Source organism: Phyllobates terribilis, unplaced genomic scaffold (assembly GCF_046119375.1).
Source record: "Phyllobates terribilis strain yellow unplaced genomic scaffold, ASM4611937v1 Scaffold_3__8_contigs__length_932513732, whole genome shotgun sequence".
Lineage (NCBI taxonomy): Eukaryota > Metazoa > Chordata > Amphibia > Anura > Dendrobatidae > Phyllobates > Phyllobates terribilis.
The window spans coordinates 534,249,221-534,393,120 of NW_027362763.1; the positions used below are offsets into that span (position 1 = coordinate 534,249,221).

The window sequence follows — 143,900 nt, forward strand, 5'->3', positions numbered from 1 at the left end:
TTTGGCACAGGAAAAAATATTTTTTGGACTGGGCCTAGTAAGAGAAGTTTTTTTTTTTACTGTGAACCAGGACAAGCTCAACGCCACTAAAATAGGATCTGTCTTTTAGCAGACTGGATCAACTTTGCCACAGTAAAAAATCTTTGGTGGACTCTGCCTGCCAACCAAAAATATATATAGGTTTCACTGTGCATACAAGCTGAATTTGACCGCCACTGACGTAGTAGCTGGCTTATAGCACTGTATGACTTTTGGCACAGGAAAAAATATGTTTTGGACTGGGCCTAGTAAGAGTGGTTTTGTTTTTTTTACTGTGAAACCAGGACAAGTTCAACGCCACTAAAATAGGATCTGTCTTTTAGCAGACTGGATCAACTTTGCCACAGTAAAAAATCTTTGGTGGACTCTGCTTGCCAACCAAAAATGTATATAGGTTTGACTGTGCGTACAAGCTGAATTTGACCGCCACTGACGTAGTAGCTGGCTTATAGCACTGTATGACTTTTGGCACAGGAAAAAATATTTTTTGGACTGGGCCTAGTAAGAGAAGTTTTTTTTTTTACTGTGAACCAGGACAAGTTCAACGCCACTAAAATAGGATCTGTCTTTTAGCAGACTGGATCAACTTTGCCACAGTAAAAAATCTTTGGTGGACTCTGCCTGCCAACCAAAAATATATATAGGTTTCACTGTGCATACAAGCTGAATTTGACCGCCACTGACGTAGTAGCTGGCTTATAGCACTGTATGACTTTTGGCACAGGAAAAAATATGTTTTGGACTGGGCCTAGTAAGAGTGGTTTTGTTTTTTTTACTGTGAAACCAGGACAAGTTCAACGCCACTAAAATAGGATCTGTCTTTTAGCAGACTGGATCAACTTTGCCACAGTAAAAAATCTTTGGTGGACTCTGCTTGCCAACCAAAAATGTATATAGGTTTGACTGTGCGTACAAGCTGAATTTGACCGCCACTGACGTAGTAGCTGGCTTATAGCACTGTACGACTTTTGGCACAGGAAAAAATGTTTTTTGGACTGGGCCTAGTAAGAGAAGTTTTTTTTTTACTGTGAAACCAGGACAAGTTCAACGCCACTAAAATAGGATCTGCCTTTTAGTAGACTGGATCAACTTTGCCACAGTAAAAAACCTTTGGTGGACTCTGCCTGCCAACCAAAAATATATTGAGGTTTGACTGTGCGTACAAGCTGAATTTGACCGCCACTGGACTGGGCATAGCAAGAGAAAAAATGTATTTTTTTTACTCTGAAACCACCTAAAGTTCATCTCCACTAAAATAGTATCTGACACTAAAAAAACTTTAGTGTACACAGCTTTCAATATCAAAATAGCAACAGAAAAAAAACTGATTTTGTGCTCTGCAATAAGAAGCTCTGCAGACTATGCAGAGCACAATTTCAACCCCACTAAATGAAAAGGTGCACTGCGCTTGCTTGATCACATTAGCAAGTGCAAAAAAAGATTCAAGGTATACTGAGACATGGAGCTCTATACCAGCGGTGCACAGCACCATTGTATGGCATGGGCCCTCTGTTTCTGTCAGAATCTCAGTACTTGCACAAGAACACCAAAAATGTGCTGCACTAGCGGTTACAGAGGTACACAGGCCAGGAATTATCTACACTATCTGACTACCACACAAGTGCCCATCTATCTATCTAATATCTCTCATTACACAGGAGAACACTGAGCTTCGTCTGTCTCCAGCAGTGACATGGATATAATGGCGCTGAGGGAACATGGCCACTTTTTATATTGAGAGGACATGTGATTTCTGCAGCCAATTGCATAAGCCCTTATGTCTGGACAGTGTAGATGCTTCCTGTGCTATGATTGGCTGGCCGCGCTTTTCTCAGTTAAAGTTACTGCCCACAGAAAAAAAAAACAGTGCGCTGCTGATCTGACCTGTTCTAAGCTCTCCACAGCCCCCACACTCACCTGGCACATGTCACCGCTCATCATACACTTGCACTATGCTAACAAATCTGTTCAAAATGCCGTGGTTGCCCTGTATTCATGGTCAGGCACAAATTCGTTGAACTTTTCCGATTTTAAGAAAATTTGCTCGCCTTTGCGTTCATGAATCCGAATGTGCCATATTCATGCCGAATTTGAAACTTCGAACATTCACCGAACAAATTCGCTCAACACTACTAGTGAGAGAAAGAGAGCTGGTTGAAGACGAATAAGAAGCACCAGCTGAAGAGACGTTGTGTTAATTGTTTATTTCTTACAGGAGTACTACAAGAAAAAGGTCATAGAATAGGTTGTTATCAATGTTTATAAATGTTATACCAATTTGACAATGCCAATTTTTATATAAAGTTACTTAACTTTCACCACTGTCTCAGAATTGGTCAGATTGACCAATTAAGGCGAATGTCGAGGATGACATTCAAAAAGGAGGGAAGAGTGTGACATGCAGAAGTAGTGCTGTTGCTTCAAAAGCATCCAGCAACTAAAAGAGTTAAAACAATCACAGGAGACAGGAAGTGTTGTGCTTCAGAAGCATCCAGCAACTATAGGGGTTAACACAGTCACAGGGAGTGGTTAGCAGAGTCCCATGGTGATTGTGGGGGAGTTGTTTACTATTTTGGCTGAAGCCAAAGAGAGAGGTATGTGTGATCTGTTCCTGACAGAAGCACAGACAAGTGAACAGAAGTCAAGTCAAGAGTGAAGCTAGGCAAAGGTCAGCTACCCTGCATTGCTAGTTCAGGAAGTCTGTCATTGGGCAGGAAGATAAGAATTAGAGGATTTGTATTACAGGGATCATCTCCCTCATCAACCCCTCCCCACCTCCATCTCAATGCAGGATAAAGAATTATGTGTACTATTGTGCCTTTGTGAAGGAAAAACCTGTTGTTGTGGGTGCATAGAAGTGTGCTGCTAAAGAGACTTGATCTGTGCTGTAGTGTAAACCTGGCCCTGAGAGTCCGGAGGACCCTCGTAGAAGGGGGGGTACTGTCATGGGTGTGTCGCTGGGAAGATCGTCGCGACTACACAGCCTGACTTCTCGCAGCTGAGTTTTTGGTGCTTTGTGTTTTTTGGTTGTGAGGGAGTTAATTCTCTCTCTCTGTGCTTGACGAGGCTCAGCCTCGCCCAGCTGCAGTTAATGCTGCAGTATTCAGATTCCTTCAAATACCTGCTGGTCTGATAGGGAAGTTGTCGGTGAAAGCATTTCTTGCAGACCTTCAGAGCGGATCGTTGTTAGGTGGAGTTCGGAGCAAGGAGTATGCGTTGTGGTTTCTTCCCTTCCTCCCTTTATCATTTATCTCCTAACCTGTTGTTGTTCCCTCTGTAATTGTGGTGTTAGCTTTTGTATGCAAGGTGGTTTTTGGTTTTCCCCTTGTACTGTCTCGTTTGTCTAGTACTGTGTTTTGGGCATTTTCTATCCTGTTCCCCATTGTTGTGATCGGGGTCCTTCTCAGGACTAGATTACTGAGGTTCAGGGATATTCAGGAGTTTAGGGTTACGCTGGCGGCCTGGACCTCTGTACCATTAACAGTACCTCCAGGTTGAGGGATTAGTCAGGGCCCCCGTTTAGGGTCAGCTCAGGCCCCTGACCCCCTGTACGCTGAGATAGCGTGACACAGTCCTTACAATGAGCTAAAGAATGTGGCTGTGGTGAAATACAACTCTCACTGAGAAACTGAGAAGCAGTGTCAGGCTGAAAAACATTGGGCCCACCAGAGGATTTGATTCTGAGGGCCCACCTTTCTCCCCCGCTCAAGAGTCCCATAGCAGCTGCAAAGTTTGCACCTATCATGAACTCTCCTGATGACGAAGCCAGGGCCCACCTGAGGATTCTCTGGTGGGCCCGTCCAACCCTGCCGAGAAGTAGCCCTGGCTAAGAAAAGTGTGAGGGAAGGTTCCCCGACACTTTATGGCTGCTTTTTTACTGTGGACTTGGCTCTAATGAGATGTACCGTCCCTGGCCACATTCATCTGTCCACATGTTTGTGGTTAGGCGTTCCTTCCCACTTAAGTCCACTGTGGAGGGCACGGGTAATGTTGTGGGACCCGCGCTTGTGGACACCCGGTGTATGGACACCCAGCCGCCGCCGCCAGGAGGTTGCGGACAGCTTCCGCCTCCACGAGCCTAAAAGGCCACAATTCAAGTGCCAGCAGCTGCCCAGAAATCTGGCAGTTTACTATTGTGGCCTGTGGGTGGGTGGCTGGCTGCATACTTGCACTTGCATTCCAAGGAATGGGGTGGGGTCAACTGAACGCTGCGCTGGGACAAGGACATGGACAGTGATTGTTGTAAGTCTGCAATGACAAGTTCATGGCGAGAGGCATCTTCGCATGCACCAGGGATCACTTATGATTTGCACACTTTTAGGCAGTGACCTGGGAGTCAGAGATGCTTCCAGGAGTCTTCCCCATGCTGTTCCCATGTCTTTTCAGCACTGTATGCATGTGTCTGATGATGTGTCACACACCATATGGCCGGATAAGGTTGTAAAATGTTAAAATTACATTTCCCAGTGAATGCATTTGTCTTGGTTGAAAGCAATGCAAAAGTGCATAAACGCATCAAAAACGCTACATGTGAACATAGCTCAAGGTGTGGAGGAGCATTTTTGTTTTTGTTTATTTGTTTTGCCTTATATATAAGTCATTACCCTGGAAAGGATGTTCCTTAACATATTTTCCAGGAAAATCCATTTTGTTTTCGTTCTTGCATGTTTTATTGTGAGTCCATAAAAGTGGCGTAATACCGCTGACAACATTGTTGACAGCAGTGACCTGGGCATCAGAAATGCTTCCAGGGGTCTTCCCCATGCTGATCCCATGTCATTTGAGCACTGTTCCCATCGATTTGTGTAATTTTTAGGCCGTCTGCATACCGCCGGGGGGAGCCGCCGTAGAAATGCTCGAGTTTCCCATAGACTTAAATTGGGCTCGTTACTCGGACCGAGTGACGCGCCCCCTGGGCTGTGTGTGTGTGGGGATACCCGGAACCGGACCTTTTGTGGATGCTGGGGGTTGTAGTCCTTGTGTGGCAGGGACCCGGTCCCGTGGCTCAGGGTGGTCAACCCAAATGGCGGTCTATTTATATATTTATAGGACTTTGTGATTAAATGTCCGACTACGCCACCTGTGGATTGCGGTCAGAGTGAACCGCCGCTGCAGGGCAGACCGCTGAGGCTGGTGTTGTGGGTGCAGCAGAGGGTAGCATAACACCCACGGGAGGAGTATAGCCTCAGGGCATTAAATAGGGATGTTGGTAGTGATGGTGCGCGGGAGCAGCAGTAACCACACGGAGTCTGTCATGCAATTCAGGGTCTTTACTGTTGGCGGTATTAAGGGACCCCTCCGGAATACAGGTTAACAATGGAGGCCTGGTCAGTCTGAGAGCAACTGGGAAACCCTGCTGGTCAGGGGGAGTTTGTAGGCCTACCATGCTGACTTCACTCTTTCTTTGCTATCCCGCTGTAGTGTAGTGGTAGCCCATGTCTCTGAGTGTACCGTGTTGTTCTCACCCGTATGACTGGCGACTCGGGCCTTCCGTACCTCTCATCCCTCCGGGGCAGTAGTGGTCCCTCTCGTGTGGCTGAGCCTCCGGGCTTCCTTGGGCCAGAGGACTTGAAGTCCCCTGCGTGGTGGTTTTCTGCTGCTGGGCTTATAACCCTCACAGCCTCGGACTCCAGTGTCCGGCTTTGTAAGACTCTAGCCAGGATGAGCTCTGCTAGCTCCCCTCCTGGCCGTGTGTTCCTCCTCTGCCTACAGGGACTCCTCAGCCTGCTGCTGACCTGTCCCTATCTGCAACTTCACTGGAACTTGTCTCTAACTTCTCTCTCTAACCCCGCCCCAGATCCAGTTTATAAAGGGCAGGTTTCTCCCCTCCCTGGACTGAGGCAGGAGGTGCTGCATGCTAATTGTCCCCAACCAGGGAACCTCCCACCTGCTCTCAGACATGACATTGCTGCCACTGTGGCGACCAGACCTGGGGTGTCACACGAGCACTCGAGTATTTCAATTTGCTCAACTCGACCAATGAGAACCTAAGCATTTTAGTGCTCACTCATCACTACAGTTCAGCTGAATTTTTTTTTCTAAAGAACTGATTTGCCATGAATTGCAAGTACTCCAATTGTCCTGACAATTTGTTTATGAATCATTGAGGTCTCCCATGACTGTATCAAAGCACTTTGAAGTTCTTTAAGGGGAACCTGTCATTTGATTTATGCTGTCCAAATCAAGGGCAGCATGAATCATAGCCTAGTTGCATGATTGCGCCAGGTATATTTTTCGCTGAAACGCTCTGGTGTTTCAGAGAAAACATGCATTAAAGATCCTGTTAGGGACCATAACCAGAGACTAGTCTAGTCCTTCGCTGTCCTCGGTCATGAAAGAGCCAGCCAGGAGCAATGACAGACTAGTCTCATCCTCCACTATGGATCTTCAAAGTATAGAAAAATATTAAAAAATATATATAAAAAAACATTCCTAGCTACAATCATGCAGCCAGGCTCAGATTTATGCAGAATGGCTGCTACATTCTTGCATCTGCTTTTATATAGCCTATTATTGTCCCTCCTGATTGGCTGTGCTATTAGATGTGATGTAGTAGCTGCAAGGCATTATGGAGAATCTGGCTAAGCTGTGCATAAGGTCATGTACAAAATGGCATTTTTGGCATGTAGTAAATTGTTCAAATTCGCCAGGTTCAGTGAATTCAAAATATTCAATGCATAAAATTTGCATCCAATTGACTGCTCATCTCTACACTGCACAATCAAGGAAATTGCATATGTATAGCATATACAGTACCTAGAACAGTTGTCTTTGAACTGTGGTTCTTCAGCTGATACAAAACCACAACTTCTAACAATCCCTGGCGGCTGTGGGTTACACACAGCAAATAATGATTACTATTTTTCATGTATTTCTTAATATAGGTCCATTTTTGTCCCCGTGTGTCTATAGATTTTTCACCATGATGCTTTTTAAAGGGAGGCTTGTCAGCAGGATTTTGCTAAGTAAACTACAGGCATTGTCATGATGGGGCTGCTGCACTGATTAATATCATACCTGAGGTGAATGTGTGAGGCCCTCCCTGAGAAATGGGTTTACTCGGAGCCGGGTCGGTGTAGGGGTAGCGGGGGAGGCAGTCGTGGCCTGGACCCCGTACGTCCCCAGGGCGGTCACATAAAAGCGATAATGGTGCTTTCTAGTAAGAGTGGTATTTCAACTACGCCACCTGCGGATTCCGGTGATGAGCACCAGAGCTGCTTCAGTCCAATGAGGCTGGTGTTACGGGCAGCTAAGCTGGGACGGCTCCCCACAGGCGGAGCAGGCCTCAGGGCAGTGTGAGAAGGAATGGTGGGTGCAGTGCCGTGCAGGAAATAACAGGCTGAAGCGGGGTGGGAAGTCATCCAAGGTTTTTACTCACTTTCAGATGAACTTTAGCCGCAAAGCTTCCCTCTGCTACACACGGCGTACTGTGACCACCGGGAAGGGGGTTAAGCACTTTCCAGGTAGATCAGGAGCACCTGTCGAGACCCCTCTGGTGTGTGTTCCTCTCCTTGGTAAGTTCTCCCACTAAGTCTTCTCCTGACTGTGTGTGGTTAGAACGTGGTGTAAGGCCGGGTCCCACTGGATAAACGCAGTATAAGAGATACAGGTGGCGTAGGCCGCTCCGTCTGTATCCCCCTGGGATCCACTAAGCCTCCGGGCTTTTCTGACTGAGACGTGAAGTAACAAAGTCAGATATCGGGGGCCGGTCACCCCTCTTGCAGCAGGAATCCCTCTGGCTAAGCCAGAGTAAAGAATACAGGGGCGACTCCGCTCCGTCCGCATCCCCTGGGATCCTTTTGCCTGTGGAGCCTATCTCCTCTGCTCCCCTCCAGGCCTTCTTAGGTCAGGACCTTGACCGGGTAGAGACAGTGGTTAACTCTGACCCGCTCCTCGTCTCAAGGCCAGAGTACGAGGACCGTGTATCTTCGGTCAGCTGCAGACTTTTGCTGGACTCTGGCAGAAAACCACAATCACAGACGAAGACCACAATCAAAGACGAAGATCTCAATGAAAGACCTTGAACCTAAGATGGCCGTAGATTAAATATGAATCTAAAAGTGTTTCCTAAAAGTGTGTCCTCCACCCTCACCCACTACACGGTTCCCCCTATCTTTGGTTCCCCCCATCTCCTCTATCCTGGGCCCGGGCAGCACCCTGGTGCATTTAGGATGCCTACAGGACAGGAGTGGTGTAGTGTTGAGTGGTGAAGTGGGGTCCTGTGAGATGTTCCATCCTTACCTGGAAGAGGAGATACCACACCTCAAGCTGAGGTGCAGTACCCCTGTGGCGACTGAACCCTCAGGGGCGCCACAAATGTTTACACGCACGCCGCCTAAGTTCAGATAGGGGCTAGACCGGTTACATGAATTCGTTGGAATCCTGGGGGAATCGTTACTCAGGTCAACCATAGGCTGCAGCTTCTCTCAAGCACATGATAGATTCAGTTGCTGACCAGACACATCTGACAAGAGTCTTCATAAATGGTAGAACAGTAACATTTAATGAGGCATGGCCAGTGCAATGCAAATGTCTCTTTGAGCAACAGGCTCCAGTAAACATAAACTTAAACATAACTTGAGGGTACTCTTAAAACATAACTTTTACTTCTTAATATAAAAATCCATAGTATTCTCCATCAAACATGGATCTGATAAGCATGCATCTCAATTAACAACCGGACATAGATTTAACTAAATCAGGTACCTCAATATGCATCATTTGTCCTGGTTATTAAATAACATCATTATTCATAGAAAAGTGCTTAAGTGCATTATTAAAAAGAAGGTCATTATCCACCTCCGGAGCTTCAGTCTGTGGTGGTCCCTTAGTCGATCTCGGACGATGTGGGTCTACTTCTGGGAAGACTTGTTGTGGTGGGTGATAATCACAGGGTAGTAGTAAATTCTGATGGACTATTCTGGTTTTCTTGTCTCCCGTTTCCAATCGGATTTCATACACTGGGCTGTCATCAGCTTTCCTCCTTACGACCACATACACCTTGTCTTCCCAGTACGAACAAAGTTTTCCTGGGCCCTTTCTCACGTACGTTCTTGACTAGCACCCGGTTTCCCGGTGCCAATTCTGCTCCATAACATTTTCAATCATAGTACTCCTTACTCTGGCTCTGTCCTTGCGTAACCACTTTGGACGCTATGTTGTATGCCTCTGCCATCAGTTCCTTCCATTTCCGAACGTACTCCGGATACGTTCTGTGAGTCTCTGACACCGGAGTATGGAACATGATATCGATTGGCATTCTTGGCGATCGTCCATACAATAGGAAAAAGGGTGAGTACCCCATTGCATCACTCTTTGTACAGTTATAGGCATGTACTACTTTTGACAGAGAACTCTTCCAGTCTTTCTTCTCATCAGCTGTTCAAGTGCGCAGCATCGACAATAATGTCCGGTTAAAACGTTCCATTTGTCTATTCGCCTCTGGGTGATAGGGCGTTGTGTGGGATCTCTGAATTCTACAGTACTTTCGTAGCTTGGCAAAGAGCTGGTTCTCAAATTCTCTTCCTTAGTCGTGGTATAACCTTGTTTGGAACACAAACCTCAAAGCAAAATCATTGAAGATCTTCTCTGCTGCTGTTCGACCCGATTTATTGGCGGTGGCATATGCTTGAGCAAATCGAATGAAATGGTCCATCACCACTAAGATGTATTCGTAACCACCCTTGCACGTCTCGAGATGTAGAAAGTCTATTGAGACCATCTCAAATGTATACGTAGTTTGGATGTTGCCCATATGTGCCCGGGTTGATGTGTCGGGACGTTTATCTTTCAGACACCCACACTCCCTGGTCACGTACCTCTCAATATCTCTCTGCATGAACAGCCAGAAGATACGTTCACAGATCAAATTTATTTTCCTTTCCACTCCCAGGTGTCCCATATTGTCATGGAGTTCTTTGAAGACCAACCTACGGAATACTCTGGGTAGTACCAACTGCCGGTTTTGTCCTCCTTTACGATACAGGATACCGTCGTCACAGGCAGGCAGGCACAGCAGATAGACAGGCAGGCGGGCACGGCTGATAGACAGACAGGCGGGCACGACTGATAGACAGGCAGGTGGGCACAACTGATAGACAGGCAGGTGGGCATGGCTAATAGACAGGCTGGCGGGCACTGGAACCTGAGGGCTGGAGAGAGTGTTAGCACACAAACAACAACTTTGCACAGGCACCTCCATTATGGAGGAGGTGCCTCAAGTAGGGGCAGTCCTCCGGCCATTGGCCGGGGACTTATAGGACGACGCGCGCGTCCCCTGTAAGAGAAAGAGAGCGCACGCGTGCCCTAAGTACAGAGACCGGGGATCTACGCGCGGTGCAAGCATCCTGGACAGACGCTGCGATGAGGCCAGGGGGAGGAGCGGGGAAAGCCGGACCGGAGCCGCGGTGTTGAGTAGATCGGCGTCTCTGTTGGGCAGGAGGCAGAGTCACCGACACTACAGTACCCCCCCTTTATGCCCCCTCCTCATCAAGCCCGCAAGAAACTTTTTAAGAAAAAGAGGAGCATGTATGTTCTCCCTGGGCTCCCATGATCTCTCCTCGGGACCAAACCCTTTCCAATCCACAAGAAAAAAGTTTTTTTCTCTTACCCTCTTGGTAGCCAGAATGTTCTCTACCTCAAAAACGTCCTCAGAACTGGAACTGGAGCGGTACCCGGATCATCAGAGAAAGGATTGAGGACAATAGGCTTGAGGAGTGATATATGGAAGGAGTTGGGGATCTGTAATGAGGCAGGAAGTTTCAACTTGCACGCCACCGGATTAATTTGGCTCAGAATCTCGAACGGACCAATGAATCGAGGACCCAACTTGTAAGAAGGCATCTTGAGGCGAACATACTTAGAGGAAAGCCAGACCTTGTCTCCCGGACGGAAAAGAGGCGGATCCAGACGTCTCTTATCAGCGTGTCTCTTCATCCGCTCAAAGGGCTGTAGAAGTGCAGATCTAGTGTCTTCCCAAATCACCGAAGAGTCACTGACAAGAGACTCTGCAGCAGGATTGTCCACTGAAGAAGAGACGGGAAATGGAATTCGGGGGTGTTGACCAAAAACCACAAAAAACGGAGACTTAGCAGAGGACTCACACATATGGTTGTTATAAGAAAACTCGCCCCAAGGCAGAAGTTCTACCCAATCGCTATGGTGAGCGTTGACAAAATGCCAAAGAAAGCTGGTGAGGATCTGATTAATACGTTCCACGTGACCATTGGACTGAGGATGATAGGCCGAAAAAAAGTCCAAAGTGACATCCAGCAGCTTGCACATGCCTCTCCAGAAGCAAGAAGTGAACTAATTCCTCTGTCCGAGACAATATGGAGGGGTAAGCGTGGAGACGAAAGATGTGACGGATGAAGTCCTTAGCCAGCACAGGTGCGGATGGAAGACCAGGCAAAGGAATGAAGTGAGCCATCTTGGAGAAGCGGTCAGCGATCACCCATATGACGGTAGAACCGTCAGATACCGGAAGATCAGTGATGAAGTCCATAGCAATGTGTTGCCAAAGAGCAGGAGGCATGGGTAGAGGAAGAAGACGACCAGCTGGGAGGTGCCTAGGTATTTTGTTACGGGCACAGGAGGAACAAGCCGTGACAAAATCCGCAACATCCTTGCGCAGGGTGGGCCACCAATAATGTCGGGCAATAAGCAGAAGTGTCTTCCTCTGGCCAGCAAGACCAGCCAGTTTGGACGAATGACCCCAGAGTAAGGCCCTCTTCGGATCCTGAGCCGCCACAAAGGTCTTACCAGGAGGAAGATGAGACAGGTCAAACGGAGCAACAGACATTATTCTGGAGGGGTCAATGATGTGTAGAGGCCCCTCCTCTTGGTCAGTAGACAAAAAAGAGCGGGATAGAGCATCAGCTTTAATATTCTTGTCTGCCGGGTGGTAATGGAGAGTAAAGCTGAAACGAGCAAAGAACACCTGGCCTGACGCAGATTTAGTCTTTGGGCGGTCTGCAAGTAAGTGAGGTTTTTATGGTCAGTGTAGATGACCACCGAATACAGGGCCCCTTTAAGCAAGTAGTGCCACTCGTCCAGTGCTAATTTGATGGCCAGCAGTTCTTGATCGCCTATGGAGTAATTGCGCTCGGACGGAGAAAAGAGTTTGGAGAAGAAGCCGCAGGTCACCATTCGCCCGGACGAGGATTACTGGGTGAGCACTGCTCCGGCCCCGGAGGAAGAGGCATCAACCTCCAAGAAGAACTATTTATTGCAATCTGGATGATTAGCACTGGAGCGGAGGAGAAGGCTTGCTTAAGAGAGACAAAGGCACTTTCCGCCTCAGAAGTCCATTCCCTGGGATTTGCCCCTTTACGGGTGAGAGCAGAGATGGGAGCAGTCCGGGAGGAGAAATGAGGAATGAAGAGGCGGTAATAGTTAGCGAATCCCAGAAACCACTGAATAGCCTTCAACCCCTCAGGTCGGGGCCACTTTAAGACGGCAGACACTTTCTAGGGATCCATCCGCAGTGTGGTCTCAGAGATGATATACCCCAAAAATGGTAGGGAGGTCTGCTCAAAGACGCATTTCTCATACTTCTTTCGGAGCCTCAGCAGTACCTGACAAACATCCCTTTGATGAGAGGGCAGATCAGGAGGGAACACCAAGATATCGTCCAGGTACACCACCACGCAGGAATACAGGAGATCTCGGAAGATGTCGTTCACTAACTCCTGGAAGACGGCTGGAGCATTACAGAGACCGAAGGGTTAGCTGGAGTAGACGGAGGTCGAGCAGGACGAACAGGAGCCAGACAGGACTTATGATATTCCTGACCCCAGCGGAGCACCTCACCTGAGCTCCAATTCAGGATGGGTTCGTGTCTCTGTAACCAAGGCAGGCCGAGCAAGAGGGGATGAGAGAGACTGGACAGCACGCAGAAGGAGATCTTCTCCGAATGTAGCATTCCCACCTGAAGAGATACAGGCTCAGTGACAAACAAGAAGGTCTCAGAGAGAAGCTTTCCATCCACGGAGGAAACCTCTAAAGGATCAGCCACACATATGGTAGGAATCTGATATCGGCCTGTTGAATGAGGCTCCCAGCGGCTCCGGAATCCAGATAGGCAGTCTCGAAGAAGCGGGTCTTATCACTGGTAACCGAAACGGACAGAGTTAAGGGCGGAGAGAAAGAACTTTTGCCTAGGACGACCTCTCCGAGCGGTCCTAGACACAGGAGTTTCCCGGTGTCCCGGACAGGAGCGGATTAGATGCTCTATACTGCCACAGTAGAAGCAACTCCCCTCGTCGCAGCGGGCCTCCTTGCGAGACTTGACCATCTTAACTTGATCTATTTGCATAGACTCTGGAGAAGAAACCGGAGGGGATGTTGGTTGCGAGACTGGCCTTTGGAACGTTGGTGCGAGGCGCAGGGATCTTCTCTCATGGGTCACTTCCTTAAAACGCTCCTGAAAACGGATGTCGATCCGTGTAGCTAATGACACCAGGTCATCCAGAGAGGGAGGTATGTCATGACCGGCTAGCTCATCCTTAATCCGTCCGGAAAGGCCCTCCCAAAAGGTGGACACCAGAGCCTCATTGTTCCAGGCAAGTTCAGATGCGAGGGTGCGGAAACGCACCGCATACTGACCCACAGAGAGACTCCCTTGGCGGAGTTGGAGAAGAGAGAAGGCAGTCGAAGAGGCCGCGAGGAAAGCCTTGGGGTCGGACACCAGAGGATCCCCTCTCTCCCACAGAGGGTTAAGCCACGCCAACGCCTCTCCAGTGAGATGAGACATGATGAATGCCACCTTGGCCCGGTCGGAAGCGAACTGTTGTGCCAGGAGCTCAAAGTGCAGCGTGCACTGATTAATGAAGCCCCGACATAGGGCAGGATCACCACCAAAACATGGAGGAGCAGATAGCCGGGGTCCTAAGCCACATCGCCACTGGGTTGAGGTGCAGCCAGAGCGAGTGCCGCTTGGTTAGAGGCGGACACAGTCGGGATGGACAGTGGGAGTTGACTGTCCGCAGATAGGACAGAATAGTATCCTGTTGGGATCTCTGGTGAGAGACCTCTTGGTACAGGTCTGAGAGCGAAGGAGCCTGGGAGCCACCGGTTTCCATGGCCTGTGCAAACTGTTACGGATCCGGGTGGTGGAACCTTTGTGCTCTGATACAAGGAGGGACCAGAGGTGCATAACTAAGTGCCTACCTGGACCGACCCTGTCTACACGGCGGCCTAGTCGACTCCGTGAACCAAGGAGGGACCGGGAAGGTGAACCAGGTGCCACTCTGGGACCAACCTTGTGTGAGAGCAGGTGACTCCCACGAGACTGATGGCAGAAGCCGACAGGCACAGCTGATGAGCACGGCTGGTAGACAGGCAGGTGATGCGGGTAGACAAGCAAGAGGGCACGGCAGATAGACAGGCAGGCGGGCATGGCAGATAGACAGCCAGGCGGTCACGGCTGATACACAGCCAGGTGGGCACGGCTGATAGACAGGTAGGTGGGCACGGCTGATAGACAAGCAGGCGGGCACGGCTGATAGACAGACAGGTGGGCACGGCTGAAAGACAGGCAGGCGGGCACGGCTGATAAACAGGAAGGCGGGCATGAGTGATAGACAGGCTGGTGTGCACTGGAACCTGAGGGCTGGAGAGAGTATTAGCATACAAGCAACAACTTTGCACAGGCACCTCCATTATGGAGGGCCAGGGACTTTTAGGACAGCACGCGCATCCCCTTTAAGAGGAAGGGAGCTCATGCCCTATGCACAGAGACCAGGGATCTACGCGCACCCCAGACAGACGCTGAGATGAGGCCGGGGGGTGAGCAGAGAACGCCGGACCGAGCCGAGGTGGTGAGTAGATGGGCGTCTCTGTCGGGCAGGAGGCAGAGACACCGACGCTACAATATCTGCCAGTTAATAATATGCCCGTGCTCCGGGGCGGAACTGTAGGCAGGGTTTTTTTTCTGGTGCTCTAGGCCAGATCAGCAAGAAAAGATCTGCCTACAGGCACGCCCCGAAGCACAAGTATGTTCCTCATCATAGAGACAGCCAGAAAGAGGGACAGATAGGGGTGGCCTATAGGCAGGATCTTATCTTGCTGATCTGGCTTAGAACACCAGGATAAGACTCTGCCTACAGTCCTGCCCCGGAGCACGGGCATATCATCAACTCAAAACTGCAAACACTGATTACACAAGAACCACAAGATGGATTTCTTCACCTCAGGTATCATATTAATGAGTGCAACAGCCCGAACAGCCTGTAGTTTACTTAGCAAAATCCTGCTGACAGGTTCGCTTTAATGTTATAGTATATTAAACAGGTTCATAACTATTCTTCTTATAAAGGATATGGGAACATTTTGGACATTTTGTTACTTAAATGTGTGTTTTTTTTTTACTAAAATCACAGAATAATGTTAGTATAAGCTACAATTCATTGGAATTTCACCTTGGGACCTCCATAACCATAATGTAGTAATCTGTGTAAAATTCATATAGCAGCACATGGAAATAAGAATAGAAAAATTGTATTGCTATGTATTGTTATATATTGCAATTCTATCATAGAGGAGACAAATTATGTAATAATTAATTGTAAACCTTCTTGTTGTTTATAAATATATATTGTAAAAATTAATCAATTCATGTTTTTGTCTCATATTTTATGATATTTATAAACAAGAAGGTTCTCTGAGGCTACAGCATAGTTTGTGATTACTGAGGATGAAATGTGATGAAATCAACTTAAATTATTAATGCTTAATTTGCATACTTGCAGCAGCTAAATCTGGATTGTCACGTAATTAATGTTACTTAAGAAGACACCAATTTTATAAATGGTACATTGCAGGTAGGGCCATTGTAGATTTTACACTGAGGAACGAGAGTTTTAAGCTACATTCTCCATATCATTAAAGCCAAGTCAGATAAAAAATATAATTTAGTAATATGTAAAGAGCCCAAATTGATTTTTTTTTTGTAAAGTAATATTTGCTAAGGAAATAGGTGAGTACATGTAAAGTATTACATAGTAAACGTACGTGCACAAAAAAAAACATAATTTTCCAATATCAAGATGAAAAGTTCTCAACCAGATCTAAAATGAGATCCAGTAATTCCGATCTTACACAACAAATCTAATGAATCCCTCTATCATTATTTATTCAGTAGGATTAAAGTGAAATATGTGACAGATTGCTCTGATAAGCAAAGTACAGCAACGCAAGGGCTAATATTATATGTCGGATAGGTTAGCGCAGGTGGTTCTGTATAAATGTAATACAATGAAGGCTGAAGCGTGCTATTTTCAGAAAGTGAAGGCAGAAATGTAGCGCCCCGTGGGTTCGGTCGCTACAGAGGTATTGCACCTCAACCAGAGGTGTGATATCCCACTCCCGGGTAAGGATGGTGTGTGGACCGGGACTCAGTTAGCTGCATGCATCACACACACCCCATTTCCGGGGGACAGCTCAACGGTGCTCCCATTAGTACAGTAATGCAGGCACGACAGATCATGTCCCTGGCTGGAGTGGGGAGGGGGGAGGAAAATCCAGTGATGTAGGAGCAGGAGGGGACGGTTTCTGGGCATAGGTAGGAGCCCATTGGTTGCAAGTCACCTGGGCTCATACACTAGGGTAAGGTATATAAGGTGGGCACCATCTTAGTTCTGGGTGGAGTTGAGTACAGTGCAGAGAGAGGAGAAGTTCAGCCAGAGAGGGCTGACAGGGAGCTGTGGCTCAGTCTGGGCCCAGCTCCACGAGGCAGGCCTAGGGTGAAGGCCGGAGCCAGAAGAGAGGAACAGAAAGGAAAAGAAGGGAACAGAAACAGAAAGGAACAGCAAAGAAAGAGAAGTACCCAAAGTGTAGAAAGGCCCAGAGACATGAAGCGGAAGGAACCCTAAGGACCCAGGAGATTACGGGTGACAGGTTGGCAGAACAGGGTACCGGATCCCAAGTTGGTGGAGGTGACTAATCCTTAACCAAGAACCGGTGGTCGTGATCATTTACTGGTGCGACCCCTCACTACAGCTACTAGGAAGGCACACCACATAGGGTCAGGGAAGTGGACACCCAGTCCTCCCAGGAGAAGACCCGAGGCAGCTGGACAGAAGTAGTGTCACTGGTGGGGCACGGCTGATGAAAGGATAGAAGGGAGTCCTGTGCCACACTCTGGAATTGCCTGGGGGTTGATCGAGCCCCCTGCCTGGTGGACGCAGGACGGCTCAGGCGGTCCTATCTGTGCACAAGTGACCTGGATGAGAACTGTGAGTAAAGAACCTGAACTGCAACACCTTGTCTCTGTGCTTCCTCACCGCGTCAACACTACTAGTACTGGGACGCCCCGCACCACAACCACCATCATCACTTTACACTGCCCCGAGGCTATACTCCTCCTGTGGGGAGTTGTACTACACTCTGCTGCATCCACAATACCAGCCTCAGCGGTCTGCCCTGCAGCGGCGGTTCATCCTGACCGCAATCCACGGGTGGCGTAGTCGGACATTAAACCATAAAAACCCCATAAATAGACTGCCGCTGGTTTGACCACCCTGAGCCACGGGACCGGGTCGCCGCCACAGAGACTACAACCCCCAGCATCCACAAAAAGGGCCCGGTTCCGGGTTTCCCACGCGGCCCAGGGGGCGCGTCAACTTTGGCATAGTCGGCAGGATTGCGACCAACCCGCCACAAACGGGTATTGCGCGCCTGAAGAGAAAGAGACTGTATAATTGAAATTGACTGTGTTGAAAATGGCGCCCACCTCAGCAGAACGGACGCCATAATGTGCGCGCCAAAAGACAACTGGAAGCCACCTCCTATCGTGGGCCAGGTCCCAGAATGGCGCCAAAGAAGGAGCCCGCCCCCAACAGCCATGAGTGCGGCTGTAGAGATGTCCATCAACGTGGGGGGGCTGCCCCTGAAAGTGATTGTCAGCAGATGGCCCCAAGACCACCCCCAATGGGGGCGGACAGGAAAGAAAACTGTGGGGCAGGGTGCGGTCTGGATCAGTCTGGACAGACCGCACCCGGGAATGGAAGGAACACCAAACACCACCAGCACCTTGGCCCGTAGCCTGTTGCAGGCTGAACCGCCATGCAGCCTAACAAAGTTGCTGGCACAGCTCCCCAGAGACCCAGAGCATGCGCAAGCCGCGCTAGAAGACCTGGACCGGAGGATGGTCCGGGCACAGCAGGATGTGATCGCCGGGTGGAGGGAGGAGTTGGCCCGGCAAGCCGTAACACGACCGCAGGAGGCGCTACCACCGCCCAGCCACACGCCTGCCTCTGAGGGCGGTGAAGGTGGACCGGATTCCGGGGACGACGCCGCAGAGGAGGCCACAGAGACCGAGGCAGGTAACGGGGACATCATCACCCCAAGCCCTGAGGCCGCAAGCCTGCCCCCGCCTCCCGTTGCGGGACCCGAAGCCCCGGGAACCGTACCTGACACCACGCCTCTGCCTCTACCAGCTAGGCCTCAGGCTGCAAGCGCTGCTGTCACGCCCCGCCCCGCACTGTGCCCTTTAACCCCGGGCGCAATAAAGAAACAGGCGCCACAGGCCTGGTCGCAAGGCCTAGTGCACCCGGGCGTCACTGCCTCACGAGCGCCCCCTTCCTTGACGGTGCCACTCCCGGGCACAACCGGAAGACGCCCACCGGCCTGTCGCCAGGAAGAGTGCCCCCGGGCGCTGCTCCCCAACCGGGGTCCGCTGCCATACTGCCCCTGGGCGCGGATCTATTCGCCCAGCACACCGGCCCGGACGGACTGCCCCTGGTATGGCCGGTCGACCTGGTCAGCAGCTGCCAATGGAGAGACCAGCCCCCGTGCGAACCCCTGATACCAGCTCCGGAGCCCAGAGAGATAAGCCATCCCTCACTGGAGGACGCCCTGTTCGAGTGGGACCCCACTGGAGAAAACCTGATGGGGTTCACCCAGGAAACCCGGGCGGATGCAGCCCGTCGACTGGAGTCCTGCCGCCAGCAGTTTGCGACATTTGAGAGGGAGCGGCGGGAGCGACGTGTCAGGGAGGAGGGGCTCCAAGCACGGAGTGTGGAGCAAAAGAGGAGAGCCCGACAGGATCCCCGAGCCGCCCGCGGTCCCCGAGCCACCGGGACCGTGGTGAAATTCCAGATGGAGCGCGGCTGGTGCTTCATCAAGGATCCTGAGACCACAGACGACGTCTTTGTGACCCGCAGGGACGTCGAGAGCCACCTGCCAGAGGGACATCGCGGACGAGATCTGTACCCTGGTGACGTGGTCACCTACACCCGGCACAAGGGCGCAAAGGGACTATACGCCCTCCGTGTCCATAGAGTGGTAGGAGAGGAGGAGCAGTACCACTTGGACCCCGAGTACCAAGAGGGCCAGGACGGGCCTGAAGATTACCCGGAGGAACAAGGCGCATACGGAGGATACCGTCAGTAGTGAGGAGGAGAAAATGTGCCTATGTATATAGTTACCCGTCAGGGTATAAGAACTGTTGTGGGACTGTTTCCACTGAGAGTGTGGTCCCCGTTGGGACTGATATAGAACTGATAAAAGTTGCCCCCTTTCCTAAACCTGGCTGGGGACTCAGAACAGCCATCCCCTTTCCCTACCTGGCCGAGGACTGAGAGCGGCCGTCCCTGTAAATAGTTGCGCTTCCTAAAGCGCCCCCTACTGGTTTTATAAAAAGACTGCAACGTCTACCTCAAGACAAATTTACTGGACTGTTGCACCTTTAAGAAGAAAGAACACCTGGTCGCAAGTAGCACAGCGGCCGGTACCCAAGAATGTGTTTTACTTGAGAATGTTTTATACTGAAAAGTTTTATATGCTGCTAAAAGAGTTTTATGGTATTTTATATGTGTAATACTTGTTAAAAGAGGAAAGTGTACCGGTAATGTTGAAGGAGAAAAGTGCCTCCCATAAAGGGAGGGGTTAAATGGTTATTGTCTTATATGCGAATGCATTCTAAAAATTTTGTATGTTTTTGAATTGTCTTTACTCTTTTCCAGCCCGAGGACGTGCTGTGGTTTACCGGGGGGGAATGTAGTGCCCCGTGGGTTCGGTCGCTACAGAGGTATTGCACCTCAACCAGAGGTGTGATATCCCACTCCCGGGTAAGGTTGGTGTGTGGACCGGGACTCCGTTAGCTGCATGCATCACACACACCCCATTTCCGGGGGACAGCTCAACGGTGCTCCCATTAGTACAGTAATGCAGGCACGACAGATCATGTCCCTGGCTGGAGTGGGGAGGGGGGAGGAAAACCCAGTGATGTAGGAGCAGGAGGGGACGGTTTCTGGGCATAGGTAGGAGCCCATTGGTTGCAAGTCACCTGGGCTCATACACTAGGGGAAGGTTTATAAGGTGGGTACCATCTTAGTTCTGGGTGGAGTTGAGTACAGTGCAGAGAGAGGAGAAGTTCAGCCAGAGAGGGCTGACAGGGAGCTGTGGCTCAGTCTGGGCCCAGCTCCACGAGGCAGGCCTAGGGTGAAGGCCGGAGCCAGAAGAGAGGAACAGAAAGGAAAAGAAGGGAACAGAAACAGAAAGGAACAGCAAAGAAAGAGAAGTACCCAAAGTGTAGAAAGGCCCAGAGACACGAAGGCGGAAGGAACCCTAAGGTCCCAGGAGATTACGGGTGACAGGTTGGCAGAACAGGGTACCGGATCCCAAGTGGGTGGAGGTGACTAATCCTTAACCAAGAACCGGTGGTCGTGATCATTTACTGGTGCGACCCCTCACTACACCTACTAGGAAGGCACACCACATAGGGTCAGGGAAGTGGACACCCAGTCCTCCCAGGAGAAGACCCGAGGCAGCTGGACAGAAGTAGTGTCACTGGTGGGGCACGGCTGACGAAAGGATAGAAGGGAGTCCTGTGCCACACTCCGGAATTGCCTGGGGGTTGATCGACCCCCCTGCCTGGTGGACGCAGCACGGCTCAGGCGGTCCTATCTGTGCACAAGTGACCTGGATGAGAACTGTGAGTAAAGAACCTGAACTGCAACACCTTGTCTCTGTGCTTCCTCACCGCGTCAGCACTACTAGTACTGGGACGTCCCGCACCACAACCACCATCATCACTTTACACTGCCCTGAGGCTATACTCCTCCTGTGGGGAGTTGTACTACACTCTGCTGCACCCACAACACCAGCCTCAGCGGTCTGCCCTGCAGTGGCGGTTCATCCTGACCGCAATCCACGGGTGGCGTAGTCGGACATTAAACCATAAAAACCCCATAAATAGACTGCCGCTGGTTTGACCACCCTGAGCCACGGGATCGGGTCGCCGCCACGGAGACTACAACCCCCAGCATTCCACCAAAAGGGCCCGGTTCCGGGTTCCCCACGCGGCCCAGGGGGCGCGTCAGAAACGTTGAGTTTCATCTGCATATGTTATGTCTATTTTTGTTCTCTATCTTGCTTTCTCTGTTGCGTACATTTTTTTCTCCTTACTTGCTGAACTGATGTTGTCTTCCTGATATGACATAAAAGCTGTGCTGTATCACCCCTTGAAGCCACATTCCCCTCCTTGTATAGTATTCCTGGTTTAACACTACATGAACTATTAATAAATGAGTAACTTTCTGAGCATTTACAGGAGGGCTGCAGGCAGAGTAAATAAGACTCAGAAGGAGTTTTCCAGACTTCAGGTTAATTTCCGCAGTCACTCCATGTACATATAAATTGGTGCATTACGCATGCTGTCAGGATTCCCCTCAATTGTCAGATCGAGCAAACATGATCGCTAGTATATGATCTGTATACTAGAGGTCGAATGACGACTAGATTCTCTCCTGATTTTCTCAGTGTTCTATTAAGAGAAGCGAATGATAACCTAGTTAGCACGTGACTGCCAATATGCAAATCGCACATGACCGCCCAATCAATCTGGCAATAGAGGGGAATCCTGACAGTGTGCATTCATTAATATGCAGTCAGATTAAGTGACTGTACTTCAAGCCCAGAAACATCCTTTAAAGGGGTTTTCCAATTTAAGTAAAGTAATCCCCAAATGCTTTTATGCTTCTACAATAACAATCAGAGAAGGTTGTCACTCTCCCCGGGTCCTGTGCGCTCTCTGGCTAGCTACAGGTGCACTGTCAACATGATGTTACCTCTACAGTCAATAATTGAGTTCAACAGCTCATGTTTTATGGGTAGAGTCACTTAGATCACTGGAGATCACTTTTCCTAAAAGAAATCTGTGAACAGGTTTGTGCTAATCAATCTAAGAACTGCATGATGTAGGGAAAGAGAGCCTGATTCCAGTGATGTATTACTGGACTGCTTGGTGTAGTTTTGATAGAATCCCCATTTTCTCTGCTGTAGATGTAGCAGTGGCAGAATGCTGAGCTGTGTATAACCCTGCTATACACCTTAAAGCTGCCAATTAGGTGTGGGGGTGGGGTTACACAGATTTGCCTGATCGGCATGCACGTGAGACCTGGTCCAACAGTGATAATCTCCTGCTGATAAAACACTGATTATATTGAAAATACAGCAAAATACAGCCTAGTAATGATTACATATTACATCATGATTACATATCCAAATCCTGCTGACAAATTCCCATTAAAGTAGAAAACCCTGATAAGTTCCTGGAAGGGGAAAAAGATGTCACTTTCTCATAATAATTTACATTACAAATTTTCAGATATTCACATATATTGTATTTTGTTAAACAAAATTTGTAAAAGAGGTATGCATGAATAGTTGCTATTAGGCTGGTAAGGTAATTAAATGACATTTTAAAGGGCAGCATAACATATTTGAACTCTTTACAGTTGTAACCATATTCAAAAAGCATTCTCCCATGGAACCATTTGGAAGGCCCACTTACATCGATCATTCAGTGCCATTGTTTTCGGCAGTTCTGTTTTACACAGCCAAAAACTATAATCATTTATTCAAACTAAAAGGTCATCGTTCTCGGCTGTGCATCGTCCTGAGCATTTTGATCGTTTGTCAGGTGATCGGCAGCCTGGTAATTGTGCAGCATAATTACACATTACCAAAAAGGAATTGTCTAAAGTGGATAACCCCTTGAAACAAATGTGTCAGACTCAGGTCTCCTATGCTACCCTGTCTGAGGAAATCATAATATAGAGGGGAAGACACTGAGCTCAGGACTATATAATGGTAGAACTATTGCCAGTACTTAAAGAAAATGTCTGTAAGCTCTGCTTTGCTGACCGTACACAATCATTATTGGGTTGATCAAATTTTATTGAATTGGTAAAATTGCAATATGCTTGTAGAAACAATCAACTTTGCATAAATTTGTTTTAAAAATCCACTCAATTCTCAGTTGTGCAGTGCACGTTGCCTATGTTACCATCCACCCCTTACTGTGTCAGAGGTGGCCTGTGGCAAGGAGCGCACAATTGCAAGTTCTATGCTTTAAATCCTGCGCACCTTTCCTCAGCAAACAGGAATCTAGGAAGCAGACGGGAGGTGTGTTAAATTACTGTGTAAGTCATATAATTATTTTTTAATTTGAATTATGGAAAAACTTTTTTTTATTTATTTAAAGGCTGCATTCACACGTTGCTGCATCAGTGTGGTTTTACCACCACATTTTTGCAGAGTTTTTTGAAGAATCCCAGCAAAACGGTATGTCAAAAACTACTAGCGTACATTATATTCTGTGTCACTATGACACGCCCTGCAGATAGGGCAACATTTTACTGAACAGTAAGCTCAAGGATACACTCTAAGTGATGTTCTCAAGTGTGTGATCGGGCTATTGATTAAACAGCTGAAATGAGAAATTCCTCCAAATTCTGGTCATAGACATGAAACTTCTCTAAGGACATGAGCTGTTAGGGCTCACATGACCATATGACTCAGACGAGCGCTATGTGATGTTTTGTCAGATAGCACTTGGAGCAATGTTATACTATGGGGCTGATCTGCTACAGCATGCTGTGAGTGGCTCCGCAAATCAGATTACTTGCACCCATTCAAGTCTATCAGTAAAACATCGGACTGCACTCGGATGTCATGACAGACAATGGAGAAGATGAAGAAATTAAGTTCTCCGTCTTCTCCGCACCTTTGATATGATTCTCTCATGCAAGAGAATCGGATCACAGTAAACTAACGCTTTGCTCAAACTCTGATCCGAGTGTCATTACCATAATCAATCCGATTGATTATGGTGAGCGAGTCCTGAATAACAGCTTGTACTTAGAGCAGGAGTGCTCACTGAAGGACTACTTAGGCTCTTCTCCAGCATCTCCAGAAGACTAGCACCTGCATGACTTGGACAACCCCTTATTAATAGTCTCATTACTGTTCTCCAACATGGTCAAAGCTCACAGATCTGCTGTGAGTTCAACAGTTATTGGCCACATTTGTGCTTTCCTTTTGGATGTATAGGTCTAGAGGATTTCTCAAACGATATCAACACCAGTAGGCTCTGACATATGCGTGCGTGCATAGTCATATAGTGGCGTATGTTTGCCATCAGCTCTTGAAACAAAAAAAATACCCGTTTGGCATCCACCCATGAATGTCTGCCTATGAATACAAAATTGGCCTACTCGCTGGAAATTTTCATTGTGAATAAGCTACAAAAAGACTGTTAATGCAGGATAAATATAGCCTCACTCACATATGTAAAATGAACATCACACATCATTACTGACCACATAGTGAACAACAGGAATTGTTGATTTAATATACAAAAGAATGTAAGATTATCTAGTCTGAATAGACTGCAGCTAAATATTAAGGAGACAGCCATATTCTACATGTATTTTAAATAATATAAGGACGCATTTTTTTTTTCTGCGTACACGGATCTGCTTATTCCTGCATTTTTACATGGAGCCCCCACTTTTGCTCTAGACAAGTCAGTTCTGCAGAGTTCTCTTCTATTTGACTAGGCTTGTAAAGATGAGCTAAAAGTCCTTCCACTTCCTGGCACTCTTCAGTGCCAACTTCATCTGCTGCTTTGCTATGAAAGTTTGGTATATAAAGGTGATGGCTGGTTGGACTCCAGTCTACAAAGAGAGTATCGCAGTCACTAAAGTCTGTGCCATCTGCAGCTTGTCCTATAGTAGATTCTTCTATTTCATTCGTTTCATTATTTACTAAATCTGGTTTGATAAAGTTTTCATCATTTTTTGGGAGGTATGTAAACGGCTCTTCTAACATATTTGACTTCTGGTAAGCTTCTTCTGTAGTGTTTTCTTGGATGGAAGCTATAATGGTATTACATTTGATTCGCCCATACAGATCTTCCTCCTTGTTTACAGCTACAGTCGATACCGTTGATGTCTTAGGTACAAGATTATGTGGCATGTCATATGGTGACACTTGTGTCCTAGTGACTGGCGCTTGTACCAGAAGGCTGACGTAGCCATGATCATCGTCTTCTGTAACTTGGGAATCATGACTGGTATCAAACCCACCATCTTTGAAGTACAGATCTGTCTTGACCTGTGTTTTTTCTTCTTTGTCAGCCATCATGTTACTTTTCTCATTAGATTTGCTAGACTCAATATTGATGACATTTATTGTAACATTATAAGTATCAACAAAGGCTACGTTATTATTATAGTTGGATGTTATATTCTGAAACAGAGAACAGAAATAATGGCATATTAACATAATTCTTACAATAATCTTCTAGTCGTTTTTTGCCTAGAATACTTCACTTGACAAAAACTTTAGCTCGGTAATCTGCCCTATACATCCCCTATCCATATATCCCATCTATTCTATGTTTTATGTGCATATTCTATAATCAGAAACCAGTAATAATGATAATCATTCATCCACCAGCATTCTTATAATAGAAATTAATACTATTTTATTCAACAGAACCCATATGGAAATCTGGCAAAAAAACAATTACAGTATCTGAAAAGTAGCTTTGTATCAAACATACACTGCTCAAAAAATAAAGGTAACACTTAAACAACAGAATATAACTCCAAGTAAATCAAACTTCTGTGAAATCAAACTGTCCACTTAGGAAGCAACACTAATTGACAATCAATTTCACATGCTGTTGTGCAAATGGAATAGACAATAGATGGAAATTATTGGCAATTATCAAGACACCCTCAATAAAGGAGTGGTTCTGCAGGTGGGGACCACAGACCACATCTCAGTACCAATGCTTTCTGGCTGATGTTTTGGTCACTTTTGAATGTTGGTTGTGCTTTCACACTCGTGGTCGCATGAGACGGACTCTACAACCCATAGAAGTTGCTCAGTTAGTGCAGCTCATCCAGGATGGCACATCAATGTGAGTTGTGGCAAGAAGGTTTGCTGTGTCTGTCAGCGTAGTGTCCAGAGGCTGGAGGCGCTACCAGGAGACAGGCCAGTACACCAGGAGACGTGGAGGGGGCTGTAGGAGGGCAACAACCCAGCAGCAGGACCGCTACCTCGGCCTTTGTGCAAGGAGGAACAGGAAGAGCACTGCCAGAGCCCTGCAACATGACCTCCAGCAGACCACAAATGTGCATGTGTCTGCACAGACGGTTAGAAACCGACTCCATGAAGGTGATATGAGGGCACAACGTCCACAGATGGGGGTTGTGCTCACAGCCCAACACTGTGCAGGATGCTTGGCATTTGCCACAGAACACCAGGATTGGCAAAGTCGCCACTGGCGCCCTGTGCTCTTCACAGATGAAAACAGGTTCACACTGAGCACATGTGACAGACGTGACAGAGTCTGGAGACTCCATGGAGAGCGATCTGCTGCCTGCAACATCCTTCAGCATGACTTGTTTGGCAGTGGGTCAGTAATGGTGTGGGGTGACATTTCTTTGGAGGGCCACACAGCCCTCCATGTGCTCGCCAGAGGTAGCCTGACTGCCATTAGGTACCGAGATGAGATCCTCAGACCCCTTGTGAGACCATATGCTGGTGCGGTTGGCCCTGGGTTCCTCCTAATGCAGGACAATGCCTGACCTCATGTGGCTGGAGTGTGTCAGCAGTTCCTGCAAGATGAAGGCATTGAAGCTATGGACTGGCCCACCCGTTCCCCAGATCTGAATCCGATTGAGCACATCTGGGACATCATGTCTCGCTCCATCCACCAACGTCACGTTGAACCACAGACTGTCCAGGAGTTGGCGGATGCTTTAGTCCAGGTCTGGGAGGAGATCCCACAGGAGACCATCCGCAACCTCATCAGGAGCATGCCCAGGCATTGTAGGAAGGTCATACAGGCACATGGAGGCCACACACAATACTGAGCCTCATTTTGACTTGTTTTAAGGACATTACATCAATGTTGGATCAGCCTGTAGTGTGTTTTTCCACTTTAATATTGGGGGTGACTCCAAATCCAGGCCTCCATTGGTTAATAAATTTGATTTCCATTGATGATTTTTGTGTGATTTTCTTGTCAGCACATTCAACTTTGTACAGAACAAAGTATTCAATGAGAATATTTCATTCATTTAGATCTAGGATGTGTTATTTGAGTGTTCCCTTTATTTTTTTGAGCAGTGTATAACATATTCTTACTATATGAACAAGGTATAATACAATCTTACAATACTTACAAGAATTTGTGGTTTTTCGAGGTTGTCAACATAAATATACTTATGAACACCGTATCCTGCGCCAAAAACTACAAAGATAACCAGAGAGGCTGACAAAATATATAACATAATGTGTATTCTCTCTTCAGAAGTGAGATCTGCAACAAAATAACTGTAAGTTACATAAAGTCAATTTACATAAATAAGTACATTCTTCATTACCCTGCCATGGACATTTATATATAATCGCTATATGGTGATATTAAATGGTTGGCCTAAAGTTGCATACATTTTGCATTTTTCAAGCATGAGCAAGAAGAAAGTGAATGTGATGAAAACAAGTCCTTTTTCCACTACGGACAAATATAAATTGCAACAAATAGCAGACTAAAAACTTTCAAGGTGGGGGGGAGGGCAGGGAAGAAATGTAAAAGAAATAAGATTGGTTGGCAATACTGACACTATTACTGCTCTCAATCTACTCTCAAGGTGCAGCAGCAAGTTTGTAGTTAGTTACACATGGCAGCATTACTTTTATAGCACAAATCAATAATAACATAATTAGCATCTTCTTGACCAGGATTCATGTATAAAGAATAGCTAAGTGTTTGGAAACATTTTTGGATATTCTTTATCCCTTTAATTGCCAGCTAATCAATGGGATTTCAGGTCCTTAGACTCCCCAGCAAATCAGACAAAAATCCCCTGACTAGAGTGCAGTTCCTGAGACAGGCGTGCACAGGTTTTGCCTGAACGTGCAGACAGAGCAGATGACGGATTCACTAGAAATCTCTTCTCCACTCTGTGTTCGCGCTCAGGCAAGACCTGTAAGTGCTGACTCAATAGAAATGTCCACCCAGCTAGGGTTAAAAGAATAAGAATAAAGCAGCAAAAGAATGTTATGCTAAGTTATATAGATAGGCCGGGTTCCCACTAGCATATCGCATTCGATGCGATATGCTAATGACACTCGGCTCCTGCTCTGCTGCGAGCGGAAGCCAAGTGTCAATGCACCGTGCTCAGATGCTCTCGCACGGAGAGGACCACAGCACAGCTGCAGAGGGGATGGAGAAATCAATTTCTCCATCTCCTCTGCTGTTGACATCAGCGGGTATTGCACTGCACTCGGGTGATATCCGAGTGCAGTGCGATGTTTCACACGCACCCATAGATTATATGGGTGCGTGCGATCCGAATGCAGCATGAAATCGCAGCATGCTACGATTTTTTTTCCAGTCCGATCGGCGCTGGAAAAAAAAATCGTCACTGAGCACACCATCATAGGATTAAATTAGTCCGAATGCAATCCGATTTTTTATCGGATTTCATTCGTCTGATTTAATCGCAAGTGAGAGCGAGCCCATACAGTGACAAGCAAAACAGTAACAATGTTTTGAACTTATGACTTTCAGGCTCCATTTCTTACCATCCACCACTGCTTCCAACGTGAGACTACCATCACTTTATAGACAATCATCTTGGCTATCTCATATAAAAATTTGACTTGCATATTTCGCATATGATTAGTTATGCAGATTCTTCCCGTGTCACTGCATTGTTACTGTTTTGTTCCTGTTTTTCTTCCTGTATACTACAAAATACAACCTGTTCTCACATTCCCTAATAGCTTAGATAATCAGATACTTTGTTTATTTGGAATATTAATCAATATTTATCAATATTTTTTAAGCTAATGTCATTGATGGGTTAACTTTAGGGTAATACATAAATGCTTTATCTGTGAAACTTAGATAAAAAAAAGGGGGTAGTCACAGTGGCGTACCTTAAAGATTATTATAGGCCCAATGCAAAATCTCCAACAGGGCTCCCAACTATCATAGATCTTTAACAGTTATAGTTTGTTCATATTGGGCAAATTACCTTTTGGGCCTCCTAGACTCCAGGACCTGGGTTTGATTGCAACCTTCCACCTATTATAGTTGCGTCCCTAGTGAGTCAGCAGCACATGTCCCGTTATTTGGATTAAAAAGAAGCTCTTCAAATCATTGGATCTTGAGGCTGGGTGCTATCGCTGACTCCATTTCAGGCTTGTATCAGTGTGTCGGCTAGACGGATGAAGCCTAGCTGGTTGATGAGCACCAGGATAAATCCATTTGGGTGCTTCATCTATGTTACTTTTTTCTACGTGATAGGTGGGGTTCTGCCTTCCCCCACTAATCATCAAAATAAAGGACCCATCAACCTTAAGTCAAGTAAGCTCTACTGCACATACAGCTGTCCTTTGGATATAGGTCATTCAAGGGTGGTGCAGCTCCTGGGAGCAAACCACTACCAATATAACATCAATAACCTATAATAAATTAATAAAAGGCCATCAATATGCCATGAAATACCTGGCGAACAATTTTTTTGTCATAGTAATTTTCATATCAACAGTAAAACATGTTGATTTGAGGGGTTAGGAGTGTGAAACCCCCTCACAGAAAAGTAAGATAAGAAATATCCTAGTAATGTGCAATAATTTCTTATAGAGTGAAGACTAAAACGAAAGAGTCATGGTCGCTTCGTCATTCTCCATGCGCAGAACTTTTACCAAGCAATCCCAGAACAGACACCTATAACACGGTAACATTCAAGTGAAGTGCCTGCATAGCAGCGGGTAGACATGATGTGGTACAGGTAAAAAGAAGTCTGAAGATGTTCCTCTGCTGTACTACCAGATGGTTCTTAATCTTAGTGTCCAGTGATGTTCATGGATGTTGATTCAAACATTAAGACAAGCCATCTTAGTATTGCAGAAGACACATTCAAATGAGTGGGCATCTACATATATAATACAAGGATACATTGGGTCTGCCATAGTGGAAGCTGCTCTTATAGAGTGGTTATCTGTTATGCTTATAGATAGGAGTGCTTAGTGACACAGGAATTGTCTACAAGAAATTAAACACTGATTAAATATCGTAGAAAATTCCAGCATCAATCTTACCTGTTTTAGTTCTTATACATGTATAATTTGAAAAGTTACTTTCTTTGGGGCTCCGCAATTTTGCAGATACACAGATATTTGTTTGCAGGTCTAACAATTTTTTCTCACAGTATGGCCTCTAAAAGAAGAACATGCATAACATTCTTATTTTTATTCATTGCATACATGTAATTTTCTCATTTATATCTACTTGTCATACTGGTCCCTTTATGAGCTGCAATAATAAAGGTACAGATGTAGCAGCCATCATCATGACAGTGGCTGTACTATGTTAATAGCGTAGCACACCTCAGCGTTCTACACTATCTGCGTCGTATTGTTGTGCTCATTTACCTTCAATGAACATCTCGCACTGGACTTCACTTATCAAAACTGCCAGACAAAACAAGCCTGGTTGAAACCAATCACAGTTCAGCTCTCGTTTCCACATCAGTTTAAGAATTAAACATTGGGCTGGAAAGAATGTTTATAAGGCTCCTGAACTTCCTTCTGTATTTGACAAGGGACTGAAATCACAAGAAAGCTCAAATTCACCAGCTGGGTCCTGTCTCCAATACAAGGTTGCCAACTGGACTTTTATTTTTTTTCTGGACAGCTTATAATCACTTACGGACCATATATTTTATGGACACATTGAAAAACCATAATAAATCATTATGATTGTAAGTTTTACATGTCTACAGCCCATAGTTCTGACATGAACACATTAGTTTCATTCACTATAAAATGTAAAATGATGATAATTACAGTCAAAATAAAGTGTATAAGTTTCTTCAGCTTCAAAAAAATCACGGATGCCTTACATTTTTCTTATGGACTGAGTAAAAAAGTGCTCTAATTTTTAAGGACTGTCCTTGCAACTCTGCTCTAATATCACCAACTTCATAGCTATGTAAACGTACTGGCATAGGTTAACAGACTCGTAGCCCAGCTTATAATTGTGTGACTTTTTAAAAACTTGCAATTTATGAACTGTGTGGGGACAGTATAGGGGGGTGGGAGCTTGGGGGAGACAGTATGGAGAGGTGGAAACATGGGTAGGACAGTATGGAGAGGTGAGAGTGTGGGGGGGGGACACTGAAGATGGGGACAACATGAAGGAGGACCGTGTAGAGGAGATAGTTCATAAGGAAGGACAGTGTGGCAGTTATAGTTCATAAGGTTCAGTGTTGTGGTAATGTAAAAGAGTGGACAATGTGGAGGCAAGGTATTATAAGAAGGACAGTGTGTGGGCCATATTTTGTGCAGGAAGCACAGTAAAGGGCAATTATTTATTCAGAGGCATAGCATGGGAGATATTTTTATTCATATCAGGATGTGCTGCCGAAGGCCAGAGAAGGGGGAATTCTGCAGAGTAAAGCTATGGACATGAAATCTTATCATGGCATCTGTACTACATGGGGACAAAAGCAATGAGAACAACACCAATCAGATAAGACGTTATATGTAAGGTATCTCGAAGTAAATATTTATTTGTGATACTGACTGAGTCTAATCAGTGCTGTGGTTTCTGTATCGTCCATAGTCTGATGATGACTGGTAACAACAACTCCTAGTATCTACTTACCATTGTTAAGGACTTACTGGGAGATGCAGGTTCATGCTTGATGCTGCATATATGTACTGATGGTGGTTCTGGTGATGTGCTCATGTACTGTTGATAATTCTGGTGATGTATTAATGGTGGTTTCGGGGATGCATTCATGTACTGACAATGGTTTTGGTGATTTATTCATATATCAATTGAATTGTTAGTATTCATAGTTTAAATTGAGTTTTGAGGTGTCAGACTCGTTTTACACAATTATTTGTATTTTTATGCATTGACAGTAAACACACTATAACCATAACACTGAAACTTGAGAAGAATAATACTAATGATTGCGTTACAATAGGTAAGATATGTTAGGCAACAGTTCAACAGTTAATTCTTGAAATGGATATGTTGAAAGCAAGAAAAATTGGCAGCTATAAGGATCTCCGTAAATTTAACAAGGGCCAGTTGGATTTAGAGTATTTCTAAAATGTTAGGATTTGTGGAGTGTTCCAAGTATTCATTGGTTAGTATCTACCAAAAGTGGTCAAAGGAAAAATGACTGGTCAATGGAATATGTTTTATTATTTTCCTGATCAATAATTACAGATGTCCCAAGGGAACAGAAGGGAGCTCTCATCCATAGCTGCAAATGCAAACTGAGATAGTGGAACAGTGTACTGAGTCCTTGACCAAGGTGAGGGTGCATTGCAGCTCCTCCATTTGCGTAAAAAATAAAACTCATTTTGTCAGCCACTAAGATAATAACATGTTTACTGCTTTTATGATTTTTAAGGTGGATAAGTTCCCTATATAACTGTTTCAGTAGTTTAATATGCGTTTTGGAGGTGACAGACTTCCTTTAAGCAACATGGTCCAAATATTTTGGATTCTACAGGTGAAACATTAAAAAGCTTAAAAACCACATGGCTGGAAAACTACATTGAAAAGCTGTGACAATTCATGTTCACACTATTTGTAGTTTTTCTGGTACAAGCACACGTGCTCACCTGCTTGATAACATTATACAATGGGCTCTGAATCTCCGGAACTTTTTTAAACATCAGTTTTGAACAGTGACTTACCTCGTCACATCCAAAGTTGTTGTGTCCAGGTATCGCTAGTTCATATGATATGTCTGAATCATAAATACTACTGAGGTCTCCAGCAATGTGTGTCAAATTTATTGTTAATGAGGTGTTGGTGAGAAAAAGGTTAACCTTTGGAGGATCAAGTACAGCTAAAATAAAAAGAAAGAAACTCACAGTAAATTGAATGTAGTAAGACCTTATTTACACACGCATATTGGTTTCCATTATTACAGGAATCAAAAGGGATATGAGGGGTCCGTGTACCAGTCCAGATCTTAACAGATATCATTGGATTCAGTCAGAGAGCAATAGAACAAGACAACATAACAGTCCAGACCCTAATGTTGTTGCCAAATACACCAAACTGATCACATTATTAACAACTATATTATCGAATATACCATTCAAGTGAATCTGTCAGCAGGGTTTGTTATGTAATCTAAGAGCAGCATGAAGTCGAGACAGAGACCCTGATTCCAGCAAAGTATCATTAGTTTACTGGGTGCAGCAGTAATGATAGAGTCATAGTTTTCTATGATGCAGATCTAGCAGTGCTTGGAATGACGAGCTGTGTATAACCTCATCACATCGCTGATAAGCAGCTTTCTGTGTAAAATGTTTATGGAAAGAAAGCAGCTAATCAGTGCTGGGAGTGTGGTTGGACTAGGAGGCACAAGGCAGTTTGTCCTGAAGTGATAATCTCCTGCCGAGAAAACACGGTATTGAAACAGCAAAACACAACCTAGTAAGTGACACATCACTGCAATCACGGTCTCTTCCCCTACATCATGGTGCTTTCAAATTACATAACAAAAACCTGGTGACAGATTCCCTTTAATAGCATTTAAGTTACAGGTGCATCTCACAAAATTAGAATATCATCAAATAGTTAATTTATTTCAGTTCTTCAATACAAAAAGTTAAACTCATATTATATAGAGTCATTACAAGCAGTGATCTATTTCAAGTGTTTATTTCTGCTAATGTTGATGATTATGGCTTATAGCCAATGAAAACACAAAAGTCATTATCTCAGTAAATTAGAATACTTTAGGACAACAGCTAGAAAAATGTTCTTAAAATCCAAAATGTTGGCCTACTGAAATGTATGTTCAGTAAATGCCCTCAATACTTGGTCGGGGCTCCTTTTGCATCAATTACTGCATCAATGCGGCGTGGCATGGAGGCGATCAGCCTGTGGCACTGCTGAGGTGTTATGGAAGCCCAGGTTGCTTTGATAGCCGCCTTCAGCTCTTCTGAATTGTTGGGTCTGGTGTCTCTCATCTTCCTCTTGACAATACCCCATAGATTCTCTATGGGGTTAAGGTCAGGCGAGTTTGCTGGCCAATCAAGCACAGTGACACTGTTGTTTTTAAACCAGGTATTGGTACTTTTGGCAGTGTGGACAGGTGCCAAGACCTGCTGGAGAATGAAATTTCCATCTCCAAAAAGCTTGTCGGCAGAGGGAAGCATGAAGTGCTCTAAAATTTCCTTGTAGACGGCTGCGCTGACTTTGGTCTTGATATAACACAGTGGACCTACACCAGCAGATGACATGGCTCCCCAAACCATCACTGGTTGTGGAAACTTCACACTAGACCTCAAGCAGCTTGGATTGTGGCATCTCCACTCTTCCTCCAGACTCTGGGACCTTGATTTCCAAATGAAAATTGGAACTCTGGGACCTTGTGGAGTGTGTTAATGACTGCCTTCTGGACATCTGCCAAGTCAGCAGTCTTCTCCATGATTGTGGAGCCTACTGAAACAGACTAAGGGACATTTTAAACACGTAGGAAGCCTTTTGCAGGTGTTTTTTGTTAATTATTTTAATTTACTGAGATAATGACTTTTGTGTTTTCATTGGCTGTTAGCCATAATGATCAACATTAACAGAAATAAACACTTGAAATAGATCACTGTTTGTAATGACTCTATATAATATATGAGTTTAATTTTTTGTATTGAAGAACTGAAATAAATTAACTTTTTGATGATATTCTAATTTAGTGAGATGCACCTGCATGTCCTCCTCACTAGAGATGAGCGTTGTTCTACTCGAACTGTTCGCCAATCTCAAATTCGAGCTGTTTTGGGCGGTGTTCGAGCCGTTCGGCGAACACGAACAATTTGAGAAAACTTCGGCTGTTCGAGGTTATGTTCGATAACTGTTCGTGCATCAAAATCATAACTGGATTTTTTCTCAGTAATGATGAAAATTAATGTTAATACGCAGTTTGAGTGTACAGCGGGGTGGGGGGAGGGGCAGGGGATGGATCTCTGCAGGAACAATGAAGATCTCCATTTTTTTTTCTCTTTCCCGCATTTGCAGTGGGGAGGTGCAATCTGTCAGCCTATCAGCAGCGCACACACGGAGCGAAGTGCTTTTTTTCACACAAGCAAGGGCATGTGTCATTGGCAGTGTATGTCACATGTCCTTGCCCTATAAGACCAAGCCATTTTCCCCGTCGCCACCATTTTCTCACTGCTGCAGCTGCGTGTTAGACGGCACCGCTGTTGCTGTGTGCGCTATACCTTGTTAATTTCAAGCCAATTTTCGCACAAATCTACAGATAGCTTGGGAGTAGGGAATAGTTGTGATTGCAGTCCTTTTAAGGACTAGGTTACAGCATTTCCTACGACTTTTATCAGGCAGGTCTGTGCTCTTAAATAGATAGATTGTGGGAGTAAAGACTAATTGTAATTGGAGTCCTTTTCAGGACTAGGTTACATCAGTTCCTATCAGTTTTTGCCAGGCAGGTCTGTGCCAGTGCTGTGCAAGTTTTTTTCACAGCATTTGGCTGAATCTAGCAAAGCTAATCCTTTTTGGCCTATTGCAGAGTGTGTTAGTCAGTGGAGTAGCCTATCTGTGTTGCAAGATATACCACCTGTGTATAGAATACCAATTTTTTTACTGCACCTAGTGAAGTAAAATCTTTTGGGCATAGCATCATTCTATTAGTCCATCTATACTGACCTCCATCAGGTTGCAAATTGAATATAATTTTTTTCTGCATCTAGCTCTGAAAAAATATTGGGCTTCTAGCTGTGTGTGGGACTTGTTGTATTAGTCCATCTATACTGACCTCCATCAGGTTGCAAACTGCATATATTTTTTTCTTCATCTACCTCTGAAAAAATATTGGGCTTCTAGCTGTGTGTGGGACTTGTTCTATTAATCCATCTATACAGACCTACATCAGGTTGCAAACTGAATATATTTTTTTCTGCATCTACCTCTGAAAAAATATTGGGCTTCTAGCTGTGTGTGGGACTTGTTGTATTAGTCCATCTATACAGACCTCCATCAGGTTGCAAACTGAATATATTTTTTTCTGCATCTACCTCTGAAAAAATATTGGGCTTCTAGCTGTGTGTGGGACTCGTTGTATTAGTCCATCTATACAGACCTCCATCAGGTTGCAAACTGAATATATTTTTTTCTGCATCTACCTCTGAAAAAATATTGGGCTTCTAGCTGTGTGTGGGACTTGTTGTATTAGTCCATCTATACTGACCTCCATCAGGTTGCAAACTGAATATATTTTTTTCTGCATCTACCTCTGAAAAAATATTGGGCTTCTAGCTGTGTGTGGGACTTGTTCTATTAATCCATCTATACAGACCTCCATCAGGTTGCAAACTGAATATATTTTTTTCTGCATCTACCTCTGAAAAAATATTGGGCTTCTAGCTGTGTGTGGGACTTGTTGTATTAGTCCATCTATACTGACCTCCATCAGGTTGCAAACTGAATATATTTTTTTCTGCATCTACCTCTGAAAAAATATTGGGCTTCTAGCTGTGTGTGGGACTTGTTCTATTAATCCATCTATACAGACCTCCATCAGGTTGCAAACTGAATATATTTTTTTCTGCATCTACCTCTGAAAAAATATTGGGCTTCTAGCTGTGTGTGGGACTTGTTGTATTAGTTCATCTATACTGACCTCCATCAGGTTGCAAACTGAATATATTTTTTCTGCATCTACCTCTGAAAAAATATTGGGCTTCTAGCTGTGTGTGGGACTTGTTCTATTAATCCATCTATACAGACCTCCATCAGGTTGCAAACTGAATATATTTTTTTCTGCATCTACCTCTGAAAAAATATTGGGCTTCTGGCTGTGTGTGGGACTTGTTGTATTAGTCCATCTATACTGACCTCCATCAGGTTGCAAACTGAATATATTTTTTTCTGCATCTACCTCTGAAAAAATATTGGGCTTCTAGCTGTGTGTGGGACTTGTTCTATTAATCCATCTATACAGACCTCCATCAGGTTGCAAACTGAATATATTTTTTTCTGCATCTACCTCTGAAAAAATATTGGGCTTCTAGCTGTGTGTGGGACTTGTTGTATTAGTCCATCTATACTGACCTCCATCAGGTAGCAAACTGAATATATTTTTTTCTGCATCTACCTCTGAAAAAATATTGGGCTTCTAGCTGTGTGTGGGACTTGTTCTATTAATCCATCTATACAGACCTCCATCAGGTTGCAAACTGAATATATTTTTTTCTGCATCTAGCTCTGAAAAAATATTTGGCCTTCTAGCAGTGTGTGGGACTTTCTCTATTAGTCCATCTATACTGACCTCCATCAGGTTGCAAATTGAATATAATTTTTTTCTGCATCTAACCCAGCCAATAGTTTTGGCCTAATACCACAGTTTGGCCACTCAGCTCTGCTCGGTTCCCATCCATTGTTTTTTTGTGCAAACAACTCCAGAGTTGTTAATTAGTTAACCACCAAAATGAGTGGAAAAAGGCCTGCTGCTGGTGGAAAGGGGAATAGGCGTGTTGGGAAGGGGAAAAAAGGTTGTGTCCGTGGGGTAGGTGTTAAAGCAACAGTAACATCTGCAGAAGAAAGACCATCTTCCAGCCAAACTAAAATGTCTACTTCTTTTAGCGGACAATGTGATAAGATCCCTTTCTTACGGCCACGCCAATCGCTACAAATTCCAGATGAGGCACAAAAACAGCAGGTGCTTCAACGGATATCAAGTGCGCCTTTAAGTGGGCTCTCCTCCACATCAACTTCAACATCACAAATACTCCAGTCCTCAAAGGTGTCACCCCAATCACACTTGCTTCCTCACAGCTCCCAAATCTCCAGCTGCCCGTCTGAGTATGAGGTAGAACAGATGGTTGAGTCTGCAGAGCTGTTTACTCATACTATAGCCTGGGAATCAGAGGTCGACTCCAGCGCTTCTGTGAATCCAGACGAGGAAATGATCTGCACTGATGCCCAGAATCTTTATGAGTCGGATCCAGGACCAGACGCAGAAGGTTCTGACCATAATGTAGACCCTCATTCCCAAACTGTAACTCCTGTTGGTGGAGACAATGAGGAAGACGATGATAAGACTCAAATACCTGATTGGAGCGACAACTTTAGTTTTTTGTCAGGGCAGGAACAGGTTGGCTCTGAGGACGACGGGTGTGAAAACGCACAGGGTGATGATGATGAGGTTGGAGATCCCACTTACTGTCAACCCACAGTCAGCCAAGAGATGAGGTCAGCAGAGGAGGTGGAGGAAGATGCTAGTGACGACGAGGTCAGGTTGCGCCTTCCTGGACAGAGACGTAGTACTGGAAGCACGTCAACAACTGCATCCTCAAACACAACTCTGCCTCTCACCACAAGTCGTGGTGGCTCTTCAGGTCGCATGGGTGCTAAGCCTTGCATAGCCTGGGCATTTTTTCAGATCGATAAAGATGACCCAACTCGTGTTATCTGTAACATTTGTCAGCAAAAGCTAAGTAGAGGCCAAAAAATACATAGTTTGAGTACTTCATGCATGAACCGGCACATGGACATGAAGCATAAGTTGCAGTGGGAAGCTCAGTGTGCTACAATGCGGCCTAGCCGGCCGGGCCAACCACCGTCTGCCATATCTTGTGCATCCGCGGCTTCTTCATCCTCTGTGACTGGGGGGACAGCAGTCACACCTGTTTTGGGGCGCAGACCTGCCACCTCTTTACCCGCAACAGCCAGCGTGATTGGCAGGTCATCATTTTCTTTGGAGGTGGTAACACCAGCTGGTGTTGAGCGCTGTCCGACATCGATAGCACCACCTTTGGATCAAGGCAACCTAACATGTCCGCCTGCATCTTCCTCACAGACCGGCAGTTTGCCGGGGACACCCTTATCAACCCCGTCTAAGCACAATAGCCAGCCCTCGGTCCCTCAGATGTGGACAAGTAAAAGACCATTTCCTCCTAGCCATGAGAAAGCTAAGAGGTTGTGACGCGCCCCCTGGGCCAGTGTTGTTGGGGATACCCGGAGTCGGATCACATGGGGGTTGTAGTCTCCGAGTGGCTGTGACCCGGTCCGTGCCCAGGGTGTCAAGCTCAGTGTGTGGCAGTCCTTATGATGTTACTAGATGTTCTTTTGTGTCGACTACGCCACCCGTTGAATTGCGGTCAATACGGCCGCCGCTGCAGCAGGGTCCGCTGAGGCTGGTGATGTATGTGCAGCTCAGGTAGTATAACCCCCAACGGGAGGGGTATAGCCTCAGGGGGTCAGTTGCAGAGGATGGGGGTTGTGGTGGTGCAGCGGGGATGGAAATGAGACTCAGAGTCAGGCTGTGCAGTTCAGGGTTTGTTTACTTACTGCAGTTGTTCTGGTCACTCCGGCCTTAAGTGACCACCCGAGCCGTGCTGCGTCCACCAGGTCCTGGACTCAGCCAACCCCCAGGTGATTCTGGAGCGTGGTCCTGAGCTCCCTTTCTGTCCTGTCCTCTTCTCTGGCCTTCCCCACCAGGGATCCACCTATGTCCGGCTCCCTCGGGCCTCTTGGTGGTAAACCCTTGTCTCTGGGTTCCCTGACCCTATTCCTGGTCTGCCTTCCGGGTGGATTTAGTGGGTGATCGTGGCAGATCGGTCCTGCCCACGACCTCCGGTTCCTGGCTAAGGTGTGCTATAGCCTCTGCCAGCTTGGGATCCGGTACCCTGTTGCCAACTCTTCACCCTCTGGTCTAATTTGGGCTCTTGGAGTTCCTTCTTTCTCCCCCTCTGGGTCTTTCTTTCTCCTCTCTCTCTCTCTTGGCCTTGGAGCTGCTCTTCTCCTCTGCTCTGACAGACTGACCTCACTCTGCAAAAGACTGACGTCTCACAGACTGACCTCACTCTGCAAAAGACCCTGTCCTAAGATGGTGCCCACCTTATATACTCCCTCTATGTGTGAGCTCAGGTGACCAGCACCCAATGAGCTCCTAACTTTACCCAGGCTGCTCCCCCTATCTGCCCCTACACTACTGGGATGTTCCACCCCCCCTCCCACTCCAGCCAGGAACAGACACTGTTGTACCTGCACATTTCTCTAGTGGGAGTACCATCGGTCTGTTCCTCGGAAATGGGATGTGTGTAGTGCATGCAGCTAACTGAGCTCAGTTCCACACTCCATCCTTACCCGGGAGTGGAATATCACACCTCTGGCTTGAGGTGTAATACCCCTGTAGCAGCCGAATCCTCAGGGTGCTACAGTTGAATTTCACCATCTGCAAGTTCTTGGCTACAGAAATGCTGCCTTTCCGCCTGGTGGACACAGAGGATTTTCGAGACCTTATGTCCGTCGCAGTGCCCCAGTACCAGATGCCCAGTCGGCACTACTTCTCAAAGAAAGGTGTGCCTGCGCTCCACCAGCATGTCGCACACAACATCACCGCTTCTTTGAGAAACTCTGTGTGTGACAGGGTGCATTTCACCACAGACACTTGGACGAGTAGGCATGGACAGGGGCGTTACATGTCGCTGACTGGGCACTGGGTAACTATGGTGACATCAGGACAAGGGGCTGCTGTCCAAGTCTTGCCGTCCCCACGAGTTGTGCGTCAATCCTCTTTATGTCAAAGTTCCTCCACTGCTTCTGCCTCCTCAACCTCCTCTCGGTCTTCCACTTTCACCCAAAGCCTGTCTGGTCATGCCACAAGCTTTCTAACTGCGCAGAAGGGATTCTGCAAACCTCCTTACTATGCTGGCAGTAGGGCTCAACGTCATCAGGCGGTTTTTACATTGAAATGTCTGGGATATGTGAGTCACACAGCTGAGGAGTTGTGGTCAGCTCTGGAGAACCAATTTCATGAATGGTTGTCTCCACTGGACCTGAAATCAGGGAAGGCCGTGTGCGACAATGCTGCAAACCTGGGTGCGGCCCTTCGCCGGGGCAATGTCACACACGTGCCTTGTATGGCTCACGTGTTGAACCTGGTTGTCCAGCAATTTTTAGCCCACTATCCCAGACTAGATGGCCTTCTGCAGAGGGCACGGTCGCTGTGTGCTCACTTTCGCCGTTCGCATCCCGCAGCTCAGCGACTTACATCTCTACAGAAGTCGTTGGGCCTGCCACTTCACCGGCTAAAATGCGATGTGCCTACCCGGTGGAATTCAACTCTGCACATGTTGCAGCGACTGTGGCAGCACCGACAAGCCCTGGTGCAATACGTTCTGATGTATAGCCTGGGCCAACGAGATCCAGAGGTGGGGCAAATCACGCTGGAGGAGTGGTCTCAGATCAGGGACCTATGCACCCTTCTGCACAGTTTTGAAATGGCGACGAAGATGTTTAGTGCTGACGATGCCATTATCAGCATGACTATTCCGGTGATTTACATGCTGGAGCACATGTTAAACAGAATTCGGAGTCAGGTGGTGGCACAAGAGGAGGTGGAGGAAGTAGAGGAGGAGGAGTTGTATGCGGAAGGGCTAACATCTGCAAGGTCCAGACGGTCGGCAGCACCAAGGCGGCAGGCATGTGAGGGTGGGGGAGATGGTTTTACCAGGGCGCATGGTAGCAGCCAAACTAGTGAGGAAGGTGCAGGAGCCCAGGAAGAAGTGGAGGACGAACTGATGGAAGACTCATCAGATGAGGGAGACCTTGATCACATTTCTGTTGTGCGAGGTTGGGGGGAGAGGACAGAGGAAGGAAGCATGATTGTTACCTCGCCACCAACACAACAGGGACTTGGTGCTCCTGGATGCGCAACACACATGAGTGCCTTCTTGCTGCACTACCTGCAACATGACCCTCGAATTGTGAGAATTAGAAATAATCCTGACTACTGGGTTGCCACACTGTTAGATCCCCGGTACAAAAGTAAATTTGCAGAAATTATTCCTGCCATAGAAAGGGATGCACGCATGCAGGAGTATCAGCAGAGACTGTTGCAGAATCTTACATGTGCTTTTCCACAAAATACCAGTGGTGCACGTAGTGAATCTCACAGTTCCAACTTGCCAACCGTGGGACCGTCAAGTGTTCAGCACTCAAACCGTAACAGAACCACAGTATCTGCTGGTAACATCAATTTTGCGGAATCATTTCACCACTTTTTTAGCCCATCCTTTGCAAGGCCACAGGAGACAAGAAGTCTGACACATAGTCAACGCCTAGAGACGATGGTACAGGAGTATCTCCAAGTAAACATTGAAGCCACGACTGTGTCACTGGACCCTTGCTCTTTTTGGGCTTCCAATCTGGATAAATGGCCGGAGCTAGCCACTTACGCCTTGGAGATCTTGTCATGCCCCGCAGCCAGCGTTCTGTCTGAACGTGTGTTCAGCGCTGCTGGTGGTGTGCTGACAGATAAGCGCACGCGGCTCTCCACTGATAATGTAGACAGACTCACGTTCATAAAGATGAACAAATCATGGATCCGAAACGACTTTTCTACCCCTGTGTCATCCTGGGGAGAGTAAAAGCTTGATGATTGGTTAAAATCACCCTACCAACCGTTTTAAGCTTTCAAATTACTAATCATGTTTATCTGTATCTTGGCTGGAAAATAATTTGGGCTTTGTAGCAGTGTGCAGCACTGATTCTATTAGGCCATCTATAATAAGCTCCACCAGATTTAAAATTACTAATCATGTTTATCTGTATCTTGACTGGAAAATAATTTGGGCTTTGTAGCAGTGTGCAGCACTGATCCTATTAGGCCATCTATACTAAAGCTTCACCAGATTTAAAATTAATAATAATTTTTAGCTGCATCTAGCCCGGAAAATAATTTTGGGGCTCCGAGATGCGCAAGACACATAAGTGCCTTCTTGCTGCACTACCTGCAGCATGACCCTCATATTGTCAGAATTCGAAGTAATCATGACTACTGGGTTGCCACACTCTTAGATCCCCCAAACTTTTCGATCAACCTTTTCATTTTAATAAAGACCAAAAAAATGGTCATTTTTGAAATTATAAGCATTAGCAGGTTGTTAGAAACTGAAATCAAACAGTTTTCAACTCAAAACTTTATTCTAGGTGATGTTACATTTTCACATAGGACCCCTTGTTCGAAAGGAGCTTCTGAACTCTCTCGTCCATTGAATTTGTCAGGTTTTGGATGGTTTCTGCTTCAATTGTTTTGCATGAGGACAGAATACCCTCCCAGAGCTGTTGCTTAGATGTGAACTGCCTCCCGCCATCATAGACACTCCTTTTAATGATGCTCCAAAGGTTCTGAATGGGGTAGAGGTCAGGGGAGCATGGGGGTCACACCATAAGTTTGTCCCCTTTTATGCCCATATCAGCCAGAGATGCAGATGTTTTATGTGCAGCATGAGATGGTGCATTATCATGCAGAAAAATGATCTTGCTGTGAAATACACGGTTCTTCTTCTTGAACCATGGCAGGAAGTGCTGTTTGAGAAAATCCACATACATTATGGAGTTCATCTTTAGCGCCTTCAGGGATCCTAAAGGGGCCGACAATCTCTCTCCCCATGATTCCAGCCCAAAACATTACTCCACCTCCTCCTTGTTGGCGCTGTAGCCGTGTTTGCGTGGGGTGTCCATCAACCAGCCATCCTCCACTCCATCCATCTGGACCATCGAGCGCTGCACGGCACTCATCCGTGAACAAAACAGTTTTGAAATCAGTCTTCATGTAATGTTTGGCCCACTGGAGCCGTTCCTGCTTGTGTGAAGTGGATAGAGGAGGTCGACAGGATGGCGTATGCACAGCTGCAAACCTCTGAAGGACCCTGCATCTTGTTGTTCGGGGGACGTTGGAGGCACAAGCAGCTTCAAAAACTTGTCTGCTGCTATGACAAGGCTTTTTTGCCGCTGCTCTTTCAACCTGACGTAATTGCCTGTAGGAAAGAGTCCTCAATTTGCCCTTATCAGCACGCACACGTGTGTACTGTGAATCAGCTACATACTTCTTGATTGCCAAGACACTTCATCCTGATCATCGCACAATGTTGATTGTAGTCATGCCTTGACCTAAACACTCCACAATTTGTTGCTTCTCAGCAGCCGACACATCCTTTTTCTTTCCCATTTTGGCAGAAAATGTAGGCTGCTTAACAATGTGAGACAGCCTTCTTAAGTAGTCTTGCCTTTCATTGGACACACCTGCCAAACTAATTAGCACAGGTGTCTGCAATTGCTTACAGTGATATAAAGAGCCCTGACACACATCACCATCAATGAGTTTAACTGACAAACAAACAAATTCTTCCCTTATCACTCCTAAACACTTTTTGCATAATAATTTGGAACACAGTGTACATGTGCTTTTCCACAAAACACCAGTGGTTCACGTAGTGAATCTTACAGTTCTAACTTGCCAACCGTGGTCTGTATGGAGTTGTTCAATAGGGCCCAAAATTAAGATAACATAGATGGGAGAGCTCTCTATGAATAGGAATTCCTAAGTATTTGATACCCTGTGAGGGCCAGGCAAAGGGAAAGTTGGACTGGATGGAATCCTGTATGTATTTGGGGAGGGAGACATCGAGGGCCTCAGACTTCGCTGCATTGATTTTAAAATTTGACCATGTAACAAAGTGATCTATTTCAGCCATAACAGCATGGATGGATATATGTGATTGAGTGATATATACTAGGACATCATCAGCAAATAGAGAGCACTTGTACTCGGTGCCTCCCACCTCAATCCACCTAATATTGGGGTTATGGCGAATTGATGAGAGCAGGTGCTCCGTCACTAGGATGTATAAGAGAGGGGACAGAGAACATCTCTGCCTTGTCCCATTGGTGATTGTGAAAGGTGATGAAAATGTTCTGACGCGCCCCCTGGGCCTTGGGACACCCGGAGCCGGACCCTTTTTGGTGGATGCTGGTGGTTGTAGTCTCCGTGGCGGCGACCCGGTTCCGTGGCTCAGGGCGGTCAAACCAGTGGCGGAACTATTTATGTGGTTTTGATGTTTAAATGTCCGACTACGCCACCCGTGGATTGCGGTCAGAGTGAACCGCCGCTCCAGGGCAGACCGCTGAGGCTGGTGTTGTGGGTGCAGCAGAGCGTAGCATAACTCCCCACGGGAGGAGTATAGCCTCAGGGCAGTGTATGCGGAGGATGGGGGTGATGGTGCAGGGCAGCAGCAGTAATGACACGGAGTCAGTGATGCAGTCCAGGGCCTTTACTCACAGTTCTTATTATCCAGACCACGTCTGCAGGTAACGGCTGCCCACGTCGTACTGTGCTCACCAGGTGAGGGGTTCAGACAACTCCCAGATAACTTTGGAGTGCTTCACAGGACCCCCTTTGTGTGTCCTTTGTCTGGCCTTTCTTACCAACCCTTCTGTCCGGCTGCCTCGGGCCTCCTCTTGGTAAACTTGGCGCCAGTTTCCCTGACCCTATGTGGTGCCTTCCTAGCGGGTGTAGCGAGGGGCTGCGCCACATAAAATGTCACAGCCTCCTGTTTCTAGCTGAGGGTCGTTTCCTGCCTCCACTAGTTTCGGGGACCGGTCTCCCCCTTTGGCCTGACCCCTCCACGCAGGTGGATTCGGGCGTGCGGTGGCTACTCGCCCGTCCGCACCCCTGAGATCCCTTCGTTCCTCGTTCCTGGAGCCTTCTCCGCTCCTCTTCCTTCCTTCTCCCTCTTCCAGGCCTGGGCCTCTGTTACTAGGCCCGCCTCCGGAGCAGAGCTCATGCAGAGCCCCTGCTCCCTGCCACTTCTGCTCAGACTTCTCTGCACTGAACTAAGATGGTGCCCACCTTTTATACTCCCTTCTCAATGCACCCAGGAACTGCTTCCTCCCTGCTCCTGCACTACAGGGTTCCCCTTCCTCAGTGTTCCCTCCCCCCACTCCAGCCAGGGACAGGGACTGTCGTGCCCATCTCAGGGGCATATTGGTCGCCCTGCCCCACGGCAATGTGGTGTAATGCATGCAGGTGTCGGGTCCTGATCCACACTACATCCTTACCTGAGAGTGAAATATCACACCTCTGGGTGAGGTGCAATACCTCTGTAGCAACCGAGCCCTCAGGGTGCTACAGTTCCATTTATCTTCAGCCTAGGTGACGTATTGCGATACAGGGCCGTGATTTTGGCTATAAAAGGGTCCCCTAGACCCCTACCCCAAGCTTTTTAAGAGAATCATATATGGCGTGCCAGGAGACTCTATGGAATGCTTTCTCAGCATCCAACGAGAGTATCTAATTACAAATTTTTAACTGCATCTAGCCCAGGAAATACTTTGTGCCTAGTAGCAGGGTCTGCTAGTCAGCGGATTATCCCGGCTGTTAAGCAAGCTACACCACCTGTAGTTTGGACACTTCATTTTTTCAAAGGAAATGCTTCGGGACCACGGGATACTCAGTGAAGAGCATCAGGAGGCACCCCAAGGCATAGGGGCTCGGACTGGCAGTAGGATGCCTTGCGGTGGACAGCCGAGCTCGATCCTTATAAAAGCTTTTTAACTGCAGCAGCTTTAGTGGACGCTACTGGAGCTGGAATTACGCGGCTGCTGGCATGAGACTTGCCCTCCAATAGATCCTTGTAAATGGATTTAAAGTGTATTTATTCAAATTAGAGAGACAATTTAAATTAAAAAGCTTAGAGCTGCCTCCACCACAGGGGGGCTCGCTCAACCCACCAGCGGACAGGCACCAGTATTGGGAGAGGGGGGCTGGCCGTCAGGGTTCACCGCGGCTCTGGCACAAACCCGGCGACACGGAGGTGGCACGGGCAGGAGCGGACTGAACGTGTCGGCTTCTCACTTTTTGGATTTTAGAAGGGCATGACATGCCTATATCTGTGTCTCCCCCTCCTTTTACTCCTCCACCTCTTTTCTTTTCGCATGACTATATGTACTTGTCACTTTTCCATGTGTTAGTTGTGTCTTCTGAGCAGTTTGTCAGCTTTTGGACACCTTTGAAGGTGTTTTCTATGTGTTTCTATGTGTTTTTGTTTGCCTGCCATTGGTTTTAACGGTGTTCGAAGGTGTTCGACGAACAGTTCGACGAACAGTTCGGCGAACACACGGGTGTTCGACGAACCGAACCGAACTCGAACACTACGGGGGTGGCTCAACACTACTCCTCACCCATGCACACATTGATGGTCGTGTATGTACGTGACTAGGTAACATAAGTGACTACAGCAGTTGAGTGTTATGTAGCCTTAGCCATTCTTAGCCACATTAATTGCAATTATGTGATACTTTTTTTATTAAATGACTGAGTATATTACAGATAGAAGCGTTTGGGACAGCTTAGGTATCTGCTCCTGTCTTTGTGGAAGAGACCAAAGCTTTCTCAAAAGAATCTATTTGTAGTCTCCCCAGCCAATAAAAAAGTAATAATCAAACTAGTCAGGTGGAAGAAAATGGGCCCATATATTGACCTTTAACAAGTGTTCTCTGCTGTCTGTGTCTGCCCCAACAGCAGAGTATATAGATCAGATAAGATTAGATGTGCATACTCACTATCAATCAATGGGTTAAATCTATCTGTTTGTCTTGATATATTACAGCCTTGATTATTGATAACGACCTTTCCATAATAGTCTTCTGATTTACTGCTTGTTTCATTGGTTAGGTCACACCAGTTGTGAGTGATATTTGTGCATTCAGCTTTCTCATACCAGGGGTCAGATCCGTACCTATGAGTCAGGGGAACAAACAAGAGAACGCCAAATACAGAGAAGTAATAACAAACTGATAGAAAGAAAGCTGTAGTGCTCTAAAACGAACCAACTGACATTGCTGCCATTTACGTAATAAGTCTAGCTTAAGACAAAGTCACTATAGGAAAGGTGCAGTAGCTTGCCTAAGGCTATGTGCGAACGAGCAGAAGTCGCTTCAGGAAATGTTGTCTTTTTACTCCTGAAGTGTCTTTTGTGTCTTCTTTTGGTCTTCTCGTGAGCATGTTTCCTTTTTTGGAAGGTTTTTCAATGATTCTTAACTCCTTTTTTTTTGTTTTCCAGTTGTTGTTTTTTTTCCCCATTGAGTTTTTTTAAGCAAAAATTCCAGGCGTCTTTTGAGCTTTCCCACTGACTTGTATTGTTAAGTACAGAGCGTCTTCCGAACAGAAAATGCCTGTGGAATGCCTAGTTAGGGCTTGTCTTTTAACCACTTATGACTCATATGTACATTTTTTTTGAGTGCTTTCTGATGGGATGTGGTCTGATCTTTTCCATGGACCCCTAGACATGAATGGGCGACTGCCATCCAATTATTGGAGGCAACTCGTGCATGCTACCTTATACAAGCCTTATCCTTGTGCATCTGTACTACTAAGCATCTGCCCCATGAATTGGTAGGTGAGTGAGTGGTTGTTCATCAGTATTTTGCCCCTGTGCTGCCTCTGCCTTTTATCAGGCAGGCCTGTATTGTGACCAAGGATTGGTATCGCCTTTATTCTGTGATGTTTTTTTCATTGACTTTCAGTGAATTGCTTTAAATTTTTATTTTAGTGAACAGTAATATTAAGACTGTGTTCACACTACCATTGTTTTACTGTAACCTTGACATACAGTATAATAAGGGCTGTTGGGTCATGTCATCTTAAAGAGAACCTAACAGCTTCTCTATGCCCCCTAAACCACCAACATGTATTTATTCTTATATTAACACCCTTCCTAACAATCACTTGGTACTGTATATTTCATTGCAGTTAACTGGAAAAAAAATATTTTCTAAATTTGTTTATGAAGAAGCTGGGTGCATGTTCCCCGGCTTCATTGGCGCACTGCACATGTACATCGTGCATCATACATTGTGATGGCGTAATCTGCTGTCCAAGGAGGAGACGAACACAATACTCGGAAAGAGGACACTGTAAGCATAACCATGCTCCCCTAAAATACCCAGTGCGCCTACGAAACCGGGAAACGTAAACCTTGTTTCATTTCATATTGAAACAAAAGAAAATAGATTTATAAAAGAATATTTTTGCCATTTACTGCGATCAAATATACCGTACAAAGAGCTTGTTAGGAAGGGTATTAGCATTAGAATAAATACATGGTGGCAGTTTGGGGCGCAGCATGGCATGCAGTGCTGCCATGTCCATTACAACCCAAATGTTCACTGGAGTTCAAAATGAAGGTTTCTGGATGCAAATCTTGACTAAAATTAAAATTACTATCAGATGAAGATGAGGTATTAAGGTATAAGATAAGGTCTAGCTCACCTTTTGTACATTACATTGTAGCGAACTCCTTTTTTAATTGGTGTTGACCAGGTAAGGATATTTTTAAAGTTCTTGGATGAGAACCTAACTTCTAAATCGCAGGAGTCATTTGCTGCAAGGTAAAGGATGCTGATGAGTTTCACACAAATATATTTTTGCAGACTTATAATGAGACATTATGTGTACAGTACATTTTATCAGAGAGCTTCTAAAAAGGATCATTCTCATTAAAGGCTATATCCACCTGTACACATGAAATTTGCAAATGACTGAAAAAAAATCTCAATGTATTTTGTGTACAACTTATTTCGAAACCTGTGTCCATAACAACAGACTACAAACAAAACCTCCGTAGTCAGATTTTGTATTTATGTTTTCCATACTGCTAACCTTTGACCTGTATATAAGAGAAAACAATGGAACAGATAGAAAGATGTATGACTGGAGGAACAGGCCACGCAAGGATTGTTAAGGTCTGTGAACATTACTTACTGTAAGGGCTTATTCAGACTTTTGTTTTTTTCATGTACAAGAAAAATAAATTGTCTAGTTTCATCGGTTATTTTGTTTCATCAGTGGCATCCGAATTTCCTTCAAGTTTAGTCCAAGTTTCTTCAGTTATTCTCAGATAAGAACCAAAAAAAAGGTTTTCTACCTTCTCTTTAGATGTTGTTTAAAAACTAAAAGTATTCAGTTTTTTTCACGGACCCATACGCTTGCAATCTCAATTTCAATCTGACACTTGGATCAATATTACACAGGTCTCCACAATTTTGCGCGGACCACTTGGTTTGCAAAAAGAAAAGGCAGGCATGTGAACAGCTTCATAGACTATATTAGGTGGGAGTTCTATCTGTGAAAAACATTAATAGAACTCATACGCAAAAAACGGACATCTGAATGAGCCCTAAGTCTGCAAAAGAGCTGTGTATAGAAAATATTTAATTGCAGTGGATTTAAAAAAAAAAAAAAAAAAAAAGGCTATGAATTTTCTTTAAAATTGGAAGAATATAGCAATCAGTTACTTAATGTTGCAAAATTTGAAAACAAACTTCACTCCAAAAAATATATCATACTGATAAATTATTAGAAATGTATGTGCCTCAATGAATGCCTTGCTGTGCTTTGGGTCTTCTTTATGTCTACCTTCTGGCAAAGCAAAATTAAAGTTTTTTAGAAGGCCATAAAAACAAAAGTTAAAATACAATGTAAGAACTGTTGTCGTTTTCCACCCCAAAAATGAAAATATTCAACAATAACCTCAAATTGTGCCATTTAAAAAGGCAATTTGTCCTGCAGTAAAACAAGTCCACTTATTGCTATGTTAAAAATATAAAGCATCATGGCTTCAAATTGTGGAGATGACAGAAAAAATCAATACTTAACAGGTTACTAGTAACATGAAATTATATCAATAAGGTGTATCTTGCTGTATAACTCCCCTCCCAGTCCATACTTCCTATAAGGGCTTATGGATGTCATTGAGGGAATCTGGACCCACCTCTATGTGTCAGAACAGAACATATGTGATGGTGATTGCTCTATAAGGGTAGGTGCAGACTTCCGTTTTCTCTCCATCCAAGAAAAATGGTCCTATTATTCAGACTAGAGTTTCTCTATTTTGTCAGTCCGTGAACATTGGACTGCACTCAGATGTCATCCGAGTGCGGTCCGATGTTTTCCTCAGACCCATAGACTTGCATTGCCGACGCTCGGATCAAAATCGAATATGTCACTGATTTTTTCTTCAAACCACTTGGTCCGAGGAAAATAAAGGACATGTGCACAGTCCAATAGAATAACATGGGTAGGAGTGCTATCCATGAAAACCACTATCATGGTTATCATTTCATAGATTTTGCTATGTGGCACTGTTTGTGGCATTGATATTGTGGCGCCCCTGAGGGTTCGACCGCCACAGGAATGCTGCACTTCTTCAATGGAGTGTGGTGTTCCTCCTCTGAGGTAAGGCCGGTGTGATGGTAGTGACCTAGCCTTTTGCATCCAACACCACATTTCCACCAGAGGGAGCTAGTATGCACTAGGTGCGGCTCCCCTGGTTACAGGGAGACTGGGGAACACAAAGTGGTAGGAACCAGTTAGTGGGTGTGGGTGGAGGAACAGTTAGTTAGTGACACTTCTAATTTCATGCTTAATAGAATGCCATCTTTGATCTTGGTCTTTTGGTCTTTTGGTCTTTTGGTCTTTTGGTCTTTTGGTCCTTCTGTCCTAGTTAGTCTTTTCTGCTGGTCCATTAGTCTAGCCTTTGCTAGTCTGTCGGCTGTCACTGTGCTGTCAAAATACTGTGTGTAATGTGACTTCCCGCCGGGAGCGCAGATCCTGTGTGGGCCTGCACCGGCATGGGACACAGCCCTCGTACTCCGATCTTTGGGACGAGAGGTAGGTTGCAGATGAGGAATGTCTCAACCCGGCCGAGGACCAGGATCAAGAAGGCCCGGGAGCTTTAGAGTGTGGCTCCCTAGCAAATGGGTCACGGGGAGGATGCAGACGGAGCGGAGTACGCCACCTGTCCTCGCCTACCTGATCTATTCAGAGGGATTCCGGCTGCAAGAGGGGTACCGGCCCCCGACACCCGACCTTGTACTCTACGTCCAGTACGGGAAAGCCCGGTTAGGCCCTGAGGATCCCGCCGGGCGTCGGATGCAGAGGAATTGCCACCCGACCCCTACACCTGAGAGGAGCTCAAAGGGAGACCTGGCCTATCCACACACGCACAGACGGGAAAGGGTGAAGTCTGTAGTGCAGGAACACTCTGGTGCAGGGTCGCTACCAAACACTGGACTTCCTCGGAGGTAGTCGGACCCCCGTCCCTGATGGCCGCAGGACTCCGCGAGGAGCAGGGAGTCGCCTTCCCGCTAATAGCTCTGAGTGAGTAAAGCCTTGGAAGTTCACCCCTATGGCCTCCGGACTGTTCATTACGCGCCATACCACGCGACGCGGTGCCTGTACTCCCCGCGCTACTGCTACCCCCCTTTCATCCTGTTTGTCTGCCCTGAGGCCTTGCTCCGCCTGTGGGGAGCAGTAAAAACTTTAGCCGCCACGACACCGGGCCTCGGCGGACTGCTAGCGGCGCTGGTGGCCCTTCACCAGACACCACAGGTGGCGTAGTCGTTAATATAAGCCACTCAACCCGGACAAGCCCACACCATCTCTTTCTAATGTGACGGCCCTGAGCACGGGTCGGGCCCGGGCCACGGCTGCATCCCATCTCTTCAACGCAGGGCCCGACACCGAGTCCCCCAACACTCAGGGTAAAACACGGGCTTTCTGAGTAGAGGCGTCACAGTATTGTATGAGGATTCATCTAATAGTTTCCTTCCTTGAAAGGTTGGTTACAGTAGATGAGTGGAAATAAGTGAATGTCTGAGGTCTTTCGGCTTGGTTCTCTGGTTTATGTGCAAAACCACTGAAACAGGATGTGTGTAAACCTGCAACCTAGAAAAATAATACATCTTATGTGAAGCCTACAACACTATCAACACTTTTTAACACTTTGAAATGTCGCCAAGTTTTTTCACAATGCGGGATTGTGCAAAAATTTGGCAACTTTTGGTGTTTTGCAAGTTTTGGTGACGAGCTGTGACGCACCTGACTAGAGTAAGATATGTGGGGAGGTGCACGTCACTTTTAAGAAGTGCCTGATTAATTCAGAGGCGTGTGGCTCCTAATGAATTAGGCACATCTGACCCCAGCAAACCCACTCATCCAGACTGGTATGAACAACGCCAGGTGTGATGAATTGCGGCCAGTGGCTTTGTTGCAAATATATATTAAAATCATACTTTCACATCTATATCCCAAAGGTCTTTTACCATAAACAGTATATTAATTGTAATACCACACATGTGCTTTATCTAATACATGTGTGGAATGCTATATCCAGTTTGTAGGATGTACTACTGGCAACTTAAAGACCCATAGTGCACAACAGCCTCTAATACGGATTATTCGGCACTTGTCAGATGCAGCAGGATCACGGGTTGAAATATATGAATCCACCAATCCGTGGCAGTGATCATTTGCTTGTTTTAGTTATTCCATGTTGCATATCTGCAGTTCACCTGTCACTTATCCCCATTAAGCTAGGAATGAAATAACGTATACAAATGTAGTATTTTTACAGATCCTATATTTATGATTAAAGGGAACCTGACACTCGATTCATGTCAGCTGTTGCTAGTGCAGGATGAATCAGAACCTGGCTGAACAATTACAGGGATAGGTATACGTGTCTCTCCAAATCCAGAGTTTCAGAGAAAACATAGTTTCAAGATCAGGCCGGGGGCCATAGGGAGAGATGAGACTAGTCTGGCGTAGTGCCCGCCTGGCTTCTCCCCGCACTCCAAAGGTTCATATTCAGGTCTCTCCCTATGTACACACATGGAAGATGTGGCGCCCCTGAGGGTTCAGTCGCCACAGAGGTACTACATCTGGTGGTGCCTCACTCTCTGGTAAGGAAAGGGTACAGCCCGGGACCCCAACACCAGCATCCAACACTACACTGCTCCAGGCCGGCTGGAAGGGCAAGATGCACTGTGTTCTGCTGAGCCCTGTCCCTGGCTGGAGTGGAGGGAACCAGAGTGAGGGGGAACCAAGTAGTGGGTGTGGGTGGAGGAAGGAGTTTAGGGGAGCATTTGTTAGGAGTATAAATAGGGGATCCATCTTAGTTAGAGGGAGTGTACAGTAGTGAGTCTGAGAGAGAGAGGAGTTCTGAGTCTAGTGAGAGGAGCAAGTGCTCCGCAGGAGCTCTGCTCCAGGTTGGGCCTAGTGAATGAGGCCCAGCAGAGGAGAGAAGAGGAGGGGAGCAGAGGAGGAAGGCTCCGGTAACTGAAGGGGTCCCAGGGGTACGGAAGGAGCAGGAAGCCACCCGTACGCTCTAGTCTGTCAAGTGTCAGAGGGACCAGGCCGCAAGAAGGGAACCGGTCCCTGGGCTAGTCGTGTCACTACAGGTCTCGGCTAGGAAACCGGAGGCTTCTGACTTTTATGGTGCAGTTGCCATACTCGCATCCAAGTAGCCAAGAAGGGCAGCCGTGTAGGATCAGGGAACTCCAGGTGACCCTGAGGGATCCGAGGACGCCATCTTGGGACTCAGTTTGTGAGGCGCAGGGCAGGAGGGAGAGACCCAGCGCGGAAAGTCGGCTGAGGAAAAGAACATATGAGAAGGGGGTCCCGAAAAGTACTCTAGAATTGCCGGAGGGACTTCTGAACCCCTGCTTGGTGAACGCAGCGCGACGCGGGAAGTGACAACCTGTACGGTGTACCTGTGGAACCTAAAAAGAACTGTGAGTAAAATCGGACGACTGCACTCCACTGTCTGTCGGTTATTGCCGCTGCGCCATCATCCCTCCTACGTTACAAGTCCCTGCATCACTTCTATCAACCCTGCCCCGGGGGCCCGCTCCGCCTGTGGGGAGCAGAAACATCCCAGCTGCCATCCCATCACCCCCCGAAGGTCTGCAGCAGCGCTGGTACCTATTACCAGAAACCACAGGTGGCGTCACGAGACAGACTATTAACAAAAACACTAAAACCCTCTTTTAAAGAGTGACCCAGAGGACGGGCCCGGGAGTCGACCGCCGTGACTTCCCAAGGAGGTAAAGGCCTGGGTACCGAGTCTCCCCCATATTAATCCCCTGGGCGAGTCAAAGAGACCTGTCAATCAACTAGAGAGGTGAGGTGCGGGGAGACGCCGGGCGGAGACATCATCAAACTAGTTGATTGACAGGTCTCTCCTGTTTGTGTACATAGGGGGAGACCTGTCAATCAGCTGGAGTAGTGTGGAGAAAAGACAGCCTGGACGATGCTGGAATAGTCTCATTTCTCAGTATGGTCCCCAGCCAGCAACTCAAACTATGTTTTCTCTGAAACGCCGGAGCGTTTCAGAAAAAAGTGACCTGGCGACAGCCATGCAGCCAGGTTCAGATTCCTGCTGCCTGTGAGTTGGGCAGCATGAATTAGATGACAGGTTCCCTGCTCATTGTTGTAGTTCGAAACGCATAAGCAGGGTATGCAGTCCCTGACTTCTGTACGATGCCACACTTAAGCTTTTAAGAATAATTGAATATAAAGACACATTTTTAAAGGATATCTCAAACAATGGCCATTTCCTTTGTTTTGTCATGTATATCAGTTACATTCTATTTTAACTGTATCTGTCAGACCACAAGATTTTGTGGATTCTGTAGCCATGGTAAAAGAATGTGACACGATTCTGCCGTCACATAGAATCATTTTCAGGAATGCAGTATAAGGCCACCGCCCCACTATCAGTATTTGGTCAATATTGTTTCTCAGGAGTGGGAGCCAAAACCAGGAGTGGGTGATAAATGCAAAATTGGTGACTTGTTTCTATTATACCTTTCCTCTGATTGTTCCTCACCTGGTTCTGGCTCCCATTCCTGAGAAAAAATACTGACCGAAAACTGACCAGATACTGATAGTGGGGCTGTGGCCTAAGGCTTATTTTTGTGTGTTGTACTATGATGACTCTATGTGGTAACTGACTATGTGGTAACTTGTACTATGACTCTATGTGGGTTTGTTCATTTGATCGTTATATTAGCAAATGTGCTGAGGACATGATTTTGTGGCATTTACTACTATATAAGTATTAAAGGTTCTTCTCCCATTGATTAGTGCAGCCTCATAGACTGCATAGTTCTCAAAATGGCTGCTGAAGGAGGAATATGTGACTAGACCAATCCATCAGCCTCCTGCAACTGAAAGCAGCTTTTCCACATGCAGCATTGTTCAATTAGAGGAGGCTGATGGACAGGTCTGGTTGATTGTTTATTAGCGACCATTTTGAGAACATGAGAACTATGCAGCCTGTGAAGAAGGCCGTACTAACAAGTGCATGTAGAGAACTTGTAAAAGTTATTTATTAGTAAGTACCACAAAATCATGCCTCCCCCCTCAAAAAAAGGAAAGTTAAGTTAAAGAAACCCTTCTATTAACTTTTTTTATGCTCTAAATCTGTGTATGTAGTATTTGTGTGTTAATATGCTCAGCTGCCGCCATCTTCTCTTGTATCAAGCACCGTTGCGCTCCTCTTCTGAGTGAGGTCACTGCTCTACAGACTATCTGGCTCACTCTGTGCTCTACGTGAAGCGTAATGTAAGTTTATGGAGTGTTACAACACGGCACCATTGGTTTACATTGTAAAAGAGACTTCCGGCTGACAGAGCGCAGTATGATCTGGAGTCTGAAGAGTGGTGATGTCACTAAGAAGAGGTGCAGAAAAGCACTGGACACCAGAGAAGATGGCGGTAGATGAGTAAAGTAACACATTAACACTACACTATATAAACATTTACATCGATTTAGTGAAAAAAATAAGTTCTTGGGAGGGCTTCTTTAAGCAATGGCTCACCATTACAGTACAGTATAAGGCACGCGCTACAGTATACATTTATTACTGTAGATGAAATCCAATACTCTTCCATATGTCCCCAATCATGGGTTAGTTTTATTGAATATTTGCCTCTACTGCAGCTTTTGTCACTTTTAGGAAAGTTTCTATGGCTTGGAACTTTCTGATTGGCTGTTGTGGTCACATGCACAAATCGTCACCACAGGAGGTCAGGATGTACCAAGACAAGCATGGAAACACTGATAAGAGTAGTGAAAGTGGCTGAAGAGGTGAGTATTATGGTCTGTAATTTATTTTTTAACTTTACAGGATTTTTTATCCTGGGACTTGCAGTGGTTTCTGCCAACCTGTGAGTCTTCATCAGGAAAATACTCAAAAATTGTATAATCATTAAAGGGGTTTTCTAGACTTCTGATATTGATGACCTATCCTTATCATAGGTCATTATTATCAGATTGGTGTGGGTCCAGCACCCAGAACCATCACCGATTGTTTTCAGCTCTGAGAGCCACCAGATGTAGACAACACACAGAGCCAAAGAAAACAGCTCACATACTATAGCTTAGCTCCCATTCACTTCAATAGTAACTGAGTGGCACCTTGGGAAAGGTCACTCACTAGTCAGTGATTGGAGCTTTTCTGTTTGGCTCTGTACAACAATTTACATCTCGGCACCGGTGGAGTAGGGGGTGCCAGTTGTTGGATAGCCACAGATCTGATATTGATGATCTATCCGAAGGAAAGATCACCAATATCGGAAGCCTTAGGAGCCGCTTATGCTTGCACCCTCACATAGGAGACTGAAACCGCTGTATTTGACTCTCACATGGGGAAATCTGTTTCAAGTTAACCCTGTCATATTTGTGTCTGTCACTGTGACATCCTTAAAGCAGGGAGCCATTTTCAAGCTCGAATAGTCATAAAAGTTCTCACCCACTTACAAGAGAGCAATAACTATAAGAGATGCAGGGGTTTTGCTTGCACCAAAGCTGTGGAGCCCAAGAGGTCCAAAAGGTCCCTTTAGCCCATATGAGAAGACCAACACCTGGGATAGTTTGAGGCCATGTTGGAGATTTTGCATTGAGGCACGCAAGCTTCAAATTACCCCAGTGAGTGGACATAAACTGCATGTGATATGTGATCTTGTGATCTTCCATATTACAGAAAGGGAGCGATGAGAGTTACTATATATTGGGAGCAAAGGACGTCACACAAGAAGGAGATAAACATCTGGAAAATGGCAGGTCATTAGTATGTGATTAATTAGACTGCATGTAAATCATATGCACAGAATTTTTAATGTTCGGAAAACCCCTAAAACTTGTGTAGTCATAAGACATCAAGGGGAAAAAATAATAAATATTCAATGTGCAGATTAGATATACTGTATATATAATTCATGGATAATTCACTATTTCTGAACATAAGAATTCCTAGTTTCTTGAAAAATATGTGATTAAAAAGCTGATAAACAGGGTGAACAGAACAAAGTTATTCTATGTAAGAAGTTCAACAGCAAAAGTTTTTGCAAGTTCCTAATTATTTGATCTCGTGAAAAAATCTCAAACATTATTGTAAAAAAAATCAAATGCTTAGGACTGGGTAGCTTCATCATTTATGAGAAACGTTAATTTGATGTGCCGTGTGATTGCCTAGGCATAGCAAGTTTTTCATATGTGACTTGTTTAGTCACTTATCTTGTAAGAAGACTGCCTAGTTCTATTACTTGTTGGTAATGAAAACTGCATTTGCTAGATAAGGATACGCATTGAGGTGCTATAGTAAACACTTGGGTAATCATTTCTTGGAAATTCTGCTTCTAAAGTTCATTGCTCTCTGATTTCATTACTAAAAGTATCAGTTAAAGCAAAGGTTATGTGGAACCAAGTGCTAAGTTTATATTGTGTACAAAAGGCGTGACCAAAGCAAATGGAGATGTTTTTATATCTTCTGACATCTAGGGACAGTGCAACATGTGTTGTAGCTGTTTTAGCATATTCATGGCATTTTTAGAGACAAGATTTTCCAAATTAATAAAAATGTAGAAAAATATTTATGAGTCTGAATGCTCCCCAGAAGAGATCAGAGGTAGTTTTTATTACACATTTGTTTTGATGCTGCCTTGGGCATTATATAAAAAATATAGTTTCCATGATTCCACTTCTTTTAGATATATGATCTCTATTTCCAGCTAACAATCCATAGGGTAGGTAGCATGCTCTTAATGGACAGTATGAATTTGTATAGGCAGGACAGCCACCAGGAATTTTGGTGCCCCATACTGGCAACATTTTTGGGCCCCTTGAGACTCTGCCCAGGCTCCACCTTAGCTCTGCCTCCAACCCTCGAACCTTCCACAGTTCCACCGCCCACTCCTGGAAAAATTCTACTTTCTGCACCATATCCTCACCGATCACACATTAACAGTTCCCATCGAACACCATATCACATACATAGCCAGCAGCTTTTGTTTTGGCCAAAATATTTTTTAAGCCACCACAAGGACAAGGTAGACTCTTCTGGCCGGGTCCTACTCTACTTTAACTTATTAAACATTTCTTATAATACCCAATACTCTTTTTAGGTATATTTTTATTTATGGGAATGTGTCACATACATTTTCTAAAATGACCAATAATATCACATACCAGACCACATATTACTACCATATAGTGACCGAATAATACCACATACAAGGGACAAATACCGCCACACCATGACCAGATCACACATTAACACCACATAGTGACTAAATAATACAATACACATAATAATATAAATAATATAATATAAATAATATTACTAAATAATGTATAATACTAAATAATATAATACACATATATATAATACTAAATAATATAATACACATACAAGGGACAAAGAGCATCACAGAAAAGAAACAGGCCTTACCAATACCAGGTAAGATTACCAAAGCACATGCAGGATGCAGCCGACCTCCATGATAAAGACGGGGGTCAGCACAGGTGCAGAATACTGATGCGACAGCCACCCCCTCCATGAATTGGCAGATATGTGAGTGGCTTTGTAGTATTTCAAATGTACACAGATGGAGCTTGCATAGGACGCCAGTCACACAGATAGGTGTGATGCACAGTGTCTGGCTTAAAGCCTATTAATGACGCCCATAATTTTAAATCAAGCGGGCTGTCCAGCAATATATACGTACACCCCACAAGACAAACGTCCCAATTCACCCAACCAACACTAAGAGGCCTAGCTGCATCCTGCAAAAAATGAAAAATGTGCAATAAAAAGATGAAAAATAATGTATAAGATAAATACATTACATGAGGTATTGGTTGATATTTTGGCCAAAATACGCAAGCTCGAAACCCACGTCAAGGATCCTCACACTTCTGAGTCCCTACTCTAAAATTAAAAACAGCGCACCAAAGGACATGAATTCAAAGAACATCACAGAAAAGAAACAGCTCTTACCAATATCAGGTCAGATTACCAAAGCACATGCAGGATGCAGCAGACCTCCATGATAAAAGTGGGGGTAGCACATGTGCAGAATACTGATGCGACAGCCACCCCCTCCATGAATTGGCAGATATGTGAGTGGCTGTGTAGTATTTCAAATGTACACAGATGGAGCTTGCATAGGACACCAGTCACACAGATAGATGTGATGCACAGTGTCTGGCTTATATGACGCCCATAATTTTAAATTACAAAAATACAAGGGACAAATACCACCAAACAATGACTAGATCACATATTACCACCACATAGTGACCAAATAATACCACATACAATGGAAAAATACCGCCACACCATGACCAGATCACATATTGCCACCACATAGTGACCAAATAATACCACATACAAGGGGACAAATATCGTCACACCATGACCGGACCACATATTACCACCACATAGTGACCGAATATTACAATATTGATCATTAATAAAAAACACGATACTAATATTACCATAAGTGCCATTATACACATGAGCTCTGTACATAGTATAAAGTGTATAGTGTAAGTGTATAGGTAACACACTGAATCACCGGTGACGTCTCTAGTTGAAGTCCTTCATCTTCGCTTTTCTTGTTCATCCAGTACAGACCACCATCACTTCTTCCAGCCAGGACTCGTCTCTGCATAAAATAACACAGTTTTCCCCCCAACTTCTGCACTACATCAGATGAAAAAAAAAAGCGACACAGTAACTGCACCCCCTTCACTGAAAACAGTATCTTCAAAAATAAAATACATCACAGCAGTAATAATATCCTTTAATTAGCGCCTAGAGTAATAATGTCCCACATTTTGCCCCCATGTCTCCATTCTGTCCCCATTGTCTCCATTCTGCCCCCATGTCTTCATCCTGCCCACATTTGTCTTCATTTGTCTCCATCCTGCCCCCAATGTCTCAATTCTGCCCCCATGTCTCCATTCATCCCCCATGTTTCCATCTGTCTCCATTTGTCTCCATCCTGCCTCCCATGTCTGTCCATTCTACCTCCCATGTCTCTCCATCCTTCCCCATAGTGTCTCCATCCTGCCCCCATATTATCTCCATCCTGCCCATATAGTGTCTCCATCCTGGTCTCCAATCTGCCCCATAGTGTCTCCATCCTGCCTCCATAGTGTCTCCATCCTGCCTACATAGTGTCTCCATCCTGACCCCATAGTGTCTCCATCCTGACCCCATAGTGTCTCCATTCTACCCCCATAGTGTCTCCATCCTGCCCCCATATCTCCATTCTGCCCCCATAGTGCGGCTTTACCAAAAAAGTTAAAAAAAAAACGTTTCTTCTTACCTTGCTGCACTCCGGCGGCGCTGGCCTCTCCCATCATCCGAAGCACGGTCGCTGGCGCATGACAGTGATATTATATGTCAGAGATGTGTGCACTGACGTCAGCTGCCGGCCTGTGATTGGCTGGCGGCTGTTAACTATTGCCGTGATTTAAAGTGAACGTGCATCCGAGGACGCATGTTCACAGTAACTGAGCCGGCAGAATCCTGGCCCTGGGGCCTGATGAGCAGAAGAACGAGCCCCCTCTGCTCACCGAGACCCATATACCAGTAAGGGCAGTAATAACCTGATAGCGGCCCTGTGTATAGGGTGCTAATTCCTTTGGAGCCAACCACTGAACTCCTTTAAAGCCACAATGAATGGAAGAAAGGAGCTGCACACCACTGCTCGATTAGGATTTATTCAGAATAACTCTTATTATCCAAAGATAACACCGCCATCAGTATAGCAAAAATGTAACATTTCACATAAATACCCTTCACCAGACTGTGAAAAAATATGAGAGTATACAAACATATATTAGTGGACTGCTGGTAATAATTATCAAAATCACAAGAATTATAAAGATACATGAAATCAAAAATACATCATATCAAAAATATGTAAAGGTAAATAGTGTATGGAGCTTATCCAGTAGTCGAGTCTGTCCATTATTACATTGTTGTGGGAAATAGGAAAGGTGGAGGTAGAGGAATGGCATAGAATGAAAAGGCACGTGTCCGACCCATAGAAGAGTGGATCCACACCAAAATGGAGATAAAAAATGAGTAAGACTTGTCACAAAAGAGGTGAATAGCTGTAACCTCATAATAAGGTAACACTAGAAACCAGAAGGGTAAAGGAAAGAAAAAGAAAAGAGAAAACAGAGGAAAGAAGAAGACAAAAGGGGAGAACAGACAAAGGCAAAGAAGTAGGGGGCATATTGGTATCAGCAGGGCCGGCTCCAGGTTTTCGTGGGCCGCAGGCGAAAGAGTCTCAGTGGGCCCCTCTAATACATACCACCAGTGTGGGACTGGTGTGCCTTGGGCCCACCAGAGAAAATAATTCCTGGGGTCCACTATGTAGCTACATAGAAATAATACAAGCCCACCAATTGTGTGGTAAAACGTACTAATATTGTGGTGTAACATAAAAACACAATGGTTCACATTTATCAAAAATGGTGTAATTTTAGCCAAATCTTGTGTACTCACTTCAACTCCACTATTCCATATTTATTATATTTCGTCCCTAATGATAAATTTGGTGCAAATTATTTAAGCACAACATTTTAAGCATGGTAGCTCACTTCTTAATGTTAAAAAAGAGCTGGCGTCCAGTGTGTCAAATGTTGCGTAGTTATATTATTTTGTACAAATTGCAACTTTTTATGCATGTAAAAAAGGTTGTAATATAAATGCATTTGTTCCGTGCCTTTTTTAAGACAGCCAGTGCAGATAAGGGCACTCCTCTCCCCATGCACATACATAAAATCAATTCAAAATATTAATCCCTTGGCACAGATGAACGTACGTTACCAGTACATCCACAGCAGGGTCTGGAGTTGGCTCAGGAGTAGAGCCCACTTCACACGCAACATATGACAACTGTGTTATATGGCGGGCATGTGCCTGTATGGTTACCATGCAGCTGTGCGCCCCCATCTTGATACTCCTGTGAAATCCAGCATTAGGCTGAATTCATATGAGATCATTATTTCCTCTATATACTGTTAGGCCGGCGTCACACCAGCGTATGACATCCAATGCGAAAGCATCGGATGAGATATGCTAATGACACTCGGCTCCAGCTCTGAGATGAGAGGATCGCAGCACAGCTGCGGAGGAGACGGAGAAAGTAATTTCTCCATCTTCTCCATGGCTTGACTCGCCGTATATCGGACTGCACTGGGCTGACATGCGAATGTAGTCCGATGTTTCACAAGCACCCATAGACTTGTATGGGTGCGAGTGAATCGAGTATCGCTGCGAATCGGCATGAGAAAATAATCGCTGATCTGAGCAGCCCCATTGTATAATATTGGGCCGAGTTGTAAGCGATGTTTTATCGCATAGCACTTGGCCGTGTTATACGGTAGTGTGATGCTGGCCTTTCTGTTATATTAAAACATACAAAACAAACAGGGGCGTAATGATCGTGGTCATAGAGGGTGCAACCAGGATCAGACCCGTGCTGGAGCGTGGCCCGCTGTCACCAATTTCACCTGGATGTGTGACCTCTGACGCATATTCGGCTGAAATGTATAGTGACGCAGAGACCCGCCAGCTCCCTGCACTGCAATACACGCTGCCGGCCATTCAGAGCTGGAAGCAGATGTCGGCTTGCCAATGATGGGTTGCACATGGCAGTGACATTGTGCGATGCCCTTGACGGCACACAGAAGTCAGCTCCCGGCTGGGGGAACATTATACCAGGATGGGGGACATTATACCAGGATGGCGGACATTAATAATGTCCTCCATCCTGGTATAATGTCCTCTATCCTGGTATAATGTCATCCATCCTTTTATAATGTCACCCATCCTGATATAATGTCACCCATTCTGATATAATGTCACCCATCCTGATATAATGTGCTTCATCCTGATATAATGTCACATTATATCAGGATGGGTGTCATTATATCAGGATGGGTGACATTATACCAGGATGGAGGACATTATATCAGGATGGCGGACATTATACCAGAAGGGGGACATGGTTATAGCATGGGGCAGAGGATGGGGAACATTATACCAAAATGGGAACATTATATCAGTCAGGAGTGATACAGGGGAGGCTCTGTCAGGGGTGATTACTGTTACTCAGCACAGCATGGCTCATTACCTGAGCTGTACGGTCAGTGCTGGGAAAAGGCCACAAACAGAGCTAACACTGATTGGCTGCGCTGCTGCCAATCACTGTTACCAACAGCAGCACCGCTCTCCCTGTTTGATCCAGGTGCGGTATCGCAGTGACAAGGATCCAGAATTATTGATCAGCATTCTGTCAGTACCAGAAGTGAACTGCTGTCTGCACTGCAGCAGAAGAGATTCAGCGACCCGTGCACTCTGCCGTGATGTCTAATGCTGGGAGAAGCGGTGAATAGTAATCAGTAGCACTAACACGTGTGAGCTGCCGTGCTTGCATATATATATATACAGTATATATGTGTGTGTGTCCCTATAGTTAGATTTCCCTTCATTGTCTGCACTGTTGCATTCAAGTAACCTGTTCACAAAATCAAAGTATGTCATTGGGTTGGAATGGGTTAAACAGGCAGTTTTGAAAACATCACAAAGCACATAAACATCATAGACATCATATGACATCACAATTGGTATAGAATGTACAAAGTGTAACACCTGAGCCATCTTGTTTCATTGGAGCCTGACAGCTTGAAGGGAACAAGTCCAGGTAGGGAAGTCTTCACTTACGACCTCACTCATACATTGTATAGATGGGGGGTTAGTAGTGGGATTCAGAACTGCATCATTTACCTGAAAATCTCAGCAAGAAGCGCTGGATCATGTGTCCCTTGCTGTGATTGTTACAATTATTCCATGATTTTAAAAAAATGTTATTGACCAGATTCCAAGGAAAATCTGCACATTCAGATGCTTTAATAAGCCAGTGTGAGTCCGGTCTAACAGGGGTTACCAATCTGGACAACCCCTTCCCTAAATGAGGACTTGCTGGTCAATCAACTGATCATCTGTCAGAGGTCTTCAAGACCCTCAGCAATCGGCTGGTTTTGCCTTCTATGACACCCATGTGCTCTAATAAAAGCATATAGAAAGGGGCGGGCCAGTTGAGACCACTCCATTTGCCTCCATGTTTGGGTAGCTTTGCCTTTAATGTTAAAACATAGCGTTTTCATAACATGAATGTAATTGCAGACTGCTCCAGTTCTCCATTGTCCGCTCTCATGGTCCTGCTGGATCAGGGGTGACCGGGAACTGACGGTTTATCGGGATCAGGAATTGCAGTATGGCGTCCTGTGTTTTCCTTTAGTTCATAGAACAGTAGGTGATAAAGATTAGAATAAAAGGGTGGGAATGTTCTGGTTATAACGTGCGTCATGACTCAATTAAAAATGAGGCTGGTGGTTATTTGCAGCCTGTGATTTTATTTTATTAATTCAATTCTTCCTTGATGTTGGAAACTTGATACATAACACAGCAGTGGCAGTTATTATGACATCACAGGGGACATGACATCACAGATATCACATGACATCACAGGGCACATGAAATCACAGGGCACATGACATCATAGAGATCACATGACTTCACAATTGGTACAGAATGTAGAAAGTTCTAATCCTGAACCATCTTGTGTCCCAGAGGCTGCAGCTTAAGGAAGACAAGTCCAGGTAGGCAGCTGTTTACTTAACACTAAGGCCCCATTCACACATTGTGTAGCTGTTGGGTGTTTGTGGAGAAGTTTAGAACTGCACCATCTACCCCTAAAAAATCTCAGCAATCTCTCTGGTGTATCAGGATGATTCCTTAAATAAGGCCTATCATTTAATCCTCTTTTTTGTAATGATAGGTGTTATGTCTCATCTAGTTCAAATGAGCAGCTCTAATGAAGCACGGACAGATGACGGTGGCGCAGCAGGACGGCCGAGCAGAAACGACGTAGAACGTAGTAGCTTGACCAGAGGACCAGAACTGGAACCACCGGATATCATGAGCAGAATTGAAGCAACAGCAACATTCATAATGGAGTTACATACTCTCATCAGACTTTGATCAGAGTAGCATCAGTTTTTCTCGGACGTGGAGAGGAGAAACAAAAGGTTTCTCACCTTCTCCCTTCTGACAGTCGGTGAAAATCGGACCACACTCAGATGCCAACAAAGAGCGGTCCAATTTTTTCACAGTCCCATAGACTTGCATTGCCATTACCATATTTTGCGGACTATAAGACGCACCCCAAATTTTGGGTGGAAAATATTTTTTAAATAAAATGGTGGTGCTTGTTACAGTCCAATTAACGGTAGGTTACCGGGCGGGGGGGCGGCGGTGGTGGAGCGGGGTCACAGGAGGCAGGGCCTTTGCTTCAGAGGGCCTGTGGTGGCAGGGGTGGGGCGATGCTGCGAGCCCTAGGCTCTCATAAGATGTCGGCGCCAGTGTGAAGAGTCCTCCTTTCCCATTGATTGCCCTGAAGTGGGCTTTGGGAAAATGGATGCTGGAGGCGCGCATGCGCAGATTGATATCTCGGGAGATGCATGCGCCTCCTCCAGCATCCATTTTCCCAAAGCCCACTGCAGGGCAATCAATAGGGAAAGGGACTCTGCTCACCGGCGACGACAACTTATGAGAGCCCAGGGCCCGCCGACACTGCCTCCTGTGACCCACTCCACCGCGCCCACCCCCGGTAATTTGCATTTGGATTTTGTATATTAGTATGTAAGTTCCGAGGACAGAGTGTACATTATTTTGCATGCCCTCAGGAGCAGTCTCTATAATGTATATTAGATTGTAATCTCCTAGGACAGGGTGTACATTATTCTGTATGCTCTCAGGAGTAGTCTGTATATTGTATATTAGAGTCTAAGTTCCTAGGACAGGGTGTACATTATTCTGTATGCTCTCAGGAGCAGTCTGTATATTGTATATTAGAGTGTAAGCTCCTAGGACAGGGTGTAAATTATTCTGTATGCTCTCAGGAGCAGCCTGTATATTGTATATTAGATTGTAAACTCCTAAGACAGGGTGTACATTATTCTGTATGCTCTCAGAAGCAGCCTGTATATTGTATATTAGATTGTAAGCCCCTAGGACAGGGTGTGCATTATTCTGTATGCTCTCAGGAGCAGCCTGTATATTAGATTGTAAGCTCCTAGGACAGGGTGTACATAATTCTGTATGCTCTGAGGAGCAGCCTGTATATTGTATATTGGATTGTAAGCCCCTAGGACAGGGTGTGCATTGTTCGTATGCTCTCAGGAGCAGCCTGTATATTGTATATTAGATTGTAAACTTATAGGAGCAGGGTGTACATTATTCTGCATGCTCTGAGGAGCAGCCTGTATATTGTATATTGGATTGTAAGCCCCTAGGACAGGGTGTGCATTGTTCGTATGCTCTCAGGAGCAGCCTGTATATTGTATATTAGATTGTAAACTTATAGGAGCAGGGTGTACATTATTCTGCATGCTCTCAGGAGCAGCCTGTATATTGTATATTAGATTGTAAGCTCCTGGGACAGGGTGTAGATTATTCTGCATGCTCTCAGGAGCAGCCTGTATATTATATATTAGAGTGTAAGCTCCTAGGACAGGGTGTACATTATTCTGTATGCTCTCAGGAGCAGCCTATATATTGTATATTAGATTGTAAATTCCTAGGACAGGGTGTACATTATTCTGTATGCTCTCAGGAGCAGCCTGCATATTGTATATTAGATTGTAAGCTCCTGGGACAGGGTGTAGATTATTTTGCATGCACTCAGGAGCAGCCTGTATATTATATATTAGAGTGTAAGCTCCTAGGACAGGGTGTGCATTTTTCTGTATGTTCTCAGGAGCAGTCTGTATTTTGTATATTAGATTGTAAGCTCCTAGGACAGGGTGTACATTATTCTGCATACTCTCAGGAGCAGCCTGTATCTTAGATTGTAAGCTCCTAGGACAAGGTGTGCATTATCCTGTATGCCCTCAGGAGCAGCCTGTATATTGTATATTAGATTGTAAGCTCCTAGGACAGGGTGTACATTATTCTGTATGCCCTCAGGAGCAGCATGTATATTGTATATTAGATTGTAAGCTCCTAGGACAGGGTGTAAATTATTCTGCATGCCCTCAGGAGCAGCCGGTATATTGTATATTAGATTGTAAGCTCCTAGGAACAGGGTGTAGATTATTCTGCATGGCCTCAGGAGCAGTCTGTATATTATATATTAGATTGTAAGCTCCTAGGACAGGGTGTACATTATTCTGCATGTCCTCAGGAGCAGTCTGTATATCATATATTAGAGTGTAAACTCCTAGGATAGGGCGTACATTATTCTGTATGCTCTCAGGAGCAGTCTGTGTATTATATATTAGATTATAAGCTCCTAGGACAGGGTGTACATTATTCTGTATGTCCTCAGGAGCAGCCTGTATATTGTATATTAGATTGTAAGCTCCTAGGACAGGCGGTACATTATTCTGTATGCTCTCAGGAGCAGCCTGTATATTGTATATTAGATTGTAAGTTCCTAGGACAGGGTGTACATTATTCTGCATTCCCTCAGGAGCAGTCGGCATATTATATATTAGATTGTAAGCTCCTAGGACAGGGTGTGCATTATTCTGTATGCCCTCAGGAGCAGCCTGTATATTGTATATTAGATTGTAAGCTCCTAGGACAGGGTGTACATTATTCTGTATGCTCTCTGGAGCAGTCTGTATATTACATATTAGATTGTAAGCTCCTAGGACAGGATGTACATTATTCTGTATTATCTCAGGAGCAGCCTGTATATTGTATATTAGATTGTAAGCTCCTAGGACACGGGGTACATTATTCTGCATGCCCTCAGGAGCAGCATGTATATTGTATATTAGATTGTAAGCTCCTAGGACAGGGTGTAGATTATTCTGTATGCCCTCAGGAGCAGTCTGTATATTATATATTAGATTGTAAGCTCCTAGGACAGGGTGTACATTATTCTGTGTGCCATCAGGAGCAGCCTGTATATTGTATATTAGATTGTAAGCTCCTAGGACAGGGTGTGCATTATTCTGTATGCTCTCAAGAGCAGTCTGTATATTGTATATTAGATTGTAAGATTCTAGGACAGGCGGTACATTATTCTGTATGCTCTCAGGAGCAGCCTGTATATTGTATATTAGATTGTAAGTTCCTAGGACAGGGTGTACATTATTCTGCATTCCCTCAGGAGCAGTCGGCATATTATATATTAGATTGTAAGCTCCTAGGACAGGGTGTGCATTATTCTGTATGCCCTCAGGAGCAGCCTGTATATTGTATATTAGATTGTAAGCTCCTAGGACAGGGTGTACATTATTTTGTATGCTCTCTGGAGCAGTCTGTATATTACATATTAGATTGTAAGCTCCTAGGACAGGATGTACATTATTCTGTATTATCTCAGGAGCAGCATGTATATTGTATATTAGATTGTAAGCTCCTAGGACACGGGGTACATTATTCTGCATGCCCTCAGGAGCAGCATGTATATTGTATATTAGATTGTAAGCTCCTAGGACAGGGTGTAGATTATTCTGTATGCCCTCAGGAGCAGTCTGTATATTATATATTAGATTGTAAGCTCCTAGGACAGGGTGTACATTATTCTGTATGCCCTCAGGAGCAGCCTGTATATTGTATATTAGATTGTAAGCTCCTAGGACAGGGTGTGCATTATTCTGTATGCTCTCAAGAGCAGTCTGTATATTGTATATTAGATTGTAAGATTCTGGGACAGGGTGTACATTATTCTGTATGCTCTCAGGAGCAGCCTGTATATTGTATATTAGATTGTAAGTTCCTAGGACAGGGTGTACATTATTCTGCATTCCCTCAGGAGCAGTCGGCATATTATATATTAGATTGTAAGCTCCTAGGACAGGGTGTGCATTATTCTGTATGCCCTCAGGAGCAGCCTGTATATTGTATATAAGATTGTAAGCTCCTAGGACAGGGTGTACATTATTCTGTATGCTCTCTGGAGCAGTCTGTATCTTACATATTAGATTGTAAGCTCCTAGGACAGGATGTACATTATTCTGTATTCTCTCAGGAGCAGCATGTATATTGTATATTAGATTGTAAGCTCCTAGGACATGGGGTACAGTATTCTGCATGCCCTCAGGAACAGCATGTATATTGTATATTAGATTGTAAGCTCCTAGGACAGGGTGTGCATTATTCTGTATGCTCTCAAGAGCAGTCTGTATATTGTATATTAGATTGTAAGATTCTGGGACAGGGTGTACATTATTCTGTATGCTCTCAGGAGCAGCCTGTATATTGTATATTAGATTGTAAGTTCCTAGGACATGGTGTACATTATTCTGCATGCCCTCGGGAGCAGCCAGTATATTGTATATTAGATTGTAAGGTTCTAGGAGCAGGGTGTACATTATTCTGTATGCTCTCAGGAGCAGCCTGTATATTGTATATTAGATTGTAAGCTCCTAGGACAGGGTGTACATTATTCTGTATGCCCTCGGGAGCAGCCTGTATATTGTATAATAGATTGTAAGTTCCTAGGACAAGGTGTACATTATTCTGTATGCGGTCAGGAGCAGCCTGTATATTATATATATGATTGTAAGCTTCTAGGAGCAGGGTGTACATTATTCTGTATGCTCTCAGGAGCAGCCTGTATATTGTATATTAGATTGTAAGCTCCTAGGACAGGGTGTACATTATTCTGTATGCCCTCGGGAGCAGCCTGTATATTGTATATTAGATTGTAAGCTCCTAGGACAGGCGGTACATTATTCTACATGTCCTCAGGAGCAGTCTATATATCATATATTAGACTGTAAGCTCCAAGGACAGGGGGTACATTATTCTGTATGCTTTCAGGAGCAGTCTGTATATTATATATTGGATTGTAAGCTCCTAGGACAGTGTGTACATTATTCTGTATGCTTTCAAGAGCAGCCTGTATATTGCATATTAGATTGTAAGCTCCTAGGACAGGGTGTACATTATTCTGCATGCCCTCAGGAGCAGTCTGTATATTATATATTAGATTGTAAGCTCCTAGGAGAGGGTGTACATTATTATGTATGCCCTCAGGAGCAGCATGTATATTGTATATTAGATTGTAAGCTCCTAGGACAGGGTGTACATTATTCTGTATGCTCTCAGGAGTAGCCTGTATATTGTATACTAGATTGTAAGCTCCTAGGACAGGGTGTACATTATTCTGTATGCCCTTGGAAGCAGCCTGTATATTGTATATTAGATTGTAAGCTCCTAGGACAGGCGGTACATTATTCTGTATGCCCTCAGGAGCAGCCTGTATATTGTTTATTAGATTGTAAGCTCCTAGGACAGGGGGTACACTATTCTGTATGCCCTCAGGAGCAGCCTGTATATTGTATATTAGATTGTAAGCTCCTAGGACAGGGTGTACATTATTCTGTATGCTCTCTGGAGCAGTCTGTATATTACATATTAGATTGGAAGCTCCTAGGACAGGGTGTACATTATTCTGTATTCTCTCAGGAGCAGCATGTATATTGTATATTAGATTGTAAGCTCCTAGGACAGGGTGTAGATTATTCTGCATGGCCTCAGGAGCAGTCTGTATATTATATATTAGATTGTAAGCTCCTAGGACAGGGTGTACATTATTCTACATGTCCTCAGGAGCAGACTATTTATAATATATTAGACTGTAAGCTCCTAGGACAGGGCATACATTATTCTGTATGCTCTCAGGAGCAGTATGTATATTATATTTTAGATTGGAAGCTCCTAGGACAGGATGTACATTATTCTGTATGCTCTCAGGAGCAGCCTTTATATTGTATATTAGATTGTAAGCTCCTAGGACAGGGTGTACATTATTCGGCATGCTCTCAAGAACAGCCTGTATATTGTATATTAGATTGTAAGCTCCTAGGACAGGGTGTACATTATTCTGCATGCCCTCAGGAGCAGTCTGTATATTACATATTAGATTGTAAGCTCCTAGGAGAGGGTGTACATTATTATGTATGACCTCAGGAGCGGCATGTATATTGTATATTAGATTGTAAGCTCCTAGGACAGGGTGTACATTATTCTGTATGCTCTCAGGAGTAGCCTGCATATTGTATATTAGATTGTAAGCTTCTAGGACAGGGTGTGCATTATTCTGCATACCCTCAGGAGCAGCCGGTATATTGTAAATTAGATTGTAAGCTTCTAGGACAGGGTGTATATTATTCTGTATACCCTCAGGAGCAGTCTGTATATTATATATTAGATTATAAGCTCCTAGGACATGGTGCACATTATTATGTATGCCCTCAGGAGCAGCATGTATATTGTGTATTAGATTGTAAGTTCCTAGGACAGGGTGTACATTATGCTGTATGCTCTCAGGAGCAGCCTGTATATTGTATGTTAGATTGTAAGCTCCTAGGACAGGGTGTACATTATTCTGTATGCTCTCTGGAGCAGCCTGTATATTGTATGTTAGATTGTAAGCTCCTAAGGCAGGGTGTACATTATTCTGCATGCCCTCAGGAGCAGTCTGTATATTATATATTAGATTTTAAGCTCCAAGGACAGTGGGTACATTATTCTGTATGCCCTCAGGAGTAGTGTTGAGCCACCCCCGTAGTGTTCGGGTTCGGTTCGGTTCGTCGAACACCGGGATGTTCGAGGAACTGTTCGTCGAACTGTTCGTCGAACACCTTAGAACACCGTCGAACACCGTTAAAACCAATGGCAGGCAAACAAAAACACATAGGAACACATAGAAAACACCTTCAAAGGTGTCCAAAAGCTGACAAACTGCTCAGAAGACGCTTTCTTAAAAAAAGCCGGCCGGCAATTCAGCAGCGGCATACACCGGTACCCGACAATTTAGACATGAAGGAATAGAGCATCACACATAGATTAGATAGATAGAAACATGTCAGCCACATATATATGAAGTACAGTGACAGTGTTGCTTACTGTACTTGTCATTTAGTGTAAAGGATTTATTAAAAAATATAATAGTGTTTTCGTGCACCGTCTCTTTAAAAAAGCCAGCCGGCAATTCAGCAGCGGTACCCGACAATTTATAACAGACAGAATAGAGCTTCACACATAGATTAGATAGATAGAAACATGTCAGTCACATATATCTGAAGTACTGTGACAGTGTTGCTTACTGTACTTGTCATTTACTGCAAAGGATTTATTAAAAAAAATAATAGTGTTTTCATGCACCGTCTCTTTAAAAAAGCCGGCCGGCAATTCAGCATCTGTACCCGACAATTTATAACAGACAGAATAGAGCTTCACACATAGATTAGATAGATAGAAACATGTCAGTCACATATATAATAAGTACAGTGACAGTGTTGGTTACTGTACTTGTCATTTAGTATTAAAATAAAGGATTTATTATTAAAAAAAATTGGCGTGGGGTTCCCCGTAATTTTAGTCTCTAGCGGAGGTTAAGCAGACAGCTGGGGCAGATGTTTGAAGCCTGGGAAGGGGGTAATACCCACGGAGCTTCCCAGGCTACTAATATTAGCCCCCAGCTGAATACCTAGCCTTTACTAGCTATTAAAATGGAGGACCCCCCCAAAAAAAATGACGTGAGGTCCCCCCTAATTTAATAGCTAGCAAAGGCTAGGCAGACAGCTGGGGGCTGATATTAATAGCCCAGGAAGGGAGCCATGAATATTGGCCCCCTCCCAGGCTAGAAACACCAGCCGTCAGCCGCCCCAGAAATGGCGCATCCATAGGATGCGCCAATTCTGGCACTTAGCCTCGCTCTTCCACGCTGCCCTGGTGCGGTGGCAGGGGGTAATAGGGTTGGGGTTGATGTCAGCTTATAATGCCAGCTGACATCAAGCCCAGGTTAGTAATGGAGAGGCGTCTATAAGACACCCCCATTACTAACCCCATAGTCAAAGTTAAAAAAAAAACACAAACACCCAGAATAAAGTCCTTTAATTGAAATAAAGACACAATTCTTTATTGTTCTAAATTAAACCATACTTACCATCACGCCCATTCCAGCTGAAGCCAACGATCTCCTGCAATAAAAGAAAAATAATAAAGCAACCTCATCCTTACCTTTCCATGGTTCCCAGGACAGCTTCAGCTCTGCTACATCGAGATGACAGGCTGGACCGCAGCAGAACGCTGCCATCCAGCCTGTCATCCCGCAGACACTGAGAAGCGCAGGCATGCTTGCGCTCCTCAGTGTCTGACTGTGACGGCATCTAGATGAGCCGACAATGAACTCGGCTCACCTCATGTACGTCACTGACAGCGTGGGAAAATTCTCCTGCACTCAGCGCTTCAGCGTGAGAATTTTCCCACACTGTCAGTGACGTGCATGAGGTGAGCCGAGTTCATTGGACATGACCTCGGCTCATCTGGATGCCGTCACAGCCAGACACTGAGTAGCGCAAGCAAGCCTGCGCTTCTCAGTGTCTGCGGGATGACAGGCTGGATGGCAGCGTTCTGCTGCGGTCCAGCCTGTCATCTCGATGTAGCAGAGCTGAAGCTGTCGTGGGAGCCATGGAAAGGTAAGGATGATGTTGCTTTATTATTTTACTTTTGCTTTATTATTTTTCTTTTATTGCAGGAGATCGTTGGCTTCAGCTGGAATGGGCGTGATGGTAAGTATGGTTTAATTTAACAATAAAGGAATGTGTCTTTATTTCAATTAAAGGACTTAATTCTGGGTGTTTGTGTTTTCTTTTAACTTTGACTATGGGGTTAGTAATGGGGGTGTCTTATAGACGCCTCTCCATTACTAACCTGGGCTTCATGGCAGCTGGCATTATAAGCTGACATCAACCCCAACTCTATTACCCCCTGCCACCGCACCAGGGCAGCGTGGAAGAGCGAGGCTAAGTGCCAGAATTGGCGCATCCTATGGATGCGCCATTTCTGGGGCGGCTGACGGCTGGTGTTTCTAGCCTGGGAGGGGGCCAATATTCATGGCTCCCTTCCTGGGCTATTAATATCAGCCCCCAGCTGTCTGCCTAGCCTTTGCTAGCTATTAAATTAGGGGGGACCCCACGTCATTTTTTTGGGGGGGGTCCTCCATTTTAATAGCTAGTAAAGGCTAGGTATTCAGCTGGGGGCTGATATTAGTAGCCTGGGAAGCTCCGTGGGTATTACCCCCTTCCCAGGCTTCAAACATCTGCCCCAGCTGTCTGCTTAACCTCCGCTAGAGACTAAAATTACGGGGAACCCCACGCCAAATTTTTTTAATAATAAATCCTTTATTTTAATACTAAATGACAAGTACAGTAACCAACACTGTCACTGTACTTATTATATATGTGACTGACATGTTTCTATCTATCTAATCTATGTGTGAAGCTCTATTCTGTCTGTTATAAATTGTCGGGTACAGATGCTGAATTGCCGGCCGGCTTTTTTAAAGAGACGGTGCATGAAAACACTATTATTTTTTTTAATAAATCCTTTGCAATAAATGACAAGTACAGTAAGCAACACTGTCACAGTACTTCATATATATGTGACTGACATGTTTCTATCTATCTAATCTATGTGTGAAGCTCTATTCTGTCTGTTATAAATTGTCGGGTACCGCTGCTGAATTGCTGGCCGACTTTTTTAAAGAGACGGTGCACGAAAACACTATTATTTTTTTTGATAAATCCTTTACACTAAATGACAAGTACAGTAAGCAACACTGTCACTGTGCTTCTTATATGTGTGACTGACATGTTTCTATCTATCTAATCTATGTGTGAAGCTCTATTCTTTCGGTTCTAAATTGTCGGGTACCGGTGTATGCCGCTGCTGAATTGCCGGCTTTTCATGTTTCACTGTGAGCACTGTTCCCATCGATTTGGGCAATCACTGTAATGCCACAACCACCATGGCTGTGGCATTACAGTGAGTGGCAGACAATCCCTGCATGATTGGTGCTCTAAATAGCGCCAGACATGCAGGACACGCTTTTGGTGCACGAACAGTTATCGAACATAACCTCGAACAGCCGAATTTTTTGCAAATCGTTCGGGTTCGTCGAACAACTCGAACACCACCCAAAACAGCTCGAATTTGAGATTGGCGAACAGTTCTAGTCGAACACCGCTCATCTCTACTCAGGAGCAGCATTCATATTGTATATTAGATTGTAAGCTTGTAGGACAGGGTGTATATTATTCTGTATGCTCTCAGGAGTAGCCTGTATATTGTATATTAGACTGTAAGCCACTAGGATAGGGTGTGCATTATTCTGTATGCTCTCAGGAGCAGCCTGTATATTAGATTGTAAGCTCCTAGGACAGAGTGTACATTATTCTGTATGCTCTCAGGAGCAGCCTGTATAATGTATATTAGATTGTAAGCTCCTAGGACAGCGTGTAGATTATTCTGCATGCTCTCAGGAGCAGCCTGTATATTATATGTTAGAGTGTAACCTCCTAGGACAGGGTGCACATTATTCTGTATGCTCTCAGGAGCAGCCTGTATATTGTATATTAGATTGTAAACTCCTAGGACAGGGTGTACCTTATTCTGTATGCTCTCAGGAGCAGCCTGTATATTGTATATTAGATTGTAAGCCCCTAGGACGGGGTGTGCATTATTCTGTATGCTCTCAGGAGCAGCCTGTATATTAGATTGTAAACTCCTAGGACAGGGTGTACATTATTCTGTATGCTCTCAGGAGCAGCCTGTATATTGTATATTAGATTGTAAGCTCCTAGGACAGGGTGTACATTAATCTGCATGCTCTCAGGAGCAGCCTGTATATTGTAAATTAGATTGTAAGCCCCTAGGAAAGGGTGTGCATTGTTCGTATGCTCTCAGAAGCAGCCTGTATATTGTATATTAGATTGTAAGCTCCTGGGACAGGGTGTAGATTATTCTGCATGCTCTCAGAAGCAGCCTATATATTATATATTAGAGTGTAAGCTCCTAGGACAGGATGTGCATTATACTGTATGTTCTCAGGAGCAGTCTGTATTTTGTATATTATATTGTAAACTCCTAGGACAGGGTGTACATTATTCTGTATGCCCTCAGGAGCAGTCTGTATATTATATATTAGATTGTAAGCTCCTAGGACAGGGTGTAAATTATTCTGCATACTCTCAGCAGCAGCCTGTATATTAGAGTGGAAGCTCCTAGGACAGGGTGTAGCTTATTCTGCATGCCCTCAGGAGCATTCTGTATATTGTATATTAGAGTGTAAGCTCCTAGGACAGGGTGTACATTATTCTGTATGCTCTCAGGAGCAGCCTGTAAATTGTATATTAGATTGTAAGCTCCTAGGACAGGAGGTACATTATTCTGCATGCCCTCAGGAGCAGTCTGTATATTGTATATTAGAGTGTAAGCTCCTAGGACAGGGTGTGCATTATTCTGTATGTTCTCAGGAGCAGCCTGTATATTGTATATTACATTGTAAACTCTTAGGACAGGTTGTACATTATTCTGTATGCCCTCAGGAGCAGTCTGTATATTGTATATTAGATTGTAAGCTGCTAGGACAGGGTGTACATTATTCTGTATGCCCTCAGGAGCAGCATGTATATTGTATATTAGATTGTAAGCTCCTAGGACAGGGTGTACATTATTCTGCATGCCCTCAGGAGCAGCCGGTATATTGTATATTAGATTGCGAGCTCCTAGGACAGGGTGTAGATTATTCTGCGTGTCCTCAGGAGCAGTCTGTATATCATATATTAGACTGTAAACTCCTAGGACAGGGCGTACATTATTCTGTATGCTCTCATGAGCAGTCTGTATATTATATATAAGATTGTAAGCTCCTAGGACAATGTGTACATTATTCTGTATGCCCTCAGGAGCAGCCTGTATATTGTATATTAGATTGTAAGCTCCTAGGACAGGGGGTAAATTATTCTGTATGCCCTCAGGAGCAGTCTGTATATTGTATATTAGATTGTAAGCTCCTAGGACAGGGGGTACATTATTCTGCATGCCCTCAGGAGCAGCCTGTATATTGTATATTAGATTGTAAGCTCCTAGGACAGCGTGTACATTATTCTGTATGCTCTCAGGAGCAGTCTGTATGTTACATATTAGATTGTAAGCTCCTAGGACAGGGTGTACATTATTCTGTATTCTGTCAGGAGCAGCATGTATATTGTATATTAGATTGTAAACTCCTAGGACAGGGCGTACATTATTCTATATGCTCTCAAGAGCAGTCTGTATATTATATATAAGATTGTAAGCTCCTAGGACAATGTGTACATTATTCTGTATGCCCTCAGGAGCAGCCTGTATATTGTATATTAGATTGTAAGCTCCTAGGACAGGGGGTAAAATTATTCTGTATGCCCTCAGGAGCAGTCTGTATACTGTATATTAGATAGTAAGCTCCTAGGACAGAGCGTAGATTATTCTGTATGCCCTCAGGAACAGTCTGTATATTGTATATTAGATTGTAAGTTCCTAGGACAGGGTGTGCATTATTCAGTATGCTCTCAGGAGCAGCCTGTATATTGTATATTAGATTGTAAGCTTATAGGACAGGGTGTGCATTATTCTGTATGCTCTCAAGAGCAGTCTGTATATTGTATATTAGATTGTAAACTTCTAAGACAGGGTGTACATTATTCTGCATGCCCTCAGGAGCAGCCTGTATATTGTATATTAGATTATAAGTTCCAAGGACAGGGTGTACTTTATTCTGCATGCCCTCGGGAGCAGTCTGTATGTTACATATTAGATTGTAAGCTCCTAGGACAGGGTGTACATTATTCTGTATTCTCTCAGGAGCAGCATGTATATTATATATTAGATTGCAAGCTCCTAGGACAGGGGGTACATTATTCCTCATGCCCTCAGGAGCAGCCTGTATATTGTATATTAGATTGTAAGTTCCTAGGACAGGGTGTACATTATTCTGCATGCCCTCAGGAGCAGCCTGTATATTGTATATTAGATTGTAAGTTCCTAGGACCGGGTGTACATTATTCTGCATGCCCTCAGGAGCAGCCTTTATATTCTATATTAGATTGTAAGCTCCTAGGACAGGGTGTACATTATTCTGTAAGCTCTCAGGAGTAGTCTGTAAATTATATATTAGATTGTAAGCTCCTAGGAGAGGGTGCACATTATTATGTATGCCGTCAGGAGCAGCATGTATATTGTATATTAGATTGTAAGCCCCTAGGACAGGGTGTACATTATTCTGTATGCTCTCAGGAGCAGCCTGTATATTAGATTGTAAGCTCCTAGGACAGAGTGTACATTATTCTGTATGCTCTCAGGAGCAGCCTGTATAATGTATATTAGATTGTAAGCTCCTAGGACAGCGTGTAGATTATTCTGCATGCTCTCAGGAGCAGCCTGTATATTATATGTTAGAGTGTAACCTCCTAGGACAGGGTGCACATTATTCTGTATGCTCTCAGGAGCAGCCTGTATATTGTATATTAGATTGTAAACTCCTAGGACAGGGTGTACCTTATTCTGTATGCTCTCAGGAGCAGCCTGTATATTGTATATTAGATTGTAAGCCCCTAGGACGGGGTGTGCATTATTCTGTATGCTCTCAGGAGCAGCCTGTATATTAGATTGTAAACTCCTAGGACAGGGTGTACATTATTCTGTATGCTCTCAGGAGCAGCCTGTATATTGTATATTAGATTGTAAGCTCCTAGGACAGGGTGTACATTAATCTGCATGCTCTCAGGAGTAGCCTGTATATTGTAAATTAGATTGTAAGCCCCTAGGAAAGGGTGTGCATTGTTCGTATGCTCTCAGAAGCAGCCTGTATATTGTATATTAGATTGTAAGCTCCTGGGACAGGGTGTAGATTATTCTGCATGCTCTCAGAAGCAGCCTATATATTATATATTAGAGTGTAAGCTCCTAGGACAGGATGTGCATTATACTGTATGTTCTCAGGAGCAGTCTGTATTTTGTATATTATATTGTAAACTCCTAGGACAGGGTGTACATTATTCTGTATGCCCTCAGGAGCAGTCTGTATATTATATATTAGATTGTAAGCTCCTAGGACAGGGTGTAAATTATTCTGCATACTCTCAGCAGCAGCCTGTATATTAGAGTGGAAGCTCCTAGGACAGGGTGTAGCTTATTCTGCATGCCCTCAGGAGCATTCTGTATATTGTATATTAGAGTGTAAGCTCCTAGGACAGGGTGTACATTATTCTGTATGCTCTCAGGAGCAGCCTGTAAATTGTATATTAGATTGTAAGCTCCTAGGACAGGAGGTACATTATTCTGCATGCCCTCAGGAGCAGTCTGTATATTGTATATTAGAGTGTAAGCTCCTAGGACAGGGTGTGCATTATTCTGTATGTTCTCAGGAGCAGCCTGTATATTGTATATTACATTGTAAACTCTTAGGACAGGTTGTACATTATTCTGTATGCCCTCAGGAGCAGTCTGTATATTGTATATTAGATTGTAAGCTGCTAGGACAGGGTGTACATTATTCTGTATGCCCTCAGGAGCAGCATGTATATTGTATATTAGATTGTAAGCTCCTAGGACAGGGTGTACATTATTCTGCATGCCCTCAGGAGCAGCCGGTATATTGTATATTAGATTGCGAGCTCCTAGGACAGGGTGTAGATTATTCTGCGTGTCCTCAGGAGCAGTCTGTATATCATATATTAGACTGTAAACTCCTAGGACAGGGCGTACATTATTCTGTATGCTCTCATGAGCAGTCTGTATATTATATATAAGATTGTAAGCTCCTAGGACAATGTGTACATTATTCTGTATGCCCACAGGAGCAGCCTGTATATTGTATATTAGATTGTAAGCTCCTAGGACAGGGGGTAAATTATTCTGTATGCCCTCAGGAGCAGTCTGTATATTGTATATTAGATTGTAAGCTCCTAGGACAGGGGGTACATTATTCTGCATGCCCTCAGGAGCAGCCTGTATATTGTATATTAGATTGTAAGCTCCTAGGACAGCGTGTACATTATTCTGTATGCTCTCAGGAGCAGTCTGTATGTTACATATTAGATTGTAAGCTCCTAGGACAGGGTGTACATTATTCTGTATTCTGTCAGGAGCAGCATGTATATTGTATATTAGATTGTAAACTCCTAGGACAGGGCGTACATTATTCTGTATGCTCTCAAGAGCAGTCTGTATATTATATATAAGATTGTAAGCTCCTAGGACAATGTGTACATTATTCTGTATGCCCTCAGGAGCAGCCTGTATATTGTATATTAGATTGTAAGCTCCTAGGACAGGGGGTAAAATTATTCTGTATGCCCTCAGGAGCAGTCTGTATACTGTATATTAGATAGTAAGCTCCTAGGACAGAGCGTAGATTATTCTGTATGCCCTCAGGAACAGTCTGTATATTGTATATTAGATTGTAAGTTCCTAGGACAGGGTGTGCATTATTCAGTATGCTCTCAGGAGCAGCCTGTATATTGTATATTAGATTGTAAGCTTATAGGACAGGGTGTGCATTATTCTGTATGCTCTCAAGAGCAGTCTGTATATTGTATATTAGATTGTAAACTTCTAAGACAGGGTGTACATTATTCTGCATGCCCTCAGGAGCAGCCTGTATATTGTATATTAGATTATAAGTTCCAAGGACAGGGTGTACTTTATTCTGCATGCCCTCGGGAGCAGTCTGTATGTTACATATTAGATTGTAAGCTCCTAGGACAGGGTGTACATTATTCTGTATTCTCTCAGGAGCAGCATGTATATTATATATTAGATTGCAAGCTCCTAGGACAGGGGGTACATTATTCCTCATGCCCTCAGGAGCAGCCTGTATATTGTATATTAGATTGTAAGTTCCTAGGACAGGGTGTACATTATTCTGCATGCCCTCAGGAGCAGCCTGTATATTGTATATTAGATTGTAAGTTCCTAGGACCGGGTGTACATTATTCTGCATGCCCTCAGGAGCAGCCTTTATATTCTATATTAGATTGTAAGCTCCTAGGACAGGGTGTACATTATTCTGTAAGCTCTCAGGAGTAGTCTGTAAATTATATATTAGATTGTAAGCTCCTAGGAGAGGGTGCACATTATTATGTATGCCCTCAGGAGCAGCATGTATATTGTATATTAGATTGTAAGCCCCTAGGACAGGGTGTACATTATTCTGTATGCCCTCAGGAGCAGCCTGTATAGTGTATAGTAGATTGTAAGCTACTAGGACAGGGTGTACATTATTCTGTATTCTCTCAGGAGCAGCATGTATATTGTATATTAGATTGTAAGCTCCTAGGACAGGGTGTGCATTATTTAGTATGCTCTCAGGAGCAGCCTGTATATTGTATATTAGATTGTAAGCTCCTAGGACAGGGTGTGCATTATTCTGTATACTCTCAGGAGCAGCCTTTATATTGTATATTAGATTGTAAGCTCCTAGGACAGGGTTTACATTATTCTGTATGCTCTCAGGAGCAGCCTTTATATTGTATATTAGATTGTAAGCTCCTAGGACAGGGTGTACATTATTCTGTAAGCTCTCAGGAGCAGTCTGTATATTATATATTAGATTGCAAGCTCCTAGGACAGGGTGTACATTATTATGTATACCCTCAGGAGCAGTCTGTATATTATATATTAGATTGTAAGCTTCTAGGACAGGGTGTACATTATTATGTATGCCCTCAGGAGCAGCATGTATATTGTATATTAGATTGTAAGTTCCTAGGACAGGGTGTACATTATTCTGTATGCCCTCAGGAGCAGCCTGTATATTGTATATTAGATTGTAAGCTCCTAGGACAGGGTGTAGATTATTCTGTATGCTCTCAGGAGCAGCCTGTATATTATATATTAGATTGTAAGCTCCTAGGACAGGGTGTACATTATTCTGTATGCTCTCAGGAGTAGCCTGTATAATGTATATAAGAATGTAAGCATCTAGGACAGGGTGTAGATTATTCTGTATGCTCTCAGGAGCAGTCTGTATATTATATATTAGATTGTAAGCTCCTAGGACAGGGTGTACATTATTCTGTATGCTCTCAGGAGTAGCCTGTATATTGCGTATAAGATTGAAAGCTTCTAGGACAGGGTGTACATTATTCTCTATGCTCTCAGGAGCAGTCTGTATATTATATATTAGATTGTAAGCTTCTAGGACAGGGTGTACATTATTCTGCATGCCCTCAGGAGCAGCCTGTATATTGTATATTAGATTGTAAGTTCCTAGGACAGGGTGTACATTATTCTGCATGCCCTCAGGAGCAGCCTTTATATTCTATATTAGATTGTAAGCTCCTAGGACAGGGTGTACATTATTCTGTAAGCTCTCAGGAGTAGTCTGTAAATTATATATTAGATTGTAAGCTCCTAGGAGAGGGTGCACATTATTATGTATGCCCTCAGGAGCAGCATGTATATTGTATATTAGATTGTAAGCCCCTAGGACAGGGTGTACATTATTCTGTATGCTCTCAGGAGTAGCCTATATATTGTATATTAGACTGTAAGATCCTAGGACAGGGTGTGCAATATTCTGCATGCCCTCAGGAGCAGCCGGTATATTGTATATTAGATTGTAAGCTCCTAGGACAGGGTGTACATTATTATGTATGCCCTCAGGAGCAGCCTGTATATTGCATATTAGATTGTAAGCTCCTAGGACAGGGGGGACATTATTCTGTATGCCCTCAGGAGCAGCCTGTATATTGTATATTAGATGTAAGCTCCTAGGACAGGGGGTACATTATTCAGGAGCAGCCTGTATATTGTATATTAGATTGTAAGCTTCTAGGACAGGGTGTACATTATTCTGTATTCTCTCAGGAGCAGCATGTATATTGTATATTAGATTGTAAGCTCCTAGGACAGGGTGTGCATTATTTAGTATGCTCTCAGGAGCAGCCTGTATATTGTATATTAGATTGTAAGCTCCTAGGACAGGGTGTGCATTATTCTGTATGCTCTCAGGAGCAGTCTGTATATTGCTTATTAGATTGTAAGCTTCTAGGACAGGGTGTACATTATTCTGTATGCCCTCGGGAGCAGCCTGTATATTGTATATTATATTGTAAGTTCCTAGGACAGGGTGTACATTATTCTGTATGCCCTCAGGAGCAGTCTGTATATTGTATATTAGATTGTAAGCTCCTAGGACAGGGCGTAGATTATTCTGTATGCTCTCAGGAGCAGCCTGTATATTATATAGTAGATTGTAAGCTCCTAGGACAGGGTGTACATTATTCTGTATGCCCTCAGGAGCAGCCTGTATATTGTATATTAGATTGTAAGCTCCTAGGACAGGGTGTACATTATTCTGTAAGCTCTCAGGAGCAGTCTGTATATTATATATTAGATTGCAAGCTCCTAGGACAGGGTGTACATTATTATGTATACCCTCAGGAGCAGTCTGTATATTATATATTAGATTGTAAGCTCCTAGGACAGGGTGTACATTATTATGTATGCCCTCAGGAGCAGCATGTATATTGTATATTAGATTGTAAGTTCCTAGGACAGGGTGTACATTATTCTGTATGCCCTCAGGAGCAGCCTGTATATTGTATATTAGATTGTAAGCTCCTAGGACAGGGTGTAGATTATTCTGTATGCTCTCAGGAGCAGCCTGTATATTATATATTAGATTGTAAGCTCCTAGGACAGGGTGTACATTATTCTGTATGCTCTCAGGAGTAGCCTGTATAATGTATATAAGAATTTAAGCATCTAGGACAGGGTGTAGATTATTCTGTATGCTCTCAGGAGCAGTCTGTATATTATATATTAGATTGCAAGCTCCTAGGAGAGGGTGTCCATTATTATGTATGCCCTCAGGAGCAGCATGTATATTATATATTAGATTGTAAGCTCCTAGGACAGGGTGTACATTATTCTGTATGCTCTCAGGAGTAACCTGTATATTGCATATAAGATTGAAAGCTTCTAGGACAGGGTGTACATTATTCTCTATGCTCTCAGGAGCAGTCTGTATATTATATATTAGATTGTAAGCTTCTAGGACAGGGTGTACATTATTCTGCATGCCCTCAGGAGCAGCCTGTATATTGTATATTAGATTGTAAGTTCCTAGGACAGGGTGTACATTATTCTGCATGCCCTCAGGAGCAGCCTTTATATTCTATATTAGATTGTAAGCTCCTAGGACAGGGTGTACATTATTCTGTAAGCTCTCAGGAGTAGTCTGTAAATTATATATTAGATTGTAAGCTCCTAGGAGAGGGTGCACATTATTATGTATGCCCTCAGGAGCAGCATGTATATTGTATATTAGATTGTAAGCCCCTAGGACAGGGTGTACATTATTCTGTATGCTCTCAGGAGTAGCTTATATATTGTATATTAGATTGTAAGCTCCTAGGACAAGGTGTACATTATTCTGTATGCCCTCAGGAGCAGCATGTATATTGTATATTAGATTGTAAGCCCCTAGGACAGGGTGTACATTATTCTGTATGCTCTCAGGAGTAGCCTATATATTGTATATTAGACTGTAAGATCCTAGGACAGGGTGTGCAATATTCTGCATGCCCTCAGGAGCAGCCGGTATATTGTATATTAGATTGTAAGCTCCTAGGACAGGGTGTACATTATTATGTATGCCCTCAGGAACAGCCTGTATATTGCATATTAGATTGTAAGCTCCTAGGACAGGGGGGACATTATTCTGTATGCCCTCAGGAACAGCCTGTATATTGTATATTAGATGTAAGCTCCTAGGACAGGGGGTACATTATTCAGGAGCAGCCTGTATATTGTATATTAGATTGTAAGGTTCTAGGACAGGGTGTACATTATTCTGTATTCTCTCAGGAGCAGCATGTATATTGTATATTAGATTGTAAGCTCCTAGGACAGGGTGTGCATTATTTAGTATGCTCTCAGGAGCAGCCTGTATATTGTATATTAGATTGTAAGCTCCTAGGACAGGGTGTGCATTATTCTGTATGCTCTCAGGAGCAGTCTGTATATTGCTTATTAGATTGTAAGCTTCTAGGACAGCGCGTACATTATTCTCTATGCCCTCGGGAGCAGCCTGTATATTGTATATTATATTGTAAGTTCCTAGGACAGGGTGTACATTATTCTGTATGCCCTCAGGAGCAGTCTGTATATTGTATATTAGATTGTAAGCTCCTAGGACAGGGCGTAGATTATTCTGTATGCTCTCAGGAGCAGCCTGTATATTATATAGTAGATTGTAAGCTCCTAGGACAGGGTGTACATTATTCTGTATGCCCTCAGGAGCAGCCTGTATATTGTATATTAGATTGTAAGCTCCTAGGACAGGGTGTACATTGTTCTGTATACCCTCAGGAGCGGTCTGTATATTATATATTAGATTGTAAGCTCCTAGGACAGGGTTTACATTATTATGTGTGCCCTCAGGAGCAGCATGTATATACTATATTAGATTGTAAGTTCCTAGGACAGGGTATACATTATGCTGTATGCCCTCAGGAGCAGCCTGTATATTGCATATTAGATTGTAAACTCCTAGGACAGGGCGTAGATTATTCTGTATGCTCTCAAGAGCAGTCTGTGTATTATATAATAGATTGTAAGCTCCTAGGACAGGGTGTAGATTATTCTGTATGCTCTCAGGAGCAGTCTGTGTATTATATATTAGATTGTAAGCTCCTAGGACAGGGTGTAGATTATTCTGCAAGCTCTCAATAGCAGCCTGTATATTGTATATTAGATTGTAAGCTCCTAGGACAGGGTGTACATTATTCTGCATGCCCTCAGGAGCAGTCTGTGTATTATATATTAGATTGTAAGCTCCTAGGACAGGGAGTACATTATTCTGCGTGCTCTCAAGAGCAGCCTGTATATTGTATAGTAGATTGTAAGCTCATAGGACAGGGTGTACATTATTCTGCATGCCCTCAGGAGCAGTCTGTATATTATATATTAGATTGTAAGCTCCTAGGAGAGGGTTTACATTATTATGTATGACCTCAGGAGCAGCATGTATATTGTATATTAGATTGTAAGCTCCTAGGACACGATGTACATTATTCTGTATGCTCTCTGGAGCAGTCTGTATATCACATAATAGATTGTGAGCTCCTAGGACAGGGTGTACATTATTCTGCATGCCCTCAGGAGTAGCCTGTATATTGTATATTAAATTGTAAGCTGCTAGGACAGGGTGTAGATTAATCTGCATGTCCTCAGGACCAGTCTGTATATTATATATTAGATTGTAAGCTCATAGGACAGGGTGTACATTATTCTGTATGCTCTCAGGAGCAGCGTTTATATTGTATATTAGATTGTAAGCTCGTAGGACAGGGTGTAGATTATTCTGTATGCTCTCAGGAGCAGCCTGTATATTGTATATTAGATTGTAAGCTTCTAGGGCAGGGCGTAGTTAATTCTGTATGCCCTCAGGAGCAGCCTGTATATTGTATATTAGATTGTAAGCTCCTAGGACAGGGTGTACATTATTCTTTATGCTCTTAGGAGCAGTCTGTATGTTATATATTAGATTGTAAGCCCCTAGGACAGGGTGTACATTATTCTGCATGTTTGCAAGAGCAGCCTGTATATTGTATATTAGATAGTAAGCTCCTAGGACAGGGTGTACATTATTCTGTATGCCCTCAGGAGCAGTCTGTATATTGTATATTAGATTGTAAGCTCCTAGGACAGGGTGTACATTATTCTGCATGCCCTCAGAAGCAGCCTGTATATTGTATATTAGATTGTAAGCTCCTAGGACAGGGTGTACATTATTCTTTATGCCCTCAGGAGCAGCATGTATATTGTATATTAGATTGTAAGCTCCTAGGACAGGGCGTAGATTATTCTGTATGCTCTCAGGAGCAGCCTGTATATTATATAGTAGATTGTAAGCTCCTAGGACAGGGTGTACATTATTCTGTATGCCCTCAGGAGCAGCCTGTATATTGTATATTAGATTGTAAGCTCCTAGGACAGGGTGTACATTGTTCTGTATACCCTCAGGAGCGGTCTGTATATTATATATTAGATTGTAAGCTCCTAGGACAGGGTTTACATTATTATGTGTGCCCTCAGGAGCAGCATGTATATACTATATTAGATTGTAAGTTCCTAGGACAGGGTATACATTATGCTGTATGCCCTCAGGAGCAGCCTGTATATTGCATATTAGATTGTAAACTCCTAGGACAGGGCGTAGATTATTCTGTATGCTCTCAAGAGCAGTCTGTGTATTATATATTAGATTGTAAGCTCCTAGGACAGGGTGTAGATTATTCTGTATGCTCTCAGGAGCAGTCTGTGTATTATATATTAGATTGTAAGCTCCTAGTACAGGGTGTAGATTATTCTGCAAGCTCTCAATAGCATCCTGTATATTGTATATTAGATTGTAAGCTCCTAGGACAGGGTGTACATTATTCTGCATGCCCTCAGGAGCAGTCTGTGTATTATATATTAGATTGTAAGCTCCTAGGACAGGGAGTACATTATTCTGCGTGCTCTCAAGAGCAGCCTGTATATTGTATAGTAGATTGTAAGCTCATAGGACAGGGTGTACATTATTCTGCATGCCCTCAGGAGCAGCCTGTATATTATATATTAGATTGTAAGCTCCTAGGAGAGGGTGTACATTATTATGTATGACCTCAGGAGCAGCATGTATATTGTATATTAGATTGTAAGCTCCTAGGACACGATGTACATTATTCTGTATGCTCTCTGGAGCAGTCTGTATATCACATATTAGATTGTGAGCTCCTAGGACAGGGTGTACATTATTCTGCATGCCCTCAGGAGTAGCCTGTATATTGTATATTAAATTGTAAGCTCCTAGGACAGGGTGTAGATTAATCTGCATGTCCTCATGACCAGTCTGTATATTATATATTAGATTGTAAGCTCATAGGACAGGGTGTACATTATTCTGTATGCTCTCAGGAGCAGCGTTTATATTGTATATTAGATTTTAAGCTCCAAGGACAGGGTGTAGATTATTCTGTATGCTCTCAGGAGCAGCCTGTATATTGTATATTAGATTGTAAGCTTCTAGGGCAGGGCGTAGTTAATTCTGTATGCCCTCAGGAGCAGCCTGTATATTGTATATTAGATTGTAAGCTCCTAGGACAGGGTGTACATTATTCTTTATGCTCTTAGGAGCAGTCTGTATGTTATATATTAGATTGTAAGCCCCTAGGACAGGGTGTACATTATTCTGCATGTTCGCAAGAGCAGCCTGTATATTGTATATTAGATAGTAAGCTCCTAGGACAGGGTGTACATTATTCTGTATGCCCTCAGGAGCAGTCTGTATATTGTATATTAGATTGTAAGCTCCTAGGACAGGGTGTACATTATTCTTTATGCCCTCAGGAGCAGCATGTATATTGTATATTAGATTGTAAGCTCCTAGGACAGGGTGTACATTATTCTGTATGCTCTCAGGAGTAGCCTGTATATTGTATATTAGATTGTAAGCTTCTAGGACAGGGTGTGCAATATTCTGCATGCCCTCAGGAGCAGCCGGTATATTGTATATTAGGTTGTAAGCTCCTAGGACAGGGTGTACATTATTCTGTATACCCTCAGGAGCGGTCTGTATATTATATATTAGATTGTAAGCTCCTAGGACAGGGTGTACATTATTATGTGTGCCCTCAGGAGCAGCATGTATATTGTATATTAGATTGGAAGTTCCTAGGACAGGGTATACATTATTCTGTATGCCCTCAGTAGCAGCCTGTATATTGTATATTAGATTGTAAACTCCTAGGACAGGGTGTAGATTATTCTGTATGCTCTCAGGAGCAGTCTGTATATTACATATTAGATTGTAAGCTCCTAGGACAGGGTGTAGATTATTCTGCAAGCTCTCAATAGCAGCCTGTATATTGTATATTAGATTGTAAGCTCATAGGACAGGGTGTACATTATTCCGCACGCCCTCAGGAGCAGTCTGTATATTATATATTAGATTGTAAGCTCCTAGGAGAGGGTGTACATAATTATGTATGCCCTCAGGAGCAGCATGTATATTGTATATTAGATTGTAAGCTCCTAGGACAGGATGTACATTATTCTGTATGCTCTCTGGAGCAGTTTGTATATTACATATTAGATTGTGAGCTCCTAGGACAGGGTGTACATTATTCTGCATGCCCTCAGGAGTAGCCTGTATATTGTATATTAAATTGCAAGCTCCTAGGACAGGGTGTAGATTATTCTGCATGTCCTCAGGAGCAGTCTGTATATTGTATATTAGATTGTAAGCTCATAGGACAGGGTGTACATTATTCTGTATGCTCTCAGGAGCAGCGTTTATATTGTATATTAGATTGTAAGCTCCTAGGACAGGGTGTACATTATTCTGCATGCCCTCAGGAGCAGCCTGTATATTGTATATTAGATTGTAAGCTTCTAGGGCAGGGCGTAGTTTATTCTGTATGCCCTCAGGAGCAGCCTATATATTGTATATTAGATTGTAAGCTCCTAGGACAGGGTGTACATTATTCTTTGTGCTCTTAGGAGCAGTCTGCATATTATATATTAGATTGTAAGCTCCTAGGACAGGGTGCGCTATATTCTGTATGTTCTTAGGAGCAGCCTGTATAGTGTATAGTAGATTGTAAGCTCCCAGGACAGGGGGTACATTATTCTGTATGCTCTCAGGAGCAGCCTGTATATTGTATATTAGATTGTAAGCTCCTAGGACAGGGTGTACATTATTCTGTATGCTCTCTGGAGCAGTCTGTATATTACATATTAGATTGTAAGCTCCTAGGACGGGGTGTACATTATTCTGTATTCTCTCAGGAGCAGCATGTATATTGTATATTAGATTGAAAGCTCCTAGAACAGGGGGTACATTATTCTGCATGCCCTCAGGAGCAGCATGTATATTGTATATTAGATTGTAAGCTCCTAGGATAGGGCTTAGATTATTCTGTATGCCCTCAGGAGCAGTCTGTATATTATATATTAGATTGTAAGTTCATAGGACAGGGTGTACATTATTCTGTATGCCCTCAGCAGCAGTCTGTATATTGTATATTAGATTGTAAGCTCCTAGGACAGGGTGTGCAATATTCTGTATGCTCTCAGGAGCAGTCTGTATATTGTATATTAGATTACAAGCTTCTAGGACAGGGTGTACATTATTCTGCATGCCCTCGGGAGCAGCCGGTATATTGTATATTAGATTGTAAGCTCCTAGGACAGGGTGTACATTATTCTGTATGCTCTCAGGAGCAGCGTTTATATTGTATATTCGATTGTAAGCTCCTAGGACAGGGTGTACATTATTCTGTATGCTCTCAAGAGCAGCCTGTATATTGTATATTAGATTGTAAGCTCATAGGACAGGGTGTACATTATTCTGCATGCCCTCATGAGCAGTCTTTATATTATATATTTGATTGTAAGCTCCTAGGAGATGGTGTACATTATTATGTATGCCCTCAGGAGCAGCATGTATATTGTATATTAGATTGTAAGCTCCTAGGACAGGGTGTACATTATTCTGTATGCCCTCAGGAGCAGCCTGTATAGTGTATAGTAGATTGTAAGCTCCTAGGACAGGGTGTACATCATTCTGTATGCCCTCAGGAGCAGTCTGTATATTGTATATTAGATTGTAAGATCCTAGGACAGGGTGTACATTATTCTGTATGCTCTCTGGAGCAGTCTGTATATTATATATTAGATTGTAAGCTCCTGGGAGAGGAAGTACATTAATATGTATGCCCTCAGGAGCAGCATGTATATTGTATATTAGATTGTAAGCTCCTAGTACAGGGTGTACACTATTCTGTATGCCCTCAGGAGCAGTCTGTATATTATATATTAGATTGTAAGCTCCTAGGACAGGGTTTGGATTATTCTGTATGCTCTCTGGAGCAGCCTGTATAGTGTATATTAGATTGTAAGCTCCTAGGACTGGGCGTAGATTATTCTCTATGCTCTCAGGAGCAGCCTGTATATTGTATATTAGATTGTAAGCTCCTAGGACAGGGTGTACATTATTCTGTATTCTCTCAGGAGCAGCCTGTATATTAGATTGTAAGCCCCTAGGACAGGGTGGGCATTGTTCTGTATGCTCTCAGGAGCAGCCTGTATATTAGATTGTAAGCTTCTAGGACAGGGTGTACATTATTCTGTATGCTCTCAGGAGCAGCCTGTATATTGTATATTAGATTGTAAGCTCCTAAAACAGGGTGCACATTAATCTGCATGCTCTCAGGAGCAGCCTGTATATTGTATATTAGATTGTAAGCCCCTAGGACAGGGTGTGCATTGTTCGTATGCTCTCAGGAGCAGCCTGTATATTGTATATTAGATTGTAAGCTCCAGGGACAGGGTGTAGCTTATTCTGCATGCTCAGGAGCAGCCTGTATATTATATATTAGAGTGTAAGCTCCTAGGACAGGGTGTGCATTATACTGTATGTTCTCAGGAGCAGTCTGTATTTTGAATATTAGATTGTAAGCTCCTAGGACAGGGTGTACATTATTCTGTATGCCCTCAGGAGCAGTCTGTATATTATATATTAGATTGTAAGCTCCTAGGACAAGGTATACATTATTCTGTATGCTCTCAGGAGCAGCCTGTATATTAGATTGAAAGCCCCTAGGACACGGTGTGCATTGTTCGTATGCTCTCAGGAGCAGCCTGTATATTGTATATTAGATTGTAAGCCCCTAGGACAGGGTGTGCATTATTCTGTATGCTCTCAGGAGCAGCCTGTATATTAGATTGTAAGCTCCTAAGACAGGGTATACATTATTTTGTATGCTCTCAGGAGCAGCCTGTATATTAGATTGTAAGCTCCTAGGACAGGGTGTACATTATTCTGCATGCCCTCAGGAGCAGTCTGTATATTGTATATTAGATTGTATGTTCCTAGGACAGGGTGTGCATTATTCTGTATGTTCTTAGGAGTAGCCTGTATAGTGTATAGTAGATTGTAAACTTCTAGGACATGGTGTAGATTATTCTGTATCCTTTTAGGAGCAGCCTGTATATTGTGTATTAGAGATTAAGCTCCTAGGACAGGGGGTACATTATTCTGTATGTTCTCAGGAGCAGCCTGTATAGTGTATATTAGATTGTAAGCTTCTAGGACAGGGTGTAGATTATCCTTTCAGGAGCAGCCTGTATATTGTATATTAGAGGTTAAGCTCCTAGGACAGGGTGTAGATTATTCTGTATGCCCTCAGGAGCAGCCTGTATATTGTATATTAGATTGTAAGCTCCTAGGACAGGGTGCAGATTATTCTGCATACCCTCAGGGCCAGCCTGTATAGTGTATATAGGATTGTAAGCTCCTAGGACAGGGTGTACATTATTCTGTATGCTCTCAGGAGCATGTATATTGTATATTAGATTGTAGACTCCTAGGACAGGGCATAGATTATTCTGTATGCCCCCAGGAGCAGCCTGTATAGTGTATAGTAGATTGTAAGCTCCTAGGACAGGGTGTACATTATTCTGTATGCCCTCAGGAGCAGCCTGTATAGTGTATAGTAGATTGTAAGCTCCTAGGACAGGGTGTACATCATTCTGTATGCCCTCAGGAGCAGTCTGTATATTGTATAGTAGATTGTAAGCTTCTAGGACACGGTGTACATCATTCTGCATGCCCTCAGGAGCAGCCTGTATATTGTATATTAGATTGTAAGCTCGTAGGACAGGGTGCAGATTATTCTGTATGCTCTCAGGAGCAGTCTGTATATTGTATATTAGATTGTAAGCTCCTAGGACAGGGCATAGATTATTCTGCATGCCCTCAGGAGCAGCCTGTATATTGTATATTAGATTGTAAGCTCGTAGGACAGGGTGCAGATTATTCTGTATGCTCTCAGGAGCAGTCTGTATATTGTATATTAGATTGTAAGCTCTTAGAACAGGGCGTAGATTATTCTGTATGCTCTCAGGAGCAGTCTGTATATTGTTTATTAGATTGTAATCTCCTAGGACAGGGTGTGCATTATTCTGCATGCCCTCAGGAGCAGTCTGTATATTATATATTAGATTGTAAGCTCCTAGGACAGGGTGTACATTATTTTGTATGCTCTCAGGAGCAGTCTGTATATTATGTATTAGATTGTAAGCTCCTAGGAGAGGGTGTTCATTATTCTGTATGCCCTCAGGGGCAGCCTGTAAAGTGTATATAAGATTGTAAGCTCCTAGGACAGGGTGCACATTATTCTGCATGCTCTCAGGAGCAGCCTGTACATTGTATATTAGACTGTAAGCTCCTAGGACAGGATGTACATTATTCTGTATGCTCTCAGGAGCAGGCTGTATATTGTATATTACATTGTAAACTCCTAGGACAGGGTGTGCATTATTCTGTATGCCCTCAGGAGCAGCCTGTATAGTGTATATTAGATTGTAAGCTCCTAGGACAGGGTGTACATTATTATGCATGCTCTCAGGAGCAGCCTGTATATTGCATATTAGTTTGTAAGCTCCTAGGACAGGGTGTACATTATTCTGTATGTTCTCAGGAGCAGCCTGTATATTGTATATTAGATTGTAAGCTCCTAGGACAGGGTGTACATTATTATGTATGCCCTCAGGAGCAGCCTGTATAGTGTATAGTAGATTGTAAGCTACTAGGACAGGGTGTACATTATTCTGCATGCCCTCAGGAGCAGCCTGTATAGTGTATAGTAGATTGTAAGCTCCTAGGACAGGGTGTACATTATTCTGCATGCTCTCAGGAGCAGCCTGTATATTGTATATTAGATCGTAAGATACTAGGACAGGGCATAGATTATTCTGTATGCTCTCAGCAGCATGTATATTGTATATTAGATTGTAAGCTCCTAGGACAGGGTGTACTTTAATTTGCATGCTCTCAGGAACAGCCTGTATATTGTATATTAGATTGTAAGCTCGTAGGACAGGGTGTAGATTATTCTGTATGCTCTCAGGAGCAGTGTGTATATTGTATATTAGATTGTAAGCTCCTAGGACAGGATGTACATTATTCTGTATGCTCTCAGGAGCAGCCTGTATATTGTATATTAGACTGTACGCTCCTAGGACAGGATGTACATTATTCTGTATGCTCTCAGGAGCAGGCTGTATATTGTATATTACATTGTAAACTCCTAGGACAGGGTGTGCATTATTCTGTATGCCCTCAGGAGCAGCCTGTATAGTGTATATTAGGTTGTAAGCTCCTAGGACAGGGTGTACATTATTATGCATGCTCTCGAGAGCAGCCTGTATATTGTATATTAGATTGTAAGCTCCTAGGACAGGGTGTACATTATTCTGTATGCTCTCAGGAGCAGCCTGTATATTGTATATTAGATTGTAAGCTCCTAGGACAGGGTGTACATTATTCTGTATGCCCTCAGGAGCAGCCTGTATATTATATATTAGATTGTAAGCTCCTAGGACAGGGTGTACATTATTCTGTATGCTCTCAGGAGCAGCCTGTATATTGTATATTAGATCGTAAGATACTAGGACAGGGCATAGATTATTCTGTATGCTCTCAGCAGCATGTATATTGTATATTAGATTGTAAGCTCCTAGGACAGGGTGTACTTTAATTTGCATGCTCTCAGGAACAGCCTGTATATTGTATATTAGATTGTAAGCTCGTAGGACAGGGTGTAGATTATTCTGTATGCTCTCAGGAGCAGTCTGTATATTGTATATTAGATTGTAAGCTCCTAGGACAGGATGTACATTATTCTGTATGCTCTCAGGAGCAGCCTGTATATTGTATATTAGACTGTACGCTCCTAGGACAGGATGTACATTATTCTGTATGCTCTCAGGAGCAGGCTGTATATTGTATATTACATTGTAAACTCCTAGGACAGGGTGTGCATTATTCTGTATGCCCTCAGGAGCAGCCTGTATAGTGTATATTAGGTTGTAAGCTCCTAGGACAGTGTGTACATTATTATGCATGCTCTCGAGAGCAGCCTGTATATTGTATATTAGATTGTAAGCTCCTAGGACAGGGTGTACATTATTCTGCATGCTCTCAGGAGCAGCCTGTATAGTGTATAGTAGATTGTAAGCTACTAGGACAGGGTGTACATTATTCTGTATGCTCTCAGGAGCAGCCTGTATATTGTATATTAGATTGTAAGCTCCTAGGACAGGGGGTACATTATTCTGTATGCCCTCAGGAGCAGCCTGTATAGTGTATATTAGATTGTAAGCTCCTAGGACAGGGTGTACATTATTATGCATGCTCTCAGGAGCAGCCTGTATATTGCATATTAGTTTGTAAGCTCCTCGGACAGGGTGTACATTATTCTGTATGCTCTCAGGAGCAGCCTGTATATTGTATATTAGATTATAAGCTCCTAGGACAGGGTGTACATTATTATGTATGCCCTCAGGAGCAGCCTGTATAGTGTATAGTAGATTGTAAGCTCCTAGGACAGGGTGTACATTATTCTGTATGCTCTCAGGAGCAGCCTGTATATTGTATATTAGATCGTAAGATACTAGGACACGGCATAGATTATTCTGTATGCTCTCAGCAGCATGTATATTGTATATTAGATTGTAAGCTCCTAGGACAGGGTGTACTTTAATCTGCATGCTCTCAGGAACAGCCTGTATATTGTATATTAGATTGTAAGCTCGTAGGACAGGGTGTAGATTATTCTGTATGCTCTCAGGAGCAGTCTGTATATTGTATATTAGATTGTAAGCTCCTAGGACAGGGCATAGATTATTCTGCATGCCCCCAGGAGCAGCCTGTAGAGTGTATAGTAGATTGTAAGCTCCTAGAACAGGGCGTAGATTATTCTGTATGCTCTCAGGAGCAGTCTGTATATTGTTTATTAGATTGTAAGCTCCTAGGACAGGGTGTGCATTATTCTGCATGCCCTCAGGAGCAGTCTGTATATTATATATTAGATTGTAAGCTCCTAGGACAGCGTGTAGATTATTCTGCATACCCTCAGGAGCATTCTGTATATTGTAGATTAGATTGTAAGCTCCTAGGACAGGGTGTACATTATTCTGTATGCTCTCAGGAGCAGTCTGTATATTATGTATTAGATTGTAAGCTCCTAGGACAGGGTGTTCATTATTCTGTATGCCATCAGGGGCAGCCTGTATAGTGTATATAAGATTGTAAGCTCATAGGACAGGGTGCACATTATTCTGCATGCTCTCATGAGCAGCCTGTATATTGTATATTAGATTGTAAGCTCCTAGTACAGGATGTACATTATTCTGTATGCTCTCAGGAGCAGGCTGTATATTGTATATTAGATTGTAAACTCCTAGGACAGGGTGTGCATTATTCTGTATGTCCTCAGGAGCAGCCTGTATAGTGTATATTAGGTTGTAAGCTCCTAGGACAGGGTGTACATTATTATGCATGCTCTCAGGAGCAGCCTGTATATTGTATATGAGATTGTAAGCTCCTAGGACAGGGTGTACATTATTCTGTATGCTCTCAGGAGCAGCCTGTATATTGTATATTAGATTGTAAGCTCCTAGGACAGGGTGTACATTATTCTGTATGCCCTCAGGAGCAGCCTGTATAGTGTATAGTAGATTGTAAGCTACTAGGACAGGGTGTACATTATTCTGTATGCTCTCAGGAGCAGCCTGTTTATTGTATATTAGATTGTAAGCTCCTAGGACAGGGGGTACATTATTCTGTATGCCCTCAGGAGCAGCCTGTATAGTGTATATTAGATTGTAAGCTCCTAGGACAGGGTGTACATTATTATGCATGCTCTCAGGAGCAGCCTGTATATTGCATATTAGATTGTAAGCTCCTAGGACAGGGTGTACATTATTCTGTATGCTCTCAGGAGCAGCCTGTATATTGTATATTAGATTGTAAGCTCCTAGGACAGGGTGTACATTATTATGTATGCCCTCAGGAGCAGCCTGTATAGTGTATAATAGATTGTAAGCTACTAGGACAGGGTGTACATTATTCTGCATGCCCTCATGAGCAGCCTGTATAGTGTATAGTAGATTGTAAGCTCCTAGGACAGGGTGTACATTATTCTGTATGCTCTCAGGAGCAGCCTGTATATTGTATATTAGATCGTAAGATACTAGGACAGGGCATAGATTATTCTGTATGCTCTCAGGAGCAGCCTGTATATTGCATATTAGATTGTAAGCTCCTAGGACAGGGTGTACTTTAATCTGCATGCTCTCAGGAACAGCCTGTATATTGTATATTAGATTGTAAGCTCGTAGGACAGGGTGTAGATTATTCTGTATGCTCTCAGGAGCAGTCTGTATATTGTATATTAGATTGTAAGCTCCTAGGACAGGGCATAGATTATTCTGCATGCCCTCAGGAGCAGCCTGTATAGTGTATAGTAGATTGTAATCTCCTAGAACAGGGCGTAGATTATTCTGTATGCTCTCAGGAGCAGTCTGTATATTGTTTATTAGATTGTAAGCTCCTAGGACAGGGTGTGCATTATTCTGCATGCCCTCAGGAGCAGTCTGTATATTATATATTAGATTGTAAGCTCCTAGGACAGCGTGTAGATTATTCTGCATACCCTCAGGAGCAGTCTGTATATTGTAGATTAGATTGTAAGCTCCTAGGACAGGGTGTACATTATTCTGTCTGCTCTCAGGAGCAGTCTGTATATTATGTATTAGATTGTAAGCTCCTAGGACAGGGTGTTCATTATTCTGTATGCCCTCAGGGGCAGCCTGTATAGTGTATATAAGATTGTAAGCTCATAGGACAGGGTGCACATTATTCTGCATGCTCTCAGGAGCAGCCTGTATATTGTATATTAGATTGTAAGCTCCTAGGACAGGATGTACATTATTCTGTATGCTCTCAGGAGCAGCCTGTATATTGTATATTAGACTGTACGCTCCTAGGACAGGATGTACATTATTCTGTATGCTCTCAGGAGCAGGCTGTATATTGTATATTAGATTGTAAACTCCTAGGACAGGGTGTGCATTATTCTGTATGCCCTCAGGAGCAGCCTGTATAGTGTATATTAGGTTGTAAGCTCCTAGGACAGGGTGTACATTATTATGCATGCTCTCAGGAGCAGCCTGTATATTGTATATGAGATTGTAAGCTCCTAGGACAGGGTGTACATTATTCTGTATGCTCTCAGGAGCAGCCTGTATATTGTATATTAGATTGTAAGCTCCTAGGACAGGGTGTACATTATTCTGTATGCCCTCAGGAGCAGCCTGTATAGTGTATAGTAGATTGTAAGCTACTAGGACAGGGTGTACATTATTCTGTATGCTCTCAGGAGCAGCCTGTATATTGTATATTAGATTGTAAGCTCCTAGGACAGGGGGTACATTATTCTGTATGCCCTCAGGAGCAGCCTGTATAGTGTATATTAGATTGTAAGCTCCTAGGACAGGGTGTACATTATTATGCATGCTCTCAGGAGCAGCCTGTATATTGCATATTAGATTGTAAGCTCCTAGGACAGGGTGTACATTATTCTGTATGCTCTCAGGAGCAGCCTGTATATTGTATATTAGATTGTAAGCTCCTAGGACAGGGTGTACATTATTATGTATGCCCTCAGGAGCAGCCTGTATAGTGTATAGTAGATTGTAAGCTACTAGGACAGGGTGTACATTATTCTGCATGCCCTCAGGAGCAGCCTGTATAGTGTATAGTAGATTGTAAGCTCCTAGGACAGGGTGTACATTATTCTGTATGCATGCTCTCAGGAGCAGCCTGTATATTGTATATTAGATCGTAAGATACTAGGACAGGGCATAGATTATTCTGTATGCTCTCAGCAGCATGTATATTGTATATTAGATTGTAAGCTCCTCTTGAGCAGGGTATATTTATCTTTTCATTCCTAAATCCGCTCTCCTTAGCTAATACTTACATGCATCTATACAGCAATATGCAGCAGGACAGATGTGATCCAGGGAAATATCCGATCGCCATAACTGGGGTCAGGAAGGAATTTTTTCCCCCCCTGAGGCAGAACTCTCCGGGGTTTTCTTCGCCTTCCTCTGGATCTTTGGGTCCAGTGGCTCTCAGCCGGTCCTCAATGACCACAGCCAGTTCTATGGTCTCTATGGGGCCTGATCTGAGAGTCATTGTGATCATAGTTTAATTTCTTTAAGGACCAGTAATATTTTTATTACAATGTTGCTTATTGCTATTCCAATAAAAAGTAAAAAGAAAGAAAATAGAAGTGTCATGTGGGGTTTTTTGTCTTGACTTTTTTTTTACATAGTTACAATGATGGGAGCGATCATTACTACCCTCAATATTCCTCAAGTAGAACCATGAATTCTGGAGGCGCCATTTACAGATGGCAGACCACATAGATCTCCACCCATTGTGGTATCATATTGTCATCTCCTGTCCCAAATTACATTACAAGTGTTATGGGGGCTGATGGGGGCAGGGCCCTAAAATAGTGTATGTCCTACACAACAAACTACCTGATAGAAGACTGAAGACAGGGACATAGAGCCGCCGAATACAAGAGACACAAGCAGTGTCGGACTGGCGTGTTAAGGGCCCACCAGTAACCAACTCCAGGGCCCCACTTTTCAGCTACATGCAAATGTGACATTATCCTCAATCACAAATTTATATAACAATGAATTGGGTAGATGAAATAATGAAAATGAAATAATTCATTTAATTTACCTAATTGTTAAATGAATAAGATGCTGACTTTGTCTGTGCCTAGTGATACAAGTATATTGTACCAAGTACTGCTTAAATAAGAGGGTGGTGGCCCACTCCTGCACAGGGGTCCACAGGAGGATTCTCCTGTTCTCCTGTGGGCCTGTCGAGGCCTGCATACCACGATTCATAATTCACAGATATAGCGGAGAAATATAGGTATACAACAGCCTAGGCTATCCCCTCATTCTTCACATATGCAGACATGCGCACACACACAGTATGCAGACATGCGCACACACTACGCAGACATGCACACACACACAGTACGCAGACATACACACACAGTACGCAGACATGCACACACACAGTACACAGAGATGTACACACACAGTACGCAGACATGCACACATATTCAGTAAACAGACATGTATACACGGTACACAGACATGCGCACACACAGAAATGCACACATATAAAGTACACAGACATGTATACATGGTACACAGATATGCATACATACATACAATCTGCAGACATGCACATACACAAACGTACACAGATATGTACACATACAGGCATACATGCGTATTTAAAGACAAATTCATAAAAACGCATATTATACAGACATAAATATATATACACAGTTATACAAACTGACATACACAGATGTTCACATCATGCATGCACACAGACACATTAGAAATATTTTTAATATGGGGAAGCCAGCAACAAGCCTCACTCACCTCCCCTGGACTGTCTCCCCTCCAGGTCCTCTGGCATGTGGCAGTGCAGAGCCGCCGGCATGTTGTTTGATGGCCGTCATTTTCACAGATATGGCCCTGGACTATTAAGGGGCTCGCTTGCCCTCAGGGCCCGGGCCGCTATCCTAGAAGCTGTGCAGGGTCGCTGGCGCTGTTTGATGGGCGTCACTTTACCAGGCATGGCAGCGCACAGTGCACTGTGTGGCTGTGTCTGCTAGTAATGACGCGGCCGGGGTGACACACAAGCAAAATTAAAGGCGCAGTGCCGACTCAACTGCGTCATCACTAGCAGATACAGCAGTACAGCGCACTGTGCTCTGCCATGTCTGGTAAAGTGACGCCCATCAAACAGCACCAGCGGCCCTGCACAGCTGCTGGGGGAGTGAATGAAGAGGGAGGGGGATGTGGGCAAGAGAAGCAGAGAAGGGGGGAGAAATGGAGGAGAGAATGGACAGAAGGTAAGTGGGGGAGGGAAAAGGAAGAGTATAGGGATGAACAGAGAAATATTGCCCCAAACTCTTGTAGAAGATACAGTGCCTTGAAAAAGTATTCATACCCTGTGAACTTTTCCACATATCACGTTTTCACCCACAAAATTAAATGTATTTATTGGGATTTTATGTCATATTTATAGCAACACAAAGTTGCAAGTATTTGTGAAGTGTAAAGGAAATGATACATGATTTTCTAAATATTTTAAAAATATAAATCTGAAAATTGTGACATGTATTTGTATTCAGCGCTGTAATCTGGCACCCCTAAATAAAATCCTGAATGACCATTTGCCTCCAGAGGTCACATAATAAGTAAATTGAGTCCACTTGTGTGTAATTTCTTTACTCTTTGTTCTGTGAAGACCTCAGAGGTTTGTTTGAAAACATTAAAGATCATGCATCATGCATTAGCATCATAAAAAGTAAGAAAAACAAAAGACAGGTCAGGAATAAAGTTGTGGGGAAGCATAAAGCAGATGGGGTTATAAAAAAATAGCCAAAGCTCTGAACACCTCACGGAGCACTGTTCAATCTATCATCCAAAAATAGAAGTATGGCACAGCTGCAAACCTAGACATGGCTGTCCACCTAAACAGAAATCCCAAGCAAGGAGAATACTAATTAGAGAAGAAGCCAAGAAGCCCATGTTCACTGTGGAAGAGCTGCAGAGAGCCATAACTATTGGTCGACAAATCTGGCTTTATGGAGGAATGGCATGAAGAAAGCTATTTTTAAAAGCAAGCCATAAGAAGTTCCGTTTGCAGTTTGCAAAAAGATATGTAGGGGACACAGCTAACATGTGGAAAAAGGTGCATTGGTCAGATGAGACCAAATTAGAACTTTTTGGGCTAAATGCAAAACGTTATGTGTGGCAAAAAACTAACACTGCACATCACCCTGAAAACACCATTCCCACCGTCAAACATGGTAGTGGCAGCATCATGTTGTGGGGATGCTTTTCTTCGACAGGGACAGTGCCGATAACGTCTGTAAAGTGCTGTGAAATTAATGGTGCTATGTAAGTGAGTAAAATAAATAAATCCCATTGAGACTTGAAAATTGCAGTTCACAAACACTCTCCAATTCAATTCATTAACAAAAGCTTGGGAAAGGCTGAAACGTCTTGTTTTGTGTGGATTGCCATTAAAGAAGTAATAATATACACATGAGTGCCGGGGCTTGTTTGTTTTTTGTGTCAGCGAGAGGAGCTGTGGCCTGTAAAGACTATCTGTGTTGCAGTGGCCTGTAAGACTATGTTTTTGCTAAGGAAAACCACCTGCTATGTGTAAGTGTTTAAAAGAGATTAATGCTGCCAAGTTTTGTGCCACAGTAGTGTAGTGCAACTGCTAGGAACTGTAAGCTGTTGCGCAACCATTGAGCACATTTGTTTTCCTAATTTCGGGCAAAAATATGTACAAGCCTTGTTTGCGTCTGTTACAGGAACATCCGTGAGTTAAAAGTTGTGTCTGGGATGAAATCTGAAATGGCCATAAAAATTCAGACCCACTGGAAAGTAGTGGAGATGCCATTTGATATATGATCTCCAATACTGCATCATGTTGAGAGTGCAGGAGTTCACAGAAGCAGGAGATAAACAGCAGAAGGATGGTGACGTGACCATATGTGAGACTAACTCAAGGGTGCACACCTACAGACAGTTCATTACTAAGTAACTAATCTTACTTCAATAAACGGTCAGATTAGATTTACGATATATAAAAAGTCTTCACAATGCAAATCATGATAAAATATCAACGCACCTGTAGAATGAGTATTTTGTTATTTTGATGGTTAAATGCCAGCCTGTTTCGATTGGCCAATAGTCAGGAATGAATGCTCCTACGGACACTCATTTACCAAGGAATGAGTGTCATAACGAAATCAGAACAAATAGAAAGGGCTTGGGTACAATGGTTATCAGTAAACTAAGGAACAGTGCTCAAAGTCAAGCAAATCAAGTTTTAGGCTAAGTGCCCATGATGCAGAAATGCTTCAGATTTTTTCCGCATCTCCCTGGCAGGAGAAACGCAGGCGGATTTTACATGCGTTTTTCCTGCCAGGTAAAAGCGTTTGTCAAGCGTTTTTGCATGCATTTTTGCATGCGGGTTATCAAGCGCTTTTCCAAACGATTTTAGCATCACTTGGAAAGTGCTTGACAACTTGGCCACACTATATAAATCCATGCAACTGGCATGGATTTATATAGTGTGACCAAGTAATAGTTAAAAAAAGAATAAAAATGGTAAAAAATAAACATTATACTTACCTTCCGATGGCCCCCAGTCTCCTGTACGATGCGTCCGGTCTCTTGTACGTCTCGCGATGGTCATTTAGTCATGTGACAGGTTACGCGACCGCCGACGTCAGCGGTCTCGTGACCTGTCACATGACTAGAGGACGTCACCGCAGGTCCTCTTAGACCATCACGAGCCGTACAAGAGACCGGACACATCGTACAGGAGACCGAGGGACATCAGAAGGTAAGTGTAACATACCTGGTGGCGGGCTTGCATAGTGCACCATCTCCCACTATGCAAGATCGCAAACTTCATCTTCAGTCCAGTCTGCTAGCCTGACTTCTATTCATGCTGTCTGTTTGTCTCTGTTCTGACTGCTTAGGGCGGCGGCCCGGTCACTTCCTGTTTCTTGTAGCTGCTGTGGGCACACCCCTAATGCGTCCCCAGCCTATTGCTGTCTGTCACTTGATATTTAAACCAGCTCCACCTTGGAGCTGATGCCTGATCAACTCTAACATTCAGTGTGCTCCTTGACTCTGAATGTGCCAGGTCCTGTTCTGTTTTTCCTGCCTGTCCGCCTTCCTGGAGGCTGTATTCCCAGGCCTGTCTGAACACGCTCCTAGCCTGTTCGTTTCTGCCTCTGGGGGCCGTATACCCAGGCTCGTTCCTGTATTTTGCTGCAGTAACAGTTCCTGTCTGAACTGTCTCCTAGCCTCTTACCTGTTTTGTCTCTATGTCCGTTTCCTCCCTTTTTCAGCAGTGTCTGAACCAGCACTTGGCTATACCTAGGCTCGTTCCTGTATTTCGTTGCAGTACAGTTCCTGTCTGAACTGTCTCCTAACCTGTTACCTGTTTTGTTTCTATGTCCGTTTCCTCTCTTTTTCTGCAGAGTCTGAACCTGCACCTAACTCCTACTCGTTGTCGCTGTACTTTCGTTTCTGAGTTTGGAGACCACTCGTTACTTCTTTGCAAGTACCTCGTGTGTATCTGGTTCTGCCTTTCCCTTCCAGTCTGTTCCGTGTGAACAGAGCCCTGTCCCCTCTGCTCTGTCTTTGCTCACCGCCTTGGTGGTTTATCTCTGCTCTGCCTTTCTTACCGCTCCGGCGGTTCCTGCCTGCTCTGCCTTGGCCACCGCATCTGCGGTTTCGCTCTGCTCAGCCTTGTCCACCGCATCTGCGGTTTCGCTCTGCTCAGCCTTGTCCACCGCACTTGCGGTTTCGCTCTGCTCAGCCTTGTCCACCGCACTTGCGGTTTCGCTCTGCTCAGCCTTGTCCGCCACACTTTCGGTTTCGCTCTGCTCAGCCTTGTCCGCCGCACCTGCGGTTTAGCTCTGCTCAGCCTTGTCCACCGCACCTGCGGTTTCGCTCTGCTCAGCCTTGTCCACCGCACCTGCGGTTTCGCTCTGCTCAGCCTTGTCCACCGCACCTGCGGTTTCGCTCTGCTCAGCCTTGTCCACCGCACCTGCGGTTTCGCTCTGCTCAGCCTTGTCCACCGCACCTGCGGTTTCGCTCTGCTCAGCCTTGTCCACCGCACCTGCGGTTTCGCTCTGCTCAGCCTTGTCCACCGCACCTGCGGTTTCGCTCTGCTCAGCCTTGTCCACCGCACCTGCGGTTTCGCTCTGCTCAGCCTTGTCCACCGCACCTGCGGTTTCGCTCTGCTCAGCCTTGTAGACCGCACCTGCGGTTTCGCTCTGCTCAGCCTTGTCCACCGCACCTGCGGTTTCGCTCTGCTCAGCCTTGTCCACCGCACCTGCGGTTTCGCTCTGCTCAGCCTTGTCCACCGCACCTGCGGTTTCGCTCTGCTCAGCCTTGTCCACCGCACCTGCGGTTTCGCTCTGCTCAGCCTTGTCCACCGCACCTGCGGTTTCGCTCTGCTCTGCTTGATTACCGCATCTGCAGCTTTGAACCCATCTCCCAGTCTGTACTGGACCCTACCCAGCCTGTGCTCTAACCTGCCTGTTCTTGTATTCCCCGGTGTGGGTCAACAGCCGTGTCCGGGGTCTGACCTGGAGTGGCACCTGGTCCCTCTGCTCGGTTCCTCCCTGGTGCACGGCGTCGTAGCCGGCGTGCGACCTGGGTCGGATTGGGTTGATACTTAGTTACGCCCCTCCAGGCACTCTCCGGTTCATGGCACAGTGGAATCACTAAATCACGCACACGCCAGTCAGCCCGGGCGTGTGCATAACAGTAAGTATAATGTTTATTTTTTATCTTAAATTCTTTTTTAAACAGGTACTATGGCACCCGAGTCTGGAGGAAAGTCTCCTCTTCTCCAGACCCGGCTACCATCCTCACATTGAATCGCTTAATATCCGCTTGTGCACATGTAGTCATGCGGATATTAAGCGATTCAATGCAAGTCAATGGCGGCAATTAGGCCATGTGTCCGCAAAATTAATGGACATGCTGCGTATTTTTCTGCAATGATAATCCGCAGCGGAATTTTCCGCAGCATGTGCACAGCACATGCGGATTATCATTGGGGACCATGGGACACGTATTACCAAGCGTTTTTGAAGTGTTTTCGCTGCGGAAATTCCGAGGCAAAAACGCTTGAAAAATGCATAGGGGGCACGCAGCCTTAGAGTGCATAAAAGAGACAAAAACCTTGGATTAAAATAAAATATTATCAATCTATTAATCATCTTGAATATTGGATGCAAATTTAAGGTTCAGAGTGGATAAAGATAAGGAAGAGCTACAAGGTCAATATAAAATTGGCTGTTGTTCCAAGAACTAAGTAATGGACTAAAGGACATATTTTAGATATTGACAAAAGTCAGTTCAATCATCAGTGTAGGAAATGGTTTTTCGTTCACTCATACAGTAAGTGTATTTTTTGCCCTCCTCCAGTTTAAAATTGAATGTTGTACCATTTTATTTTTTCCATCTAAAAGCTTGGTCTGTATGTAGAAAAAAATCAGTATTACTTACCCCCTACTCCTCAAGTGCTGTTTCTCCACCACTGCCCCAGACTTTGTTGTCAAGGTTGCATTGGTGACATCACGATTACTGCAAGTTACCGCTGTAGTCAATCACAGGACCCATCAGACATGTCAATGTAATCGTACAAGATATCCAATGATTGGTGTAGTTGTGGTGTTACAGCTCCATGTCAACAAAGACTGGAGCACTAATGGAGAGGCAACACTGGAACCGTAGGGATTCAGTAATGCTGATTTTCTTACTTATAGAAAGACCAAGCTTTTACACTAAAAAAAAAACCTTAAAATGGTAAGCTCATTTAATGGCCATGTATCTTTTTTGTGTGTTTTTACACTAATGGCATGTTGCCAAATAAAATGATCAATGTGAATAGATTTCATGGCTAAAGAAAAAAAAAATAAAAGATAAGTAATGCCTATAAGAAATAAATAAATGAGACCAAATAGATTATTTGACAGTGCAAAATTTGCAACAGTATAGTATATAAAGTGCATTGCAATTCATTTGCGTTTCAAAATGGTGGTATAGGTAGAAAAATTGTAGTAACGCCAACATTTGTCTAAAGCTGGTAGAGATTTCATAAACCACCAATCATTAAAAATTGAATGTGTAAATGCAGTTTAGACATAAAATCAATAACTATAATTTTTTTCTAATTCCCATCATAGTCGCTTTTTAAATAGGTCCATTTTTGCCCATGAATGCCCTGATTTAGAAAGTTTCTACAGACATGCTGTTTACCTTGTCACAGATGTCAGACCAAATCTCAAGTTCAAAGTTTCCATGTTGTGAAGAAAGTAAATTCTTTTCCTTTTTGACTTTGCATCCCAGCCTTATTAAATAGGATATTGAAAGTCTTCCAGAATGTGTTCTGGATTGTTTCTCTTCTTTTTTTTTTATTAAAGTATATGCAGTATTTAACAAAGAATGTCTTGCCAGTAATCTACATACTTTCTATCATGTAGCAGGCAATCATGCAATTATTATAGTTTACACCTAATCTACTATAGGTGCTTACCTGAATCAATCTTCAGATGTAGTAGTAAAAGTAGCAGAAGAGGTAGCAGCATTGTCACTGTGGCTAGCCTTATGTCTTACACATGGCTCATGCGTAGAATTCAGGTGACATTCAGACAGGTGAGAGTACCTTCAGTCTGCCCCATGTTTGGTAACTTGTCCCAGGAATCAGACTCGGACAGGCACATGACTTGTCTGTAGAGCTCGTATATTCCAAGGGTCGTCCTTTTTTTCCCACTCTTCTTCTTTATTTTATCTTCATCTGTGAACATGAAGTGTTAAAAGTTTCCTGTCATGTCTCACATGCCTCACCCAACAGTCATTCTTCCTCTTCACATTCTGTAACCTGGTTACACCTGAAGTTTACAAGAAGTTAGTACAAGGAAGTATAATTAGAGGAGGAGCAAGAATTATTAAATTGGATACATCTGCAATGATTACGTTTGGGAGGAAACACAACTACATGATGTTTCTTGGGAACAGAAAATGGCAATTTTTTACACTCTATGACTTTAGTCATTTAGCAGTGAGAAATGTATGTGTATTTGGTCATTCATTGTAAACCAAAATATTAGGATTCATCAGCAATCTCTACCAGACCAAGAAACCAAGTGTGAAAACATACATACTGGATAATAGTGGTTTTCATTCACATATAAACAGATACGCGGATGCAACAGAAAAGAGGATGAGGACACCGGTGTAACTTAACCAACAAATATTTATTTGATTAACACAAGTATAAGTGGTGGCTATGGCACAATATAAAGAGTAAAGCAAACAGTGGAAGGACCGTAAGTTATTGTACAATAGAATACAGCAATTTGGCTATACAGGATATCAATACAATTCTAATCACACACTATTGTTCTATTACAAATAAACAAAATATTATCGTCAGTGATGTCTTGGTCCTAATACCTTAACCTGAGGTGTGTCACCGTCACTATAGGGCCCATTACAGCCATCTCTCTGTTACTCTATAGGTCAGGGGTCTCAAACTCGGCTGGGTATATGGGCCGCACATAGAAAAAAATTTGAATTTGGGGGGCCGCATTCTTTGCAGGTCAAAGTGACATTTTTAGTGATACCATTTTTTTTTGGATACACAAATTTATAGCTTGGGTCGGTACAGAGGTGGCAATAATAAACGTGCACTTTTGTGTGTTTACTTTAGTTAATATATAAAACAGCATTTTAAGTGGCAAAATATTTTTTCAAGCTTTATTTATTTTATTTTTTTTTTAATTTTTACAATTTTGTTTCCTCCAATTGGCCACATACAGTAATATCGCTTTACAATTAGCACCATTTAGTAATTCTGGAAAACGTCTTCTAGTAATGTGCCCCATCCTGGTGGTCCCCATCTTGCAGTAATGTGCTCCATCCTGGTGGTCCCAATCTTGTAGTAATGTGCCCCATCCTGCTGGTCCCAATTATGTAGTAATGTGCCCCATCCTGGTGGTCCCAATCTTGTAATAATGTGCCCCATCCTGGTGGTCCCAATCTTGTAATAATGTGCCCCATCCTGGTGGTCCCAATCTTGTAGTAATGTGCCCCATCCTGGTGGTCCCAATCTTGTAGTAATGGGCCCCATCCTGGTGGTCCCCATCTTGTAGTAATATGCCCCATCCAGGTGGTCCCCATCTTGCACTAATGTGCCCTATCCTGGTGGTCCCAATCTTGTAGTAATGTGCCCCATCCTGGTCCTCGTCTTTGAGTAATGTCCCCCATCCGGTAGTAATGCCCCACCCAGGTCCCTATCTTGTAGAATTGTCCCCTGCGCTGTTCTTCACACACACATAAAAGAGAAAAAAAAAAAGATTGTTCACACCTGTCCTCCGTTCCCTCGGCGTCCTTTTTGCACATGCGGCCCGCAGGCACAGACCCCTTTGACGATCCCAACCTGGTCCAGGAGGAGCCGCCGACAGACCATCTCCCAGCACGGTATTTCCAATGCCAGCCGCCGACCAATCAGAGGCCAGCAGCAGACATCTGCGCATGGCAGTGACGTCATACGCCACTGCGCTGGGATGCTGATATCAGCTGCTGGCCTCTGATTGGTCGGCGGTTGGCATTGGAAATGCTGTGCTGGGAGACGGTCTCTGCGCGGCAATGCAGTGCTGCTGTCGGCGGCTCCTCCTGGACCAGGTCAGGATCGTCAAGGGGTCTATGCCTGTGGGCCACATAAAGCAGCGTCAGGAGCTGCATGCGGCCCGTGGGCCGCGTGTTTGAGACCTCTGCTCTAGGTAATACGATCCATAATACAGGCCCTAGCGGAGGTGTATGATGCCACGCAGTTAAGCCACAAGTCTCTTATCAATGTGTCACTTTGTACATCCGTTACGCTGGCCACATTCGTCCCCTGTGTACCGTATGTCTACACCGGAAGTCACAGTTAACATGAACGGCCCTCTTTAACAGCCTGGTTGTCTCTTTTGGCTCTGGCTCTGCTTCCTTGGCTCGGATATCTTCCTTGGTCTCTACTATCTGGTTCCAGCTACCCAGCGCTGGTCACTAGACCCTGATTCTGGTTACTCGACTCTTCACTCACGTCTGGTCACTCGAAATGGTGGCCAGAAACCATTCTCGCCGACACCATGCGTCCATCCTGCTACATGTTCAGGCACCAACTCCTCCCCTTCTCTGCCCTCCTGAGCCTTTTATAATTTTTAACTGTACCACAGCTTTCACCTGACCTCGTGGCTCCTACAATCTCTTCCCCTGAGGAATCAAGTGCTTCGTTATGCAGTTCCTGCTCATGCACTACTTTCAACTTTTTTTTGTCCTACAATCTTTGGCCAATAGATGGCGGTGCTAACTTTCAGACATCCTGTTATGCATTAACTGTGGAAATCTTCCTTATCCATCTCCTTACTCACAAACAAGTATTTTAATATCATCTGTACTGCTTGTATAACACTGAGCTTGGGTCACTTTATCTTTAGGCTACTGTCATTAAAGCTTAACACTAAGTACTTCATATTGTTTGCCACCTCTTGGTCACAGAAATAAGCAAAATTCGCAGGATAAAATCCAGAGGCATAGCTGGTTGGTGGTAAAACAAAACACATCTAATAAAGCCCCTCAACCTAGACAACACATGTTTACCAATATTACAATCAAACAATGAGCATATAGTGGTAGATACCAGTTCTTCACATCATATAAGAGAATACAGATATATATATACACTTGCAAAAGTATTCACTCCCTTGGTTTTGACCTATTTTGTTACATTACAACGTGTGTTTAAATATTTTTGTAATCCGATTTTTGTGTGATGCATCAGCAGTAAATTGTCTAAGTTGGTGAAGCAAAGTGACAAAAATATAGGCATAAATTAAATTTATGGGATCACATAACTAAAAATTGGCATTTGCATATGTATTTGACGCACCCCTGGGCCTGTGTCGCACAGCGTTGCGCATGCAGGAGCTTACCCGGAGCCGGATCTGTTGAGGGTTGTAGTCTCGTGGCGGTGACCCGGTCCGTGCCCAGGGAGTCAGACTAAGTGGCGTTGTATTAGCGGTAGATGTTGGACGACTACGCCACCCGTTGAATGCAGCGAAGGAGCTGCCGCTGCAGGGCAGACCGCTGAGGCCGGTGGTAGGATTGTGCAGCGTGATAGTATCACCCCCAACGGGAGGGGTATGGCCTCAGGGCAGCCGATGTGGATGATGGGGGTAGCAGGAATCACTCAGAGACGATGCGGTGTAGTTCAGGGTCTTTACTGGTGATAAAGATAGACCCTCCCGGAGTACTGGCTAGTGATCGGGGCCTGGTCAGTCCTTGAGCAGATGGGATCTCCCCTGGCCAGGCGGAGTTGTAGGCCTCCCAAACTGACTGTACTCTTCTGGCTACCTTGCTAGAGGCGGGTATAAGTAGCCCACGTCCTTGAGTGTACCGTGTGGTGCTCACCCGTATGGCCGGTGACTCGGGGCCTTCTAGTGGCGTCCGCTCCACGACGGCGGTGCTGGTCCCACGCGTGTGACCGTGCCTTCGGGTTTCTTGGCCAAAGGACTTGATATCCCCTGCCGGGCGGTTTCTGCTGCTGGGTAAAGATTAGTCCCCACAGCCTCGGACTCTGGGTCCGGTGATAGCTTCTCAGTCAGGGCGAGCTCTGCAGCTGCCAGCCCCTGACTCCTTATAGCACTGCTCCCACAGAGCTCCTGATGTTCTTTTCCTATATCTGCTTCTCTTCTCTGTCTCTACTTCTTCTCTACACACTAACCCTGCCTCAGCCCTAGGTTTATATAGGGGAAGGTCTTCCCCTCCCAGGACTGGGCAGGAGGTGTGGCATGCATAGGATCCCTGACCAAGAGACCTCCCACCTGCTCTCAGACATAACATTGCTGTTACTGTGGAAACCAGACCCCTGGGGTGCCACATTCCCCCCTAGTGAAATTTAGTACTCCGGGACTAAACATATTTTTAGAAACACATAACAAGGTAAAAACAATAATAATACAATAAGAAAAACACATAAAGTTGGTTACGGCGTGTCCGCAACCGGGTGCAGTTTTGAAGAAAAGCAAGGTGTCCATTTCACCAAAACAGGGAGACGTAACCAGGTAGGGGTCTGTCCTGCCCCGAGTCCTTAACAGTCTTTAGTCCATTCCTAGGTTACGCTCCAACCAATTGTACAAGGATTCCCGGTAAATCCACCAAGGACTCCTAAAAATAACTAGAAACACATAATTATTTACAAGTAACAGACAGGTGACCACAAATAAAACAATTTAAACACTTCAAATCCTCCAACGTGCGGGTAACTGGCCTCTAGTGGCCCTAGTGGACCTACAGAGCTGACTGTCTGGCCCTGAACTACAGGGTGTAGGAGCTGTCAAGGGTAAACTGGGCAGCTGTTTACGGGCTCTTTGGCTCACTAGGGGTACGGCAGGCTCACTATGAGCAGAGGGTTGATCCTCCTGTTCTGCTTGTGTGGAGTCTGCTGCCTCCTGGACCGGCTGCTCTTCCAGCTCTACCTGTTGCTCCGTAGGCACTTGGGATGCTGGTTGGAGGAACGTGAGGACGGGTACCACAACTGCACCATTGACTTGAGTCCAGGACCGAGGGAAGTCTCCGAGCACAGTACTAACCATATCTTCCCTTTCCTCTACGGGTCGAGGGTCTTCTTGCTCTCCTTCTGGGTTCCGTAGCTGTTCGGGACACTTCTTCAGGTGATCCCGGGATACAATGGCTGTGGTTTCCCCTCCGTCTTTACTGATGGTACAAACCTTCGGGTTGTCGTGGCTTGAGGGCAGTACGGTGTACGGGTCCTTCTCCCACTGGTCGTCCAACTTGTGGAGCCGTCTCTTCCTCTTCAAGACCTGCTCTCCGGGTACCAGGGGAACAGCGGGAGCATACTGGTTGTAAGTTTTCTCTTGTCTTTCCCTAGCGAGACAGAGACTTCGCTCCACGCTCTCCTGTACTTTCCGGTACTGCTGCTGCCTCTCTGTGTCCCAGTCTGCTTCCGGTGAAGTGTCCTCGGGTGTCAGGACTCCCATCTCCAGGTTAACAGGTAGCTTACCAGGCCTTGCCCTCATTAGGTAAGCCGGGGTACAGTTGGTGGAACCTACAGGGATGTAGTTGTATAGGTCCACCAGGTCGGGCAGCTTCTCAGGCCACAGACTGCGTTCTTCCAGGGGCAACGTTTTCAGAAGATCCATTACCACCTGGTTCATTTTCTCACAAAGTCCATTAGTTTGCGGATGATAGGGTGTCGTCCTTATCTTCCGGCAGCCATACAGATTGCAGAATTCCTGGAAGACCTCCGCTTCAAAGGCAGGTCCCTGGTCCGTCAGCACTTGGTCCGGGTACCCGTGTGGATGGCAGAAGTGCTGCTGGAAGGCTCTAGCTGCTGTTTGAGCTGTTAAGTCCTTAACGGGGACGACAACCAAGAACCGGGAGTAATGATCCACAATGGTTAACGCGTAGACGTAGCCACTTCTGCTTGGGGTCAGTTTTACATGATCCAAGGCTACCAGTTCCAACGGCTGCTTGGTGACGATGGACTGAAGGGGGGTCTTCTGGCTGGCACGGTCCTTCCTTCTTAGGTTGCACGGGCCACAGTCTCTGCACCACCTCTCGATGGTTCCCCTCATGCCTACCCAGTGGAACCGCCCGCGCAGCAGGAACTCCAGCTTCTTCCATCCGAAGTGTCCAGCCCCGTCGTGGTATGCCTCCATCACCATGGCTGCGTCTCTTCGTGGCACCACTACTTGCCAGATTAGTTCATGCGTCCGGGAGTTAACCATTCTGCGGCACAACTTCCCCTTGTAAAGGAACAGTCGACTCTTCTCAGCCCACAGTTGTTTGGCTTCCTCCGGAGCGTCTGGGTCAAGGCGAGCCTCTGGCCGAGTCAGCATCTCCTTCACCAGTCGGACGGCAGGGTCACTGTCTTGCGTTTCCTCCCAGTTGTAGTGAGGCAAGGGGTTAAACGTAGCGGCTTGCTTACTCCTTACCCGATGGGAATACTGGATAGTCCCATGACGGTGGAACGCGGGGAGTTCGACTTCTTCCAGTCCCTCTGGATCTTCTCCTACGTCCGGTAGGTTTGGCATCCTGGACAGGGCGTCCGCGTTGGTATTGGAGCGTCCTGCCCGGTATTTGATTGTGAACTCGTAGTTGGACAGACGGGCCATCCATCTCTGCTCTAGGGCACCGAGTCTTGCCGTGTCCAGGTGTGTCAACGGGTTGTTATCCGTGTACACGGTGAACCGGGAAGAAGCGAGGTAGTGCTTAAAGCGTTCGGTGACTGCCCACACCACTGCCAGGAACTCTAGCTTAAATGAGCTGTAATTCTCAGGGTTTCTTTCGGTGGGTCGCAGTTTTCGACTGGCGTAAGCGATTACTCGTTCTTTCCCCTGCTGGATCTGGGACAGTACGGCTCCTAGCCCGATGTTACTTGCGTCGGTGTAGAGGATAAAGGGCTGGCTGTAATCAGGGTACGCCAGGATTTCATCCCCCGTGAGGGCCATCTTCAGCTGGCGGAAGGACTCTTCTTCTAACTTCTCCCATTTGATGGGCGGCTTCTGGTTCTTGGCCTTCCGGGACTGGCCTATCAGGAGGTCCTGCATAGGAGCTGCCTTTTTGGTGAAACCGGGGATGAATCTGCGGTAATAGCCTACCAACCCGAGGAACTGCCGCACTTCCTTTACACTGGAGGGACTTGGCCATTCCTTAATTGCGGTGATCTTATCAGGGTCGGGAGCCACTCCGTCAGCGCTCACCACGTGTCCCAGGTACTGCACCTTTGGTTTTAGGAGGTGACACTTGGAGGGTTTTACCTTTAGGCCGTAGTTTGCCAGAGCTTCGAACACTTCCGCCAGGTGTTTCAGGTGGCCTCATAAGTCTTGGAATATACGATGACATCGTCCAGGTACAACAGGACCGTCTCGAAGTTTTTGTGGCCCAGACAGCACTCCATTAATCGTTGAAAGGTTCCTGGTGCGTTACAGAGTCCGAACGGCATGCAGGTAAACTCGCTAAGTCCCATCGGGGTGGTGAATGCGGTCTTCTCCCGGTCCGCCTCTGCTACAGGAACCTGCCAGTACCCGCTAGTGAGATCCAAGGTAGAGAAGAAGTTAGCAGATCTTAAAGCAGCCAAAGACTTCTCTATCCTTGGTAAGGGGTACGCATCTTTGTGTGTGATACGGTTGATTTTCCGGTAATCTACACACATCCTCATGGTGTTGTCTTTCTTTTTGACTAAGACTAGTGGAGCTGCCCAGGGGCTACAGCTATCCCTGATCATCCCAGCCTCCTTCATGTCTCTAAGCATCCCCTTGGCGTGTTGGTAGTGTGCAGGGGGTACGGGTCGATACCTCTCTTTTATGGGAAGATGGTCTCCCGTGGGGATGTGGTGTTCTACCCCCTTGACTCGCCCGAAGTCTAACGGGTGTTTACTAAACACTCTCTCGTACTCTTGAACCACCCGATAGACTCCCTGTCTCTGGTGTGAGGGAGTGGAGTCAGTACCCAAATGTAGTTGCTGACACCAGTCCTCCATTGTTTCCTTAGAGCCGTTACCTTCCTCCGGGGAAGATGGAGGCAAGGGTTCTACGGACTGTATGGAATTTTGATTGAGGGTATACAATTTGGCTAGCGTGGCATACCGGGGCAGGTACACTTCCCTCTTCCCGATATTTATTATGCGAACGGGCACCCTCCCATGGCGTACATTGACCACCCCCCGTGCTGTCAAAATGGTGGGCCTACTGTCTGAGTAAACTGGTTCTACCATTGCCTGGTAATCTCTACCTCTCAGACCAATAGCTGCCCGGCACCAAATCATCATTTCACTTTTTGGGAGCATGGCAATAGGAAAAGGGTCACACATTCTTACGCTACCAATCTCACCACCGGAGAGTTCTATCTGTTGCCGTCGCATCAGTGCCCGGATCTCTTTCTGGAGCACTCGCTGCTGGCCGGAGCTGGCGTTCTTGGCAACCTGCTGTAAAAGGAAAATCACCTCTGCAAGACAATTTTCAATTACATTAGTTCCTAGAGTTATCTTTGGGTGACTCTCGTGCTTGTCAATGTCTACAATGATCAGTCCCTGTGCCGCCAGTTCAACTCTACCGATTTTAATGGTCACCTCTTTAAATCCAATCTGTGGCACGGGCTGACCATTGCTGGCGATGATACTCAAATCGTCGTCAGGGTAGCGGGTGATATCCGAGTCATTCCAGTACTGCTTGAAGAGCACGTACGGGATAGTGGTAACCTGTGACCCGGTGTCCAGTAGGGCACTCATAGGGATGCCATCCAGTACCACAGGCAAGACTGGACGTCCTCCCACATATTTGTCGCGCCAGTTCGATGGGCCTGATGATCTTTTTCCTGGGGTTTGGCCCTCTACCCCAGGTTGTGCCAGTTTAAAGGACAGTACCTTGCCATATGTCTGGGTTGATTGCAGCGGCGGCAGATGGGTTGTCCGTCCTTGTTGTATCGGTCGCTGGGTCTTCCTCTGGCCGGTGGGGTCCTCCTTGGTCGACGCCACGGGATGTCCTCCGGTCCGGATGCCAGCTGGATCTTCCCTGGAGTGGAAACCTGTAAAGACTGCACAGTTCGGGTTAGCGCGGCAACGCTTTTAGCTAGCTCTTGGACCTGATGGTGCAGGTCTGGAGCCGGGTCATTGTTCAAAGCCTGCGCATCAGCTCCCACAGGCCCTGCCGACAAGGGTGCCGCCTCCTGGTGGTAAGTGGTAGTGGGGCGTCTGTGGGTCACAACGCCACCTGGTGCCGGTTCTCGGAGCACCCGGATGGCTCTGTCCTTGAACTGTGCAAATCCCAGATGAGGGTCCTGTAAGGCCATTGCCCGCAACTGGGTTCGGTGGGCATTGCAATATAAACCCTCTATAAATTGTTCAGTCAACAGCCTGTCCTCGTCTCCCACGCCGTCAGGGTCGGTCTGCTTAATAGCTCTCAGGGCCTCTTGTAGGTTCAGGGCATAGTCCCTTATACTCTCGTGTGCTCGCTGCTTGCACCCGTAGAATCTAAGCTTGATCTCGGCTGAGGTGCGGGTATCAAAGGTGTCCCTCAGCCGGGTTAGTATCCCTGCAACAGTCCTCCCCCCAGGTGGCCAGGACTTTACCTCCCTTTGGGCTGCCCCGGTTAATTGGGCCACCAGGATGCTCACTTTTTGCTCTTCTGTGAGGGGATACACCTGGAAGAGGCTATCCAGCTTTTCTCTAAAGTCATGCAGGGTATGTGACTCTCCTGAGTACTGGGGTAGCCAGGCCGCTCCCAGGATATAGGGCATGGTGAAAGGCATGACTGCAGCAGCGGTGGCGCTGGCGGGGGTTGAGGCAGTGAAGCTCTCCTCCGTATCCGACATCCTCCTCCCCCCTAGTGGACCGTGACCTACCTTGCGATGATCCTCTTCCGTAGGCCGCGGCTCCGCAGTGGATCGTCAGGGTCGAGGACCTTCCGTCGCGCTCCTGTGACGTCGGCGTCTGCTGGGCTCCTTCCAGGACCTTACGCAACGTCCGGACGTGAGGCGGGGCTTCAGTTCTCGCGCGCTTTCGGAGTCCACGCCCCTCTTCTTCCCGCGCGGCGTCTTCAAGATGGCGTCCAACGGCGGGAAAACTCCACGGATGGCGGGAAGAAGGCAGAAGATGGCGCCGGATGGCGGGAAACCTCCACGGATGGCGGGAATCTTCACCACTGGTAAGTTTGAACAGTCTTTTTCAGGCACGCAGTACCCGGTGGTTGCGGGCACGAGATCCTGCCGACTACGCCAAAAGTTGACGCACCCCTGGGCCTGTGTCGCACAGCGTTGCGCATGCAGGAGCTTACCCGGAGCCGGATCTGTTGAGGGTTGTAGTCTCGTGGCGGTGACCCGGTCCGTGCCCAGGGAGTCAGACTAAGTGGCGTTGTATTAGCGGTAGATATTGGACGACTACGCCACCCGTTGAATGCAGCGAAGGAGCTGCCGCTGCAGGGCAGACCGCTGAGGCCGGTGGTAGGATTGTGCAGCGTGATAGTATCACCCCCAACGGGAGGGGTATGGCCTCAGGGCAGCCGACGTGGATGATGGGGGTAGCAGGAATCACTCAGAGACGATGCGGTGTAGTTCAGGGTCTTTACTGGTGATAAAGATAGACCCTCCCGGAGTACTGGCTAGCGATCGGGGCCTGGTCAGTCCTTGAGCAGATGGGATCTCCCCTGGCCAGGCGGAGTTGTAGGCCTCCCAAACTGACTGTACTCTTCTGGCTACCTTGCTAGAGGCGGGTATAAGTAGCCCACGTCCCTGAGTGTACCGTGTGGTGCTCACCCGTATGGCCGGTGACTCGGGGCCTTCTAGTGGCGTCCGCTCCACGACGGCGGTGCTGGTCCCACGCGTGTGACCGTGCCTTCGGGTTTCTTGGCCAGAGGACTTGATATCCCCTGCCGGGCGGTTTCTGCTGCTGGGTAAAGATTAGTCCCCACAGCCTCGGACTCCGGGTCCGGTGATAGCTTCTCAGTCAGGGCGAGCTCTGCAGCTGCCAGCCCCTGACTCCTTATAGCACTGCTCCCACAGAGCTCCTGATGTTCTTTTCCTATATCTGCTTCTCTTCTTTGTCTCTACTTCTTCTCTACACACTAACCCTGCCTCAGCCCTAGGTTTATATAGGGGAAGTTCTTCCCCTCCCAGGACTGGGCAGGAGGTGTGGCATGCATAGGATCCCTGACCAAGAGAACTCCCACCTGCTCTCAGACATAACATTGCTGTTACTGTGGAAACCAGACCCCTGGGGTGCCACATATTCACTCTTTTTGCTATGAAGACCCTAAAAATTTCTGGTGCAAGCAATTACCTTCATAAGTCTCTTGCTTAGTGAAAGGAAGTCCACCTGTGTGCAATCTAAGTGTCACATTATCTGTTAGTATATACACACCTTTACTGAAAAGCCTCAGAGGCTGCAACACTATTAAGCAAGAGGCACCACTAAGCAAACAACACCATGAAGACCAAGGAAATCTCCAAACAAGTGAGGGACAACATTGTTGAGAAGTATAAGAGTTGGGTTCTAAAAAAAAATATCCCAGTCTCTGAGGAAACCCATTATCATCAAATGGAAAGAATGTGGTACTACAACAAACATGCCAAGAGAAGGCCGCCCACCAAAACTCTCAGCCCAGCCATGGAGGGCATTAATCAGAGAGGCAGCACAGAGACCAAAGTTAAACCTAAAGGAACTGCAGAGTTCCCAAGCTGAGACTGGAATATCTGTCCATATGACCACAATAAGTTGTACATTCCATAGAGATGGCCTTTATGGAAGAGTGGGCAGAAAAAAACCTTTACTTACACGCAAAAATTGTAAGGCTTGTTTTGAATTTGCCAAAAGAAATCTTCTCCAAATGTGAGGAAGGTGCTGTGGTCAGATGAGACCAAAATGTAACTTTTTGACGACCAAGATATACGCTATGTCTGGCATCAAACCAACACAGCTCATCACCCCAAGAACACCATACTCACAGTGAAACATGGTGGCGGCAACATCATGCTGTGGGGATGTTTTTCGGCAGCAGGGACAGGGCAAATGGTCCGAGTTGAAGGGGAGATGGATGGTGTGAAATACAGGGATAGTCTTGAGTAAAACTTGTTTCAGTCTGGCAGTGATTTGAGACTGGGACGAAGACTCACCTTCCAACAAGACACTGACCCAAAGCATACTGCTAAAGCAACAATCTAGTGTTTTAAATGGAAACGTGTTTTGGAGTGGCCGAGTCAAAGCCCAGACCTTAGTTCAATTGACAGTCTTTGATCAGACTTGAGGCTGTGTGCCCACGATGCGTTTTTGGTGCATATTTTGGTGCAAATTTGCAGTGCGTAAATGCTCCAGAAACGCATTGCATACCTTATCCCATGACTTCCTATGACATTCTGCAAGTTCTGTGCACATGGTCCGTATTTTTTCTGCGCAGATTTTACTCGCAGAAAAAATACGGACATGACCAATTCTTGTGCGGTTCTGCATGCGTATTTGCCTATACAATGCATTGGAAAAACGCATGGAAAATATGCATGCAAATACCCGTTAAATACGCGTCAAAAACGCATGTAAAAACCGCATGCGTTTTTCTGCCAAGGAGATGCAGAAATGCTCAGGAAAATTTCTGCTTCATTTCTGCATCGTGGGCACATAGCCTTAAGATTGCTGTTCACCAAAGGAAACCATCTAACTTGAAGGAGCTGGAGCAGTTTTGCCTTGAGGAATGAGCAAAAATATCAGTGGCAAGATGTGGAAAGCTGTAATTGCCACAAAAGGAGGCTCTACAAAGTACTGACTTTAGGGGGCTGAATAATTATGCACACTGAAGTTTTCAGTTATTTTATCCTATTTGTTGTTTGCTTCACAATAAAAAGAAAACCCCAAATGTTCACAGTTGTAGGCATGTTCTTTATATGAACTGATGCAAACACACAAAAACAGTAAGTCACTGTATATATATATATATATATGTATATATATATATATATATATATATATATATATTGTGACAGTGTCACTGGTTTTATATTTGAGGGGAGGTATGTGTCACTCAGGATGCTCTCCTGTGTGAACTAAGACCTACTTTATTTTTCTGCCAGCGTGTTATATGCTGGTAGGCTTACTCTGTTAAAGGGTGTGCGGTTTTATGGGAATGGCAAAGAGGGCGGGACGCCATTCCCCCTACCTCCCCTCAGGGTGTGGCTGAGCAATGTGTAAAAGCTCAGTCCCTTTTTTTTTCTCTGGAGTGTGGTCTGGAGAGAGAAGTCTCCAGACAGTATTGTGGAAGCTGCAGAGCTTTTCACATGGACTTTAGCAGTGCAGTTTATGCTACCGAGAGCGGGCGGAACCCGCTCATCTATGGACTGAGTTATACTTTGTTTTGTTTTTTTTCCGTTTAACCCAGAGAGGTCATGTTTGTTTTTCCTGTGAAACCTGCATGAGTTTATGGCTGATAATAAACCAGCAGAAAGGAAACCTGAGAACGTGTGTCCTGAGTCTGCCTCCAGGAGAGCCGAGTGAGTCGTCTTGCCACAATATATATATAATATATATATATGCACTGCTCATAAAAATAAAGGGAACACTTAAAAAACAGAATATAACTCCAAGTAAATCAAACTTCTGTGAAATCAAACTGTCCACTTAGGAAGCAACACTGATTGACAATCAATTTCACATGCTGATGTGCAAATGGTATAGACAATAGATGGAAATTATTGGCAATTATCAAGACACACTCAATAAAGGAGTGGTTCTGCAGGTGGGGACCACAGACCACATCTCAGTACCAATGCTTTCTGGCTGATGTTTTGGTCACTTTTGAATGTTGGTTGTGCTTTCACACGTGTGGTAGCATGAGACGGACTCTACAACCCATAGAAGTTGCTCAGGTAGTACAGCTCATCCAGGATGGCACATCAATGCGAGCTGTGGCAAGAAGATTTGCTGTGTCTGTCAGCGTAGTGTCCAGAGGCTGGAGGCGCTACCAGGAGACAGGCCAGTACACCAGGAGATGTGGAGGGAGCCGTAGGAGGGCAACAACCCAGCAGCAGGACCGCTACCTCCGCCTTTGTGCAAGGAGGAACATGAGGAGCACTGCCAGAGCCCTGCAAAACGACCTCCAGCAGGCCACAAATGTGCATGTATCTGCACAAATGGTTAGAAACCGACTCCATGAGGGTGGTATGAGGGCCCGACGTCCACAAATGGGGGTTGTGCTCACAGCCCAACACCGTGCAGGACGCTTGGCATTTGCCACAGAACACCAGGATCGGCAAAGTCGCCACTGGCGCCCTGTGCTCTTCACAGATGAAAGCAGGTTCACACTGAGCACATGTGACAGACATGACAGAGTCTAGAGACGCTGTGGAGAGCGATCTGCTGCCTGCAACATCCTTCGGCATGACCGGTTTGGCAGTGGGTCAGTAATGGTGTGGAGTGGCATTTCTTTGGAGGAACGCACAGCCCTCCATGTGCTCGCCAGAGGTAGCCTGACTGCCATTAGGTACCGAGATGAGATCCTCAGACCCCTTGTGAGACCATATGCTGGTGCGGTTGGCCCTGTGTTCCTCCTAATGCAGGACAATGCTAGACCTCATGTGGCTGGAGTGTGTCAGCAGTTCCTGTAAGATGAAGGCACTGAAGCTATGGACTGGCCCGCCTGTTCACCAGATCTGAATCCGATTGAGCACATCTGGGACATCATGTCTCGCTCCATCCACCAACGTCACGTTGCACCACAGACTGTCCAGGAGTTGGCGGATGCTTTAGTCCAGGTCTGGGAGGAGATCCCACAAGAGACCATCCGCAACCTCATCAGGAGCATGCCCAGACATTGTAGGGAGATCATACAGGCACGTGGAGGCCACACACAATACCCTCAGTATTGACTTGTTTTAAAGACATTACATCAAAGTTGGATCAGCCTGTAGTGTGTTTTTCCACTTTAATTTTGGGGGTGACTCCAAATCCAGGCCTCCATTGATTAATAAATTTGATTTCCATTGATGATTTTTGTGTGATTTTGTTGTCAGCACATTCAACTTTGTACAGAACAAAGTATTCAATGAGAATATTTCATTCATTCAGATCTAGAATGTGTTATTTGAGTGTTCCCTTTATTTTTTTGGACAGTGTATATACTATATGTATATATATATATATATATATATATATATATATATACTGTATATATATATATACATATATATATATATATATATATATATATATATATATGTACATTAAATATATATATTGTTGTGCTCAAAAGTTTACATACCCCGGAAATTTTTGCTTTCTTTGCCTTGTTTCAGAGAATGGCCATTTATTGTCAAACTACTGTGTTTTCTCTTTTTAAATCTTAATGACAACCAAAAACATGGCTTCACCTAACCTATAACCATGAGTGGAGAAAAAGTTTTTTTGTTATCATTCATATTCTCTGAAACAATGCCAAGAAAGCAAAGATTCTGCCGGGATATGTAAACTCTTGAGCACAACAGTTGACCTATTTCCACCTAGAAATTGGGTGGAATTGTGCATTATGATGAGCTATCAGACTGCAAAGCACCCATGTACTGTTCATACACAGTGGCACTTTTCTGTCTGTGTCTGCCAGTGTCGGCATAATATAGTGACTTACAGATGATGTTCTTTATGATTGGAGTTGTTCAATTTTCTTATCTCTTCCATCAGATCAGGAAGCTATGATAACTTCTTCCAGCCACAACTCGTTAGCAGGAAGCAACACACATGCATTCCACTTCTTATATTTTCAGCGCCATACACATCTATTCCCAAACTACACAAATTCCTCATCCTGTTGCTACCCCCAGAAATATTTGTGCCATCACTGTAATTAATCCACATACTCCTGAAAATAAGAGTGTCAAATAAATATGTAAGGCTTCATTCAGACAGCCATTTTTCACTGATAGAACACCTAACCATTATAATCTATGGATCTATTCATATTTTTTTTGCTGACCATGTGTCCACAAAAAAAATGCAAAAATATGTCCATTTTTGATCCATGCCATTGATCAAAATTTTCAATACATGTCTATGGGTCAGTGAAAATCACAGACAGCACACAGATGACATCTGTGTAAAGTATGCGTGCTGTCTATGATTAATATTCTAACGGTTAGGGGAAGCTTTGCAAATGATTTTTCCATCAATGAAAATCACTGATGAAACACTGATGGTAAAAACTGAACACTGATGAAATTCAGATCCAAAACACTGATGAACAACGATCCATGTTACATACGAAACAAATCACAGATGTCTGAATGAGGCCTAATGGTAATCTTCTTTGTGTCCCATAACAGTAACAGTGCGTCTCTTAGTAGCGAAACATTAATATTATAACGTTCACCACTGTGCCTCTTACAAAGTATTAATGCCCCCTCCATGCACTCTAGAGAGTAATAATGCTCCACTTCTACCACCTATTGAGTAATAATACCCTGCATGCCCTTGATAAAGTAAAAATGCCCTTTAAGTTCCCCATTTTAACAAGTAATGATGACCCGACTGCCCAATTAACAAGTAAAAATACTAGCAATACCTCCTTGATAGGTCACTAATTTTTGTGATGGTTCTTTTAGGACAGCACTCCTAATTTTGAGTTACTCTAGATCAATATCTCCCAACCAATGATTTGTGAGCCACATGTGACTTGTGACGCAGCAGAGTCCTGTTAGAATAGAGTGATATCCAAGGGGTAACGTTTCTCCTTGTGGAGAGTGACATACCAAGCTTGGCATGCCAATGTGAGGAGACTTCTAAGCCTTGCAATACTCCCCTGGGAAATGTAATATGCAAGTTGCCTCTTCAGAGAGGAAAAGGATGGATAAGTGACGCATCACTGCTCCATTTGTTCCCTGTGGGACTGCCAGAGATAGCCAAATACAGAGTTGAGCTTTTTCTAGACGTCCTATGGAGAATGTATGAAGCAGTAATGTGAATATCTGGCAAAAATTACATTTCAATGTGGCTCTGCAGAGCATTATTCACTGGAACAGTGTAGTCTCAGTGACAATGCGCCTTCCAATCAACTGGTCACCATCCACCCAACAGAGAGATGATAACTTCTAGAGATAGGAATAACCCTTTAAGAAACTGAATAGAATATAATTTAGAATAAAAACAATGAATAGATACCCTGCAATAAGTAAACAAATGGCAGTAATACATATAAAAATCATAGGGTTCTTAGATGACTCTCTTTTGATCTAAAAACCATTATAGCAATCCCACCCTGACAAGATGTACCCAATCGTGATGGTCTTTATCTCTAGTATTTCACCTTGCTATGTGCCCACAGGTTTCAAAATAGATGCGGGGCAAAGCAAACCCTGGACCTGTCTTCTTTACACCTGCCTTTGAAAAGCTAAATAGACAGGGTGCACAGTCCAAAGGGAAGCGCCCGCCCCACCCCCAGAATGTACCAAAAAAGAGGAACTCCAGTGACTTACTAACTACTTATTCACTTACGTATACTGGCAAATATGCTGGTCCAGTGAAAAGTATAAGTAAGTATAAGTAAGTGAATAAGTAGTTAGTAAGTCACTGGAGTTCAGGACGATCCTGATTGGGTGCATCTTGTTGCATTCGGATGACTTTTACACTCTTTTGATCAAAATGGTGCCAATTTCATTCATTATTCTTATGTATTACTACTACTTATTCACTTATTGTAGTGCAGTTATTCATTGTTTTTATTCTGGGTTTTGTGTGTTAATGGTCGCAGGATGAATATGCACTTACTGTACATTGACAGGTATGCTGGCCCAGTTTTTCAGTTTGGTTTAAGTTGGTTGTTAAAGCTTCAACTACTTTCCTGTTTTGCAAACAAACCATTTTTTTGTATTGAGAATCTTTAAAATTGTTTACTAGAGCAGCTGCCCTTTGATGTTTTATGAACAGACATAGCTTCATCGAACACTTGTTTCCTTCAGATACAGGAAATAAGAAATGTATGTTGTGCGGTTAGCCCGCAATGCTAGAACAAAGGTTCCTTTAATGTTTCTCAGTGCTTCAATTTATTTGACACTATTTATGTTATAGTTCATCCTTCTACAACAGTAGAAAACTGTCTGCATCTTCTGTAAGCAGTAGAGAAATAGAAATAATTGAGATTTATTGTGTATTAATTAATAATTAACCAACACCAGATTTAGTTCACAACATGAATAACTAGTAACTCAGATGTCTCTAGCTAGATGAGGTGTGGAGGTTAGGTTCACACCAAGGCTCTGGTGCGGAGAGGGCCAAAACTCTCCTCTGCCACATAAGATATCTGGATTTTAACTCGTTTAAAGCCCAAGACGAAATAAGAAGCGTCTGTGCCCTGGGCTTTAAGAGCCTGACTCGTATTAATACGTCATTGGGATCGCGCGCGCACACAGGCTGTGCAGGCGCGATCGCCGCCGGGTGTCAGCTGATTGTCACAGCTGACACCCGGTGCTATGTGCAGGGAGTGGTCCTGCACCGCTCCCGACACATTAACCCCCGCAATGCTGCGATTGAAGTCGATTGCAGCATTGCGGTGGCTAAGGGTAGGTGATGGCAATACTCACCTCCTCTTCCGGCCTCCAGCGCTGTCTGCCACGTCTTCCCGGATGTTGCCATGACGACTCGATGTCGTCATGACAACATCCGGGTCACCAGACAGCAGGAAGATTTTTTGGTCATGCGCAATGCATGACCAAACTATCTTCTCCCTATGCAGCGCTGACAGCTTGCATAGCACAGGGATGGTGCTCCATTTCTGTGCTATGCAGGAGATCAGAGTAAAAAAAGTGAAAGTCCCATAGTGGGACAAAGTATAAAAGTAAAAAAAACTGTCAGAAAGTGAAAAAAAATTGTAAAAATATAAAAAAATAATAATAATAATAATCCACCAAAAATAAAAATATAATGTACCCATCAATAAATATTATTATGAAAAAAAACAATAAAAGTACACATATTTAGTATCACCACGTCCGGAACGACCTGACCTATAAAATTGGCCCACTAGTTAACCCCTTCAGTGAACAGGGTAAAAAAAATAAATAAATAAAAAAGTAAGCAAAAAGCAATGCTTTATCATCATACCGCCAAACAAAAAATGGAATAACACACGATCAAAAAGATGACTATAAATAAAAATGATACCGCTGAAAACGTCATCTCATCCCGCAAAAAACAAGCTGCCATACAGCTCCATCAGCCAAAAATTAAAAAAGTTATAGCTCTCAGAATAAAGCGATGCAAAAAATATTTTTTCTATAAAATTGCTTTTATTATGTAAAAGCGCAAAACATAGAAAAACGATATAAATGTGGTACCGCTGTAAACGTACTGACCCGAAGAATAATGCTGCCTTATCAATTTTACCACACGCAGAGCAGAATAAAAAATTTTAAAAAAAAACAATTCCTGGATTGTTAGTTTTTGCTTATTCTACCTCCCAAAAATCAGAATAGAAAGCGATCAAAAAATGTAATGTGCCTGAAAATGGCACCAATAAAAACTTCAACTCATCCCGCAAAAAACAAGCTGTCACATGACTCTGTTGGCCAAAATATGGAAAAATTATAGCTCTCAAAATATGGCGCTGCAAAAACTAGATTTTACAAAAAAATGCGTCTTTTAGTGTGTGACAGCTGTCAATCATAAAAACCCGATATGATTCTGGTATCTCTGTAGTCGCACAGACCCGAAGAATAAAGTCGTCTAATTACTTACACCACAAGAGGAACGGCGTAAAAAATAAACTCTCGGGTTAGGGTTGTGCTAGGGTTAGGGTTGGGGTTGGGGTTAGGGTTGTGCTAGGGTTAGGGTTGGGGCTAGGGTTGGGCTAGGGTTAGGGTTGGGGCTAGGGTTGGGCTAGGGTTAGGGTTGGGCTAGGGTTGGGGTTAGGGTTAGGGCTAGTGTTGGGGTTAGGGTTAGGGTTAGGGTTGGGCTAGGGTTGGGCTAGGGTTAGGGTTGGGGCTGGGGTTAGCATTGGGGTTGGGCTAGGGTTAGGGTTGGGGTTGGGGTTTGGGTTGGGATTTTTTTCAAAAGTAGAAAAAAAAAAAGATAACGATATGGCAACTAGTGTTGAGCGCAAGTGCTTGCTACTTGAGTTTGCATCGGGTGCTTGGGTATGCATTGAGTATCGCGGGTGCTCAAGTGACATGGTCGAGTCTCCGCCCCATATGCTTCGCGGCCAAAAAAAACTCACGGGGATTGCTTGCCATGCACGAGCGATCCCCGCATGTTTTTTTTTGGGTGTCTAATAACCGTGAAACATGCGGGCGGGGACTCGAGTATGTCACTCGAGCACCCTTGATACAGGGTGAATACCTGAGCACCCGATGCAAACTCAAGTAGCGAGCACTTGCGCTCAAGACTATTGACAACTTATTCAATATGATGACCTAAAGTTATCAAATTCTGTGTCGTATCTCTGGGTTCAAAATGTTCACTATACCCCTTGATAAAATCCTTGATGGTGTAGTTTCCAAAATGAGGTCACTTGTGGGGGGTTTCCACTATTTAGGCACATCAGGGGCTCTCCAAACGCGACATGGCATCTGCTCTCGATTGCAGCCGATTTTGCATTCAAAAAGTCACACAGTGCTCCTTCCCTTCTGAACTCTGCCATACGCCCAAACACTGTATTTTCCCCACATATGGGGAATTAGCGTACTCAGGAGAAATTGCACAACAGTTTTTGGGGTCCATTTTCTCCTCTTACCCTTGTGAAAATAAAAAAATTGGGGCTAAAACATAATTTTTGTGGAAAAAGTTTTATTTTTTTATTTTCACGGCTCCATGTTATAAACTTCTGTAAAGGACTTGGGGGTTCAGGGTGCTCACCACACATCTAGATAAGTTCCTTGAGGGGTCTAGTTTCCAAAATGGTGTCACTTGTGGGGGGTTTCCACTGTTTAGGCACATCAGGGGCACATCCGCTAATTATTCAAGCAAATTTTACAATCAAAAAGTCAAATGGCGCTCCTTCCCTTCCGAACCCTGCCGTGTGCCCAAACAGTGGTTTTCCCCCACATATTGGGTATCTGCTTACTCAGGAGAAATTGCACAACAAACTGAATGGTGCAATTTCTCCTGTTACCCTTATGAAAATGCAAATTTGGGGGCTGAAAAACATTTTTGTGGGAAAAATGTGAAAATTTTATTTTTACGGATCAATGTTATAACTTCTGTGAAGCACCTGGGGGTTCAAGGTGCTCACCACACATCTAGATAAGTTCCCTGAGGGGTCTAGTTTCCAAAATGGTGTCACTTGTGGGGGGTTTCCACTGTTTAGGCACATCAGGGGCTCCCCAAACGCAACATGGCGTCCGCTAATTATTCAAGCAAATTTTACAATCAAAAAGTCAAATGGCGCTCCTTCCCTTCCGAACCCTGCCGTGCGCCCAAAGAGTGGTTTTTCCCCACATATGGGGCATCCTCTTACTCAGGAGAAATTTCACAACAAACTACATGGTGCAATTTCTCCTGTTACCCTTATGAAAATGCAAAATTGGGGGCTGAAAAACATTTTTGTGGGAAAAATGTGAAAATTTTATTTTTACGGCTCAATATTATAAACTTCTGTGAAGCACCTGGGGGTTCAAGGTGCTCACCACACATCTAGATAAGTTCCCTAAGGGGTCTAGTTTCCAAAATGGTGTCACTTGTGGAGGGTTTCCACTGTTTAGGCACATCAGGGGCTCCCCAAATGCAACATGGCGTCCGCTTATTATTCAAGCAAATTTTACATTCAAAAAGTCAAATGGCGCTCCTTCCCTTCCGAACCCTGCCGTTCGCCCAAACAGTGTTTCTTACCCACATATGGGGTATCTCCATGCCCAGGGGAAATTGCACAACAAATTTTGGGGTCCAGTTTTTCCTGTTACCCCTGCAAATATAAAAAAATGGGTCTAAAGAAACATTTTTGTGAAAAAAGTTAAATGTTAATTTTTTTCTTCCACATTCCAAAAATTCCTGTGAAGCACCTGAAGGGTTAATAAAGTTATTGAATGTGGTTTTGAGCACCTTGAGGGGTGCAGTTTTTAGAATGGTGTCACTTTTGGGTATTTTTATTCATAAAGACCTCTCAAAGTGACTTCAAATATGATGTGGTCCCTAAAAAAATGGTTTTGTAAATTTTGTTGGAAAAACGAGAAATCGCTGGTCAACTTTTAACCCTTATAGCTCCCTAATAAAAACAAAATTTTGGTTCCAAAATTATGCTGATGTAAAGTAGACATGTGGGAAATGTTATTAATTAATTATTTTGTGTGACATATCTCTCTGATTTAAGGGCATAAAAATTCAAATTTTGAAAATTGCAAAATTTTCAACATTTTCGCCAAATTTCTGTTTTTTTCACAAATAAACGCAAGTGATATTGAAGAAATTTTACCACATTCATGAAGTACAATATGTCACGAAAAAACAATCTCAGAATCAGGGGGATCCGTTGAAGCGTTCCAGAGTAATTACCTCATAAAGTGATAGTGGTCAGAATTGGAAAAATTGGCTTGGTCATTAACGTGCAAACCACCTTGGGTTGTAAAGGGGTTAAAAAGCACACTGAAGGCGGGGGCCATTACAGATTTCACAAGGGGTTCCAAAAGCCTTTCTTGTCTATAGCAAAGAACCAAAATCATACGCAGTAATGTTACCACAGAGGCTATTGCACATAGGACTATTGTGCTCCTACTAACAGAGGACCTGCCAGTTGTCCTGACATGTCTGCTTTGGTATTCTTCATACCATAACTATCCTTGAGCATCTATTCTTCTAACATGTTGCACTATAGATCTGTAGTTTTATGACTAATTGTGAATTGGGTGTTTCCATCTGGGAATTAGGCCAAAATAACCATTATATGGGCCCCTAGGCTTTCAGTTAAATTGGGCCCTTTCTGACACTTTATTCCTTCACACTACTACAGCTGACAGTCTGACCCTAGTATGCTAGGTACTAGATTGCAGTTCATAGCTGTATATCCTATATAGCCCAATAAATAATGGCTGGTGTTCATAGCCAGTGGGAATGTTCAAGTACACAGCTAGACTGTATGGCACATGGAGGTGTAATAAGGGAGCAGGAAGCATGACTTCACAAACATGACACCAACAAACTATTGGTCCATTGTGATACAAAAGTAGGTATACAGTTAAATCAATTACATTTATCATAACAGATTACATGGGTATACATACACACTGACATAACAATAGCAGTTTATTTGTATTTTATAACATTGCTTATTATATGTATATTTATTTAACACACGTTAGTCCTGTATGTGCTCAAAATGGGAAGATATTGTCTTATTGGAAGAGCAGCTGACTCGCCCCCTGGGCCGTGGGGCACTCGAATCCGGGCAACAGGGCAATAATGGGGGTAGTAGTGGCAACCCGGTTCGTGGCTCAGGGTGGTCAGACCAGTGGCAGTCTTCTATATGTTTTGCAATGTCCGACTACGCCACCCGTGGATTGCGGTCAGGGCTAACCGCCGCTGCAGTGCAGACCGCTGGGGCAGATGTAAATGTGCAGCACTGAATAGTACAACTCCCCACGGGAGGAGTATGGCCCCAGGGCAGTATATAATGGATGATGGAGGGGATGATTCCGACAGCAATAGCCAGGAAACGGAGGCCTCTTAAACAGGTCAGGGTCTTTATTAGAACAGGTGAAACGACCCAAAAACAGGCCCGGCTAGGAGGGGGCCTGGATGTCTGAGAACAAGTGGGAAGCTGGCCCTGATCAGGGTGAGGGTGTAGGCCTACCGTGCTGTCTGCGCTCTCTCTGGCTATTTCCCTCCTCGTGGTGTAATAGCCCACGTTCCTGAGCTCACCGTGTCTTCTCGCCCGTATGGCTGGCGACTTGGGTCCCTTTTTACTCTTGGCCTGGTGTGGCTTCACCGGTCCCTTCTGCTGTGGCGGAACCTCCGGGCTTCTTACACCAAAGGACATACAGTCCCCTACGGACTGGTTATTTGCTGTAGGACTTGGAATCCTAACAGTTTCGGACACCAAAGTCCGGGAGATTAGCTTCTCTATCTGCCAGGACAGGCTCGCTTCGCCTCTTGCCCCTGGCTCGTGGCTCTCCTACTGCCACACGGCCTCTTAGGCTGCAACACAACTGTCTGTCCCTGCTCTGGGACACCTCTCAATCCAGATACAGGTTGTCCAGTTCTCCTCTAACCCTGCCCCCAATTCCAGCTTTTATAGGGGCAGCCTGCTCCCCCTACTAGCCTGGGACAGGAGGTGCTGCATGCTAATGGTCCCTGACCAGAGAACCTCCACCTTGCTCTCAGACACAGCTTTATTATACATTTGTGGCATCCAGGCCAGGGTGACACACAGTACGGCAAGGTTAACTTTGGCTCCGAGTTTTGGCACTACTATGTCACACAACATGTTTAGATCATTGTTACTACCCACAGTAGTATGGAAGAAAAACAGTCTTAATACATCTTCGCTGGACTGTGCACTCCACACTGTGATGCCTGGCTGGTTCAGTTGAGATGTGATGAGGGTTTTCATCTATCGAACACACAGTTTTGCCTGTTTACGTTGCCTGACAACTTGGAGAAATCCTCATTTGACCAGATGATCTTATCAGGAAGGTTTGGTTTGAGAGATTTGGTTAAGCATCATCTGTATCAGTATAAATGTGTACTTATAAAATCTAATAGAATTTCATTGATTCAGCAGTTCACTTTCTTTCGGGCCACCCTGTATGTACACATATTGGTATGATGCAGAGTGCTAGGCTCCTTTAACCTCATCAACCCTAGGATGCAGGTAACAGTGCTTCAGCAAAAAAAAAATAGCGAGTCCATTGTCTCTGTGGTGCCCTAGACTTCAGCTTAATTAGCCTTTTAAAAAATACACCCCTAGTTAGGGTTATGTCCCTACTCACTCTCACACAGTCCAATCAGTGCAAGCAGTATCAGATTATAGTGACACACCCCTTTGACGAGGAGAATGGTAATGTGCAAAGCGAATTCTAAGAAAATATGCTCCAGATTTGTTTCTTTATTGAGAATTCAAGTACTCACTATTCTGAATCTGGAGAGTTGGCACATCTTCTTAAAATGGTTTACAATAAGGCTCTAACATTTTTGAGCCCTTAAAAACACAGATTGCAGCACTGATTTTAAGGTGAGGGCTCTGGTAGAATTAAGGAAATCCCTTTGTTGTGTTGAATGAAAAAAAAGAAACAGCTGTGACAAAGAAAACCAGATCATTCGAAACGCATAGAACTGTCCACCTACCCCCCATACCATTTCCTCATGTATGTAATTTTTAACATGGACTACTTAAACGCATGTTTTTACTTGGAACTGAATACCACATTTTCTTTGGTTAAAGGAGCTTCTCCAGATTATAACATTGAATATGTGTCCCTAGAAGAGACCATGATTGATTGATGGTGGAGGTTCAAGCTCTTAACTTAACTGGAAAGAGAAAGGTGAAAGAAATGGCAAATACCTTGTCTGCAAAACGATTATTTCTTAAGCATGCATGGTTGTCAATACCATGCCCACAGATATTTTGTTTAACAGTGTCAACAATACACAATTGTACCATTGGCTAAAAGTTACTGCCATGAGGATCCCAAGTGCTCTTCCTATACTATTCCCTTGACACTATGATGGGAAGAATCGATGATGCTCACTTATGATACTTTCCTTGCAGTGAGCTCTATTGTGTTGTGGGCACGGTACATACAGTAGGTAACATTTTTGCCGTAGGTCTTTGGATTTGTGGACATGTTTAATCAAATTATAGCTGGTCTTGGGTTTACCTTTGAAATCAATGAACGGTCCTTTGAGATCCTGAGATTAAAGAATGAGATGGGTTCCTGGGACACAATGGTTTTTCATTGAGGGAGTAGTCATTTTATTCTTAGATCCTTAAAACATGGTATTCCAAATAAGAAAGACCTATGCTTATATGCTTACAACACAGTTGCTTCTAATCTAAGAAATTATGATCCTAATTGTCACTTTAGATTTCAAAGGTGTAATTGACGCGCCCCCTGGGCCTGTGCTGTGCAGGGGATACCCGGAGCCGGATCGCTGGGTGTTGTAGTCTCAGTGTGGCGGTGACCCGGTCCGTGCCCAGGGCGGTCAAACCAGTGGCAGTCTATTTGTGTTGTAATAAGTGTCCGACTACGCCGTGGATTGCGGTCAGTGGGGACCGCCGCTGCGCTGCAGACCGCTGAGGCTGATGTTATATGCGCAGCCAAGAATGGGATAACTCCCCACGGGAGAAGTATTGCCTCAGGGCAGCTAGAGTAGATGATGGTAGTGATGGTGTGAGCGTCCCAGTACTAATGGTGCTGGTGCGGCGATGAAACACAGAGACGTGTGGTTGCAGTTTCCAATGCTTTACTCACAGTTCTTTACTGGTCCTAGTCACCTCGGTACCGGCAGTAACTGCCCAAGCCGTGCTGCGTCCACCAGGCAAGGGGCTCGACCAACTCCCAGGCAATTCCAGAGCGTGGCACAGGACTCCCTTCCTTTCCTTTCTCTGGCCGTCCTCACCAGTGACCCACCTTTGTCCAGCTTCCTCGGGCCTTCTGTTGGCGAAACCTCTCTCCGGTTTCCCTGACCCTATGTGGTATGCCTTCCTGGTGGATGTAGTGAAGGGTCGCACCAAGATGTGGTCACAACCTCCGGTTTTGGCTGAGGATTAGTCGCCTCCACCAATTTGGGTTCCGGTACCCTGCTCTGCCAACCCTTCACCCGTTATCTCGTGGGTTCTTAGGGTTCCTTCTTCACTCGTGTCTCTGGGCCTTTCTCTGTGTTCCTGTTCCTTGCTTCCTTTCTTACTGTCCTTTCTGTTCCTTCTCCTTTCTCTCTCTCTCAGGCTCCAGCCTCCTGACAAGGCCTGCCTGCGGAGCAGAGCCCATGCAGGGGCTCTGCTTCCTGTCTTCTCCTCTCACTCTTGACTTCTTCTCTACACTGCACTGACTACTGTCCTAAGATGGTGCCCACCTTATATACCTCCTTCTAACACCCGAGCCCAGGTGACTAGCAACCAATGGGCTCCTACCTATGCCCAGAGACCCACCCCTATCTGCTCCTACACCACTGGGTTTTCCTCCCCCTCCCCACTCCAGCCAGGAACAGATGCTGTCGTGCCTGCACTTCTGTCTAGTGGGAGCACCGTTGAGCTGTCCCTCGGAAATGGGGTGTGTGTGGTGCATGCAGCTTACTGAGTCCTGGTCCACACTCCATCCTTACCCGGGAGTGGAATATCACACCTCTGGTTTGAGGTGCAATACCCCTGTAGCAGCCGAGCCCTCGGGGTGCTACATAATAACCCTTATTTTGAGGGTGATGGGGAAAAGTCATGTAGTTTTATTGATACTGAAACCAAAACTGTAACCTTATATGCAACATTATGACTTTTGACACAGCTGCATCATATGCAATGACAGTGATTTATATTTATTGGGCCTCGTTCAGACGTCCATGATTTTTCACGTATGCAAAACCAGTCCAAGTGTCATCAGTGTTTGGTCAGTGTCAATTTTTATCCTCAGTGTCTCATCAGTGATTTTCATGTATGTAAAAATATACAAAGAATTTGCATAGCTTCCCCTATTTAATACAATGTTAATCACAGACTGCACACTGATGACATCTGTATGCAATCTGTGATTTTCATTGACCAATATACTTATATGGGTTATTTTCACCCTTGATGTGGATGAAAAAGAATCAATGTTAAATTGATTATTTTTCGAATGCATGGTCCACAAAAAACATGGACATGTGAATAGCACTGTAGTCTTTAAATGGTAGGTGTTCTATCCATGAAACCACAGATAGAACATGTACAGTACATGAAAAACAGGTGTCTGAATGAGAACCTTATGGTTGAGTTCAGTACATGAAAAACAGGTGTCTGAATGAGAACCTTATGGTTGAGCAACTCAAATAAAAATTCAAACACATAACCAATTACGGCTCAAGTAAATTAAATGTCTTTATTAATGCATGATATACTGTAATAAAAAAAAAACAATAAACATTGGTAGAATTTAATATAATATATGTGTGAAAAAATAATTATATAAGAAAAACAATATACATAGAACAAAAGGTTAATGAAGTGTAGAGTGTCACTAGATTAAAATTATTCATAAAAAATCTATAGATAAAGAGTCACAAATTTCCTCACTCACAGATCGCTTTCGAGCTAAGCAGGAGCATCAGAAATCGGACTCTACATAGTCATACCCGAGCCATGAGTGCAAAAGGTACCTGACTGAATCGAGCAATTAATTGCCATTTCCAGTTCAGTAGATGTATCTCCTACCCCTATATACAAAGTAAAAGAACATTTGTTTGTGACAGGATATATTAGATAAAAAGAATTTGAAGAATTACCTATAGAGCTACATAGAAAAGAGAAGAAATAGGACCAAAAACTCCATGGTATGTGTGATAAAAAGTATACTTTTTTACGGATCAAGAACAATGGCGGGGAGGGGTATATGCAAGAGGAGCAAGGACGCACACATCATATTAGGGTAGTATCAGATAATCTACCAAATCGAAAGGAGAAAAGAAGGAAGTGTTATCCTTGCAGAGGTACAGTGGAGATGCAGATATGTGATACACATTAAATGTATACAAGTACAGTGAGTGAGAGGGCAGCCTTAATGATAATTAAGTATGGATATCATAATCCCAGAAAGGCTATATCTTCTAATCTTGACAGATGATTATCAGGTATCACACACATGCAGTAGGATACATACACTGGTTGGACAGAGATTCCCCGGGAGAGTGGTGTCCACCCCCTCAAGAAGCCAAAGCCGAAACACGCGTCAGGGTGTAACTATTAGTGTCATGTAAGTGTCTTAATATACTCATCAATCTGCTATTCAGCGCCAATCCGCTCCTCTTCTGAGTCATGTGACTCAGTCTCTCCGGATCACACGGTACTCTATGTATGAGTTGGAAGTCTCTCTTACAATATGAGCCTATGGAGCCTCATTCTGATACCTTAGAAGGGTACTGGAGCAACACTAACTACCAGAGAACTTGGTGATAGGTGAGTATATTAACACACCTACAAAAAAACTCACATTTACACAGGTTTAGGGAGAAAAGTAATGGCAGTGCTGCTTTAAGCTAAAACTGAAATTGCATAACCTGTAATGGGTTACACCAATCTTTTTTACCCCGGGTGACAAGCTAGATACGTTCTATAGCTTTATTCATAACCTGGATACATAGGTAAGTTGGAACAGGATTGGGGGAAAAAAAACTCACTGCTGACCACTCCGGCCTGGGTGAAGACCTCTTCTTTCCGTCATCAGGCGCATCACATCTCTGGCCTCTTCACTATAGACCAAGACTTACAGCCTTGTCCTGGCCTTGGAGGTCATCGCATGGTATCAACTTTACGACTGTATGATGCGTAGTGACCTCCGGGCCTGGATGCAGACGGAAGTCTTTAAGATGAGGTGCTTGATGGTGAAAAGAAGAAGACCAGACAGCAAGGAGGTGATTATTAGGATTTGTTTTTTTATTAACCAATAATCACCTCACCATCCTGTTCGTAAGTTGAGGACTCCCTTTATTGGTTGCACAATAGGTTTTCAGTGAATTATTTACTATATTGGGCAAGTGTCTGCCAGGAGGAGGAAACATAGTATCTCAGGCAACGTGTAGTAGTTGTCAGTCTGGCAGTGTGCAAACAGATAACCCTGTAACCTCACAAGGTTTCGACCTTAACGGCAGTTCTGACTCCAAGTCCTAACTCCTCCTGTTGGCATCAAATATGGAAAGGAGTAATTGTTGCAGGCAATTTTCAGAGTCAGTGCCAGAAATTGATCCTTATGCTGTAGCACTTCCTTCTTCTGCTATATAAGTGCTGGTTCAGAGGTCTTAAAAACAAAAAGGGCAGCTAAGATTTTCTTGATGAATGGTGAAAAACATTATTGCGCAGCTGACCCAGAGACATGACCTAAAAACTCATGTCCCACAATATCTCTGGTATGGCCAATTCTTCACTGTAACATATGTAGTGTATGTGTGCTGGTAGGTTGGAAGCCCACCATAGTGCATTCACAAAGCTGTGCACAGTTCTAGGTTAAGAAGAAGTTGCAGATTAGGAAGATAATGAAGAAGAAGGAGTTAAGTCATGCTTGACTGCAGGGGTTTTCAGAAAGTTAGACAAAAGCCTCCAGCATGAAATATAATAGGCCCAGATTTGTTAAAAATAGAAAAAGTTTTTCAATTACAGTAAGCAAGATCTGCTTCATGTCTAGAATTCTTAGATGGCCAGACTTTTCATGAAATGTCCATTTATCATATAATAGGAATTGTCCAAATTATAACTTTCTAATGAAATAAAAACCACAGTTAACAGTTTCTATGTAGCACTACGTCACATACCATTAAGACAATTGATAAACTCTGATCATTGTGTTGATAAGGATCACAATTATATACAACATGTATTACAGATGATGACCCCTCACTCCTGCGAACATGTACTTTTTAATAGTACTTGTATTCCCCACAAAATACAAATTCTGTGGACTCTGTGTGTCACCCTGGCCTGGATGCCACAAATATAATAAAGCTGTGTCTGAGAGCAAGGGGGAGGTTCTCTGGTCAGGGGAACATTAGCATGCAATACCTCCTGTCACAGGCCAGTAGGGGGAGCAGGCTGCCCCTATAAAAGCTGGTGCTGGGGGCAGGGTTAGGGAGAACTGGACGACCTGTCTCTGGACTGAGACGTGTCCCAGAGCAGGGAGGGACAGTTGTATTGCACCCTAAGAGGAAGTGTGGCAGTAGGAGAGCCACAAGCCAGAGACAAGAGCCTGTCTTGGCAGACAAAGAACTCCATTTTACCAGACTTTGGTGTCTGAGGCTGTGAGGATTCCACGTCCTACAGCAGATAACCAGTCCGCAGGGGACTGTATGTTCCTTGGCCTAAGAACCCCGGAGGCTCTGCCACAACAGAAGGGACCAGCAAAGCCGTACCAGGCCGGGAGTAGAAAGGGACCCACGTTGCAGGCCATACAGGCGAGAATACACGGTGAGCTCGGACCGTGGGCTGTTACCCTATCAGGAGGAGATAGCCAGAAGGAGCGCAGAGAGTACGGTAGGCCTACACCCTCACCCTGACCAGGGCCAATTTCCCAATGGCTCTCAGACATCCAGGTCCCCTCCTAGCCGGGACTGTTTGTGGGTCAGTTCACCTGTTCTAGTAAAGACCCTGGACTGCAACCTGTTGTCTGCGTGCTCCTTGCTCCTCCAGCACTAACGTACTGGGACGCCCTACACCATCACCACCATCTTCCATTATACTGCCCTGGGGCCGCACTCTTCCCGTGGGAAGTCACACTATCCCAGCTGCATACATCATCAGCCCCAGCGGTTTGCCTTGCAGCGGCGGCTCCTAATAACCGCAATCCACGGGTGGCGTAGTCGGACATCACTTAAAACTTATAAAGGGACTACCACTGGTCTGACCACCCTGAGCCACGGACCGGGTCGCCACTACTACCCCCATCGTTCCCCTATTGCCCGGATCCGAGTGCCCCACGGCCCAGGGGGCGAGTCATCTGCACTGTGCCATTCCTCTGTTATCCCTCCTGTATGAATAAAAGGACAACTGGGTGTTACTATTCCCGCTATGGAAGGGTGTGTCCCGATATAGTTGGAAACTGTTAGCTCTGATTGGGCAGTGTCAGACTGTGCATTGCCACACCTCCAGCTTTTAACACCCAGTTGTCAATTTATTCAGGAATTTCTAGGAAAAATTGCAGAGGAATAACCTAATGCAGAGCTCTAAGAAAAGATTTTCCAGATTAGTTATTTTTTTTTAAAGGACAATAAAAGGATTTACTAAAACAAACATGTCAGGATCAGGAACAGACACAGACAGAAAAGGGCCAGCGCGCAAGAACAGTATATGGGCCTTTTTCACTCCAACAACTTATCATATTGTTCAATTCCACCTGTTTTGGAGGTAGAAGTGGGCCACCTTACCTCTTGGGTCACTAAGCATCTGCACAAGTTGCACCAATATGTCCGCCTCTCGTCAAGATAAATTATGATTTCCTCTGTAATTACAGAAAAACTGCTAAAACTTTCATCTCACACATTTTCGCTTCCTACAGTTGAGAGAAAGTGAGAAAACGTATTTTGCCCACATCCTTTCTTCAAACCTCAGCGTGTAAACAATGCAAAGATTCTTTACTGATCTTTCATGTTCAATTATCTTGTCACATCCGCATTCACCAGCTTGCCGAGTTCAGGGTTCAAATATCACAGTATTCCTTGCTGGCTCAATGTTTGCACACAGTTTGCTATAGCCATCTGCTTTCTTGGAAGTACTGTAATCTGATGTAGAAAGACTGTCGCACTGTAAGGTGGAAGCTCAACTAAGCTGGTAAAAGGGTAACCAGCAGATAAAAAATATTGCAAAAAGGCTTAGACTAGTATGCAAAGAAACTCTACTAACCCTCGCCAATCAGATGTCTCTAAGTCTGAGTGTCTCTGCTTTCTGGTCCCATCTTGACCCACTCAATAATAGCCACTGGCGGACACAGACAGGAGGGGGAACCTGGGCAAGAGCAATATATGGACCCTTTACAGTCCAATAGTTCATCATAATTCACAATTCCACATGTTTTGGAGGTGGAAATGGGTCCTCTTACCTCTTGGGCCCTTGTATGGCTGCACAGGTTACATCAATCATATGCCCACCACTGATAGTAGCCATTATAGAAGTTGTCTATGAGCTTTGCAATGACCCTGTATAACATATAAGTCTATGTACAGTACAGACCAAAAGTTTGGACACACCTTCTCATTTAAAGATTTTTCTGTATTTTCATGACTTTGAAAACTGTACATTCACACTGAAGGCATCAAAACTATGAATTAACACATGTGCAATTATATACTTAACAAAAAAGTGTGAAACAACTGAAAATATGTCTTATATTCTAGGCTCTTCAAAGTAGCCACCTTTTGCTTTGATGACTGCTTTGCACACTCTTGGCATTCTCTTGATGAGCTTCAAGAGGTAGTCACCGGAAATAGTGTTCCAACAATCTTGAAGGAGTTCCCAGAGATGCTTAGCACTTGTTGGCCCTTTTGCCTTCACTCTGTGGTCCAGCTCACCCCAAACGATCTCGATTGGGTTCAGGTCTGGTGACTGTGGAGGCCAGGTCATCTGGCATAGCACCCCATCACTCTCCTTCTTGGTCAAATAGCCCTTACACAGCCTGGAGGTGTGTTTGGGGTCATTATCCTGTTGAAAAATAAATGATGATCCAACTAAACGCAAACCTGATGGAATAGCATGCTGCTGCAAGATGCTGTGGTAGCCATGCTGGTTCAGTATGCCTTCAATTTTGAATAAATCCCCAACAGTGTCACCAGCAAAGCACCCCCACACCATCACACCTCCTCCTCCATGCTTCACAGTGGGAACCAGGCATGTAGAGTCCATCCGTTCACCTTTTCTGCGTCGCACAAAGACACGGTGGTTGGAACCAAAGATCTCAAAATTGGACTCATTAAACCAAAGCACAGATTTCCACTGGTCTAATGTCCATTTCTTGTGTTCTTTAGCCCAAACAAGTCTCTTCTGCTTGTTGCCTGTCCTTAGCAGTGGTTTCCTAGCAGCTATTTTACCATGAAGGCCTGCTGCACAAAGTCTCCTCTGAACAGTTGTTGAAGAGATGTGTCTGCTGCTAGAACTCTATGTGGCATTGACCTGGTCTCTAATCTGAGCTGCTGTTAACCTGTGATTTCTGAGGCTGGTGACTCGGATAAACTTATCCTCAGAAGCAGAGGTGACTCTCGGTCTTCCTTTCCTGGGGCGGTCCTCATGTGAGCCAGTTTCTTTGTAGCGCTTGATGGTTTTTGCAACTGCACTTGGGGACACCTTCAAAGTTTGCCCAATTTTTCAGACTGACTGACCTTCATTTCTTAAAGTAATTATGGCCACTCGTTTATCTTTACTTAGCTGCTTTTTTCTTGCCATAATACAAATTCTAACAGTCTATTCAGTAGGACTATCAGCTGTGTATCCACCTGACTTCTGCACAACACAACTGATGGTCCCAACCCCATTTATAAGGCAAGAAATCCCACTTATTAAACCCGACAGGGCACACCTGTGAAGTGAAAACCATTTCCGGTGACTACCTCTGGAAGCTCATCAAGAGAATGCCAAGAGTGTGCAAAGCAGTCATCAAAGCAAAAGGTGGCTACTTTGAAGAACCTAGAATATAAGACATATTTTCAGTTGTTTCACACTTTTTTGTTAAGTATATAATTCCACATGTATTAATTCATAGTTTTGATGCCTTCAGTGTGAATGTACAATTTTCATAGTCATGAAAATACAGAAAAATCTTTAAATGAGAAGGTGTGTCCAAACTTTTGGTCTGTACTGTACATTATATTTTCCGCTCTGCCCCTTCTAATAGTTCTCGATTTAGGTTTTTAGCCTTCATTGCAATTACGCATTTTACTTTTGCAGTAAAAAAAACAACAAACTTCTAACTACTATTGTAAACTGTGCCCCAGGGCATTGTATTATGAGAGGGCTGATAAATTAATACTTCTTAGTGAAATAAACCAGTAAAACATAATTATTACTGGAAGAAACACCATATTAATGGCTGAACTCTATGAGGCCCTCTTGGGATAGGCATTGAAAATCGGCCTCATGTCAGGCACATCGTCTGTACAGAACAGCAGCTGTCACAACTCTGTTGTTGGGTATCCCAGGACTAAGGGCTCCTTCCCTGTCCCTAACACTAGGGGCACCCTAGCTAGCCCTATTCCCCAGATTACTTCTAAAGGAGAAGACACCGGGGCCACGTACCTTGTCTGAGCTCCTCAATCCGCTCTCAGTCTGTTCCCTCCCCCCACCCAGGGAAGAGGGGAGTAGTAGTGTATGGGAGTACACTAACCAGACTAACAAGGTAATGTAACAGGGATAAAAGAAAATTCCAATCATACAAATATCTGCACACAAACAACAGAGATAACACCAGGTAGTGAAGAACAGGGAAAAACCAAAGTAGGAGATGGAGAGGATTAACACACGACCAAAACCACGCAGCAGTCTCAGTTAAATCCTCCAAATTCCTAATCATGCAGCAATGAAGCTAGCTCTGGCAATGACTGCTAGCCAGAGTCCAGTATATATAGGAGCTGGGAGGGGCTAACAGTGAACAGCTTAAAGTGTTAAAGCAGGTAAGCTTCCAGTAGCTCTCAACTGAGCAGATTAACCCCTGCACTGCTAGAAGAAACCTGCACCGTTTAATATGAAGGTGAAAGGCTTCTAATGAGTACAGGAGTAGGAGGAATCAGAGGCTGCGGTCGTCTGGCTCCTCTCTGTCGTGGGAAACCTGTGACAGCAGCATATTAAAATTTCTTAGATAATGGGGCATATACATCAACGGGACATATTTAACAATACTGTCTAATTCTCATGCATGGCAAACTTAGACTAGACAGTCTTAGGCCGCAGACACATTAGTGAATCACATCCGATGCAAAAGCATCGGATGCAATATGCTAATAACACTCGGCTCTGTTGCCGGCATCTGCGGGAATCGCA

At 44.5% G+C, this 143,900-nt stretch overlaps 1 protein-coding gene across 2 annotated transcripts; it reads right to left on the bottom strand.

Annotated features, from left to right (window-relative positions):
- Positions 1 to 22,396: 22,396 nt before the first annotated feature.
- Positions 22,397 to 108,681, bottom strand: LOC141257139 (interleukin-20 receptor subunit alpha-like). Of its 2 annotated transcripts, none has more exons than XM_073671318.1 (7): positions 104,582 to 104,679; positions 49,461 to 49,572; positions 47,753 to 47,928; positions 33,073 to 33,227; positions 30,454 to 30,571; positions 27,525 to 27,661; positions 22,397 to 25,575 (listed from the first exon to the last, which is right to left on the bottom strand). In XM_073671318.1, exons 1-7 carry the CDS (start codon positions 104,607 to 104,609, stop codon positions 24,805 to 24,807), a joined length of 1,497 nt encoding a protein of 498 aa, XP_073527419.1. In that variant the 5' UTR covers positions 104,610 to 104,679; the 3' UTR covers positions 22,397 to 24,804. The 2 variants fall into 2 exon arrangements, with proteins under 2 accessions (XP_073527419.1, XP_073527418.1); XM_073671317.1 differs by lacking the exon at positions 104,582 to 104,679 and adding an exon at positions 108,287 to 108,681 and having other exon boundaries at positions 22,401 to 25,575.
- Between the last annotated feature and the right edge of the window lie 35,219 nt (positions 108,682 to 143,900).

Coding starts and splice junctions, on each gene's coding strand:
- LOC141257139 (XM_073671317.1), bottom strand. CDS start 108,338: ATGCTGCTACCTCTTCTGCTACTTTTACTACTACATCTGAAGATTGAT. Junction 33,228..47,752: donor ATTTAACCCATTGATTGATA/GTGAGTATGCAC, acceptor TTTTTATTTTAG/CTGTACTTGATCCTCCAAAG. Junction 25,576..27,524: donor TCGAAAAACCACAAATTCTT/GTAAGTATTGTA, acceptor TCTCTGTTTCAG/AATATAACATCCAACTATAA.